The 133095-nt window shown below is 39.5% G+C and overlaps 6 protein-coding genes across 12 annotated transcripts; 2 read left to right on the top strand and 4 right to left on the bottom strand.

Moving 5' to 3' along the window:
• Positions 1-1403: 1403 nt before the first annotated feature.
• On the top strand, positions 1404-22939 carry RB195_000623 (uncharacterized protein; the record flags this gene model as incomplete). Of its 2 annotated transcripts, XM_064197062.1 has the most annotated exons (26): positions 1404-1537; positions 1838-1983; positions 9482-9651; positions 10700-10715; positions 10785-10887; positions 11197-11299; positions 13375-13457; positions 16439-16604; positions 16656-16731; positions 16816-16997; positions 17053-17106; positions 17685-17789; positions 17882-18067; positions 18376-18501; positions 18598-18696; positions 19875-19938; positions 20006-20103; positions 20567-20650; positions 20734-20823; positions 20892-21038; positions 21108-21172; positions 21228-21333; positions 21389-21522; positions 21599-21742; positions 22713-22825; positions 22884-22939. In XM_064197062.1, 26 exons carry the CDS (start codon positions 1404-1406, stop codon positions 22937-22939), a joined length of 2850 nt encoding a protein of 949 aa, XP_064052943.1. The 2 variants fall into 2 exon arrangements, with proteins under 2 accessions (XP_064052943.1, XP_064052942.1); XM_064197061.1 differs by having other exon boundaries at positions 10700-10887.
• A 200-nt stretch (positions 22940-23139) lies between these two features.
• On the bottom strand, positions 23140-34575 carry RB195_000624 (uncharacterized protein; the record flags this gene model as incomplete). Of its 2 annotated transcripts, XM_064197063.1 has the most annotated exons (12): positions 23140-23269; positions 23546-23624; positions 26088-26154; positions 26218-26340; positions 27693-27834; positions 29080-29188; positions 30693-30891; positions 31126-31224; positions 31278-31396; positions 31453-31567; positions 34183-34274; positions 34434-34575. In XM_064197063.1, 12 exons carry the CDS (start codon positions 34573-34575, stop codon positions 23140-23142), a joined length of 1416 nt encoding a protein of 471 aa, XP_064052944.1. The 2 variants fall into 2 exon arrangements, with proteins under 2 accessions (XP_064052944.1, XP_064052945.1); XM_064197064.1 differs by lacking the exons at positions 23140-23269; positions 31126-31224 and having other exon boundaries at positions 23473-23624.
• A 1663-nt stretch (positions 34576-36238) lies between these two features.
• On the top strand, positions 36239-51704 carry RB195_000625 (uncharacterized protein; the record flags this gene model as incomplete). 2 transcript variants are annotated; one of them, XM_064197065.1, is made up of 21 exons in its annotated part: positions 36239-36284; positions 37311-37403; positions 38857-39051; positions 40392-40497; positions 40572-40672; positions 40936-40996; positions 41079-41173; positions 41607-41740; positions 41796-41909; positions 43206-43276; positions 43331-43472; positions 43702-43878; positions 43933-44101; positions 44817-44947; positions 45001-45165; positions 46776-47026; positions 47113-47227; positions 48960-49124; positions 49186-49302; positions 49368-49484; positions 51214-51327. In XM_064197065.1, 21 exons carry the CDS (start codon positions 36239-36241, stop codon positions 51325-51327), a joined length of 2679 nt encoding a protein of 892 aa, XP_064052946.1. The 2 variants fall into 2 exon arrangements, with proteins under 2 accessions (XP_064052946.1, XP_064052947.1); XM_064197066.1 differs by lacking the exons at positions 36239-36284; positions 46776-47026; positions 47113-47227 and adding exons at positions 51387-51561; positions 51629-51704 and having other exon boundaries at positions 37322-37403; positions 51214-51249; positions 51311-51338.
• A 246-nt stretch (positions 51705-51950) lies between these two features.
• On the bottom strand, positions 51951-66972 carry RB195_000626 (uncharacterized protein; the record flags this gene model as incomplete). Of its 3 annotated transcripts, none has more annotated exons than XM_064197068.1 (32): positions 51951-52079; positions 52146-52215; positions 52274-52374; positions 52819-52902; positions 52980-53096; positions 53165-53251; positions 53325-53417; positions 53686-53780; positions 53939-54131; positions 54186-54314; positions 54374-54448; positions 54613-54725; positions 55169-55272; positions 55329-55443; positions 55516-55681; positions 55743-55888; positions 55958-56048; positions 56105-56290; positions 56461-56571; positions 56657-56794; positions 56854-56933; positions 57213-57366; positions 57419-57592; positions 57648-57726; positions 57797-57914; positions 58343-58449; positions 58518-58648; positions 62596-62645; positions 62701-62708; positions 62776-62888; positions 63774-63881; positions 66829-66972. In XM_064197068.1, 32 exons carry the CDS (start codon positions 66970-66972, stop codon positions 51951-51953), a joined length of 3609 nt encoding a protein of 1202 aa, XP_064052948.1. The 3 variants fall into 3 exon arrangements, with proteins under 3 accessions (XP_064052948.1, XP_064052949.1, XP_064052950.1); XM_064197069.1 differs by lacking the exon at positions 66829-66972 and adding an exon at positions 62965-63064 and having other exon boundaries at positions 62776-62868; positions 63774-63804; XM_064197067.1 differs by lacking the exons at positions 51951-52079; positions 62701-62708; positions 62776-62888; positions 63774-63881; positions 66829-66972 and having other exon boundaries at positions 52080-52215; positions 62596-62694.
• A 2151-nt stretch (positions 66973-69123) lies between these two features.
• RB195_000627 (uncharacterized protein) lies at positions 69124-110766 on the bottom strand (the record flags this gene model as incomplete). 2 transcript variants are annotated; one of them, XM_064197071.1, is made up of 30 exons in its annotated part: positions 69124-69291; positions 69352-69525; positions 70658-70726; positions 70799-70987; positions 71039-71159; positions 71225-71304; positions 72649-72780; positions 72835-72912; positions 74435-74583; positions 74652-74748; positions 76505-76617; positions 76674-76771; positions 77223-77387; positions 77464-77604; positions 82791-82956; positions 98856-98942; positions 100828-100921; positions 101011-101145; positions 103227-103325; positions 103464-103547; positions 104849-104953; positions 105634-105703; positions 105775-105910; positions 105975-106161; positions 107309-107417; positions 107475-107601; positions 107677-107842; positions 109501-109584; positions 110544-110614; positions 110700-110766. In XM_064197071.1, 30 exons carry the CDS (start codon positions 110764-110766, stop codon positions 69124-69126), a joined length of 3561 nt encoding a protein of 1186 aa, XP_064052951.1. The 2 variants fall into 2 exon arrangements, with proteins under 2 accessions (XP_064052951.1, XP_064052952.1); XM_064197070.1 differs by having other exon boundaries at positions 107671-107842.
• RB195_000628 (uncharacterized protein) lies at positions 88341-88769 on the bottom strand (the record flags this gene model as incomplete). Its single annotated transcript, XM_064197072.1, has 1 exon — positions 88341-88769. The coding sequence occupies one exon, from the start codon at positions 88767-88769 to the stop codon at positions 88341-88343; it is 429 nt and encodes a 142-aa protein (XP_064052953.1).
• Positions 110767-133095: the final 22329 nt, after the last annotated feature.

Genomic DNA, 133095 nt, shown 5'->3' on the forward strand with positions numbered 1-133095 from the left:
ATAAAGAGAATGGTGATTCCGTCTATTTCTTCCTAATTGCCGCAAAAACCGCACGAAGATACGACTTCGAGCGTTCCGGCATGCCATATTCAACAACGAGTTCGATTGGAGCGCGCCAGCCTTGTGCACGCGCCGCATCTTCCGGGTCATTTTTAGTGAAGAAATGGACGGAATTGCCCTCCTCTCCATTATCTACAACCCCGTATAGGAACTCTCCACCTGAAATCCGCACCACCCCAGATCCGGCATAGGTTTACTGGCAAATCAACGCGGAAGTGCAGAATCTTCATACACATTAACACACGTATGTATAAACGTATTTATGTTTACGAGTGGAACGTGATTCACACCTCATACATCAAAAGCAAGGACTCCGCCTACTAAATCAACCTGCCTTACGGCGTGTTCAAATCTAGAAATATAGTTGGGTCAAAACGACATGCAGCACCAACAACTATGTAAGCGGGTGCGCTCGAAGCGGTGCGGTGGAGACTGCGAATGGAGTCGAGGTGGTACAATGGCGAACTGCAGACATGGAGCGGTAGCGCGGATCCTTACACGATCCTAGCCGCTACGCTCCACCGCACCGCTTCGAGCGCACCCGCTCACGCAACTGTCCGTGCTTCATGTCGTTTTGAGCCGACTATACATAGGTAAATAGAATGTGAGCTTAGCAGGGTTCAAATTTTGGCTGTTAGTAAATTTAGTATGTACAGTGGTAATGGATAGGTGCTTAATTATGTATATTTTCTGTTCAAATCGATTAGATCGATTGAATTGGTATCAGTTATAGTAACACTACACACACTACACAGTACAGTACGAATACTCTCGAATGCTTGACTGCGTTTAGTAAAAGCAGGGCCACCGGCACGTGATGGCCCTGCTTTTACTTAATCAAACACTCGAGTGTACTCATTGGGAGCGTACAAGCTATATAATGCACATTTGCACAGTTATATGAAGCAAGATTCCCATACATTGCAAAAAGGTGTTGTCGTCCAGTACATCACCTAAGCCTGAGAGGTCAGTTTCCCAACAAGAGCAATGAATCTTCGGGAACAACCATTCGTTGCGTCACGCTGAATTCCAGAACTTAGTCGAGTGAACTCCAGCAAGCCGCTCTGTTCAGATTTCTGGTATGAAAAAAGACCAGTACGGATTTTCAAAACAACCCTGCATCGAAGCTGGCAGAGCCTATGCACTACGTCTACGCCCTGATAAATGCAAGCAGATGTGGGTCTGTTCGAGATCTCGAACGGGAACTGACAACCGATCCAACTCATCGATGAGTTCTGTTACCTGCGCTGTATGTTGAAGAACAATGGCAGCTACGAGAAGGATATTCATCAAAGATCCAATAAAGCCACTTCTACATTTAACTCCTTAACGAAATTCCAGTGATGTCAAGTTGCGAGTTTACCTATCCGCAATTGGCATCATCATGGTCTACGGATCGGATACTTGGACGACATCGTGATGGAAAGACTCGATTGCACGGAAAGGAAGCTGTTTATTTGGCTACTTTTGGTCCAGGGTATGTCACAATGAAGAGATTTGCGTGGAAATCGATGTGATGCACCGGCGGATGACACGTAGAAGATATTATCATCTTGCACCGCCATAGAAAATGACTACAGAAAATGCATTCGGCTCTTTGGTCACAGATTAAAGGACCACCAGATCGCATTCTTCAACGTGTTCTGAAGATTATTCCCGACTAAAGCTGGAAGAGGTCACCTGACCGAAGATGGGAGTTTTGAGCTGAGACGATGATAGAGCACTTGAGGATACACGGCTTGAATAGGCAGTTCAAGCGAGACGTAAGATTTTCCAGGACATGGAATAGCGGTGAACGGTTCGATTCTGTGCAAAAGAAGATTGCAGAAGATCGAGGAGATTGGGCAGCGCTATGTTCAGGAACGTCGGAGAAGGTGCAGGGAATCGGGTCAGGCAATGACATCAACCCGTCGATTTGCTCAAGTAAATCAAGTGCTGAAATATCTACAATATTTGATGTTACAGGAACAAGGAGACATAAGATGTTCAAATGAAAACGGTCATTCTTCACTTTTTACAGTAAAAACAAGCATGTTTGTACAAATATTTATTACTTTGTTTTATATAAGTAACGTATGTATTATTGGATTACTTTATGATTGCAGGTTATTTACTGACTGTCGATGAATCTTCACTTCTCTACGAGGAAATATTTAAATAAAAAATGAAAATGAAAATAAATATCCCTTATTTTTTCAAATAATTCTTCATAAAATTAATTAATTTTTTTATTAATAATATATTTGTAAATATAAAGTATTTCATTTTAGCTGCACTTAACTATGCCAGAGCATTATCCTTTGAATCTGTTTGAGTTTTTTTTAAACAAGAGTCATAGAATAAGGCCCACATGAGATCAGACTATAAACTATTGCAAGTAGTAGTGGGTGTATTCACAGTTATAGTTACAGTTATTATATTTTTACGCATTATATTTGTCGGAAACTAGGTAGTTGGTTTTATTTTCAGAATTTTACATTTTAGGAATATTTTGGACACAGAAGCCGTCACCTATCATTTCTAGAGGTATGTCACCACCTGATAAGCAATTATTACCCTCTTTTGGTCCTATCTAATAACGTGGAAATCGGTAATGCAAGAACTAATCGATACAACTGAGTTGCAAAAGATGTAGAAATATTAAGTAAGAGAAATGTAGCATAAGAAAAGGAAGCCATTTGTCTCTATTTGTTTTTTTTGTTTTACTTTAAGTATTCCTCAATTATAATAATGTTTCTCTTTTTCGGTTAATTCCCACTCTGTTTGGTTCTCTTTGCTGCTTTAGTTTTTTGATCGTTTCCGCATGTTCGCTCGATTGGTTTAGTCCCATTACCCTTTCCGCCATCATCAGAAAAACAACCAACACCCGTGCAAATTACATTACATTTTCGTTTATTTTCAAACTTGTTGTTTGTTCTCTTCGACTAATTTTAGAGGTTGGATGAAAAAAAAATCAAGCGAAAAGAGATCCCGGATTCTCTCTGCTTAGATTATTTGATTTCAAACAACTCTAGAAGATTTAAAACATATCAGATTCATAGATGTGCACTTGATCGAATAGCGTAGTTCTGCATACTAAATTTACCACATTGTGTACGTCTGGGAGTGTATTCTACAACAAAATTCAACTAAACAGATATTTTGTGCAGTGTCGAGATGACGAATTCTGGATCAACACCAGATTCGCCGACAATTTTGCACCAACATTTCATTCCAGTTTCCCCGAGTTGAAAAATCATTTCCACTCACTGGTGACAGATTCTGCTATCCATTTTCGTTTACGTGTAAGGTACGAGAAATTTTTAAGTTTCATCGATTTCTTCGACATTTTTTTTTCTTGCTGTGCGAAAGCCCACCTTTTTCTTCTAAAGCACTATTTTCTCGATCAATCATATCGCACCACTGCATTTTTCGACACTCTCCAAATTGCCATCTCTGCATTACTCCGTCGAAAAGGACTTTCCTCAGTAACTCAGGTATGACCGCCGCGCAACGCATTGGGTGGGACTGACGCGTTACGTGCCTACACACCGGCCACTCACATTCGCCGATCGATGCCGCGATCAATCGATGGGACGACTGCGCCGATGCTAACCAAAAAGGATCCCACTACACTACCATTACCACAAAGAAGTCCTAACTATGGACATCTACAAGGAAAAGAACGGGAACTAACAAAAAAGACATAGCTCCGAAAATTTATCACTGCTATCACTCATATTCAACCTCATTGTGGAAGGCAGCCCGCTATATTCGCTGTAATAGCACCCTCTCAGTCGCCTGAGAATCGTCGACAGATTGAACGCAACCACTTACGCCATATTGCACCATAAATCAGGTCGTTTCGAGTCGATGGTTTAAGATGTGTGGTGCATTTGCACAAATGGAGTCAATATGTGCGCTTGCAAACGTTTGTAATGCCTTGATAGAGAAATTTTTAACTTGGCTTCATGGGTCCAAGATGTAGAAGATTATTAAAACAAGACAGAAAGCTAGAGAAATAGCTCTGCGTTTTGTTTTCAAGTGATGTTGACTCGGTCTTGTCTGTTACTGTTCTTTTCTATTTTTTATTATTCCGCTCCTCTTTTTTTTTTCGGCGTACAAACAATTATTGCAAGAATACTAGATTGCAAGTGCAAGTACAGTGCAAGTTAGTTTAAAGAAGTTCGCAGACATTCTTCCCTGCTTCTGCTCAAAATAATATGGTCGCGTTGTGAGCCCAATCCTGTCCTGGAGCTAAATACGTTAGGTCCCCAGCGAATGTGGTAAGACGTGGGAAACGCGTCAAACCCCTCCGAAAATGGGAATGAGCAGGATATGTGACTCGTAAGTGCAACTGATGTGAGGGCCGACCGAGCTGGGCACGATGCCAGCGAATCAATATGCACTCGAAAGTACTCGGATGGATGATTCGAGAATATCGGGGAAGCGCAGGAAGTTCCTTCCACACTTCAGGGCAGAAAACTTCTAGACGTGAACTGTGGTTGCAAATAATTCGCTAATTTCTTCAGCATAAAAACGAACAAAGCAATCCTAGGATGGATCCTGTGATTTGAGTGATTCGATTCTTCCCCACTGAAATCCTTTCAAACCCTCTACCTCGAATCTGGAAGAAGGGGATTTTGACGATATATCGATGTATACATCCCCTGATTTTCTTTGTTCGGTCATCCAGATGCGTTCCCATTACCCGCCTTATTGATTGGCCGCTCTCTGCCCTCTCTTGTATCGGATATTCGCCCTCGAATGAATGCATCGTTGCAGGGCCATCATTCTTCCAGGGATTTGACTGGTTTTGAAACATTTCTTTCCTACTAATTATCTGATGTCTCATAGGAGTATTCTGTATTTTCTATGTTCTTTTTTTTCTGCCCAAGTTTTGCACGATGCTGCACTTCTATTTGCTTTGCATCTAATTATACGTTCTTTGCTTTCACTTCTAATTTCATCTTAGTACTATTCGTAGTTTAATTTTTTTTTGAATCATCTATTACTGTTCTACACTATGTACTATAGTCGTAGCTTTTTAGTATGTACTGGTTGGTCGTTTCTGTTGATTTAACTAGAAAACTCGTGAGAATTTAATGTTTTCTTTTCTCTCGTTCCGCAAAATTCTTCAAAGAACATGACGGGGAGGAATAGATTGGTTTATGCTTCAGGCTTGATTTCTACTGATCTCGTAATATCAACAAACGGTTCAAAATGACTATTTGTTTTTTTTTTAATCAAAAACAACAGTGAGGCTGCTACATTATTGCATTACTAGTGTCTATGTCTCACTGCCGCTGAATTTTGGCATGTTGGATACTTAGTTTTTTTTTTTTTTGTTAGGTTGTTTGAGATATAGGGCAGGATTATGATTGCTATCTATCTTTATTAGAATCTAACGTTTCGACGTTATCTCCTTAATCACAACCTGAAAAATTAACGTCGCTGCTGATTTATCATCTCAAAACACTTCATCACCATATAGCCCGTATACTTCGAAGAACAACAAATAGCCCATTGCGTATCTCAAGGTACTTAGGTGTCCGTTGTGCAGTCGGTAAGAGGTTCGTCTATGGCTGCACGATCGATCAATGGTTCAAATCGCCGTAGTGCCAACAAAGCCTTTCATCTCTTTGGGACCGACAAAATGGAACTAAACTTGTCTGGGAGAATAAGAACCTTAATTTGACACAGACACATACAGCTCGCCCTCGCAAGTAATTGTAACGGTGCACACGCATTCATAAACCTCAAACGATTCTGAATTGAGGGTGATTGCGTGGGCGCATATCCGTAGAGGTTGGTCAATGCTGTGCACTTTATCCTATTTAGTGGACAGATTTTTATTGAAAACGTAAGGGTGTCCTTCGTTGAATACCTCTAAAGAGAGCATTGAGATCTATCTCTATAGTTGATTATTTCGTGTGAAGCAGTATTATAGCTATTTAGTTTCTCGGATCTTATCCGCAATAGCGTTCTACTGTCCTGACACTCAATAATGAGTCAACTCTACGGTAGAAACATTTGTTAGCTTAAATATACTGTTATAAGTCATCTCTAAAATGTCAATTTATTTCTGGTATTTAACTGAAGCACAGAGACTCCATATAGGAAAGAGAACTAGAAAAGAAAACAAGCTCAAAATACAACCAGCTTTAATCGAATTCGTTTTTGTTTACCTTTTCAGTTACATATGACTCCTTTTAGGATTAGGAATGCATAGACATATAGAATTGCGCATAGTGTGCAGCATTGGTCACTTCACAGTAGAGTTTATTGAGTATCGTCAGATCCAGAAAAAAAACATGGCGGAATGAACTCGCTGCTAAGCCTTCTTTCCATAAAGGGAGAAATGAGCGACTACGAAATAAAGCAGATTTCTTACTCTTCCTTGACTTTATCACATCCAAGTGTCATCAGTCCTCTTGCTGGCGCGCTCTAGTGATAACCAAGTATTTTTCTAGTTACGTAGTGCATGTCTTTCGGACTTCTTTCTTTTTTCTTCTCCTTTGTTATTTTTGTCTACTGCTGTACATATTTTGGTATTTCAGCGACAGCTATTTTAAGCGACGAATGAAAGGAAATTAAATTTTGCCCAAATGAACATACCAGGAGATTTGGAATAAGCAAGAAGAAGAATGTTGGAATTCCGTAGTTCCAAGAAGATTCATTCTTAGATTTATTCAAAATGGACAAAAACGACCACTTTTCTTCAAATGTAATTTTGAAATGTAACTTAAAACTGAAAATGAAAGTAAATTTAGTAAAAAAAAAAGTATGATGCAGATGTAAAACCTATAAAGTGCTGGTAAACCGATTAAATATTCACTTTTTATAGAGACATATATCTTGAAGATTAAAGTAGCTCAAGTAAGACTAAGTTCAGTGTGTTGGTTCCGGGGTAAAGTGTACTTTGGAGGAGGAAGGGGTGGAGGACACTCAGTCGCGCTCTCATTTCTGGAAGTAAATACTAGATCAACCAAGCCCTAAAGCCTAAGCATTAATCTTGGAGGATCAATCACATGTAAACTAAAATTACAAAGAGAAAAAAGCTTCCAGAAATAAGAGCGCAGTTGAGTGCTCCACATTTGCCCCGGTTCCGTTTTGTGTCCAAATGACTCCAAAAGACCTCATTCACGAATATTCGCTACATTTCCTGTCAAATCGTTCCTGTATCCATTCACTTCTGTCGGGGCTTCATCGAAGAGAGGCTGACTCTCGCCTTCAGATGAATTCAGTTTCTAATTATTGGTTTTTGGCTACATTTTTTAAAAAATTTTTAACGAGTGTGCCTGTTTTAGTCTTTCAACGTTGGAATTTTTTCGTTAACTGCGTTCTCAATTTTACCATTGCAGTTATCAGCATTGACCTTTTTATCTAAGAAAGCTAGATTAACTAATTTCCACTTAGATTTTGCTCAGAGATATGGTGTATTTGTTTGCTGTACTGAGCACGGAAATGTGTTTATTCTGAATCATAGCGTATTTCTTAAATTGTTGAGGAACTTCTCAAAAGCTTGGAAGGTAAATAGGATACTGGAATTTTTAAAGGGACTTTAAACGACGCTAAACACGGAGACTTCGGTCGAAGAGCCTAGGAATTTGACTTCAAAGATTCAAGATCTAAAAAATTACCGTTTACCATTAGCATAAGCTGCTCGTCTAACGTCAGCGGAAGTTCTCTTGCAACGGTCGATAGCACTTCAATGCTGAGAACTTGCAGGTGTCTCGATGAGAAGGTATGCTCGTGCTAAGAATTCATAAACCTCTCGTTACACGAGTCCTTCTGGACGTGTTCCCTGGATTTACGTTTTTGCCACTTTAAAACTTTATTTGATGGATGAACTTTGCACCTGAGGCTGTGTCCAAACATACATTTAAAGAATCTGAACGCATAGCGTTCAGATTTGCCCTCTTCGTCCGGTTTTGTCTTCGTAATGCCTTTCTGCAGATGCCAACGTGTTGCACTTCTCGGTTGGCGTGCGCACCGGTAGCTATGATAGATCATACGCATATGACTTATTTGTTTGCATGTAGTTGCCGCCGCCGAATAATTTCATACGGATGACTGAGATGCACCTTCGATTTCGATTGAAGCAAGACAAGAGGGGTGTGGAAGCATCTCAAGCGGAGTGTGGCAGCCGAAGAAAAAAAAAGCAAATTTCAGTATGATGCTATTCACATTTAGTGTTTGAAATCGACGAAACAAACTACTGAAAATTTTCAATCTCTAAGACTACTTCTACCTTTACGAATAGCATTACGAATATCTTCTTTCCACTGACAAGGTTTCTTTTGCACAGAAGCGACCAAATGTGAGCAGTTCTCGCCGCAAAAACAAGGTAAAACTGCCGAGCTGTGCACTGTTCTATAGTCGAACGCTGCACAATAAAGGCTCAACATTTTTCAATATACAAGCTCTAGTGCGAAGTAATGGTGTTATTATCCGATAACTTTGCACTTTTTTGAGATTTGGTTAAATGGAATAGATGATGGGAAGCGTATGGTCAACTTCGAGTGCTTTCAACCGGATGAGCGCAACGCATCTGCCGACGCCGACGCTTTTTCGCTGTTTGATTCACATGAGCTCTACCTTGCCCTTGGGTGACCCACAATGTGCCTTCGCTTGTAGGAAGGAGGAGCCAAGAGATAACATGTGTCAAGCAGAGAAAGAGTGTCTGCTGCGGCAGAAGAGGTGCATTCGCCCGGTTGAACACATTCAACACCGACTATGTACCTTCCCAGTAGCTCAGTAACGTATCTTTTTGTTCAGAAATCTGAAATTTGATGCAGTAGGGGTGGAAAGCTTTAAATTGCAATCTTTCTACTACATATTGCAAAATTTCCCCGGACATCACTTCTCGACATGGCGTTCGGTGATAGATTGAAATTTATGAGAAGATAGGGCGGTACGGCTGTTGCATACCGTTGTGCGCATCGCGAACAAAGAAGACATCGTTTTGAAAATGGGAATGGACGAAATCGAAACGGGTTCTGACCATTGCCAGCACTCTGTGTTAGCAAATCTTCCAAGAAGACACATCTAATTATTTTCGGTAAAATATCTGCTGTGTATTATTGTTCGCCGTTCGCATATTACAGGAATGTACAGAACTCAACAAAACAAGCAAACAACCTTCTATACCTAATTGTCATTTGCTTAGAAAGAGGGCCTTTGAAGAGCAGACCCCCTTGTGGTCGAAACTGCGTACACTACTACACCTGAGTTATCACTTTTTTTACATTGCAAATGTGCAAATGGATACTTCTTTTCCTTCGTTTGTTTTTATGTATACCTTTTTTTTCTTTTCTTGGTATCCCCCGTTATCTCTATTTGCTGGTCAGCGTATTTCGAAATTTTTCGTCTGGAATTTTTAAATCTCGGGTTTTGGATTTTATTATAGTTTCTCCTTTGAAAATTAGCTCATTTCCAGACGTACTGGATCGTGCCGTGTGGCCTGCTCTTGGCAGGCCTTTAGGATGGGATGATGAAGCAACTGGTGTTATGCTTGGAAGATCCTTCGACGGTTATTCTTACAACATGCCACCGCCCCTAGATCTTCCGTCTGTTCTTCACAATCCACCAGATTACAGTGCTACTCAGGTTACTTTAATTTTTCGATTTAAAGGATCCAAAATCATTCCTGGGATTATAACAAGAGGGGTACCATCACGAGGCGACGAATTCAACCATAAAAATTTAGAAAATGTCTTTCGTAGACATCACAGAGTGCAAATTTGTGGCTACCGTTGTAATTACTTTAGTGAATTTGTTTGATTTTATGGGATTACTAGAATGTACTAATATTAGAACTATAACCATGCACGGATAAGTTTCACAGTTAAAGCATTGATGGTGAACCTAGTGTCATTTATACATCTCTAGTACAGCGTGGCAGAGTAGCATAAGTACTCTATGTCAGGGTTTTTTTTTTGTGATGGAGTTTTCCCGTTTTGTTTTTTAAATTTCCAACAAGTTCATTTTCTCGTTAGCGTCCGATTATAGTGGATTTTCAAAACGTAAAGTATGGGGTGAGGTAAAGATTCAAAAGTGGAACCTCAGTGAACAGGAGCCTGTGTTAAGTGTGAAGTAAACGAGCTGATGTCTTGCGGAATTGCACACAAACGATTATCTTTGTTCGTTTTTCATGAAGCAGTCTGGATAAAAATTGAAGGTTACGTATCACAAATTTACTATGTTAGGATCACTCCATGAATACATAAAATTAAACTTCACGAATATGATCATAGTCATGCCTTATTCCTCTCCCCTCCATCTACAAACCCAGAAAAACATTTCTATAATAATCATGTGTGATTTCATTTTTCCCATGCTGCTTATTAATGGTGATAGAATCCAGCCAGCCCGCATCGCGATCGCAGCTGTGGATGAAACAACCTCCACCACTATCACCTACTCATGTAGAATCCCCAACAATTGAAATTTCAAAATCTGACCAAAAACCAAAAAGACAAACTGTCTCTGATAGGCTATGGGAACAAGGTTTTCTTTTGTTTAACAATGATGTCTCGGAAAGATTAGAAGTCTGCCAGATGCAAATGTTACACTAATTGATTGATGATGATTGTATTGTATGATTGAAGCAGAAATGTTTATAATCTTGCTGATCTAAAACTTCTTTATTTCATAGAGTCGATATGGTCTGGGTGAGTACGGATCTGCGTTCAACGCAGTTCAACCGCGCACCTCTTCCTCATATGAACAGTACGACTTAGGACAAGCTTCTGCCCCAGCCCCTGCTCCAGCACCACGTGGAGGGAGTGCAGGACCAGGTAGATACGGGTACCCTTCTACATCAGCTCGCAGAACGCTTACAAGGTTTGTTGATGATTTGCTGAATAATTTGTTCAGGATGCTCTGCAAACCAAAATCATCAAGCTATTCAAGAAGAATACTCTGTTTGCTCCCATTTTCCGAGTAAAACTTGCAAATTCACGAGCGACAACGAATGCTCATTAGTAATCCCATTAGGCATGTGTGTCAACTGCGAAAATTGGCTTTGGCTGCGATTGGAGCGGATGTTTGTTTTTCCATAGACTAGTTGTACGTGTCATTCCAAAAATGACTGTTAGCCTATAAGTTCCTCATCATTATTTCCTTTTTCCATCAAGTTATTAATTACTGTAGGCAACACCGCTCAATGGACACAATGGGACCATTGGAAACGAATATGGGTGGAACTAGTCAAGATGGCCCACTAGCAATAGCTACGAATTTCCCTTTGCATCAGGTATCCGTGGCGTTTGTGTGTTTGAGTGTCGTATTTCATTCTTTTCCGGTGACATTAGTGTTTGATGCAAATCAATTAGGAGGCTCTCTTACTATACGTTGAAGCGATATCTAGAGCAGTTACATGTTTCCTTCTTTTAAGGAAGAGAAGTTAGATTTCCTTTCTCCATTTCGTCCAAAGATTTTATTTTTCTTTCTTAACGGGAGTTTTGATTAAAGCAACTTCAGCGATTCTCCATGAGTATCTGAAAAAGAGTAAGGAAATTTAGATGGAGGACTTCGATTACCGAAAAACGCTTATAAGTAGTTCAGTGTTAGTGGCTTACGAATCACGTGGGAGTTTTTCTAACGTGGGCGCAATTCGCTTGGACAGCGTGCGCAGGGACTAACATACACATTTTTCAGCGGGTTAATCGTGTCTCCATGTTTGTTTGATCCGAATATAGTTTCTTCTGGGGCATTTGGAGCGTTGTCGGTCAGATGTTCTGCTGTGACTGCACTGATCAATCGATGGTTCGAGACCGCCTTAGTGTCAGCCAAGATTTCCATCCTCCGGGGTATAAATTGGTACCAGACTTCTCTGGGAGGATAAAAATACTGAACTAACTCATCGGTTAGGCCCGCAAATCATTGTAAGGCTGCACACGTTCATAAACCTCAAACGATTTTGAATTGAAGTCGAACGCGCAGGCGCATCCCAGTAGATATTGATTAACGCCGTGCACTTTATAGTTTCTTATGACTTTCCAGTAATTTAGGATGCACTGTAAGTATTGTTGTTCCGAGATAAAAATGAAGATTGCATGTTTTCAGAAATCAGTATGCTACTGTAAACGAAAAGAGAAAGGGGAGGGGTGGGGGAATACTAGATAAACTGGGAAATCTGAGCCGTCTTTTTTTCTCTTCTGCGGCTTTAAAGGAATTACAACGTCACATCGTTTAGGGAGAAGGTGCAGTCGGCTAGGCTCGCGCCGGTCTGCTTCGAACACATCCGTCATTCTATCCCTATATTTTGCCTAGAGGCGACCATGCTTCCTTTATCCTCTCTGGCCATAGGAAAATAGCTCAAAAAGTAGAATCTGAGTTTGATTGTCCGATTAACGTTTGCAGGGAGAAAGAGTGTAAAGTATAGCCGAGCAGTGGCAGAATTTAATGGACTTTAGCGGTAGGGAACTTCCCCATAATCTTTGACTTGTGAGTTGAGATGATTAGATGAGAGATGTTGAAATGAGGTGAGTTATGATTAAAATACGAGAAAACTATGAGTTATCGCATAGTTTGGCCCATCTTAGTTCTCCTAACTTGTTTCGGGGGTCAACATTCAGAACGGGCATTTTATGCACCACTTCGTGTTCATCCACTCTCTGTGTGCGGTGGCCTTAATTGGTATCAGTGTCTCTTAAGAGTATCTAAAACTAACAAAGCGTTAAAAGGCATCCTACTTTACAAGGTGAAGCAAGGATAGGCATTCATTTCGTTCTAAAGGTTTCAATTGGTGGTTTGAATAGTTATGCTCAAATCCGCGGATGTGCGTAAAGCTCTGCCTCTGCAAATGGCAATTTAAAGGCGGGGTTAAGCGTGTGTTTCTTGCACGGGGCCAATGGTGCATTCGTCGTCATTCGGAATACGGGCAAATCGCGGGCAGTGGATGTAGCATCAAATTTGTCCCGAAACGTGGAAGAGCACATATTAAAAATACTGTAGTCGAAAGTTTTGTATCGTTGAGTAAAGCGAATTTCTCGGTATCTCGTATTCGCCGGTTTTTGAGTGGTTTTAATCTGACCACTAATGGGTCTATGAACCAAGCTTTTTTCTGATTATAGCTGTTGAACTGGAAAATGCTTTTACTCGTAAGACATACGTGACTTTGGATTAAATTGCATTGATTTCGAAGAAATCAAACTTCAAAATAGTTATGTTCTAACTCATCACCATCTACATAATTTCGGTTTGAAATTTGCAATACGGTCAGTCCACCAAATGTACAAGTACATCGGTCGCATTTCCTCAGTCAGATACTTATGCAAATGAGTTTCTCCTTCCACTTTGCCGTGTTTCAGTTCACTTTGTTTATAGAATGCTGGACTCCATGGCACGTATCGTGCACCATTGTCGAATCCGACCTCAACCAGTCAGAATTTCTGGAGTAATTTGGGGAGGTTCGTTTCTCGCCTTATGTTTTCATAGATTTTCATCATTATTGCGTGAGAGATGAAAGCGTTGCACTTTTCTTCTTGTTCATTAAAATGAAGCTTAGTTCATTGGATTTTTATTTATCTTTGATGCAAAAACCCTTTATTTTGTAATAATCAAATAACTGAATTTGAGTAAGGGGGGAGAGAGAGAGGATGAGTTATGAGTACTTTCAGTTCCCGCAGTAGTGGGTTATATGGAAAGGGTTATTCTGAATATAAGAGAGGATGTACCATGCGGATAGTGTTATTAGTATGCGGAATCGATTTTCGCGCCGAGAAGTTTTTAGCGGTATGATTGCCTTGCACTGTGTCTATGCGCTGCGCTGAAGACACTATTTTGGTTATGGAGTTATGGAGTACGCATCAGCTACTCCATTCTCTTTGTTTTATCAACTGATTCTCGAAAATACTTGTTAAAATGCCTAATTCAAAACAATGTCGATGGTTCTTTTGCGGACTTTAATTTTATCTTTCAAGTACTGTTTCAGAATAACTCTTTTTTGCATAGATGCCTTATTTAGTATTTTTGAAGCTTTGATGATGGCTTTCCAAAGTCAATTCTCTCTCTCCTTTTCATGTCGTCTGAAATTCCAGCATTCTCTAACCACAGCGTGTGGCTGAGCGCTAGTTTATGCCTCACCGAATCTTTACTGGAAGGCCATGCTAGCAATCTGATACGAAAGGAAAGAGGAACAATACTAACTCGCAGTTCTTTTAAACTGGTGGTGATACGAATCCTAGTGGGGGTAGTTACTTGTAGACGTATTGGAACTGAACAAATCTGCTGCCCATTTCAACTATACGCTTGTAGAGCAACTACGCTAGTTTCTATTAAGCAGGCTGATTTTATCAAATTTAGTAAAATACCGCCCAAAACTCCTTGTGCTAAGCCTAGAGTACAGTCTCTAAGTGTTTTGTTGTCGTGGGATTTTGGATATACAGGAGCACCACAGGGGTACAGCATACATAACGTCACTCGGAGCGGTAGAGCATAAAACTACCTATTTTGTGACGAATGAAAAGGACACCGTTCCTTTCCAGATATTTGAAACTAATCTTCGTTGTAGAAAAAATGGTGAAAGAAAATTTGTTGATTAATTTATCTTGAGGCTTTAATGAAAACGCAAAATAGCTCTCAGGAAACATGACGTAATTGATACGAAATGTGTTGTAACGTCAATGCTATTCTATAGGGTGGTAAGAACGTTGTATCTGATGCCTGAGATGCTCTAAATTGACCTTAACGTATCATTTATGTATAATAGGCGTTTTATGTTAGATTAGAAGAGATTACGTGCAGTAACAACTGTATGTTTATAACGTTTTTAATAAAGCCAGTGGTTGGTACATCACTCCCTTCTTTCTCTCTCCTGAAATTCGTTGGGAAAAGTGTCTTGTTGAAAGTGATCAGCATGGGAAAACTGCAACCTTCATATTCGTCTACTTACAACAAATATTTAAGGATAGGCTCCCCAAATCAGTCTATTATTCACCGTCGATGGGGCTAGCATTCATTGTTAATGAACTATCTGTCTTTTCGCCAGCTGCTCCTGTCCTCCCAATTTTAAAGAGAGCTTAACGGTATTCATGGAACGGCATGATATTATTATATTGATTTGAGAAATTAGCGCACATTTGTGTGCTTTCATTTGAGTACAGTCCTCTGGTAATTAATGTAGCTGCGCTTGTTTCGGTAATTTAATTATTGACATTATTGGTATTTGCCATACATAACTAATAATGTATAACTCTCCTGCATACACAACAACTGATCCTTTTTCAACTTCGACGCAGTGTGTGTATTTCCGTGCTCCTTTGCAGGTTTTTGGCTAAATTTCAAAGAGACTATTAGTGATTGCTTCGCTTTTAAAAAATATCCGTTACATTTGATTCTGATGAGTGATGAAGGAGGAAGTTGATATATGAGGAATGAGATGAGCGTACTTTATACGAGAATTTCACAACCAAAATGCATTTTCTGGTCGTGATTTTTAAACAACGCAACAACTTTGAACCACTCCTTCTAAATTCAGCACTTTTTTTCATATTACATTACAAAACTTCCGATTTGTTTTGGTTGCTTTACTTCTTCTTTCGCGACTGCCACCTTTTTTCAACATATCGATTTCTTGGACGGGAAATTCATCGAGTTGTAGATGTTTCCCTTGCTTCCATTTAGCGTGCCCAAGCCGGAGCGTCACTGTTTTATCCTACAAGAGAGCATCTTGCTCGGATGACTATCATCTTTTTTTGGTTCTCTCCTATCCTGAATTTTGAGTAGCCAGTGAAAAGTACTTCATGAATTTTAACTACCCTTTTTTGGAGAGATTTTTTCCTTTCACATGGTATGAATTCCCGCTTAATTTAGGACAGAATAGTAGAGAGAATATTGTAGTAGAGAATTACACATTGCTTGAATTTCGAATTCTTGAGGATTTTTTCTTTCAAACTCGTTGATACTTTACTTCTTCACTAATCCAAAAACACAAAAACGCGTTCGTGGTAAAATTGTGGAGAACCCATCTCCATTCTTAATCAGCTTCTTTGTTAGATAGCTTACATCCCATTTTCTACCTCCTAGAATGCATGCAATCTCCACGTAAGCCCTGGCACTCAACTGTTCCTCAGCGATTTTCTTTCCGGAAACTGTTCTGACTGTGAGATTGTAGATATGATTAGAAAACTCCACTCCTATCTATCCACAATTTATAAGTCCAGAAGCAAAATCGTTGAGGAATGGGTTTGTGTTCTGAAAGCGTGAAAGTACGGCTTGTGAGTCAGCGATGCTGTGTTAGGTTACAAATGTGCCTTACGTTGAGATCAAACTACGTGGTTTTCTTCTGCACTGAACCAATGAATCTTCTTGTGTTCTGAGCTTATCTCCTTTTTTCCGTTAAAAGTTCCTTATTCTGTCGTTCATACATCTATTTTGGTTTTTGTTAAAGGATGACTCACTATTCTGAAGCCGGAGGTGGAAGCTCTAGCCGACTGCCGGGAACTCTTTCCCTTTCAGCGGAGTATGAGCAACTCAAAGCCGATTATCAAGCAAGTGTAGACAAACTCAATCAGACCATGAACTCAATAAAAACATTTTGGAGCCCTGAACTTAAGGTATTAACTTTGATGTTCCTGTTTGAACTCTTTAATATCGTTTCAATGTAGCGCGAAAGGCAAATGAGAAGAGAAGTGGAACGGTTGCTTCAAACTGCGGGTACCAGCTCGAGTGCAGCTCAAGACGGTGGGATTCTCATTCTGTGATATAGATTCTACTGATAGGTGTTGCATGTTCATGTGCTCTTTTTGCACTGCGCTTTCATTTAAGCTCACCTTCGTATGGAAATTGCTGCACGCGATGAAAAAATAAGGCAGCTGAATGCAATGCTAGATGAGGGGATGTCAGGAGGATCTGGATTAGCCGAGATGAGAGTCCGCGAACTGGAAGACATGGTCGCTCAACTGCAGGAAATGCTGAAGAACCAGGAACAACAAGTGCTCGGTCAAGTTGTAAGTCCTTATTTTTTTAATCTCGCTCTGAATCAAGACAGTTGTGATTGTTAAGGAGCCGAGTGGTCGTTTTGCTCTTGAGAACGCTCTCCGCATCGCCGACGACAGGGTTTGTTTCTTTATCACTGCATATTTATTCTTTGATGTAGCTAGTTTTGCACTCGAAAAACAAAAAAAAAAGTGCAGATATGATTAACTTCCCTTTTGCATCTTTCAAGAATAGGTTGAAGAATTTGGGAAATAAAGGCGCATGAAGAAGTTTTTCTTAGAACCTGATGAAGAACTCACTTTTTGCATGACTCTTTATAGACGTTACCTTAACTTTTCACTGCTAGAGACCTTGGATTGTTGCAAGTCTTAGGGAATCACCTTCGTAACCTGCAACATTTTTTCCCATTTGGTCAAACCCTGCTATACGCCTTCTTTTACTGCGTGATAATGAGATGACATGTTGTTTCTATACGGATCATAAATGTTTGCGTTTTAAAAAAAGGAATTATTCTCGTATTTTCATAGATGATCTTTTTAGTGGTTATGTGACTTTAAGGATTCGAATATTTGAGTTCCTTCAGAAGCTGTATACTAGACTATTTTATAGCTGAGAAAATTCTGTTAATTGTTGATCATTAAATCTCGTTTCACTTTGTTTTACCTCGTTACTATGTGTTTTATTTTTATTTTTTTAAGCAAGCTCGTATAAACGAATTGCAAGAGGAGCTTTCTCGACTTCGTGTAGCCCGTGCAGGACAACCTCGCGACTTCACTGACAAAAGTGTTACAAGCCACGAGATGGTGTGAATGCTTTGTGCCTTAATAAGTTTTCATCTTAGACATTGGTCTCGTTATTGTCATCTAGAGGTATCTATCATCTTTGTTGACTTTAGGTTACTCTTCGCATGAAAATGGAGAGGTCAGAAGTTGAACTTAGTGAAAGAAAAGCAGAATTAGCCCAATGTCAAGCAAGAATGAGAACTGCAGAAGAACAAGCGGCTGATCTTCGACAACATGTGCAGTTGTTAAAGGAACAGATCACCAATCGGGAGCAGCAGCACACTCTTCTCCAGGGTGATGTAAGACGTTTAGATGTCATTTGCTTAATAATTTATATACGTGTGTATAAAAACAAATATTTCCCTGCCTCATCTGGAAAAGAAGTGGAAATTGTTTGCCCTTCTTTTACCTAAGCCTTTAAAGCGCTTCTCTAGGTGCAGGAAGGGAAATGGAGAAGTGATGGGGAAGTGATGTGTGATGTATCTTGTATTTGGTTGTGTCCTGATTAATATTGTATAGTTCCTTACGTAAAATGATACTAGGCGGAAGTTTAAAAAAATATTTGCTTTCGCATGCTTTCAATTGATCTGTTCTTTGATTATTTCAGGTTGATGCTCTAAGACAAAAGCTAGAGGGCAAGAATCAACAGATGGAACAGCGTGATCAACGTATAGAGCGCCTAGAAAAAGATCTTGCCAGTGCTAAAGGAGAAGTTAGTGAGAAACAGGAACAGGTACTTTTCCTTTTACTAAATGCAGTTTTTTCTTCTAAATATTTGTTTCTGTAATATCTTTTAAAATTAGGTTATCAGTTAATTCGCTATTCACAGATCCAACAGTCGGACCATCGAATCTCTCAGATGATGGGTCGAATAGATGGTCTAGAAACTTCACTAAGAGATAAGGAAGCAGAACTCGACAAAGCAAAAGTAAGTTTGGTGACAATCTATAGTTTAATTTAGATTAGAATCGATCAAATTGATGATTCTTACACATTTCCTCCCCCCCCACTCCCCACCTTTTTTCTTTTTTTCATATTGTAAAATGAGGAATGCAATTTTTGATTGGGAGCATGTAGTTGTTGACGTAGTTGTCTACCATTTGGGTTCACCATATACGTATGCAGAGCTAAGCGTTCAGTTTGTTCATATTTTCGTTCAGCAGCGAATACAGTTGTAGAAAATAGTCCACTGATTGAATTTACACTTGCAGTATCTAAGTCCTTCCCGAAAGACAGCATACCACGAATCTGACGTATGGATTTCCCATGGAAAGCTTATATACAGGCTCGTAGATTTAAAAACCAGGTGGTTCCACTCATCTCTCCGTAGTCGCTCTGAAAAACGGCACGGAGACCGCCGTTTTTTTTTATGACGAAGGGGCGTTCTAGCGCACCTCGAGAGAAGTAAAGCGGTTCCTATGCGGTTTCTTACGACGATCACGGAAAGATGAGCATAACCACGTGGTTTTCCGCAATCTCCGACCACGTACAGAAGCTTCTTATGAGAAATCTATAACACGTCAGATTCATGGTATGCTCGTTTTAAAAGAATTGCATCTGCGTCTTGTAATCCTTTAGAATTATTCTCTTATATAATGCTGGCACTGTTTTGCGGGAAACAAGAGTTGGTTATTTCACACAAATTTGATTTACACCTCTTTCAAAAAGTTGAGATCTTTGTGCGGCGTTTCATAGTGCTTCCGTCGGATGCAATGAACTTCTACGAGGTGGGACGTCATCTAACCTCATTTTTGGGCTCACAACCAGCCACTAGCTGGGTTACGAAGATGCGCTCGAATTCATCTGCAGCTGATAACCGTACAGGGTTGTAGCTAATTGTTCACGTGATGCTGCGCTACAGATCAAAGGATTCTACCGAACTTTTCAAAATTACCTTTATTTTCTATTCACTCTATAAGCATATACCAAAATTTGCAAAACCGCAGTAACGACATATCGTTTTCAATTCATCTAATTTTCTTTAGTGTATCTCTATTCTGATCTTGTCTGTTTACAAACGAATGCATTCCGGTCATGTATTCCTCTGGCGAAATCTCCTCTAGTAAGTTGTAGCATTGCCACACTGCATGAAGTTCCTTTTTGTAGATTCGTCTGCTGAGCCATCCCGATGTCATCAAAGAGAAGGAATTAAGGGATAAAATTGAATCAAGTAAGCTAATAGCAAATATGTGGTCAATCTAATGCCGTGCAATGATCTTTGATCTTTCTAATTTTAGTGTCTCTTGAAAAACAGCGTTTACAAGATCACATCGATCAGCTGAGACGAAACTCCGAGAAAGAAAGATTGGAACAGCAGGAGACATACCAAACTGAGGTATTGTACATAACCTGTTATTATTTTTGATCCAATCCTTATATTCATATTATCCGAGAATTTAATTCCCTTTATTGTTACATTATTTGACGCGTCACGGCTGATTGACGTTTCCATAATTTGTCATCCACGTGACAATTGCTGTTTATTATAACGTTTATTTGCTGCCTAACTCTTGCACTCTACAAAATTAACAGTCAGGCAGGTAAGTGTTTGACGCGATGAAAAAGATTAGTAATTCGATGTGGTGCTGTATTCGGTTTCTATTATCTGCGGATAACAAGCACTTGACAGCGATTAAAGTGTCAAAGGTTCAGAGAACGCAAGAGCAACACTTTAGGTGATATAAAAGCGCGGCATATTCATATTTATACACGGGCTGTCCAAAAATGCTGATGTACATCCCGCTCAGAGAGATCAAGAGGGATTCCAGCTTTCCCAGTTATAGAGCATTGACTTTCAGTTGCGGCGTCTAAAGTGCAATGTCGAAAATCTCCAGAAAGAGTTGGCAGATCGCGATGTTCTTTTGGAATCTCAGAATGAAAAGGTTTCTTTGTTTATAAACATATTTGTTGTTTGCTTTTTCTTTTATAAATATCTAACAATTAACCAAATTTGTTTCGATTCAAGATAGGTGATATGGACAGGGAGCTTGCATCTTCGCGTCAGCGCTTGCAAGCTGTCATGATCGATAAAGGCGAAGATGAACTTCGTAAAGAGGTAAAATATGACTTCAAAAGATGCACTGATTTTGTTGAGAGCTTTGCTAAGAGTTCTCCGTGTTCTAGGTTGAGTCAGCTCGCGGAGAAGTAGAGAAGCTGTTGAAAATGGTTCGTCAGTTGGAGAAAGAAAACACGCAGCTTAGTTCGCAATGCAAGCAATTACAAAGTGCGATTGATCGCGGTGGCACGGAAAGTAGCGGGACCCTAACGAAGGTTTGTCCTCGATTCTGTCGTATGCACGCACCAGGTTTTTTTTATAATGGAGTGAGTAATCGTTTCAAGGGCGAAATTTCCGCTGTTTCTGGAAGTCTCCTATCTGGTGGTATGAGTGCGCAAGCCAAAAAGAGGTAAAATGATATTTACTTCGTAGAACTAGTCATATTTACAATATTGTTACTATAGAATCGAGGAGCTGGAGGAAGCATTGCGTGAATCCGTTAGTATTACCGCTGAACGAGAAGTTCACCTTTCGCAACAAAAACATCTTCTTCATCAAGTAAATCAGCAGGTACGTTCCTAAACAGCCAAAAATTCTTTCTTAAAACTGGATGTTTTTTTTCTAGCTGGCGGATGCTCGTCGCGAAAATAGTGAACTAAGGAAACGAGTGGCTGAGGGAGGAGTTGGTGAGCGTGAACAACTCTTGAGAGCTGTAGAAGCTGAACGACGACAGCATATTGAGCAGTTACTGCAATTGAAGTGCGTATCGTTTCTTTGCGTCTATAAGATTCGTGTTCGTGTTAGCATATCGTTGTTAATATGAATGCCCATCTAGACAAGAAGCTTTACTGGCAGCGATAGCAGAGAAGGAGGCTCATATTGCTCTCCTCGAGAAATCACGTGCACCTCGAGAAGAAATCGAAACCGTCCGTAGACATAAGGAAGCACTCATGCGGAAGCTAAAACAGGAGAACGAACGGTGAGTGTTTTTCTTCCAGACTGGTCATTATCCCTGTCATTCTCTGCTATCGAGCACTAATACAGTTTCCTTTTCTCTCTAACATGTGCTACGGCTACTCAGTTGCTTCCGCTTGCTCGAGGGAAATAAAGGAAGTAACGCTTTTCATTGAAGGGCCTTGTGAAAATCGTGCAATCTCTTCAAGTTCCGTGTTTAAATCTTTGTGTGTGTTTTTTTTTACATTTTGCGAATCCAGACGCTAATCGCTATTGAGGAACTGTTATTGATAGAATACATTAAGTTTCACGTACACATTATCGTTATTCATCTCTGTCTACGCGGCAATGAGTCTGAGATCTTCGCTCTTTTTCCAGAGGTAAAACTGCGAATTATCTTTTCTCAGCTTGAAACGCGATGCTCTCTCAATCACACTTTCTCTCGAGCTATCAGAATTTCTGGAAAGTAAATCAGACAAAAGAAGAACGCAGTGCTAGAGATCCCTGATAAGGAAGATATTTGCCCCTTAGTGTGTTCAAACTCGATTGTTAATGCATATCTCAACCATTTTAGCAAGGAATGTATAACTAACTCACAAGAATTGAAGAACAAAAAATAATTTATTGTTCCTTTTGTTAATGAGCACACTGTTGTGAATAGTCAATACCCGCCAAAAGCGCAGAGCCACCAAACCGCGCCCGCGCCGCTCTGAACTCTGCGGGCAGCCTTAGGTTGGGAGTAAAGGATATGGTTATGAGTGTTAGCTTTGGTGAACTACGCGTAAACAAAAGTGCAGAATCACTCAGATTCATCTTTATTGTTACATATCGGTTCTGCTGTTGGAAAAGATGTGAGTAAGTGGACGTAGACAACAACAGGCACTGTTATAAAACCGTACTCGTTTCGAGTAGCAAAAATGAAAGGGATCGCCTCAGTCATTTTGTCCATTGCTTGACAGTTATTAGCAAGTATAAACGGTCGTTTCATCTTTCAGTCGTGCCATGGTTATTCGACCAGAGAGTGCGGCTAGCATCATTCAACCAGGAGCGGCGACGGTATCCGTTGGTGGCCCCCTTCCATTCCTTTCGCAACCCAGTCCTCGACAAGGTACATTTTGGATAGATTCTAATTAATTACTCATCACGAGGGCTGCATGTGTTTTCAGGCGATATCATGACGATGTCTGGCGAAATTGACGACTCTGAGGGAATTTGGGCTTGAATGCCAATGTACTGATTTTGTTAATTCTTTTTTTTTTTTTTTGCTGTAATTTTAATTTTGTTTCTAACAGAATTGCAGAAATCTAATGTACTAGTCCGTTGTTGTCTCAATTTTTTAGGAATCGCTAAAATTTTTGTTTTAATCACACATGGTGTCGTACTGCCGTGCACGCTTTCTTTTGAGTTGAGCCTTTTTTCCACCTAATCTGCCCATTCACATTTCACCTCTTTTCCATCCACTCTTTCGCATCTATTGCGATATTTTCTACTCTCACAGCATATTACTGTAGGATCAAATTCCATGAAAATTAGTGCATTTATTACAGGACTTCTGGAAATATCGGTTCTTCTCTGCACTTTCCCCTTCACTTTTTTTTGTTCTTGAATACTTTCCTATTTTATTACCGTTCTTTGTGCGTCTTTCCTGGATATGATCACAATTTGAACCTCATTTTTTCGGTCATAATAATTTATTGAAATGAACAATGATGAATTACCTGTAGGACTGTAGTTTTGTAAAACAGTTGTCAACTGTCAGAATTGGGAAACAAGATATGATATATGTAATATCAAAAACATGCCTACGATTGTGTGTGAAGCTGCAAACTTCGTTAGGAAAGGATAGAAGAAGTCGTTTGGTAGACGGAGGTCGATTTGAGGAAGAGCAGCGAAGAGTAGAGATGGAGCTAAACAGCAAATATATTTCAAAATAGTCAAAAGTCGAAACAGAGACAAATATTAGATTGTTTAGACAAAATTAGGAACATTATCAGTTCCTCATCAATTCTAGCATAGGAACATTTGTGGTGGTTATCGAAGATCTCAGAAATACGTAAGCTTGTAGCTGTAATGCGTAGGAGAAACGTTGTTCGAGGAAAATGGTATACCACAGCGAGCATTGAAGCAGCTTGTAGAAAATTCCCAAATATAAGCAATTTCTCTACATGATACATGATAAAAAAGGATAAAGTAGGTGGCGTATCAACCCTCTCGGGATGCGCCAACGCGTTACACTGTAGTTCTTATTCGTTGAGGTTTTAAACGTGTGTTGACCTATAAATGACTTGCGAGGGCCAGCCGATTATCAAGTCAGTGTTTTTATCCTCCCAGACAAGTCTGGTACCAATTTATCGACTCCTGGGGGATTAAAGGCTTGGTTTGCACTAGGGCGGTTTCGCACCATTGACCGTCTAGCTACAACGGACCTTTAACCACACCTGTCATAATTCAAGATTTCATTATCCTGAATTCACTTAATCAGACTATCTTAATATTCTACTTGATTTGATACAATTCGATACTTTACCTACATTAACTCTTTTTATCTTGATGTCCACCGCCTACTTGATTGATATGTAGAAGAAATGTGGACTTTTGATAATGAAATGTATAGTAACTAATAAAAGGTGAACTGATAGCTCCTAACTGGAATAGGTAACGTTGTAAAAATTCAAGAGAACACTAAGTAGGAGACTTCTTTGTATTTCAGACGACATCTTTGCATAGAGAAGAAATTAGATTTTTATCTTTCTTCAAACATCATTGGGATCCAGAAAATTAGCCTGACTCAGAAGGTGGCGCTCACCTGCATCCATAGGGTTCGTAATTTTTCCTGGTAAGTAATATAAGCGCTCCTTATGTGTTCTTGAATATATTCCTAGCTGTGCCTTGACTCGCTTTGAATTTGTGCACAAGTGAAGCTTTCGAAATTTGATGCGTTCAATTTCTTATGGCTGGTTTCATGAACTCTTCATGGTATAAAGGGATTACTGAAGGAAAAAGATAGGATTTTATCCATGACAGCAAAATGAAAAGAGTTAGTGTAGGTACAGATTCTTGTTTTATCAAATCACCTAGAATATTAAGATAGTTTGGTTAAATGAATTTAGGACAATGAAATGCTGAATTAAAACTTGCACAGTTGAACAGAAATCTACACTGTAACGAATAGAAATTGCTAATAATATTAAACACAGAATCTTATTTTAGAGACAACGACAGGAAATTGTCTAAAACTCTTGATACTATCCCTTTTTTCGGAAGTTCATCAAAAACATTTCATAGGATCGAGACCTGTTACTTAATATTGATACTAGTAATAATATGCATAGATCTCTCAAGATCATAATCCTAGACGATGACTTGCTCTGGCTGAGATGAGCAAATGAATGAGGAGGTATGAGCAAGCTTTTTTTTTAAATTGTAAAACGGTTGAAAATCAATATTAATGTACATTGTGAGCGAGATGTTGCTTTCAAAGTATGTAATTATGTTGTATATTCAAAGTATGGACGAATGCGCAGCGCAGTGGTAACAGATTCCGCTGCGGCTGTACGCTTGAAGATTCGAAGCGAAATTAGGACGACGAAATTTCTCATCCTTTCGGGTATGATAAAATGATACCACATTTGTATGAGAAAATAGGAACATTGACTTGATGCACCAGGTTTTTCTCCCAAACCGTTCTATAGCCAGCATAAACCTTAAACGATTCTGAATTGAGGTCGAACGCGTGTCTCAAAAGGATCAAAGGCGGCATATCATGGAATTGTCGATGTCATGATCTTTGTGAGATAGTATAGAGTTGGGGTCCTAGATTTTCTTACAAGTGAAAGCGTGACCACGCTCAATTCACCCTAAACGTACTGAGAAACGGCGCGAGAATCGACTTAGTTCCTAGAAAGTACGTATGAATGCGCTACCCCTGTGCAGCCTCCAGTACCCTCAGCAACCTATTCATTGGTTTTACTTAAATAGGCTGGCGATGAGACTTCGTCAATTTTTGACCGCTCGCTCACGAGCGCAGCGCGTTCTAGCGTTCCCAATGTTGTCTGTTTTGTAGTATGTTGCAGTCAAACGACGCCAAACACTTTATTATCCTCTATCCGTTTATTCATTTAATGGACGATATCACAACATTCTATTTGTTTATATGTCTATTTTCCTCTATTTGTTTGATTATTGTCAATCTGATCAATTATTTGAAATGGTTTCAATTCAGGCGTGACGACTTCTACATCGTACGTACTCGCCTTACTTCCTGATTAGATTTTAGTATTATATGTTGAAGCAGAATGAATAGAAAGATTAGCATGAGGCACAGAATAATATTGGTATTTTTTGCAACAAAATTTAGAGAAAAAACCAACGTGGTGTTGCATCAATGAAGTGTAAAGCGAAGCGGAGCACTACCGTTGTTTCCGATGCAAGTGTGATCTGAAAACAGTTTTAGAGCATCGAATATCTTTCCAAAACACCTTTAAAAAGGCTTTTTCTAACCTTCTCACTGTACATATTATACGTCGTGGACACTATAACCCGATTGCCGTTGGTTCCTTGTTTGGCAAAATGAACATTAATAGTGAACTCAGTAGTGATGAGGCAACCTATGTCTGGTTTAGTCTGAAAGTTGACCAAAATCAGAAATACATGAATCCTCAATCCTAATACCTTTTAATTCCTTTTTTAAGCAGACAAAAGGTAGCTGGTGGGAGGGGGCAAATCAACTCTGCTCTAATCGAACTGCACTCTAACTGCACTTAGAGTGCAAAATCACTCTTGGAGCACAAAAAACCGTCCCTAACTGTCAAATGGCTTCCTCGTTTGAGAAAGAAGTAGTTAGCTGAGTCAGTCGGGTTCCTAAAACTTAAACATTAGTCTTCGAGGACCCATGACATGTACGCTAAAACTGCTAGGAGTGAAAGAGGAAGATAAAGCTGAAATTCGTTAATGCTTTAATTCTACCAAACACTACAAGAAGCCTTACTTAGAGTTGTATGTTAGTAATATCTAAGTTGTATCGTGTGGTTCTTTTTTGAACAAAGCCGAAAACAACTTGATACACGGATTCTCCGCAATCCGCATTTGACAGCTAAGACCAGTTTTTGTGCTCTAGGGACGATTTCTGCGCTCTGCTTGCAGTCCGAGTACAGCTACGGTAGGCCAGTGTTGATTGCTCCCCAACTACTTTTTATCCCTTTCAGAACTCTCTGTTACTATGTTTTTGTTATTAGTTTATTAGTTCCACCAAGGACGTTAGAAGCCAGGCGCGCATCCATTTGAATGAAGATTGACACAGAAGCAGTGTCCTGGCAGGAATCGCAAAAGGACGAGATGCCGCCGGCCATAGTGACCGTATCAAAGTACAGGGCAAGAAATCCCAAATACGGCAACCTTTCTACTTGGTTATATAAATGTTGCTACGAAAGGTCACATCACATCGACAACGATTCCGTGTCTATTTAGGTTGGTGGAACTCGGCGGCAGCCTTAATATCCACGTGGGTTTAGTAGAGTGAATGCTTCCAAGTTCGATTATGGTTCGATCCATTATAAATCTCAAACAACAAGAAATTACTGTAGAGAGTAGGTCCTCAATGACACTTTTTTTTCCTCAAAAGTCAACATAGAGTAGAAAGACACGAATGTTGCTCGAGGTGATTGTAATCATTCAGACAATTTTTGCATAGTTCTTTTACTTACCTTGAATAAAAATAGAAAAAGTTAAACTCTCTCGAAATCTCTTGAATACATTTAGAAATCAAAAACACGACAAAAAGTGGAAAGGGCGATGCCGAAAAACTTTTTAGACTATGTTATACTAATGAAACGCAATCTTAAGGTCCTCAATAACTTACTATTTATTGTAGAACACAGCTGGAGTGTATTTCGTAGCACCAACTAAAGTCGTTCTTCCAAAGTTAATTGAATTTCCAGAAAAAAGGGAAAAAAGGAAAACGACCATTCTGCACAAACCTCGTCTGTCCAATTTTTTCGAATTACAAGTGCATTAGTGTCATTAGCCGAGTCTGTGAGAGGAGAATTACTGATCCAAACAGGGACGAACTCTTCAAGAATGTCTCGGACCATCTCTTGTATTTCGTTACATCGCGAAGCTCTGTGTAACATAAGATCTCGTTCTCTTGCTGCTTGCTATTCACAACAATGGAAATCACATTTAATGAGTACAATACGATCAAAACTACATCTTTAATGATACAGTGCGGTTGGTGCGTTGCGTGCGAAGTGATGAGGCAGCTAATAAACGGAGCGTAAACCGAGGGCTTAGTTAGCGAGGGTCCCATTGCGTACACGTCTATTGCGGGTTCGTGGAAAGCACAACGAGATCAAGGATTTTTGATCAAATTGCAATTGTTATTAGCAGTGAAGTAAAATTTCCAAATGTTAGGTGTTTTTTCTTTCTTTCAATCGAATTTCTGTGGAAATGGTCGGAACGGCACGATAAAAACTGTGTACGGTGTTCTAACGATCCCGTCAAAATTCTTTAGATCTACTATGTCTAAGTAACGAGATTATTTCACGTTTGAAATTAATAGATTATTTCACGTTTAAAATTAATGCACTGAAGAATTGGAATATCCCATTGGTATGGTCTGGCCAAAACGATATACACGAAGCCTGGTGCAGTTTCGTAAGCGGTTGCGCTCGAAGAGGCCCGATGGAAATAGCGGTTGGAGTTTCTGTGGGAACTGCAGCGATGATTGATGCCAGAAAAGGTTATGGCGGGATCCTAACAGCTAAACTTCAACAAATAAGAAATAACATGACAAATATTGGAGGAAAAATGTACTAGAGTGTATTTTTGCTATTCTAGAAAGAGCGTTACAAGGTAGAATAAATGAAGTTACCTTACTGTACATGCTGTTGTGGTGTTCACGAGAAACTTGACCGGAACACGCTGACGAACCTTGTCTGGGCGGACTCAGATAAATTCGGTAGCGAAAAAGGTGTGGACGATCCATCATCTGCAAAAAAAATGAACTCGTGCGATTCTGATCATATCCTTTGTTTCTGATCCAGCGACAAGCACTTTTCTTGGTTTGGGCTCGAACAAAAATCCCGAAAAGCCAGATAATCTCCTCAATGTTATCGTGGGATCTGAATACTTAGTCCAAAATGGATAGGAGAGAAGAGTGGGATGATCTTTATTGCCGTTCAAGGTCCAATCGAGTTTATCGAGTCTTTTAAATCTTTTAATAATGTCTAACCAGAAACAGGGAAGGGAGGCCGGGGTCCCACTTAGATTCCAACCGCTGTCTCCACCACACCGCTGACGACCTGCTTCATGTCGTTTTGACCCAACCATAGAAAGAGCTTTACGAGGTAGAATAAATGAAGTTACCTTACTGTACATGCTGTTGTGGTGTTAACGAGGAACTTGACCGGAACATGACTTTCCTTTCTGCACGGACCAGATTTCGGTAGCGAAAAAGGTGTGGACGATCCATCATCTGCAAAAAATAAACTCGTGCAATTCTGATCATATTCTTTGTTTCTGATCCAGTGACAAGCACGTTTCGTAGTTTGGGCCCGAACAAAAATTCGGAAAAGCTAGAGAATCTCCTCAATATGTTATCATGGGATCTGAATACTTAGTCCAAAATGGATAGGAGAGAAAAGTGGGACAATCGTCACTGCCGTTGAGAGAGCAACCGAGTTTATTACACCCAATGAGTCTTTTAAATCTTTTAATGATGTCTAACCAGAAGCAGGGGAATGAGGCTCTCAACCGCGTTATCATTCCTAGAGCTCTATCTCCCTTTTTTCTCTATGTAGCTTTAGCCTACATGTAATGGATCCTCCAAGACTAATGCTTAGGTTCTAGAGCGCCGATCAACTTTGTCACTCAGTTCCAGAAACCAGAGCTCTGTTGAGTGCCCAGAACACGTCTTACAAGATCCTGAGAGATGAGTTCCTTAAGAACCTCAACCATGATAAGCGTGAAAAATAAAGCACGTCCAATAAAAATGAAGGAAACAGACGACGAACGACATTTAAAGGATGAAAAATGTACTATTTCAAGAAATAAAGAACATGTTCCCATGTGTTCCTCTTCGGACATGATTAGGGCTACCATATTGTCGGGTCAAAATGACAAGAAACACAGTGCAATTGCGTAAGCGGCGCCGTGGAGAGTCATTTGGTTGGAATCGAGGTAGGACCAACGCGGACTGCAGCGAAGGGTAGTGGTAGCAAGGGTTCCACCACGATCCTGACCGCAATGCTCCACCGCGCCGCTTCGAGAGCACTTGTTTGTCTAAACGGTCATGTCGTTTTGACTCCACTATAATAACCCTTAAGGATCAGTTGTTCCGCAACATAAAAAGGAGAAGAAGAATCATCTACGGTGCTTATGCCATTAAGTACGCAAACAACGTGAACCAGAACCAAGCGTATGTAGATGGTACGGTGCGTTCAACAGGGTGAGCGCGACGCGTGTACTGTAACTCACGTACTTTCTCTGCATTACACACACTCCCTTCTCCCGCTTTACTTTCTTAACCGATGACTCTCGGTTCAATACACTCAGCTCTAGCCATACATAAAAGGTTAAAGGATAAATTGCTAGGCGTTAATCAATTCGCCCGCGATGCGCCAGCGCGTTCACTTCAATGCAGAATCGCTTGAGGTTTACGAACTCGAAAGCCTGTAGCTTTAGAGTGACTTGTGGGGGTCAGTCGATGTGTTTTATCTTTCGAGGACATCTCATCGACCACGGGGGATGGGAGCTTTGTTTGGCGCCAGGACGGTTTCGAACCAACAATCAATCGTAGAAATACAATGGAAACTTAGTCATAGACTGCGCTACACCCGCCTGGAGACTATGCACATGTGCACATAATTGACGAAAACGATGAGGACGAAACGTTAGCTGTTGATAAAGCAAGATCAATAACTATCTTCGCTACAACTCAGGTAAATCAATAAGGAAGCTATGTGCACATAATTGTTCACCTTTTATGGAGTAAATGATCTGTCCTTGAACGAAGCCATCTTTCTTCTCCTGAACGGTCTGTTCCAAGACATTTTTGAAGTTGACGTTAAATGTTTGTTTGAAAGTAGAATAATTTGAGGCAGTGACGGTAACGTATTGGATAGAGGACACATTTGCATCCATAACGAGAGTATTGTTCATGGCAATTGTCAATGACACCTAAACGAACAAGTTTTTATAATTGCTCAATGTAGAAATAGAGAAGAAACACAGAATCATTAGTATAGCCAGGACCGAATGTGTTCAACCAGGTGGAGATGACAAACCGATTAAATCGATTAGAGCAGCGCAGAGAAGGGAGGGGTAAAATATGTCTACGGGGAAAAAAGCATGCGTTGCGGCGGAAGCGTCGCGTAACCCCAGCTGAACATGTTCGGCAGTGACTACGTGCACCTCTTGAATGACGTTCTTGCATTGGTTGTTCTGCCATTGTACTGGCAAAAAACTTGAATTGGATTGAAAATTTGTTTCCATGCTAACATTTCCATTGTACTGAAACTATCGAAATGATAAAGAAACATTTTGAGAAAATATGTAAAGCGTACCGATATAATAGGTGATTCGAAGAGTGTTTGTGCAGATAAGAAGTCGTTCGACAAGCATTCGGTCTCATTGAAAGGATAGAAAGGTGGCGAACATGATACTGACTGCGAGAAGCCAAGCGCTAAAGTTCAGGATTTCTGATGACTCAAAAAACTTGAGTGAAGTCTTGAAACTAACCTACTTGTTGTGTTCCAGAACATTTAGATCCCATGAACGAAGAGGGAAGCAGGAATTCGAGCACAGTGTCATCTTTCTTCACCAACAGCAGTGGCGGAGAAGAAGTGTGCGAAGTCTGACAGATGAAGAAAATTAATTCAGCGTAAAAGAAGCGTTTCTTATGATTTTATAGAGGGAAAAAGTGAGGGTTATGTTTCTTATCGTTGGGTTTCTGAACGTAAAGTTTAACATGTCGCTGGGTGATGTTAAATGAATTCCAAGCTAATTCTTCATCTGTTGAAGTGGACAAGAAATAAAACGCTATGCGCTTGATCAATCCACCTAGAATGGGCTCGCACGATCACTTGAATTCAGAATAATTTGAGGTTTACGAACGCGTAACTGGCCTATACAATGACTTGCAGGGCCCAGCCGATAGGTCAAGTCAATGTTTTTATCCTTCCAGACAAGTTTAGAAGTAATTTATCGATCCCGGAGAGATGAGAAGCTTGGTTGGCACTAGATCCGCCTCGAACTAACGATCGATCGTGTAGTCACAAGCAAAAGTCTCACCAACTGCGCTACCCGTCCCTCTTCTTAAAGGCATCACCCCACGAATCTGAGGTGGTACGGATTTCAGGTGGAGTATTCCAATACGGGATCTTAGATTAAGGAGAGGGGAGAGGGTGATTCTGTCCATTTCTTCCTAACTGCCGCAAAAAACGGCCCGGAAGATACGGCTTCCGGCGCGCTATTTTCTACAACGAGTTCGATTGGAGCGCGCCAGCAGTGTGCACACTCATCTTCATCTTTCGGACCGTTTTTTTACGCCAATTACCAACAAATGGACGGAACCACCCACCTCTCCATAATCTACAATCCCGTATATGAATACTCTAGCTGAAATCCGTACCACCTCAGATTCCTGGGGTGATGGCTTTAAGTAATAGTAGTAACATTTTCTAATCGGCAATTTGATTGTGAAGTTGAGAAACCCCGAGATTTTTCGCTTTTTCTGTGGAAAAATAAAATACTGAAGTGATATAAGGTTGAGAGATAACCAACTTCTGTTTTGTTTTTAATACATTTCTCTTGGTGCCGGCAAACAGTTGATAGTGTCGTAGTGAGCTTCTCTGCTAACCCCCCCCCCCCCCCCCCGTTGTTTGACGTGGATTTTGTTCCTTAATTAATCTCAAAATATCGTCATCGACGTTTCTCTCCTCCTTGGTTCGTTGCTCAAGGTTTCAAGATTTCAAGGTCTCCAGAGCGGAATTTGGCAAACCATTTCCTAAGCGACCTTATCACTTCTTCCTAATACACACCGCATATTTTCCGAGCCGTGACCGCAGCACTGTTACCTCGTTTAAATTCCCAAAGCATCAAATGGGGAAAGTGTGCTTTTTGATCCTCCCTTTTCAAAGTAAACAAAAAAAAATTAAACCTAACGAGTAGAACACTAAATTGCTGTCTGAAGACTAATCTGCCTGTGTAACGATAACAAGGATCCTTTGTTTCGGTAACCCATTGTATGTGTAAACAATAACAATAGGTACCATGTAGCTGGGTGGAAGCTATGGAATACTGAACTTCTAGTGCCATCTTGAAGTCTTTAGATGCTTTGGTGCTCATGTAGGTCTCCGTGCTGTGTTCCTACGCACTGTTGTTTAACTTCGTCGCTTGACTTCCTCCACAAGTGAGGACTTCTCGCCAAATCTCTGGGTACTATGTGCATTAGCAGCCCAGGGCCTGAAGAGGGAGTGTTCCAAAATTACGTTTTCTCTGAAAAATCGGTGCAAAGAATAGCTTAGACACCTCTAACGCGTTGAATCATTTACGTACGTATTTGCTTTCGAAGTAGTACAGACTGTGGGCACAATTACTGTCCGGTTAAAGGCAGCATACTATGAATCTGCCGTCGTATGGATTTCTCATGGAAAGCTTCTGTACGAGGTCGGAAAACTACGTGGTTCCGCTCATCTCTCCACGATCCTCGTAAGAAACCCCATTGGAATCGGTTTAATTCCTACGAGGTGCGTTAGAATGCGCTTCTATGTACATGTTTCGTTCCCCTCAGCAGTCTATCCTCAGTCTAACTTGAATAGACTGGTGAGAATATCCTATTGATCTTCGACTGCTCGCTCGTGGACGCGGTGCGTGCATAAGAGTGGCGCGTTGCAGTGCAAGCCGTCGTGAGAAAAGCGGCGGCTTCAGGGTCATTTTTTACGGTATTTACGGAGATATGACCAGAACAACCTGGTTTTCCACAATCTACGACCATAACTCTTATCATATGCGCTTCTGTGGTGCGCTCGCAATCTTCGAGGAGCGGTTGAGAACCCAGATGATAGGGCGGAGTGACGACGTTAAGCTTGGTCTAGTGGTGTAAGCGGCTGTGCTCAAAGCGGTGCGGCGTGGAGCGTAACGGTTCGGATCCACGGTGGACCCTTTCTAGCACCATTCATCGCTGCAGTTCGACCTTTTCATCGGAATATACATAAGTGATTGATGTTCATGCCATATTACACCACTAATCGATCAAATCACATTTTGAATGGATTACAGTAACTCCGTAAGCACACTCCGGTGGAATGTTACGCACGTTACGTACATACGTGTTACGTTAGGCATAGAAAAGGAGGAGAAAAGCTAGAAAGCTTAACCAAAAACATTCGCTTCACTTTAAAAAAAAAAGAAAAAAGAAGAGAGGAACAATTAAATAACTGTAATTAGAACTCTGGCGAAAAATTTCACCTTTCCTGAATCCAGACCCGGGTTTTCCACGACATAGTCTGACCATTGCTCCTCAGTTTGAATAATAGGCACGTTGCCAATGTGACTATCCTCTTAAGAAGTTTATTCGGTGATTATTTCAAGAAATAACTCGAGTTAATGATTTTTTTCAACGTGATTCCCTAAGTATTTGACGATTCAGTGGATTTTTGTCCTTGAGAAATTATTTTCGAATTACGAGAATATGTAAAATATCGTGAGAAAAAGCATACCGTTGGTACGAATCACACAAAAAAGTCCTGTGGATGGTAGAATGGAATCAACACGATGGAATAACACCGATTTATGACATGTACGATCCGAATCCGTATCGGAATGGACATTTCGAAGCAGAACGAATAGGAGGATCAGCATAACGGACAGGCGATGAGCTTTTTACCGGCACCGTTGACCGCATGCCGTTGCTAGGGGAAGCGCGCGCGTTGTTGTCAACCCATCCGAAGGATAAGGGGGTCTGGACAACTGGGCCAGCGTTAGATCGCCTGGATCAGGTGAAGAAAAGTAATAAACTGTTTCTTATAATCATTAGGATCTGAAGGAATAACAAACAAGTTCTACGTCGACCACTTGACTGCTTCTTTTGTATCCTCACTCATGGTACAGGATGTTCGTCCCATCCAAGTATGGGCTCACGTGAATCTAAAGTGGAACAGTCGTAGCTTCCTGTCTTGGAAGTATTTTAAAAAATCAGCTTCCGCGGGCGAGTCGTCCAGGTTCCGCTAGGGTCTGCAAAAACTTTCCTCTGGAGGTGACCGAAAGTTTAGACTTTGGAAAGTTTTTTTTGGATTTTTTTTTGGTTTTTTAAAATTTAGCCCGTTATTTTCCACCCTTTCATTTAACTAGACTTCCACTTCCATGTACCATTCGTTAATTTTTTTTTTGCATTCTCAATCACTTGTCCAGGCAACCATTTTTCTAGTTATTTATTTTTGTTTATTTATTGTTTATATATGTGCATAAGTTTACATTGTTTAATATTAATTAAAGATTTCCACTGAGCCGATGATGATCGTGTGGGTGTATATTAACAAATAAACAAATAAGTTTATGAAATAAACAAACATGCATACACGTGCTCAAGTATATGCACAAGTACGTGCCTACATTCGCAATAAATTCGATCATTCATTCGATTCGCTACCATCATCACCGAATCATCACTGATTCAGATCAGATTTCGGTGACTCAGATAACCTAATGAAGGGGTGGAAAATAAAAGAATAAATTTAGAAAAAAAACCAAACAAAAAATAACTTCCCAAGGTAATAAGCACTCGGCTACTTTGTGAGGGGAAAGTCCGTGGTGGGCACTCAACTGACTCATTCTTTGTTTTGTCGAATGTTGTTTCATTCGTTTAGAAAACGATCATTTGTTTGATCTCTCGATTATTTGATCTCTCCATGGGTGATTCATGACTACCGACGCTGTCATGATTATCCATGATTCGGTGGATCCACTTTGTAACAGAACTTCTATCATCATTCCTCATCGAAATAGATGTTGAAAGCGAGTTCTTCCTGGAATTTTACGCTGGGCTCGAAAAAAATTCGATAAAAAGAGCAGTGGGTTCAGGATCTGCATTCACTTTGTGATGGAGTTTCCATAATCATTTCTCATTGAATTACATGTTGAAAGGATGTTGTCTTCCTGAAATTTTACGTTGGGCTCGAAAAAAAACCCCGTAAAAAAGGGCACTGGGTTCAGGATCTGCATTATTTATGAGTTCAGGGTGTTCGGTTGGAGAACAGGATCAACGGTTGAATGTTTTATGAACTCAATTAGACACAGTGAATTCCTCATCGATGGATTGGATGAGCGCGCAAGCAACAGTCGCTTTTTTCCACAATCCTTCAGCTTTCGTTCGAGAATGTCTCCCGACGACGCTGCCTGTTCTTGCTGCTGCTGCTGCTGTTGCTTCGAAGGCGGGTCCACATTCTCCCGCAACGGGTTTTCCTCTAAACACATCCACACCACCACTCTATCGCTAGTTTGTTTCCTTTGATTATTAGACTATCCGATGTCCCTCATACTATCGCTGCTTTTATTGATTCTTATACGAATAGGTGAGTTTTCTCGTTTGTCCATATAGATCCAGAAAATTCTACACTACTGACTTTTTCTAGAACATTCATATCTAGTTATTCTTAAACAAGAGAACTATGTACATTTTGGGGCTCAAGAAAATTCCCAAAATCTGGGAACACCTTCGTTTCTAAACGCGTAATTTTACATTGAACATAGACCGGTACGGGATTTCCTCAGATTATCTAGTTCAAAGTTTTCAGTTATTCTAAGAGACTCTGAAGTCTTCCATTCGGAAAAAGTTGACTACCAGAAGGATTTCATATAGGTACTGATGCGTCCACAGCTAGAAATCTCTTACAAAACAGAACTATGCAGACATAACTCATTTTGAACTCAACTTTCAAAAATTTTTAAAAGAAACTTTAAAAAACTCAAGAAATTTAAACGATCACTAAACGATCAACTGTCGAAATTAAGATGCCTCCAGTTGCAAGAGAGGCTGCTGAAACTCTTTGTATAGAAATAAGTCAAGTAGAATTTATTTTTCCAAGAAATTCGCTTTATTTTGTAGAGTTCCATTTTCTTCTAAACTATTCTTTTTGAAGACTGGAAATATGTTATCGTCAACTACGTTTTTTTAGTACAAGATCTAGACGATGAATCTTTTTACAAGGCTGCCGCAGATCCTAAGACTAACGCTTTCTCCACTCTCAGCTCAAAAAAAGACCTCTAGAAGATTAGAATCACTTTGTCGCTCTTAAGTATCGAAAGCGTTGATGTGCGAATTCCACTTTTTCTGGATCATGTCCTACAAATCACGGTATTCTGAAGTGAAATGCTCCAAATTGCTGCAAAGCTCTTGCGTATCTGAAAGGAAGCTCTGAAGCCTCGCCTAAGTTCGGTAGTAATTTTTTCAATTTCAACTGAATTTTTTTTTATCTGGGTTTGATTTCTGTCATCCAATAGTTGTAATAATAATTATCATAATTGTTATCCATTAATCCATAAGGATAAAAAAAATCCAAAATTTCTTCAAATCCCAAAGAAATGGATCAGATTTTCAGGTGAAGCATGTATGCCCGGCTATGAAGCGGAAAGAGACAAGTTGAGAGAACATCTCGGCATCGAATGGGTTCCGGGTGGATTGAAAGAGAACTGTAGGTGTCCGAGAAGTTATGATAGTATTTGGAAACAAGTTTTCTTTATTTTCTTTTTACCGAAGGAACTCTTTTGAGCCTCGTGACGTTAACGTTGTGAGGTGAAATTAATAAAGAAGATAATAATTAAGATAATAATATTGAATATGAATAATAATTGATAAGGAGAGATAGATGGTTAGAAGAGAGAGAGAGAAAAATTAGGAAATCAATAAATATTCAAAGTATGCTCTGCTTGTCAGGAATTTCAGCGAAATCAAGCAGTTCCATCGCTCCCTAACATCCCATCCGATATGGCTGTAACATTAGGGAACGTTGCGATCTCGGCGGGTATGTACAACCATTAGCCGCTTCTCGTCTACGCCTAGAATTGATATCCGCTCCCGAAAGCATGCTAGGCATTGTCTCGCACTCGTCACAACCCTTGTCCGACGATCCATAAGATGGGAAATGAGAAAGATCGGTGCTGGATCAGGCCGAGTGCAATAAACTATCAGTTCGCGAAAAGTCACTATGAGGGGATAACAGGTTCAGAGAGAACACAAACATCTAACTTCTTTAATGCGTTGCTCACCTTAATTGGTGTCCTTGTCGCCTTTTTATGGATATCAGTAAAAGGTTTTTTTCACTTTTTCAACTATGCGAGGTAATTATTTGATTCATCATTGGTTTTAGATGCGTTATTACACGAAATTACAACTCGCAAGGGTTTAGCAGGGTTTTTTTTTTCCCCAGGGTTTTTTTCTATTATCCGTTGCAACAGAATGCAACTCCCTAGATCCACTTTCTAACTTCTAAGTAATTCTGTAATTTTGTGTTCTTAATGGTCCTTTTTTTCATAAAGTAATTTTGTTAGATACATGAACTCTCTAAGGTTCTTTGTAAGTTTTTGAAAACATATGTTGGTTTAATTTGCATTTATTTTAATATTTGTAAAATATTTTTAATTTGTATTGTTACTGAATCCTCTTCGCAATTTCTCCTCTGCTCTCAAGATGTACTGTAGGATGTGAACATATTTTAAATTGCGATTCCTCTTCAGCTTTCTCATAAGTTTTCCAAAGTAAACGGAAAGTTAGTGACTAAGTCCTATAAATGGATTAATAATTCAACATTTTTCTTTGCTCGAAGTGGAATCCTGTTTTTTTAACTTCTTCTTGTCCTCTCTAAGAAACCTAAAATAACCGATATGACTGCAGAAAACATTTCAAAATTAACAAAACTAGCTAATTTTTCTTAGGACTTTCCGGCATTATCTGTTCCCATAGATCTTGTGTTCAAATTAAGCTAAAGAATCTGACATAAACATAAACATAAACCGTAAACATACAGCACATTTATCCTAATAAAAAAGTCAGATATAAACTGGCTGAGCTATCTTCTTCAAACATTAAACTTTGCTAACCTTAATAAGTTTGTTGACACAACCTAATTTTAGTTTGAAATTTTTCAGCATACAGCGATGATAAGACAATCCGGCATGCGTCCGATCTCGACTGTAACTTTGCGGAACCGAAAAAATGCAAATGGAAGAACGTCGAAGACAAATGGGGACTGGACTCGTTGGATTTCTACCTCTTCGAAAAAGTCGACTTCACCGAGTTTCCAGCGTTACGTGTAGGTCCTGGACCCACAAAAGTCCACCAAGGTGCGTCCCCGATCGCTGTAGGATTCTGCGCGGTTTCTTTTTGTTCGATTGCTTTGACTAATACAAGAATTGTAAGAAGAACTCAGCTTTGAAGGGACATTTATATATATTGATATTATTATATTTAAAATCAAGTAAAAAAAAACCATCAGAAAGCTACTACAACACTAAGAGTACGAAAGGGATCAAATATTCGAACAATTTATGGAGTTTATGCTCCATAACTTCTGAGGTTTACTTATTTTACTTCTGAGATATAAGAATACTTTATACTTATACTTCTGAGATTAAATAAATATTTGCTCAAAAAAGTCGACACATAGCAATTTTTGGTCTTGTTTTTGGTACTAAGACGTTTTTCTATGTTCTTACATTAATGTAGGGAACGAAAGGACCGGAAATTAAAGCTGAATTTCGCTTTTGCACAGTCAGATAAGCTTTTGCGGCCGCTATTTTTGAATTGTCTAAATATCGATTGGAAATGACCTGATCTCGGCCACTAGGTCAAGAAGTGATCTCTGCAAATCAAGAGAAAAAAAACGGGACACCATAAATTCCGGGTCAAGCTATAACTGTAATTTCATCTCAGCAGTCGAGTTTTTTGTAGGAGAAGAACAAAGCAAAGAGTGTCAGATGCCGTCAATATCAGGATTTTGGGAATTGAACCAAATGTAACTATATTTTATTGCTGGGAATCGACAAAATGTTAGAAATATTGAAAACTAGGGATTGTAGCAACACGATCACTCGTCTATTGGAACAACAAAGTCGTATTTTCGTTTTCATCATATTATAGTTCAATTATTGAAATTAATAATTAATAGGGAATTTTATCATATACATGCATAAAAGCCTTCTTCGCTTAGAAATCAAGCACTATTTAAAGCATAAATCTCCTTATCCCTCAGGTTTGATTTTAGATGATTTTCGGAAAAAAAGACAAAACAAAAAACAGAGTAGAGACATCTTTACAATCGGATCACGTGATTTTATTGTTAATGTGAGAGGTCCAGAATTAATCAATAAAAATTAAGGCACAAAAAACTAAGAGACTAACAGCAATCCTGAATTTCATTTGACCCATAAGAAATTTTGTTTTCTGTATCAAAACAGGTATTCTTCAAGCTGCTTTTGACGTCAGAGACACCTAAGAGTATAATTAATAATAGTAGCTAGTCACTTTAAAAAAAAATTAAAATGATATGTAATAATTTGACAACTTTCTGACTTACATTGACTCCAAATGAGAGTCTCGTTTTTTGGAAATAATCAAAACATCAACCAGGAGGTTAAAATGGAATTTTCTTTGTGGTTCAAAACGAAATCTGAAATTTTTGCAGGAGAGAAAATGATTTTCACTGGCGACAAGAAAAGAGAGGAACAGCACGCGATTTATTTGTCCTCGTTAATCGGCTGTCAAAATGCAACTGGAAACCTCACATTCACGTAATCGATCAAGTTTCTCCTTCATGATGGAGTTTGGCGAAGCTGTTCGTGTTAGAGTCTTGTTTTACTTGCAGATACTGGGCATATAACAGTGCACAAGTGGAAGTTGTGCTGTTTGAGGATAAGCCTGGAGGAGGATACAAAATGTTGCCAGAAAAACCCTATGTCGATTGTGGTTTGTTTCATTAATGTTACGTAACGTTTCTTGTCGCTTCTCGCGCGCATAGTCGACGCCAAATTTGTTCAATCGAATGGACGCGACGCGTCCGCTACGCTTAGCGCACGATTTCACTTCGCCCGCCTCGCATTCTCTCTACCCTCTGCCTAGCCACAGTCACAGACACGCCCTCGGTTTAACACATTCGGCATCGACTATACATATTGTGGAGTGATTTTTTCAATGTTGAAGAAATTGTTGACAATCAGGTTTTTTTTCAGGAACTGTAAAGATGAACACAGAATGTCATGCTGATATTCCTGCGCGAGAAACACCTTTCAGGTAATACCTATACATGTTTTTTTTTTAATTCATCGAATTCGCTCAAATCTATGCTTTGCTTCATTATCTTCTGATATTTCAGAATTGGTATTCGTGCTTACGACATGTCTAGTCAGGAAGGTTCTTTCGTGATGTTGGATAATATCCTGTACACGGCATCTTTATGCAGAGTAGCCAGTACGTTGTCCGATAGTTTCCATGCAGATCTTTCTGCCTTAAGAGTATATTTTTTGCTTAGAGGTTTCAGTTTGTCCAACGAAGCAACTCTTTACACCCAAAGGAGTGATGAAATGAAACTGCGTGAAGGGGATTAGTTTTGAAATTTTCCGGCAAAACAACTCTTTACACTCGTTCCTGAGTGATGCAATAAACTTTTCGTTTCACTACTTGAACAAAGTGTAAATAGTTGCGTCGTCGGAAAAAATGAGCCTTATGTGCTCATGAAGGCACTGACTCCTGCATCTATGGAGTATGTTTTGGATTTTGATTAAATTTTTGGTGTCCTTAAATCCTTAAATTACGTCTCGAACAGTATCTAAAGGAAAAAGCATTTTGAAAAAATCGCCTCTAACTTTTTCATTGAGCTCCTAAAAGAATCACGTGTTTATAGTCGATATGGGCGATGGATTTACTGCTATTCCACTGCGCTCCTCAGCAACAGGGAAACCAATCCGATCTGCCGCTGATCTCGACTGTAAGGATTTCGACGCTTGTCGTTGGAGAGCTGGTGGCGAAGCGGCTAAGGTGCGCGTGGGCTTTTGGTCCAGCTGGACTGCTCGACCCAAAGTGAACCTTTCAGCCATGGCAAGCATCATCATCATCGCTTCCACAAGAGTTGATATTTAACACCACTGGGAACTATGTGGGTCCTGAAGGTACCTACAGTGTACTGTACATTGAACAGGACACAAAGGTTAGTTATTCTACTGCAGTCAAGATCTATTTGAGCACACAAAGAAACATACAGACACGTACGGTTGTTGCTGACAGGTGAAAAGCTTAAAATCTGCAAACTATTCCATTTGCGTCCAGGAGTTTAGAGGAATTAAGTATGTTTTTGTGCACCCGCTCTAGGCGTCTACCTCCCCAGGCGTTATGGAAATTACGATACAAGAAAGTTTCACAGAATTCTAATATAAATCCACATATTTTAGATGATTTCTTCCCATGTAGGAGTTAGGAATGAATATTTGCTGAGAAGTTATTTCAAAGTTATCACTTTGTAAGAAATTAATGAATATAGTCGGCGCCTTAATGAGTCTAACCGAGTGCACGTCAATTTTCTTCCATTGAAGAGGGCAGAGAGGACGGTAGTGAGAGTTTTTCGATCGGGCAAAGAACACCGGAAAATCTATTAATACATCCGTTCCATCAATCCTGAAAAACAAACGAGGATCCGTCTATACAAGTCGGATCTCAAATGTACTTTTTAAGGGTGAAATTTAGTTAGGGAGAGAGAGAGAGAGAGAGAGAGAGAGAGAGAGAGAGAGAGAGAGAGAGGGGGGGGGAAAAAGAGAAAAAGGGAAAGGGGGGGGGAGAGAGAGAGAAAGAGAAAGAGAGAGAGAGAGAGAGAGAGAGAGAGAGAGAGAGAGAGAGAGAGAGAGAGAGAGAGAGAGAGAGAGAGAGTACTCAACACTGCCCTGACCGAACTGTACATTCAAGCGCAGAAAACTACTTTAGAACTCGAAGACCGTTCCTAACTAAGAAATGACTTTTCCGGTTTGAGAAGAAGATGGTTCATCAATCGCCACTTCATCACCGGAAGTGCATAGCTGAGCGAGTTGGGGCCCTAAAACCTAAGCATTAGTCTTAGAGGATCAGCGACATGTTGGCTAAAGCTACTAAGCGAAAAAAGGAAGGTGGAGCTGGAACTACCAATAACTTGACCTCATTAAACTCTTCAAACAGCCTTATTGGATGTGAATAAGTAGAACAGATCATGTAGTACTTTCAACGAAACCGAGAATGGCGTTAGGGACGGTTTCTTCGCAATCTGGTTTTAATAGCTAAAGAAGGTATTTGCTCTCTGAGGACTTTTTTTTGCGCTCGAATGTGCAGTTCGATTGGATCAGAGTTGAGTGTCGCCCCCTTCCTAACTATATTTTACTTCTTTTTACACCTCAAGCACCCTTCCGTGATTGTTCACCTACTATTAATGTTATTTATATTTATTTGTCTTATTTGTTATTATTACTGTCGTCATTTTCAGGGACCTCTCGACTATCTTCGTTCTGATCCAATCAATTGTCAGAGTCAAACAGAAAACACACTCTCGTTGAGGTGAGCGTAGATCAATAGCGAGATCTAACGCACGTTATAGTTGTACGGTTACAGATTCTGGAAAACAAAAGAAGTTGAGCTTGAGGCTTGCGCTATGACTCTAATGGACGAAGAGATTGAATGTCATGTTCTACCATCAGAAATGAGTCCTGCGCCTGTCTCTGTGTCGTTCGCCAATGCTGCGAAAAACTTTGTGGTACGGTCTCTCTAGCTCCTGCAGTTTTTGTAAAGAAAAAATCCTGACTTGTTCTGCAATTACGCAAACGGTTGCGGTCGCGGTGGGACTCTCACTAACTGTGCTCGGGGCGGAGCAGAGCAAAGGTCCCACCGCGCTACGTCGAGCGCTACCACTTACGTAATTGCACCACAAGTGAGGTCACTTCGACCCCACTGTGCCTATCACAGCCGTAAGAGACAACTTGTAGATCACTCTTCGAGTGAAATCGTTCAATCCGGATTTCGACTCATTGGTTATCATCGATGACATCTCCTACCGAGCCACATTGTGCAGTGACGCGCTCAGTGTATTTGACCTCGGCGAACACTTCCTCAGCACACCAATGCTGAGTCTATTGCTGAACAGGAACGTGAACTCCGCAAAGGTAGCGATCGTTGACCAGTCCTGCCCAATTTCCTTGTTCCAATTTACCATCTAGGAACTATCTTGCGATTTCTCGAGGAGGGCAGCAGATTGCGTATGGGGATCAACCGAATCCACGACAGGAAATGAGGATACGGAAATAGCTGAGAATCAATGGATGGTTGGACATGGTCCATTAAATCAGGAAAAGTTCTACTCACTCACTGGACTCAATAATTTGCCAGGTTAGGTGGATCTCTTACAAATCTTTACGTTCTCACTTTGGTGCACTCGAAAAGGATACTGTAACGTTTTGAATTGTACTGTGTATCAGTTCACTCTAAAAATAACGCAGTTCTATTTGTATTCCCCTAATTGTGGACTAAAAATTTCTGGAATAACCTTGGACTAAGACTTCATCGTCCCGAATGTGCCGCATGATTTCTTCTATTCCTTAGGTTTTCCGATATTTTGCTGACCTTACTAAATTCAAAGAGCAGAATTAGCCGAGTAAGAAAAAAAGACGAAATGGGACCGGCATGAGACTCCAACTTTCAGCCCCACCGCAGGTCCTGAACCGGTTCGCTTTAGGGGTATACCTGTTCGTTCCTTCCCCCAAAAACAATTAGTGCAACGGGTCCTGAGAAGAGGGACACTATTTCTTCCAGCTAGCCGTATATGATCCTGTGCTACACTTTGTATTCGGAGAAATGACCATAAGATCCGAATCCAATTCCTCAAATTTTAAATATTCTTCCATTGGATGTTCGATAGCACGCTGCTATCGAATTTTTTTTAAACATTTGGGAGCTTTTTTTGTATTTGGAGAAAAAAGCTATATTGATAGAGTAGACCAGTACATCATGGTTAGTATTCAATTCCTAATGCTAAATTGAACGAGCATCTAAATTTTGTGCCAGTTTTCCAGAGGCTAATCCACATCATTTGTTTTCTATTCAGATGGAGAGTTCGCGGTTGCTCGAATGGAAACCGGCGGATCCACGATGTTACTATCCGAAGTGATTCGATGTGTTCTCAACGAAGTCAGCATTCAGTTTAATCTCTGGCTCACTGGAACTGCAAAATTGCAGGTATATGACCGTATCCAGAGGAGTTTAATTTCACTGCTATGAACTCTTCTCAGGTATGCCTAGCGGATGAGTCAGCACCTTCATTGCTGGATTGTCAACCGGCATCTGCAGGTCCGGTGGTCGTGGACCTCCCTAGGATCGAGAGACCATTCCGAATTGCTCTTCGAGCAGAGTCTCCTGACCAGGGGATGGTGATAGTCGACGACATCAAAGTCCAGGTAAGTGTTCAGTAGAATCAACATGGCACTAATGGGACCTAAGTAATCATTTATGTGTACGAGTAGAGATGAGGCAGTACAAAGGTAGTTGAGGAGAACTATCCGACTTTTTCAATTTTTTCTTTACTTCCTAGTCTTCTCATAGTATTTTTGAAGTCATTTCATATTGTGAGAATAAATAAATATGGCATCTACATAAAAATTAAGTCGATGAACGGTCTTCAAAAAATTGAAATCACCCACAACTGCTTTTCGTGGTTAATCCAAGCCTTTTCAAAAAAGGGAACCGCAAGAATTCCGATTAAACACTTCGAAACACAGACAAATCGCAGAAATTTGAATCTGAATGAAGTTTTCGTTCAAGAAAAATCCGAACAATTTTTGAAATTGTTTGAAATCGAGCCACGAATCCCACGCAAATTTCGAAACTTTTGAAATTGTTCGGAAATGGTTCCCGGCACATTCCCAGAAATCGACTTTGAATAGTTTCGAAAATAAGTGTATGTATAAAATGCGCAGAACAAATTTCGCATTCGAAAGTTTTCAAATAGTATTACCTTCGCTCGCGAATCTTCCGTGTTGATTGGCCGTCACGACCACAGTTGACTGCGATGATGAAGGATTAGTTCGATAGATGATTTGGTGAACGCGGATTGATGAAAAGATCGCTCGTGCCCGGATTGCGCAAATCCCAGAAAGGGATTCAATCAGATGTGGTCTAGCGGCGGTGATAGAAGGTGGAAACTTGAATGCAACATTCGCGCGTGCCGGAAACCTGGAAACTTGGGACCAACAACGAAATCGGTTTTTTAAGGGCATCACCCCACAAATCTGAAGTGATACGGATTTCCGGTGGAGTATTCGTATACGGGATCGTAGATTAAGGAGAGGGGTGGGGGTGCTTCCGTTCATTTCTTCCTAATTGCCGTAAAAAACGGCCCGGAAAATACGGCTTCGAGCGTTCCGGCGCGCTATTTTCTACAAGTAGTTCGATTGGAGCGCTCCAGGCCTGTGCGGCGCCGCACCTTCCGGGCCGTTTTTTTTACGGCAATTAGGGTGAAATGGACGGAATCACTCCCCTCCCATAATCTACTATCCCGTATACGAATACTCCATCGGAAAACCTCAGATTCGTGGGGTGATGCCTTTAAAAGGCATATTTCCCGTGTCCTTCGATGGTGAGCGAAAGAAATTTTTTGGAGAGTTACTTGTTCGCTGGGACGAGTGTAGCGCGGTCGGTAAGAGGTTCCGCTGTCTGCACGATCGATCGGAGGTTCGAATTCGCCCTAGTGCTCACTAAGCCTTTCATGCTTCCGGGGTCGATGAGTTGTCCGGTAGATAAAAACACTGACTTGACACATCGGTTAGACCCCGCAAGTCATTGTATGGGCCACTTACACGTTCGTAAACCTCAAACGATTCTGAATGGGAGCGAACGTGGTGGCGCATCTCAAGCGGATTGATTAACGCCAGAAACTTCATCCTTTATGCATTACTTGTCAGCTCACGATCTTGGAACGATAAAAGGAACGGCTCGAACTCTGAAGAAGAAGGAACGAATGATCGTAGAATGGAATCATTGATTCCGAGATGTGGTTGTTGAATTCTAGACGGACAATGTTGCGCAACTAAGAGGATCGAATACCAGCACGGAGACTGACGAAACCAATATCGGTAGTCACAAGTGCAACGTTGGCTGTGCAAAGATTAACTCGTCAGTGAAATCCATGCACCTGACATTCGTCGAAGTCGTCGACAAGCGCTGCATAGAAGTGATTACTTGGAGGAATATCTTTCTTGAAGGAGCCATTCGAACCGATATGTGGAATGATTACAAATTTGTGAATCTCATCTGCAGCCAGTCAGTCAACTACAGTGATGATTTCGCCATCGCTGTCACAAGATGTTCACACTCAGCGTACTGATCACTTGTGGTCGCACTTGCAGGAGAAGATTCGCAGACAGCACAGTTTCAATGGAGATCCTTGGGTATGATTACTTCTTCGAGACTTTGTGGGATTGGGAGAAAGCAATAGCGAGAACCTTCAACGAACTGTGGCAGGTGATTTCGATCCGGTCCTCCATCCATTGATTAGACATTCAACCCCAACAGCCTTCTTTATGGCTTTATCCATCCAAAAACGGACTTTTGGTACCTAAACCTCAATTTCAACGATCAAATAAAATACCAATTCTTTATTAATTCTTAAATTTGTTCCAATTAATTCCTGGAGAACTGCATTTACATTTACCGTTCACAATATCTTAGTGTTATACTGTATAGTGTCCTACTTCTCAAATTACTCCTTGAGAGGCCTCGCCGACCTAAATACCGACCGGGTCCCGCCTACTGGCATCCTCCCTCATTGCTCGAGCGTTGATGAAACGACGACAAATAGTTCCTTAGTTGACTCATGCTGTCAGAAGAAAATCGCAGACAGAATTATTGCCATTCACAACCAGTTTTTAATAGATTTCTTAGACGAGAGCCTGACATTCCGAACAACGACCATTGTTTTTCATCCGAAAGTGAAAGACCTTAAGTCGATCTAATCCACGTAAGAAGGATCTCGAATAACCAAAAGTATAGGAACGGGATATGAGCGAAATGAAATAGCCACTTTTTGAAACACTAACCGATTCGTAATTCTTCTATTTCTGTATTGTTCGTGGCTGACACTTCCACGTTATATTGATCCTATTCATCCAACTGGTGGTGTCATAAACCGGCAGCAATTTGTTGAATTTGTATTATACAAGAAATTTGTATTATTATTTATTATAGAAGTAGAAGGACATATATTAGGATACACTCACTTTTTGCAAGCATGTAGAATCCCGTTGAGTTCGTATACCATTATTGATTTACTATCATGACTAACACAAAAAACTCCTCCGTGAGGTTATTTTTAGTCAAGATATGTCGTTCTTTTGATATTTTTTAAACAGAGCTCATCCTCCAGAAGTTCCAATTCAAAGATGCACTGATAACTACGTAGGTCCTCGAAAAATCAGCATTTGAAAAACACAACCTTTATTCACTGCTGACCTCATAAACCACAGAGGTGTTCCATTAAACGTAACATATCACCAAATCGACGATTTTCGGATATCTCTGGAAAATATGGAGTCCGAGTTGTAGATTACGAGTATGAGCGAGTATTACGAGCTCATTTCCTCCTAATCGTCCTAAAAAACAGCGTGGAATACAGCTGTGGTCCCTACGAGCTACGTGAGAACACGCCTTCACTGTGCGCGCGCCGCCTCCTCGTGCGAGCGGTCGGAGATCAATGAGGTCTCTGCGGCAGCTTAATTCAAGTAAAACCACTGAAGAGGGTGCTGGCGGGCGCGGAAAGGTGACATTTTCGCCGTTTTCAGGACGATCAAAGGAAATTGAATGGGTACCACGTTCATAATCGTAATCAATCCACAAACTCCTATCTTATCCATCTGGTTTCCACACTACATCGTTTTGTCTACTACATTTGTAACACGCTGCTTTTGATAAAACTGGATCTATGAATTGGGAGCAGACTTGTCTGGGAGGGTAAAAACACGGCCTCTACTCCATACCGTGTACCACCATATTTTGCTTTGCGGTGCGGAAGCGCGTTAGTGTTCAATCCAGAATCTACATTTGTGGTAAAACGATCTAGCTCATGACACCAATCGCAATCGTCCACGCAACAGCGCCACAAAACAAATTTCGACCCGACTGTAGGCTTTGTTGCGATAAATAGGAGCCAGTGTCCGTCAGTATTTTGTCACTTTAAAAGTATTTCCATTATTTATAGGGAGAACTGTGCCCTTCGGTGCTTCGACAGTATTCGTCAAAATCCTACCATACTCTGGCTGATCAACCGGATCCAAATGCTTGTCGACTTCTTTCTTGTGATTTCAGTCGAGGTCACACTTGTCTCTACGATTCCAGTCGTCTTCAGAATAGCGCCCGTCACGAGGTATGCAGCCGCTTCTCCTTGTCATCTCATCTTTTCTCAGCGCTTATTAGATTGAATTTAGGTTATAAATCGGTCGGTTGTGTCACGATTAGATGCTTTTCACACCATATCTATACTAGAATCGCCGATTTTTCATCTGAACACCATTGCTCGATTACATTTCAATTATATGTTGGAGGTATTTTTACTCCTACAAAATTCTTCATTTAGAATTTAGAGGTTTGACTGGTGAAATCTCATCAGGGCGAAGTAATTCTCTTCGTCTGCAATGACAGTGCGAACAAAGAGTTGGAGAGTTGCTTTAAAGTGGAAGGACGGCAAGGTGAAGACTACATAGAAATGCTACCAAGTGACACTAAGGTAGGTTTGAGGTCCATTTCTATTCAAACCACTCTTGCATTATGTCGCGTCCGATATAATCCTTGGAACCATAGTTGCAACCATATTTTTGTGGTCAGGATGAGTATAGCGCAGTCGGTAAGAGGTCCGCTATGGCTGCACGGTAGATAGTTCGAAACAAGCCTAGTGCCAACTAAGTCCTTCTCCCTCCAGGGTAGATAAATTGGTGCTAGAGTCATCTGGGAGGATAAAACACTGGTTTGACACTTCGGGTGGACCCCGTAAGTCATTATATAGGCTAAATACGGGTTCGCAAACCCCAAAGATCAAGGATCAGGGCTACGGAACGCGCCAGCGCAGTGGTTTGATACGCCAGAGACTTTACCTTTTTTTTTTCTTGTGGTCTATCCATCTTTCACAAGGGATTTGCTCGGAACACAGGCGCACCATCAGAACCTAAAGGGGAGCGAGCGGTGGCTTTCGGCTTTTATGATTTACACAGAATCTTGGAATCTGGAAATCTTGAAATTGTTTGCAAACAACAATAATTCTTCGTGACTAGATGGTTTTTTTTTCGTAATTTAGCTTCAGAAATTGAATAATTTTCCTTACATTTTTTCTCTTCTTTTGAATGATGGCAGGAATGTAGGAATCGTAAATTGGTATCTTTCGATCCTTCACCTTCTCCTTGGGGAACTGTTCCAAGAATATCTTCAAGTTTTAGCAGTATGTACCGTTGGCCTCTCAAGGATACCACATTTCATGACTACAGGAGCATGGATTGCATGGTTCTTAAGACTTAGAAATGGTTCGATGATAGGATGATTACACCAACTTGTAGCCGCTGTTACAAACAAAAAAGGAGTACGGCTTGTCCCGTCCATTCACACAAATCCTCATTTACACATACATAATCCGGTCCGAAATCCTCAAGCAACGTGTCACGTTTGACAGATTAACGGCAAACATCACCTGCTAGGGACTGGAAACTGTGCCGCATTGTACGGTAACCGCTTACGCGATTTTTCGTCATAATTCATTTCGTCTCCGCTGAACAATGTATAGCCAGCAGCAACTCATTCCAACAAGATGAGTGTGCTGCTCTTTGAGGTGTTTTTGAACAAGCCTTAGGGAAGGGAGAAGGTGTGTCAAGCAGATGAAGTGTGTCGCAGTAGGCGCACAGCTCTCAACAGATTAGGCTCGTTCGGCACCGCACACACTACTGTGTAAAGGAGAGAGGATTCAACAGAATTGTCAGAGTATCTTGTGTCTGATGAAAAACATAACGCAACTTGTAACAAAAAAAAACACGCAAATTGGCCGGTCGGAAACAAATTTTTACCTATCTATAAGGTTCGGACACAATCAAGATGTTCATTTAATAAGTTGAGGAGAAATTCCCCATTCAGAATCACAAAGGGAAGTAAAGGCTGTGGAGGAATGGTGAGCGATCATGAGATCAGCGATCAAATTTATTTATGGATCTCGTGATGAAACCCGCAAAATCGAATGGATAAAAGTTTTCATGTTGTGCGCTTTTCAGATATTAGATTAAGATAGAGTAAAACAAGAAATGGAACTCTGGAAATGCCAAACTTAAGCTTTCGCATCTCTCAGCCTTAACAAAAGGCTGCATAAACTCCGAATATGTTTAAATCAGCAAAAATAGCTATCTTTCCTATTGAGATATTGTTTGGTTTTGGACATATCTTGTTGTGAGGACGAAAGTACTGATTTCACTCTAATTTAGGTGTACTTGATAGCGAAGTTGTCAGAAACATCCAATGTAACTTCTACGAGATCTGGTAGATTTACGATCCATAGGCTTCAACTCACGGACACGTCAGACATCAACGCTTGTTGATCTTTCAATAGGTATGAGTTGCTCCTTGGATTTTTCGCTGTTATCTTACAAACGTTTAGCTCTCTCAACAGTTACCGTGGCTCATTCGAAACTCCTCAGCAGAATATCGTCGTTGATTACAACAATTCTACATGATTCTGTGCTCACCTCCATCCCTCATCTCATGCATAGCTCAAATGTGACAGCAACTTGTTTACTCGTACTAAATGCAAAGTGCAAAGAACAACGATACAGGTCTTGTTTCGACTTTATGTCAACATTGCTGGAAATAAATTATTCAGACTTACACTTCTCACATAAGAGTACAACTAACAAGAATTGAAACACCGGCGGCTAGATACAGTCACCAAGTACAAAAGTCTGTGGATATTATTTGATCAGACTTAAAAAAGAAACCCACCTAACAGGAAGAACATCCACTTCCAGTACCTGTGATAAAGTGGACGGCTGGGATTATTCACGCACCACTGCTTGTTAAATTTGGAAAAATAAGTCACATACAGCATCGCTGTTTACAACACCCAACTTTTAATCACCTATTTTGCTCGTTAACTAAGAGTGGTAGGCAAGTAATACCAGATATTTCAATGTCTTGTGCACAGTTAAGCAAAAGGATTGCATTGTTAAAGGTAGTAAAAAAAAACTGCACTAGAATGAGTCACGAGCCTACAGACGAGAAGAGTGGGACCTCCAACGGGAAAGGCAGCGCTACTTGGGTGATGAAGCGCAAGGCAAGTGAAGACATTGGCTCTCTATAACACGTATCGAATGTAAGGAACTTCGACGTCCTCGTCTGTGTTTGGATCGGTGGCCATCACCTCCAGGACCAATGAGCGTTGGTGCCGAGGCACTTCTCGCTTCGAGACGTCTTCAACAACGGCTTTTACACTAAAATAAAAGTAAAGGATTATTATTACTCTAAAACTATAAGCTGAGGTGAACTTACTCCATTGGCATGCGATGGGCTCGCTTCTTAGCATCCATGAAGAACGAGTAGATTAGCGAGACCCCAGATGAAAGCATAGTCACTTCAAGACCAGTTTCGTTCTAAAATAAGATAAGATGACAATGGAATCACTTTTCATTTGATAATTTGGTAGGGTGTTTCTTTTCAAACATTTTCATGTCTTCCTTATTGATGTCGTGGTAGTCTACAAAGCATGAACACAGAATACTGTATTTTTTAAAAGTGAAACAGGATAATTTCGGCGACATTAGATGGGTTGTTCGAATGAAATGAGGTCTATTAGATTTTCGTACTTTATTACCTTATTGCTAACAGACAACAACCTAAAAAAGTTTACGCCCAGCTAACGATATCTCTGTGAATATTGCTTCTTAGATGGACCGAGTTACAAAAATGAAGATTTCGAATTGATCTTGTTCTATCCGGAGTTTTTTTTCTAATTTATTTTACAATTGCTCGCGAAACTCAAAAGATATCAGGCAGCAGTTGTTAGGAAGGCAATATCTCCATACAAAATGTTTCACCTGAATCCAATCCACAGCTTCTTGTAACGTTTTTGGTCCTTGAATTTCTAGCCGATCCCAAAGAGTGAATGTTGTTTCGTTATACTGTAAAAAACACCTACGCTTTAATGAAATTAATGTGTTACGTGAAAAATATTGCTGAACAGAAAAATGAGGGAGACCTTTTTCACTGGAGCTGCAATGGGCTCCGAGAATCCGAAGAACGGCAAGGCAAGGTTGATGAAGCCGTTCTTGAAACGAGTCGTTGGCGTTTTAGGCAATCCGTCAGATCCAACCATCTGTAATGTGGAAGTAGAGGGATTGAAAAAAAAAAACAGAATCTTTGTTAGGGGTTGTGAACAATAACCTTATAAAGTTCGATGCATACAAGACCAGCAACTGTAGCTGTCGTAGTAGCTATCGCAGGTATTATGCGGCCGGCTATTTGTTTGGTCTGAATTAGTGAAAATGATCGATTGGTATTCATTTAATTTGCTTAAGACAATATCGTTTCGTAATACCAGTACCTTCATTCGGTCTGCTGGTTGAATCGAGTAGTTCTCAGCCCTAAGATTGGAAGCAGCAGTGATCATTTCCATGTGGTGATTAGTATCATCATCCTTAGGTGATCAAAATTAACAAAAGAACTATTTGAGCTTAAAAAAAAACATTTCGAATACAGAACTAGACTAGTGGTTAACAAACATTGAACTGCATACTGCATCCACAGAAATTGAAGAATAAGAAAAATGAGAATTAAGAAAACCCCCATACTTCCTCCTTCACGGTAATACTTCTAAAGCTTTGGAGAAAAAGCGCGAAAGAGAACGCCAACCACAGAAACAAGCAAGAGAAGTGGAAGGAAAACTAACGTGATAGAACACAAACCTTCTCAAAATCAATAGGGTTAAGTTTCTGAATGGATTTCGTATTCAGTCGAGCGAGTTTAACTTTCACTTGTTCAAGTGCGCCATCGGCGTTAGCTGAAACAAATGAATTAGTCTTCAATTGATAGGTAGAAGAAAAAAGTCTACTTACACAGTCAGCTTAATACTGTGGTATGTTAAAGAGAAGAAATGAAGGAAGTTGGAAATTTCAGCAGTCTGAGAACTTTTAATGATAGGGAGAAGATCACACTAACCATCTTCAGCTTCGGCGTTCTCCTTTGCTTCGGCTTCTGTGACCGCTATCTTAACTCCTGCTCGTGGTCTGAAAGGCGGAGGCTGAACCGACGAAGCAATTTTCATCACGAGATCAATATCGAGAATCGGTTTAATTCCGTAGACTTGCGCCCGCAAAATCGAAGCTGCATACACAAAATTACGATGCTCCTCCTAAACATTTTGTAAGTGGAGATGTCATCGACTGATCAAAGATGCAATGCATACTTGGGAAGGATCAAAGTCGAGCACATGTGGACAACGTTTTGTACCGGACCAGAATTTCGCTCCTTGATCGGTTACCTGATCTGCTGGGAAGGAATGCAACATTTGAGCGATATTGTCATGATAATGTTCCTGAATATTTAGATTAGTAATTAAAGTACGTCTCTTTTCTAGGCAGGGACAACGTCTACCTGGAACAGAAGACGTGCCCACTTTATGCAGTCCTCAGCATTTGATGGCTTGCTGTCGATGAGAACATCCTTCACCTGTTTTCAAGAAATTAGAAAAGCTCAAAGCCAGATATTTCTTTCAGTCAAATAACATTTTCTCATCACCACAAAGAAAAATTAGACATGATGAACTAAGCAGTGAAGTCGACAAATTGTTTTAGAGCATAAAAACTAAAAACTATGGCAGTATTCGGAAATACCTGGCTCAAAAGCTGTGTTCGTTGACTGACGTTCATCTGCTCCAGTCGCTCCAAGAAGGCTCTCTCATCAGCTAGGAACTGATTGGCGGTCTCAACTGGGCCAGTAAATAATCCTAAACAAAGAGAATACGTAAATGGAAACATGTGTTGGTTGTACTAAAATTGCTAATTAAATGCCCAGAATATGCAACACAACAAATCAGGCAACGGACGAAAAGGGCTGAAACTCCGAGAAAGGAGTGATCGACACAAGGATGGTTTCAAGCTGAAGAAAAAATCGCAACTTAGTGGAAGGGATTTTGGATGAAGGTAAAGAATTTGCCGAAAATGCAGAAATAATTCAGAAATCTGAAGAATAAAAGCAGGATAAAGCAATGTTATAAAGAAGAAACGAGAAGTTCTAGTTTAAAAATGTGCGAAAGCAGAGATAAGATGAAGTTTGTTGCGAATTGAACAGTAAAGTCAGTCTTTGAATTTTAAGGAAAATATCAGACATTATCCAAACTCTCAGCTGCTAGGTATAGTCGTAAGTCTGGCGAACGCAGAATGACCTCACCCTCAAACAAATCTCTTGCCCATTGAATGGTATGCTGGATTTCATTCGGGAAGTTCTTTAATGTGCAGATAGGGATATCTTTTTCAGGAGGATCGACGGATGATCTGTAATCGCAGTCGGTGGTGGCAAATAATAAGTTCTATGACAGTACAAAACATACCCATAGGACTCGGTAAGATATGGGTAGACCACTTGGGTGTTTCCTTTAGTACCCATAGTGCCAGACTCAAGTAGAGGAAGACGATAGAATACACATCGTCTATCCATATAGCGTCCTGAAATGGTATAAAAATGAAATTGGATTGCTGAAAACAACGTTATCCTGTGATTTTGGCAGGATTTCTTACGAGCGTCAATATTATCCAAAGCGTTTGCCACTCCATCAAGCTCGGCAAAAAAGTCATCATTGAAAATGTGTTCAGTATCAGGTCCAACTCTTTCCGAAAGAGCTTCAATGTGAACATCTTTGTTGAAGAATTTCACAGCTCGTCCAGCAACAACAGACTTTTTGGACTGAAGAATGTAAACAATAATTACTTGTACTGTAATAGCAAGAAGGACCAGAAAAACTTACTCCAACATCATTCATTCGGAAAAGAAATTGCCTATTTAAATTACTAATTTCAATTTGATCCATATCAGTTATCTTGATCAAACCTCCTTCACCGCATGCCACACCCATCATCGCAAGGTTTTTCAGTAATTCGCAACCAATGGCTCCTGGATATTTTGTTAAAAAATGTATCCAGGACTGCATGTTTATTCTAGAACGACAGAACCAACACCCACCTGCGCCAACAACAAACCATTTCTGATTGAACAGCGCTTCTTGATATTTCCATCCAAAAACTGCTGCTTGTCCATCATATCGACAACCGCGCTATAAAAAAATAATAAAATTTGTTAATTCGCAATTCCGGAAGCGGATACGCTTACTGGTTTGCAGTCTTCTTCGCTGAGTTTTTCATTATCAAATTCGCTCCAGTTTCCGGGCAAAGCATCGTCACAATCAAGGTAAAGCCATTGTTTTAGTGGAGTCATGTGATGGGTAACGGCTTTCATGGCTTCTTGAGCAGCAATCCCACCAACTATCGAAGCTATAGTGACTAGATTTCCGGAAGCCTAAAATGAATTGTAGTAGAATTAGTTTCCTAGTGACATTTTGTTTCTACATCTTGTACCGACGACCAAAATGATATAAATTTCTCACCAAAACAGCGGAAGTGATATATTTTGGAATACTCGGTATGGACGGTACAGGAAGGACAAATACAAAAAAGGACAAATCTTACTTGGTAGCTGAAAAGCTTCAAAAGTTTTTCGTTAACTTCGGCACCATCTGGTAATTCAACCTTCAACAGCCGAACATCGCTATCGGAGCGTGGATTTGGATGGCGTCCGTGCTTAAACAAATAAACAATTATTTTCAAAGAAATTCCAGCAATAAAACAACCATCTTCTGCTATATAAAATTCCAACAAACGCTACCTTAGCCTCAAACTTATACAGAGCACCCCAAAGCAGATGTAACTGTGAGGGATAATCAAACTTGGCGAAATCCCAGTATACAAACTCAGGATCTGCAAGTGACTCCTCAAGCGTTTTGTGCGAAACAAATGTGGGTACCTAAACAAAGAGGAACTATAACGAGAAAACAGGATAAAAACGAACCAGTTAAAACTTACTTTTACTTGTTTCACGCGACCTCCTTCCTCATACTGAGATAAATTTTTCGCTGCTTCTCCTATGTTAAACACGTGAGGTTCTAAATAAGCGAAGTTTATTTCTGCGGCTTCTAAACGTTATATTCAGATATCACATAGAAGCATCATATAACAAATTACAAGAAACTCTACGCAATGCAATGAAAATTACATGAGCTTAGGAGTTTAGCTAATAATCGACCAGGAAAGGCAAGATGGAGAACCTCCGTAGTACTAGAAAGTTGTCATAAGCCAAATTCAGCTCACATAAATAAGCACTTTTTTCTATACTTGTAATGGAAAATTAGAAAAAAGAGACAAAAATATTACTCCAAACTTACTTTTGACAGTAATTTTCAGTGGTGCACAACCATTCAATTCAGTCATTCCCTTCACTTCAGAAAAAGTCACATAATCGCCATCTTCCAAACCATGCATCTGGTTTTCTAGTGTTGTCACATCACCGGTTTCAGCATCAACATATTCAATGAGAAACTGGAAGAAAAAGTGCTCAACAACCTCGAATACAGAGAAAACTCGAATTAACCTCTTTGATCTGCTCGCCATTTGGATCGTCAATGCGGAATGAATTGCCCAAGTCAGCAAATATGTAGCTGTAGAGACCGCGTGCATCGGCTAGTAACAAATAGCGATTATGTGTTCTTGTCCAACTAGCAACTTGCAACTGCTCGCTCCGGGGGGTATCAGTGAGAATCACAAGCTATAACGACAAATTGCAATGACAAAATACAAAATATTTGGAAAGCGACACTAACATCAAACTGTTTCACGAAATCTTCAGTAAGCCGATCCACGACCAGTTGACAGTTCACACTGTCATTCAGTTCTGCTAACCTGGAAAATTAACGACAAATAGGAGTTTTAAAAATAAATAAAGAGCGTGAAGGATGTAAGATGTACCCACCTTTCGAAACTAGCAGCTGCACGATTTTTACCAAGATCACCTTCTGTCAAGTAGTATTGAGCAGACAGGTCAAACCATCGAGTGTTTTTGGTGTCATGAAGAGTGACGCTGCGAACGCCTAATAACAGAAAGCTATATAGAAAAAAATCAGTGGAATGAGGGGATGAAATAAAAGTATGTAAGCCTTCGGAAGCTAATGACAGAATGTACTTTCCATTACGAAGTGAAGGTGGTAGACTAAAAACTACAGTAGTAAAGCCTTACTGTAGGCTCATGGCAATGGTTACCTTACATAACTAATACATTCCCGCAGATTTCATGATGCCTAAGGTGGTTCTAGTCGAATTTTTGTAAACTGAAATTTGAGACTCTCCTAACGCATAGTTCGCATAGGAGTGTAAAGCAAACTTTTTGCTCAACACCCAAAGCAGGCGAGTTTGATCACCACCCGGATGAACATCTCAATGGTAGCATAGTCATCGGATAGTAAATTTGCGCAAAGTCAAGGATTCACTTCTTGATTAGAATCTATATAAGTAACGGTACCTCCGAGGATAAGATTCTTCGCGATCTCAACACCAACTCCTCCTAGTCCGGATATCAGGACTGAAGCCTTCCTCAAATGGATCATCGCAGACTCGCCAAGAGCATAACTAAAGGTTGAAATACTTTTTTTAAAGTAGATGAACTGCAGCAAAGGTCACAGAGAATGAATAAATACATTTGTCTTGAATAAAGATTTGTGTCGAGTCCTCCAGTGTCAGTGTCCATCGCCTCTTGTCCGTTCTTCTCAGAAGCCATTCTTTTTGACTGGGAATTCGAATTAGAGTTCTTCAAGACGATGGTAGATTCCTGGAAAAAAAGATCAGAAATGCTAATCCATTAAAGCTCTCATTTCAAAAAAAAAATTGCATGTCCCAAAAAAAGGCTACATATCCCATCTCTTTTCAGTTTTTATCTCTGTACTATCACTATATGCTTGTTTCCCTATCCAACAGGAAAGGGGAAGGGAGATGACAAGAACTTCCCTCTTGTGATAAGTAGCACCAAGAATCTTCCCCACTACCCAAGTATGAACGGCGATGTTCAGAAACAACCACGAGAGAACTTCTCAATCAACAAGTAATGTCTGCAGTTTGTCTAGCAGGAGTGTTGCAACAATAATAAAGACTTTCATAAAAACAACATCTTAGGAAACGGTGAAATCCAAGAAAAACATTCAAATTTGTGCAAAGAGCTAAGCTCTAAAAGCCAGTCTAAAAAAATAAAAGTGAAAATAACTTTAGTGCATAAATACATAACTCTTCCTAGGAAAGATACCTCTACAAACAGCAAACTGATTTAATTACTTTGTCGTCAAAGAAATTGCATATGAAAATCAGGAAGTAATAGGTTAATGCGATTTAAACTCGAGACTTCAGATTCATCAAATTTGAGTCATATGGGAAGGACAGGAACAGCAATTAACACAAATATTGATCAAATCCTACAGTGCAAACCTTCACCCAACTAATGGATCCCATTCATAACATCAGAATGTAGAAAATCAATGAGGAAAGAAGAAGTCTATACGATTGGGAATCTCGAATGTCACCTACCAACCAACAATTTATGACAATTATTAATGGCAGATGGATATGTAACGCAGACATCGATAATTTCACCGCACAATAGTCGAAAACGTGCTTAGGTCATGCCAAGGACGCGACCGGTCATTGAAATACATTTTATGACAATTCAAATAGTTGGGAAGATAACAGTTATAAAATCAAGAGTACGCAGTATTAAATAATACCGCAGTTTATAACTATAGTAGTTGATACAGGCGAACAAAACCAGTATTGAGAGAGCAATCGAAAGAATTATTGGCTACACAGTCAGCGGTATGAGTCATACGGAGAACTGTGCACAAATTTGACTAATACTTTGCAAGCGCCCTTTTATGGTGCGTTACTCACTGATAACCCATACGAATCAAAGGTGGAAAAAGTGAGCGGAAGCTTTCTTGGATAATATTTTGAAATCCTATTAATGAGTCAATTCATACACTGCATATACCCCTTTCGGTATGTAACTATGCAAAAAAAAAAACCACGCACCTGCAACAGTGATACCAAGAAGCTTCGATACATAGCATGCATTGTTTCCAAAAGAATAAGTGAGATGAATGTGTTTTAACCCTTACATGCCGAAATATAATGTGACTGTCTGGATTTCTGCGTTAGCACAGTGGAAATTGATCGCAGCAAACACATAGCAACCTAGTTACTAAGTTATTCGTACCGCTTGTATTGAAAGCATGAAGCGTGACAGCCAATTAATGAACCGACTATAAAACAATGAACGCTTAAAGACAAACTTCAACTGATATAAATTAGTAATTAATGTTTTGTTTGAATTATTGAGTACCCTACAAATTTAAATCGTTTCAATATCGGGAGAACAGAACCGTTCTTTGCTTTTGATTTCAGAAAAAAAGAAATAACTTTTTCGATTTGAAGCGAAGTACCAAGATAACATTCTGAAACAACTTCACTTCCTTAGTGACTCAGCAAAGTAATAATTATTACCTAATTAAGGAGGAAAAAAAGGACGATAAAAATGCTTGAAAAAATACGTCTGCTGACAATACAGATTTTCTACAAATGCTGTAAAGTAAATGCAATGAAACTTGCGATAATACTTAGTAATGATCATATGTTCCCAACGATGGTGCTGATCTACACTGATATCCTCACGAAACTGGGCGGTAAAAGCTCATTACACAATTATCACTACCTAAAAATATCTGAGATAACGGAAAAACGATCAGAGCTGAAAATGTAGAAAGTTTCCTATAAAATATTGGATTTTAACCACCACAGTACGTATTTAAACTAATTATGAACTAAACTATAACTCTCTAAGAGAGAAAGTCAGACCGGTGGACTTCCATAACCTAATAATTAGAAACTCGAGTAGAAAAGTCCTATCCTGTTCAGAACGGACCTCTCCCTCTTGAAAAATATATTATATGGACGAGTAATTTGAAAACATTTTTGAAGCTATTACGGGAGTGTTTTCAGTGGTTTTTCCTGTTGTTTATCCGTTAAATAGAAGCCCTTTTCACAGTTTCCATTGATGGAACAATAGAAAATATGAGAAGAGGTAGAATAGATAATCCATAACAAACACTGGATCTATAACTTGAAATCATTGGGAAACAAATAGTCCAGGGTGCAGTCTTTTGCGATCAAAAGAATACGCAATAATATGGAAACTAGAGAACTCGGGGAGTTCTAATATTGTAATTTGAAATGACCAGCTTGAGAGAACCGGCAGGGAAGAGGCGAGTATGCAAGCAGTGAGCTTCATCGATGTCAAACGAACAAAGAAACAAGGCGCGAAGATGGGAATTCAGTAAAGTTCACTTTGTCGGATATTTAAAGAGCAGCGCTCGTTGTGAGGTGCACAAAAACTGGGTTCATTAAGAAACTATCTGAGGCAAGCATAGAACGAATGCAGCATCGGTTGACACTGCCTGAAGGTCTTAAGAACTCTATATCACAGCTTTGGAACGGAGACATTCTTAACAAACAGCTTCTTTGGTAGATTTACTCACAAAGATGCTCCCTTATCGACTCTAAACAATCTTCTTAGAAACTCACTGTAAAAAAAAATCAACAGAAAACTGTAGCGCATTAAGTGAACACAATCTAGATAACTCATATTGTAATCTTATCACCATGAGCATAGAATAAATGGTAAATATAATGCAAAACATTTCCCGTCATAGAAACACATCTGCGACACAAAAATCGCTTAGACTCACACCTAGGGCTACAACAAATTTGCGAGTCCGATGTGAACGTGAAATAATCTGATAATGATGCAAAACAACCCTCCCTCCCCCTCCATACTCTATCTTTATTCCTATTTATTTACTTTATTTCTTCGAGTAGAGAATAAAGACAGAAAGACTATGCAGTAATGTCATAATCAAGTTAAACTATCATGTTACATCCCTCAACACCAGTGGAATGAAAATATGTCTAAAGGTTTCACAAAACTTATGGCGTTGGGATCTCTCCACCTCTGGAAGAGAAGAGAACGATAGATTTCAACCTCTAATCGTGGAATAGGTATAGCCGGGTCAAAACGATCTGAAGCTCAGTGCAGCTGTGTAAGCAGCTGTGCTCTTGGACTGAAGCAAGGAGTAGTGCAAGCGAAGGTCCTCTTGCATCCCAGATTCCTCCAAGATCATCTCCCCACAAATTCTAACCGCGAACGCACCAGCTTGTGCAATTGCACCAAACTTTAGACCGTTTTGACAAGACTGGAACTCCACCTTTTGCTAGGAAAAATAGGAGAAGATGCTGCGCATTCAGACTGTTGGTGTAGTAGAGTCAAAACGACATGAGGCGCGGTGCAATTGCGTTAGCGGCTGCGTTCGAAGCGGTGCGACGGAGCGTAACGGTTAGAATGTAGGGAGGACCCTTGCTGATACCATTCTCCAACCGTCGTCTTCACCGCGCCGCCTACGCAATTTTACCGTGCTTCATGTCGTTTTTACCATACCATAATCTCTAACATGCGTTGAAATGATAAACACCTATAGCAGTATCTCATAAAGTAGTAATATACAAATAATACTATAATATACTGTTTTTTCCCAGCAAATATTCGATGAACCGCTAAATATGAATTCTATGCATTTATTTTTAATATGCAGGTAAGAATCATGTGACCAACTAAATCTAAAGGATTGAGGTTGACCAAGGTAAATATTATTCATATGAAAGGTAATCTTGTGGACTTACCTTTGGACAGTCACTTAATTCGACCACACGTGCCTTCTTCGTAGGCGGAGCTGAAGCGGACACGTCTGCAGAGGACAGCTCAGCCAGAATGGTACTCATAAATACCCTTACCCCTAAAGAAATAATCCGATGTTTGAAAACTAAAATCTGTAACAAAACGAAAAACAACAGCACACTTACGAAATATAGGTTTTCACCAGCGAGATCACGTAGGCTCGCTGTGACGGAGATGTGATATGTGACTCCGTCCCAACACGTTCGAAGAATACACACCTACGGTGGCGGTGTGGTACCTGTACAGAATCAAACAAGTTTTGGTTAGTAACTTCCACCAAATATACAAATACGAGTTAAAAGCAGCAAAAGAACAAAGTAATCCCTTCCAAAGAAAAATCTAGGATTTGCTTGCGATCAGCACGATGATGTCCCGAAGCAGCTGGCAAAGTGAGAGAATGAGTCGCACGCTGGCCTACAAGTGGAATCAAAAATCTCCCGATGAAATTGGAAAAATGACACAAAAGTAATCCATAAAAAATGTCAAGTCATCAAATGGGAACATTCGAGACGCCTGCATTGGCCGAAAATCCGGAAGCGACGTTGCGCCACAATGTTTCATTGGAGCACACTATCTCACGACGGTTGCAATGCAGCACACGGATCTGGTCCGGACACCAATAGCATCTGCTACGTTCGATGAGTGTTTTATGAACTAATTACTCTGACTAATGCAAGATTCCGGTATCGGGTCCTCAGATGGCGATAAGAGGTTGAGTGTGGGCCAGAAGTGTACTTACGCCTGCGCTGCCTGAGACGCGGCTCGATCCAGGGGACGGGCGTTCTGTTTCTGCTGCGCCGTGTGAGTCATACTTTAAAGACAGCGTATTACGAAATTGACGTGGCACGGAGACCTCGTGGAAAACGTGGGCTTCGGATCGTAGGTTACGGAAATGGTCGTGGCTCCGTCATCCCTCCCTAATTGTCTTTAAAAAAAGGCGTGGAAGACTACCTACGAAACTACCTTATTTCCTACGAAATCAATTGCAACAAGCCATTTTTGTGCACGCGCCCCGTCCACGAACAATCATTCAAAGATTTCCTCACCAGGCTATTCAAGTAAAACCAATGAATAGGCTTCTGAGGGAACCGGAGCGTGTACAATGGGGCGCGTTCTAACGTACCTCGTAGGAACCAAAGTGGTTCCCAAGCCATTTTTTTAAGATGGCTGGTAGCAAATGAGTGGAGTTGCGCTCGTTTCCGTAAATTACAGTCCGAACACTACCTTTTCCCTAAGATAACCGCACCACGTCAATTTCGTGCTACGATGTCCGTAAGAGCTGGTCTAAGCATGTACGTGCACGCGCGGATGTGTTCACATATGTGAAGATCCAAAGTCCTGCAATTAGATGACCGCGAGGCGGAAGAAAGGCGATTTAAAGTCGCCTTCAACAATCTCCAACAGCACTCCAGGACGGATTGGGGTCTACCCATTAGTTGAGGAGAACTGCACAAAAGTTTCCTTCCTTCCTGCGAGACTGAAACTCATTAAGCCATCCACTGTTTTGTACTTGCTTCACATAGAATTAAGAAAGTCTCTTGATTTTTGAAAAGCGCAGGGCACTGCTAGGCAAGGAAGGTACGAAAAGAAAACGAACATAAACGAAAAACACTAAGCAACAACATATCTTGGATTGAATTAAGACAAGCTATGAAACCGCTATTGATCTCGTTTTCCTTGTTTTTAGATCAAAGGTTAGTTTGACCATTTGAGTTTAATTAACAGCACTCTTGTATTTGCAGAAAATCCGCAAGGAAGCACTGCATTGCAGAAGCCATTTAGGCTGTCAAAACGGAATAGGAGTAGGATAAAGATCCGCGTACACGAGCAATAGAAGCGACCTTTGAAGATCTGATTATGCAAGCTAAGAAGATCAATTACGACGTCATTTGACTGCCAAGATGGGATGACATCTTGCAGTTCATGCCGTCTGTGACGCTAGAGATGAAGTGTTTCTTTTCTTGGACTATCTGAAAGAAGGGGCTTCTCCAACTTCTTCGGTAATTTCAGCGCCAAAATTAACTCAAAAAAATGGCTGAGGAAATTCACTTCGGCATCTGTGGTCTATTTTCGGAACGAGCGCAGGGGACGCTTCCCTAGGTTACCTTGACATAAGTCTCCATACATGGAAACTTATAATTCCAAATGTCTTGTCTACATTCGATTTGAGAGTTTCCAAGAACAGTGTACCATATACGGAATAGACCATACCACTACTTCAAAATAATTTCACTTTCCTGCGGAAAAGAGGGAAAACAGCGAAGTTCACAAAGCGAAGTACCAAACCCATCATTGACAGGAACCTTTTCGGTATCACCTCAGAGAAAAGAAGAGATATATCATATCAGAGAACCTCCACTCTGAAGTACAGGGTGGGATATGACGATCTCTTTCATTTCCAAGCGTTTTAAAACTTGAAAGAACCTAAATAGAAGAAAAGAGCTGAATATGTACACCTTAGAAGTATATTCGGTTTCTTTTTTTTGTGAATTCTTTTGTGAAATGCGGAACGACCTCCGAGATCTCCAAGAGATAGCAACCAGCTTGGAAGGCATGGAAAAGTATCAAAAAAGTAGTGAAGGAAACGAAGAGCAGTCTATTCCGTGTTTACTTCTTTAACACTGTAGTTCTTCTTGTTTTAACCAACGTTTCATGAATCTGGGCGTATCGCAAGACGGTGAACGGTGACGGTCACTGAATGCTCTAGCTAAAGGTGGTTTTGGTAGTATTTAGCTTCCTGCAATTGAAAAAGAGGATCTTCTGTTTTTCTGTTAGTGATCGATGACCAAAAATGTCCTCATTTGCCCGAAAAATTACAATAAGGTAGGTGTTACACGAAAGTGTTACACTTTTCCACTACGAAATTCGGGGGTGGATAGGAGCTGTGGGCGTTTGAGTTTCACGAGATAAGGAAAACACATCAGGAATACCGCCCAGTACATAGTCGGATTTTTCCGAAAGAAAACCAAGACACAGTCACACTCCTAATTTGCACCTCGAACACCATGTTTTCCCACAGGTTTGCCAACTAAGTTAAAGGCATCACCCCACGAGTCTGAGGTGGTGCAGATTTCAGGTGGAGTATTCGTATACAGGATGGGAGACTACGGAGAGGGGGGTGATTCCGTCCATTTCTTCCTAATTGCCGTAAAAAAAAAACGGCCCAGAAGATACGGCTTCATTCGTTTTGGCGCACCATTTTGTACAAGAGGTTCGATTGGAGCGCGTCAGTCTCGTGCGGCGCCGCATCTTCCGGGCCGTTTTTTACGGCAATTAACAAGAAATGGACGGAAGCACCTCCCTGTCCGTAGTCTCCCATCCCGTATACGAATACTCCACCTGAAATCTGCACCACCTCAGATTCGTGGGGTGATGCCTTTAACTATACGATACGCTGTCTTCAAGGCGAATTATGGTGTTTGTCCGGGCCACAATGTTATACATCCAGCCGGCAGTGATGTGAATCACTTCTCCCTGAAAATTGGTTGGTACAGACCAGCATTTCAGAATCAAAGAGCATTATTGAAATACTAATATTATGGAATATAATACTCATATTATTAATATTATGAAAAGCAGTCAAAATTACAGATTTTCAGTCGTATTTTCTCCCATGGACCACATAAAAACATTGTGGGATAGCGTTCGAGGCTGTTCATTTTGTTCCCATTTGTTGACATAGCACGGTTTCCTCAATTTCTCATTTGTACCAGCGAAGAACTTCGTTGATTGCTGGCCACCATCAGGTCGCGTTTTATAGGGTTGAGAGCTACATCTAATCATTTGCTCTGAATACCATTTAAAAAATATAGACTCCGGGGTGCTGACTACGAGTATGAGGAAATTACATAATTTCTCCCAATCGCCTTTAAAAACGGCATGGAAATAGTTTTAGTTTATAATATTGAGGATACGTTAGAATGCTACGTTCAATTGTACACTCTCCGGTCCCATCAGCAGCCTGTTCCGGAGTTTATATTTTGTTCATTAGTTTTAAAGGCATTATCCACCGAATGTGGCGTGGTATGAGCTTTCGTTGAAGAATACCTATATCGGGTCGTAGATTATATGTGCAGGGGTGGTTCCGCTCATTTCTTGTATCCCTTCAAAGAGACGGCTCTGGAATGCTGTTTTTTTTACAATGTCTTCTATTGCAACGCACCATCCTTGCGCCCCACCCCCGTCTGCGATCTGTCGAAAATCCATTCGGACGCCTCGACCATTTCATTTGACGAATTGACGAATTGAATTTGACGCCATTTCATTCGACGAATCGCAGACAGAGGCGGGGAGCAAGGGTGGTGCGGTGCAATAGAGGACATTGTAAGAAACAACATTTCGGAGCCGTTTTTTAAAGGGATACAAGGGGAAATGAGCAGAACCACCTCTGTACACATATTCTACGACCCGATGTAGGTGTACTCCAACGAAACTCCATACCATGCAGGATTCATGGGACGATGCCTTTGATTGAATAGTCTGATGAAGAGACCTGTTTGATTTTCAACCGCTCGCACGTGGATGCGGCGCGTGCACAAGGGTGGTGCGTTTCAATCTACCTGGGGACGAATGGAGTTTCCATGGCCTTTTTTTCAGGACGATTAGGGGGATTAAAGCGGGCTCACGCCCATATTTGTAATCTGTAGCCCGGACTCTCTATTTTATGTTTTCCACACTACGTCTATTTCATGATAGGTCTATATTTGATTTTTTGATGCAGTTACTCAGTAATGATGTAAATCATCTCTCCATTGAGGATCAGATTTGTTGATAGTCCTAAGTAAAACATGACCAAATGGTTTCAGTAGGCTTCATTCCTAGCTCTCAACTCATACCAACAATCATATTAGAGCGTAAAGTGACTAAATCACAAATCTTTCACCACAGCCCTCAATCCTCCATCCATGATTGTAACAGTTACATATCTAAGGTCAAAAAAAATTTTTTTTCGTTCCGACTAATCCAAATGTTGTTATCGAAATGATGTGCAGATTAATGAGAGATTGGGACTGATTTAAGTGTTGTGAAGTATTTAATCCGTTTTAAGCTGTCACCGGGGGAATGTTTCTTCATCGCTGAAACGCAAACGTAAATGGCTGAGATGTACGACAGCCCTAAACGGAAAATTCGTTGTTATTGACGTTACTACAGTGGGCGGTCGCTTAGCACATAAAAAAGAAAAAAAAGGGAAAAGTCTTGCTGTAGCGTTTTGGACTTGGAGTAAAGAGTTCGTTTGGGCACTTGTCACTTTTCGCTGAGAACAATCACCTGACAGCTCACCCCAAGAATGTGGAAGAAAAAAAAAACATTTTTACTCTGGAAGTATTGAGCGAAATAGCAGTCGCCCCTGCAGTTCCCTTTTTCTGTGCAGGACACACTTTATGGTGTATTCAAATGAATAAATAAGCGAAGGTAAATAAAGGAGATGGTGTCTATACGTCACCAAAGGATGAGAAATTTTCTTTTGCTTGTAACAATACACGAAGGTACAAGTGATACGTGTTGAATTCGATCTACTTTGTTTTCTTCTTTATGAACTTGACTAGTGAGGATTTTTCCCTGGATTACCGTAAAGCTTTTCGGAAGCTTCGGGACGATGTTATGTAGTGAACAACAATTCTGGAGTCGGGTTCACGACACTCCTCTCATAGTCACATTTCGCGGACTAAACAGTAGCTATGACATTAAATTTGACTATCGACAAGTAGCTATGAAATTGAAAAGTATTGAAAAGTGTACTTTTTTTAAAAACTACCGTAATTTTCTGTGTATTCCAGGCGTGGCGTGGGATTTTGGATTTTTGGCTTTGTATTAAAAATTATAAGCATTCTTTCAGCATTAGATTATTTAGCGTTTATTTATTTATTTATATTTTAATTGATGTAAAAGTGGTGAGCGCGTTCTGGAAGCTTCTAGAGTTCAATTCCTCCTGTTCGTATCTAGGATCCAAAACTAGCAAAACGGTAATCAATACAAGTACCGTAACTTTCTACAAATCTCTAGATTTCTATGCAAAAATTTCGAACGTATACAATAATACAACAATAATGTAATAATAATAATAGTAATAACACTAGAACTTACAATAATAATGTAGTAAATTTATTGCACATTTGAAAATAAGTGCTTGACTTCAATATGAAATTAATAGTAAGGTGGAGGACAAATAAAAACCCGCCTTTTCAGACGTTTAAGGCATAAACTTGCGAATATAGGATTATTTTTACAATTTAACATTATTTTAACGAAAAAAAACTACTATTAAAGCTAAAAATATGTTGGCCTCATGCATCACAATTAATCTTACTACACACAATTAAAGCAATCTACAAATAAAGCATTCATAAAGCTAAACTTATTAGATTATTCTAGCACTAAGTTAAGTCGAAAAAGAAATGAATTCGACGAGGAATTAGGTCATGAAGTATAAATAAAAACTAAAAATAAAAAGAATATATACAAAAAAGCCGTTCTTATTTTGCATCGAATTCTTCAAAGTCTATCTTCAACTGTTTCAAAACGGCTCGAATCATTGCTTCCGTGCGAACTTGACGCTCATACATATTATCCACGTTCGATTGCAGTATCCGAAGTTGTGCGCTTTGCGATTGAAGCTCTTGACGAAACGCCGAGGTAAGTTCCTGGAACAAGGCAACACGTGTGGAATGGGAAGTGGGAAAAAGAATTTCTACGCGACTCACCTCACTTTCCTTCCATTCCTCATCGATCATAGCTTCGTCGGAGAATTCGAAGCCAAATCGACTACGTAGACGTTTTAAGAAGGTTTTCTGATTCGGAAACACCGTATGTAATGATTTACAGGTGAGTTTACGTATATACGGCATCGATGCTTCCACTTGTAGGACGAGATCGACCTTAAGAAATAAATGTATCAATTTCAAAGCTATGATGGGTGAGAATTCAACGGATAAGAAAAAGATTTTTCTGGAGCAAAATTTCCTTGCTTAGTGAGGATAGATTTTTTCAACACTAAGGAATAAAGGATAATGTGTTCGACGTTAGAGGCATCACCTCACGAATCTGAGGTGGTACGGATTTCAGGTGAAGTGTTCGTATACGGGATCGTAGATTGTGGAGAGGTGGGTGATTCCGTCCATTTCTCCCTAATTGCTGTAAAAAATGGCCCGGAAGATACGGCTTCGAGCGTTCCGGCGCGCTATTTTCCACGACGAGTTCGATTGGAGCGCGCCAGCCGTGTTCACACGCCGCATCTTCCGGGCCGTTTTTTACGCCAACTAGCAAGAAATGGACGGAATCACCCACCTCTCCATAATCTACGATCCCGTATACGAATCTACACCTGAATTCCGTACCACGGTGAACACTCTGAGAGCACAGAAAAATGACGGAAAAAGAAAGAGAGCAGGAAAATATCTAACCCACACGAACAGTGTTTATCTCCACTCAGCCGAAATTCATAAATGTTTCTCAAACAGAAAATGAGAAACCGCAGAAACTGAGAATTAAAACGCACGCCAATTTTCCGACGGAAATTGTTTAGGTTTTTTTTCTGGATGTGCAAATAACTTCAATACATCTCTCTTCGCCCGTTTTTTTTTTTTTAAAGAAAAGGAGACTATTAGACGAAAAAGCGGCTGCGCTCGAAGCGGCTGTATAGGCAACGGTTGGAATCGAGGTGGGACCATCGCGAACAGCAGCGAAGGATGCCAAGAGTTCCGCCACGTTCCACCGAGCCGCTTCTAGTGCAGCTGCTTACGCCGCTCGTTGTCAGTGTTGTCTGTGTTTCATGTCGTTTTGACCGTACTATATATATGCGTGCAAATATTGATTTATGGATCAATCCATTACTTCCATGACTAGTTAGTAATCTGATTAACATTAAAAACCGCGGTATTTTTTGGTTCCCACTGTCGGAAATTAAATAAATATGCGCAGAGGAACGTGTAGAACCCGAATTTGTTGCCATTCCCTTATAAATCCGCAGTGGCTCCGGAATCAGTTGCTTGCTGAATGGAGAAAACTCACTTGCATACTCAGTCTTTTCAATTCCGCTTTCTCCTGGACGGATTTAATGTCGTCTACTGCTAAACCAACCTAAAAAAGGGAAGCAGTAAGTTTAGGAAGTGAATATTTTATTATAAACCACAAATGCTGTGCAACGCCCACCAGAAGATTCATAAGTAGAATTGTCATGATGATGCAGAAGAAGAGGAACAATGGATAGGCGACGGCGTGACCGAACAACCTTTCCGGATGCGATCCTACATCACCGTGAAAAATTGCGGTGAATTCGAATTCACCGATCATCATCACTGCTGTTTTGAGCACCGCCGAGGGCACAGATGAAAACTCGGGCTAAAGTTGAGGTTAAGAAATGTTTTCGAATACGATACTGTACTTAATCACCCTGTTCTGCATTATTACGTAGAAAGAAATGCTAAAGGAGACGATAAACAGCACAAAAATCAGGAAGAAACGCGAGAATGTTCGTAAAATGTCGAAGAACATCACCACATAGATGCCGAACCTATAAAAAAAACAAAAATTTGTAACTGTATTGTCTTTCAAGAGGAGTAAACAAACAACTTATACCGTGGTAACTTCCTGATGAGCAACAACAAATTCATCCAGGCTAAAAAAGCGCAAACAGCTGCAAGTAACCATTGCCAGTTCTGAAAGGAACACTATTTTAATTCGTGTTCGGCAGCCCCTGGGGGAATTCAGACATCAAAGGAAAAGTACCACAAAAGATATTGGTATCCTTCCACGAATGGGACGGGATATGGTTGATCCACTAGAGAAATAATGCGAATAGGGAGTTGGGGGGAGGGGACACTTAAGACTGCTCCAATCGAACTGGTGATTAGAGCACTAAAATCGCTATTGGAGCAAAAAACTAGTTCCTGACTGGTAAAAGCGGATTGCGAAAAAGCCGAATCGCTGAAATTATCCTCGGTTCTTTTTTTTTCGTTGAAAGTACTTTATGGTACCGATATGACTTAGCTATGCACTTCCAGTAAGACTATTTGGAGAATTTTGTAAATTTAAAGCGTTAGTAGTTCCAGCTCTACCCACCTCTTCTCTTAGAAATGAAAAAAAGAGCATAAACGTCTGAGTGAGCCGAACGTTGCGAGTATTTGCGTTTAATGGGACCTCATTAGAAAGTATGTATCTGCTTCCTCATGTCAGAGAACTGGTGTATTACCCGGGGACGGGTGCAATTATTGGAAATCTGGTCATCATTTGACCCTTAGGAGCGGTTTTTGTGCCCTAAAAATGATTTCTGCGCTCCAATCGATTAGCAATTAGGGGAATTTTGGAGCCCTCTCCCCCTCCCGACTTTCTTTTCGCCAAGAATTAGATAAGGGGTTCAATAGATACGATACAACTCATTACTACTTGCAGTATGATGGGAATCTGCCCGGCGATTATGAAGGCGGACAACTTCTGGTGCTTATTTGAGTTGTATTTGTGTGATTGCGGGCGTTGGACGACGGCGAAGTTGTCCGCATTCTATTACGTAATAAGTTGTATCGTTAGGGAGACGGGATCACACAGAACTGTTTCACTAGATTTTTTTTCTGGGTTACTAAGGGAATTGAACCAGATTTTTCCTGCATGAGTATTCACGTCTCGAATGTATACGATCAGCCAGAAATTTCCTGAGGTTGGAAGCAGAATTCCCACTATATTTACTCCTGCTGCACGAATTATGGCAAAAATCACTTTGAAACGATTTTTTCGTGATGTGATTGCGTAAGCCGCCGCTGTTTCCGCAGGCCCTTTTAAAATCGGAGAACGAGACTGAACGATCATTCACTACGTCACTTCAACTGTAGCCGTGGGTACGCAATTGCACCAAAAGTCACGTCTTTTTCATTCGACTATAGCGGTGTTATGAGCAGTGTTCTGCCACAGTAATTTACGCTGCTAAACAAATTCCAGAGAATCTAACTGGTCATTTTACCAGTCCAAACACCAAAGCAAAGTTGAATATTGTTTTGCAGAGCACTCACCATCCGTAATCCCGTCTCTTCCGAACATGGAGACGTGTCCGTCACTACAATTATTGCTGATGTATAAACAAAACACTCGATTGCATTATCGTAAGTGATATATCGGAGACGGCGTGTAATTAACTGGAAAAACTAAAGAAAAAACGAAATGTTGAGAAGGACTACAAAGAGTTCACGTAGGATTACCTCCTTTAAAAGTTGGATGATCGCAAAACTGATCACTGCCCATTTAACTGACACCAGCCACGGTTGACGGGTGAGTTTCTGAAAGCATTCTTTATTTTTTCTGACGAAAATTCTTTCTCAAAACCTTGGATAGAAGTAACTGGGCCTTGACCTCCTGAATGTCCGTCCAGGTTTGAACAGTACATAGTTCTGTCGCTCATAACATAACAATGCTATTAGAATTAACATGAGGTCAATGATGCAACTGAAGCTTAGAAAGGTAACACAGATTTGAAGACTAGGACGTAACCTTAGATTTGTACTGCGATGCTTACGGTGAGCGTTAATTACAATTTTGGTATGGTCGGGTCAAAACGATACGAATTTCGGTGCAGTCGCGTAACCGGCGGCGCTCGAAGACGTGCGGCGGAAATAACGTTAAAGGCATCACCCCACGAATCTGAGGTGGTGCAGATTTCAGGTGGAGTTTTCGTATACGGGATGGGAGACTATGGAGAAGGGGGTGATTCCGTCCATTTCTTCCTAATTGCCGTAGAAAACGGCCCGGAAGGTGCGGCGCCGCACAAGGCTGGCGCGCTCCAGTCGAACTCCTTGTAGAAAATGGAGTGCGCCAGAACGCCTGAAGCCGTATCTTCCGGGCCGTTTTTTTACGGCAATTAGGAAGAAATGGACGGAATCACCCCCTCTCCATAATCTACTATCCCTTATACGAATACTCCACCTGAAATCTGCACCACCTCAGATTCATGATTGGGGTGATGCCTTTAACAGTCCAGCTGGGACCTTCTCGGACCACACACATAATTCAAGTTAGCGAAGGTCCCTTTCGATTGCAGCCGCATTCCACTGCACGGTTTCGAATACATATAAATACAGTTGCAATACAGTTGCATCGAACTTCATGTTGACCCTGTCTATATGACATCATTGCAATGAATGGAGTGCAATGTTCCTGAAAGGATTTCAGAAAATTGTTCGATATTGGGTTCTTCCCAGTAAGTAGGTTGGGTTGAGCTATAGTTTGTCGCATCGAGAACTCGAACAGATGGATCAAGAACAGTTGACTGATCAATTTACCCAACGAAGCAACACACACGTTCGAACGACTTCATAAATGAAAGCGCTCAGAGTGGACTAATGCCGAGAGTATCCAATGGAAAAATTATTTACATCTTCAGAAATGGAAAAATCCACTTCACACGTTTCATTTCATTTCATTTCAGCATTTCATCAGAGGAAAAAAGTGAGCAGAATCACTTTTTTTGGAAAAGCTTATTGATGACGGCACTCCTGAAATCTATGACTTCCGGTTTTGGAGAGTCGTCCTGCACTTCAGCTTTCATTCTTGGAAGCTACGTTGAAAGCCCTACCTACTACTGGAGCGAATTAAACAAATTAAATTTAAATTTAATTCACTTGTTTGTTCATTAATTTATTCAATTTTAAATAAATCTAAATTTTCTAAGAGGTGCTGCTAGTTGAGGACAAACCCAGAATTCCCCAAATTCGTAGACGTTTTCTTTTGAATTGGCTTTAATTAGCTTACTGTCGCCTACGTATTTAGGATCTGATTGCTGTAAGAGAAACTTTGGAAACTCACAATTTTCGGACATGCGGCATCCGCCGTTGAGAGGATTGCGCTGAGGTCGACGATTTCTTTGCTGGACTCATCGAACACATTGAATGGAGCGGGGGTGTAGGTGATGTACAGTGTGAAAAGGCAAATAAAGATGATGTAGACAATTAGAGCTGAAAATACCCGGCAGAAGTAATTAATGGTAAATTAATTTAGTTTATCGGAATTAATTACACCTTACCAAAATAGTAGACGTATCTGCCAAGGCTGTTCCATTTATACTTTAATAGACTAAACACCAGCGGATGAGAGAGGAGACTAAGCTTCTCAGCTTCGGCCTGCAACGGATGCAGGCCCTTGTCAGATTTTTAGTAGAATTGGTTTCTGGAGGTTTAATATAGCAAAAATAGATTGCATGTGTTTTAGAGACACTTTTTAGCTCATCTCCTCTTCGGAATTGCTCTACATGTACACTTTATGAAGCTAAACTTCCTAAGGGAGAGTCGTGGATGTAAGTACTGGATTTCAACAAGGTATTGCTGTAGCAAAGGTTGGATAACATAATATTTGCACCCCGGAAGAGGTTTCCTTGGATACATCCTTCAAACGAACTTTCGGAAGGTTTCAGAAAGCTCAAAAATGATTGAAGCACGCAGATCAGGTAGAATTTGAACGTATTACGAGTCAGTGCTGTCGTGATTATTCGTATCCTATCATTTTCCTGGATTAAGAAGGGAATTGAACCAGGTTTTTCCTGCATATTATTCATATCCTCAAACGCAGTAGGAACCCGCTGATATCCTGGTACTCGTAGGATTCTGTTTATTTTGCAAAAATGTGTTTATTACGTTGATTTCGATTGATTTGCTTGAGTTTTTAGCCAAGGTTAGATAACATAACATATGCTACATATTAAATCATTCCAAGATTCAAGGAGAGTCGAGCATGGATACTACTAAGAAATTTGTTTATTGTTTTGAAAAATTTCCAGAAAAATATTGGACTGTGAGCAGTTTGCAACCACAAATGCAGCATTTTATTGCGGTTCCATGGTTGATTGGTTCCATTGGTGATTATTGTTGGTTACGGTTTCTGCCGATGATCAAGTCAGTGTTTTTATCCTCCCAGACAAGTTTGGTATCAATTTATCGGCCCCAGAGGGATGAAATGCTTGGTTTGCACTAGGGCGATTTCGAACCCTTGACCGTGTGGCTACAACGGACCTCTAACCGACTGCGCCACACCCGCCTTAGTCTATATTAGCCACAAAATCACCAATCGAAACGTAAGAACGTACCGAATTCTCGGCTGCAAACTTTGCTGACAAAGACAGGAACTCCTTGAGAATCCAAAAATAATCAGATATGGTGGAAAATTTGAAGTTATATTTACTTAACAAGACTTAAAAAACTTTTTTCTCGTCCACAAATCACTGACGTGGAACGGCGAAAGATTCCCGAGGATTATCTACTTAGGACGCATCAAAAGAACTCGTCGAGATAATTGACGCTTAATAAAAAGCCTCAAGGGATCCGTAAAGATTACGGTGTGATACGAATTTGCACACCATGATCCCCGTAAACATCACTTAGTGTCCCCTCTATATTTAGCAAAATCAATTCGCAAGGAAAAACAGAAAGATTATTCCCTAAACGATGTTACGATGCAAGAAACCTTGATCTTGATCAATCAGTATCAAAGCGTAGGAATTGATAAGCTTGATACGATCTATAAGGAATAATCAATACCTTAGAATCAATATACCATTCTCGATATCCTTAAATAGTCCCGGAGTGTGATAGCCAAAAACAAGCTGCCATAGTGACAAGCTTTACTTGCCAACGATCTTATCTGCTGACAACTTTGACCCCAATCCACGGACCTTCCAATTATGGATTTGGAAGGAACAGTTGGTGTAGATTCCAGAAGCGAACCCGCCACAAATACGACTCACATTCCTGAGTCCCCATACAGCTTTTTTTTTAGTAATTTTTCCTGGAGATTACAAAATCTCCACGTGGTAAACGAGGCTTCGCTGGGATTTCGTAAAAGTGTCAACAGATTACGATCACACTGGATTAGCCGAATCCTCACCATTATCTTTAATGGATGATTTCTGTAGACAACATCGTAGTCATCCGAATATGCTTGTGCTCCTTTTTTCAGGATCCCAGTGTCAGTGTACGGACTGATTGTTGAAACGAGTTCTTAAAGAAAAAAAATGTTCTATGTAATTTGAAACGTATTCTCAAGGAGTTCATACCCGTTCCATCTTTCGATGGCATCATATACGTATCGTCAAGTAGTTCAAAATCGTAACGTACGCAATAGAGGTAGTCCTTCGGATTGTCCGTACTGCTTCTGAACGTAACGCATTGAGAAAAATATTCAATTCGTTCAGCTACCAGCGTTTTCAGTTACAAAAATCAACAACCAAACCAACTGAAAAAAAAGAAGGAAAATTTTTAGAAAAAAAATGAATGAATAGAAAACTGAATGAAAACTATAGACTATAACTATAACTATAACTATAACTATAAAAATACAAATAATAAAAAATAATAAGAATAAAAAATAAACAAAAATTAAAAATAAACAAACAATAAAAAATAAGAAAAATAAAATAATGATAATAAAAGTAATAAAATAAAGTAAACAATAAAATACAAACAGCATTAAAATAATATAAATATAATATAAAATACAAATAATAAAAGGATTAAAAATATTAATTATTAAGACCAGTTTTTTCCTCCACAAAAGTGAAATTTCCAGGAAGGAGCGACAGAACGAATTGAAGAAACTCACTCACTCCACACATTTATCAAACACCATCTCGGCGATATCGGGGAATTTACAGATCAATTTCCTCATCGGTGTCATTCTGGTCAGATTATGGCGACCTACCGGCAGGCTATCCGTAGGTGCCATTACAGCTCGCCAATCATCTGATTCGACGAGAACCTGGGCTACTGTTCTAAATAAAAATTTTCTTCACGATGAAAAAAAATTAGGATGAGTAAAAAGTAGTAAAATCCCCCGATCTCCACTACCGATGTCCATTAAGAATCGCTAAATCCAGGGCAGTATTTCCGTTCTCGTCCCGTCTATCGATTGTTGCTCGATAGTTGAGAAGTAGCCGAACGATTGCATCGTAGCCTTTAGCAGCAGCTAAGTGCAACGGAGTGGAATATCTGGAACGATAGAGTGCTGCCCCATTGTCTGCGGTTATTCAAGCGATACTACCTCAAGCTCAACACATAAAATGTGTGTGTCTGGCGCTAGATAATCCGCTTAGGATCCGCAAACGAATTCGACTTCAATTCAGAATCGTTTCAGATTTATGGACGCGTGTTTAGCCTATACGATGGATCGCGAAGACACCAGAGACGCCGCTACATAAATTCCAACTACGCTACGGGGATGAGATAACATTCTAAGTGCTTTTTTCCAAGGATAAAACGGTAAAGTCATCGGCGTATCAATCCCGTTGGGATGCGCCAACGCGTTTTACTGGAATTCGTTATCGTTGAGGTTTTAGAACGCCTGTTGACCTATACAATGACTTGCGGGGTCCACGGATAATCAAGTCAGTGTTTTTATCCTCCGAGACAAGCGTGCTGACCAATTTATGGACCCTGGAAGGATAAACGGCTTGGTCGGCTCTAAGGCGGTCTTGAACCATCGATCGATCGTGCATTCACAATGGAATCTCTTACCAAATGCGCCACATCTGTGCGCCATGCTATAACTACATTAGGAAAGATCATTAGCCGTTTCGTGATATTCCAGGAGTTTTCCAACTCTCAATCTCATAAAATACGAAATAATGGAAAATATTTAAGTTTACATGGGTCATTTTAGCGAGAACACAGTACCAGTTCAGTTCTGAAATCCTTATAGGTATACACTCTCCTTTTCTTGACTCTGGCCTTTTTATAGAAATAGGATCCCAGAAGAGTAATTTTATTCCCTTCTCAATAAAAAAAAATCATGCATTGGTTCGCAAATATTTTGATTTATCTCAGAAGATCCCTTCTACCATTTTTTGACGTTCTTATTTTCTAAAATTCAACTTATATTTATTTATTTATCTTTATTTCTATGGCTTAATTGCTGACTACTTGGCTCAAATTGCATGCGACTGTGAATTTAAAAATAAAAGTTGACGGCTGTGGTAAGGAATTCATAGGACAACTCAATATTTCACGCGGCAAGGTATTTTTCAAAGAAAATGATGAATTTCGGATATTATAAAAAAGAAAGGATTCCGCAGTTTTTTTCACTAGTTTTTTCTGTCCCATAGTTAGCGGTTATGTTCTAAAGTTTCGATAGTTTTTTAACTGCTCAAGTTCGAAACTTATTTTTCTCGTTCAAAATATATTTAAGTCTAATATTAATGAAATTAAAAGAGGTGATAAGAGGAGATAAGAACTTCCAATAATTATGCAAATTCCTTAAGAATTTCTATTAAAGTATGAAAAAAAGAAATGAAAGCCGGAAAAAATACTAAACGCTAAAATTTCACAGTCATAAAGTCTGGCAAAAATATTTTTTGTGAAATAGTGAAAATTTGCTTTTTTTTCAATTTGAAGAACTTCAATTTAATTCAGTGGACTATTTGAACAGAAAATACTCCATCCAGGTTATTATTCACAGCGACTCCCGTTTCTAGGTTGATATCGAATTTTTATGGTTTTTTTCTGTTAAAATTTGTATGGATTCGGGTCATTTCCTCAGAAGTATGTAGTCGTACAATCCCAACGGGTGGACTGTGATGGATTTGCGTGACGTCTGCAAAACTTGTGTTTTTTTTCCACCTTTTTGTTATAATTTTCTTCAACCGTGTCCAGTTTTTTTTTCTTAGAAAAAAATGCAGATATTCAGATGACAGTAACTCACGATCAACACGGTAAATTGGTTCCTAAAGGCAAAATTTGATTTTTTTTTGTCCAAATTTTTGTTCAAACCTTTGAATTTTTCTGCTAATTGCGTAGAGGAACGGGAAAATCTCCTAAGAACCCGCATTTATTACTAGTGCACTTCCTGAATTATGTGAGTGAAAAAGATTAATCAGCCGAACTGAAAAAGACCCATGTGTGTGGGATTTTAATCAGTGACGCAGTTGGGCCTCGAATCTAACTTTTCCAATGCAAAACATCGTAAACATTGATTGGGCTCGTGGGATCCATTCACATAATCCAAAAGAGAACGAGTCCATAGCCGAGACATATTTCGCTACATATTTTCCCAGCAGACACAGTGAGGCGCGTGTCTAATTTATTTCCAGGTTGTTCCTGATTGTTGAAATTAAAAAAGTGCGTGGATTTCTAGGATAAGAAGAGTTCAACAGGTTTACGACATGAGTCATGCTAAAAATACACGAATATAACAAATAAGTAAATAAATAAATAAATTAGTAAACAAATATAAATACAATGAAATACTTTCCTCCACCGTGTATTGCTCTTCTACGTAATAAAAACATCGTAAATGATATTCTCAGATCTTTGTCGGATTTTTTCCGAGATTTTTTAAATCTACATGTTTACCGAGAGGAGAAGAAACGAATATTTAGCGTGGTTCTTTAGCATTCAGACTGTTCACTTCTGCTCCAGAGGCTTTCTACGTTCGTACAAGTGATGTATGGAATCAGAAGACGGTGAAGCGGATTTGGATTTGTGCCTCTAATCTATGTTATAAGCTCTCACGTCACAAATGTTGATTGTGTAAAGAGTTGTCACGTTGAGTAAACTGATCACAGTAGTAGCATTTACGTCATATCTATAATTTACTTTAACAAAAATTTGACCACAACCGTATTAGTTCGCTTATTTATAGTAATATTTTTAGAGAAGTCCGATTTTGTTATTACTTTTTCTTTAATCGAGCGTATTTGCTTGGAAATAGCTTGGGCGAAATCCCCCATTTGAGAGGAGTTAAGAGGAACCTATTTTAAAAAACAATGTTTTTGCTCTGTCTTTACACATAGTTGGTCCCTCTTGATCCAATCGGTGACCCGTGAGAAGGTCAAAATCCGCGTTTTTCGTTTGCTCAAAAAGAAGTGAAAAAATTCCACTTTAAATAAAACCCTTTAATTCTACTTTACTTTTGAAAAAAAAGCCGAAACCTCTAAATTGAGCGTTTATAAGGACTCGGATTCCAAGTATTCCCAGAGGTTGTTCCGCATTTTAGTTTCTATCCTTGAAAAATACATGAGTCCTGAACCCTTTCTAACTCGAACAGAGAATACAAAGATTGAAATTTTTTGCGTTATCCTGGCTTAACGCTATTGCGAAAAAAAAATCTGGTTTCCTTCTCTTCAAACATGGAAGGTTGATGATAATGACAGAACTATATTTGTGGGGCTTGGAATATAAAGAATTTTACCTAAATTTTTATCCCACCTTTAAAAACCTCATTGCGAGTGGTTACATAAAAAATTTAGGATGTCGTGTGAATTTATGATCGGATTGGATAACTTTTGGGTTCGGACAACGCTGAAATTTTCGCTAATACATAATTGCCAAAACTCACTTGAAAACGTTAGGATTTCATTCAATTACTCGAAATCCGGTTACTATATCCCTAGCCGATCTTGTTCTATTGATAAAAATCCCTATTTGGTTCTAGGGCATTAAAAATCACCGTCAATTAACCATATATATGTGCGCTATGCTATTTATAGGTGGAAATAGTATTTTTCGTACTAATAATAATAGAAGAAATGAGAAAATACTAAAATACCAAACTAAAATAACAAATTAAACAAATAGCAACTAATACTAATCCTAAAACACTAACTATACTACTGCTATAAGTAATAATAATAATAATAATAATAATAATAATAGTAATAATAATAAAGTAATAAAGTACTACTACAAAACTACTGTAAGCAAAACACTAAAGTAATATCAATGGTATTATTATACTACTTCTATTACCATTAATCTAATCAATCATTTTTTATTGCTGTACTATTTTTTCTTACTTAATACTATACTATTTACCATATCAATAGTATTTTACTACTACTACGTACCTACACTAATAGTAATTGGTTTTGGTACAGTACTGCTCCCATCCGTTGTTTCGATCAAAATCTACGAACCTCATCTCCGAAATCTAATGAAAATCTACTAAAAATTTTATTTTCTTTCGCTATATTGCTATATACATATGTAGTGTTCCAGAGATATTTGTTCCGGTGCAGCAAAAACAATCGATTCCTAAGCGCACCAATTATTTGATAATTAGCGGTGACAACTCGGAGAGAAATCTCAGACGATGTCGAAGCAAAGCGTCAACACAACGTCCCCACACGGAAAAAGATGCATTAAGGGCGAAGAATGGTAGGTTTTGCTATGTTTGCGAAAATTTCCAAACGTGAAGATGATGTTAGTCAGGATCCATACGACTTCATCTCAACTCCAGGATATCAAACTTCGGAAATCGAAAGAAAATTGGCGAGAAATAATAAAGTAGGACAAAATCTGCGCCACATAAGAAAAATGAAATTTCTTTGTCGTTGCTTATTTCCAAAATTGTGTACTATGTAATAATAGCATCTTTAGGTTATCCTATAAATAATGCGATATACAATATTTAAATAATATAGTAGGATAAAATTTGCGCTATGTAGGAAAAATAAAATTCTTTGTCGTGGCTTATTTTCAAAATTGCGTACCATGTAATAATATATCTTTAGGTTATCCTATAAACAATGCAATATACAATATTTCTTTCGTTTCTCTGCAAAGAAATTTTTTAAAACTTTCTTTAACTTTCTTTCTAATAGTCTTTCAATGCCTCCAAAAATTAATTGACTGTAATTTAAGAAAAATGCTTCTTTGGCAATTAAAAAAACGCATAATTTATGTTATTACCTAATAGAACAAACTAAATTTAATTTATGGGAAAGTATTACGATTAGATTTGCCTATTTATTGGATATATTGGACGAGAAATTGCTGGGTGTAGCGCAACCGGTAAGAGGTCCGACTGCGAGAGTACGATCGACGGTTCGAAACCGTCCCTGAGCCAACCAAAGCTTTCATCACGCTGACGTCAATAAAGTGGTATCAGACTTGTTAGAGAGGATAAAAACAGTGAATTGACACATTGGATAGCTCCCGCAAGCCATTTGTAAGGCTGCACCCGCGTTCATCAACCTTGAAGGATTCTGAATTGAAGTTGAATCCGTAATCTGGATAGGGATTGATCAGCGCCGTGCATTTAAAATTTTACGGAAACACACGGAGCGGCGGTAAAAAAATCTGCCAATTAAAACAAACATAAATATAGGCATAACAATGCCTACAGCTCAATTTTTTGTTTGTTTAGTAAACAACAGAAGTACTGAGAACATGAAACGAACCTTTCATCGCCTTTGTTCTCGATAACGGCTCCGTTGTGAAGCAGTACGGTAACGGTATCCAGCTGTCCCGCCGCTACAGCGCAATCCAATGCGGTCTCTTCGCGTGAATTTTTCGCCTGCACATCCGATCCGGCATCGATAAGCACCTTTGTCGTAACCTCATGACCTAAAGGTGTATGTAGTTAGATGTGTACCAATTTTTTTCGTGCTCTTATTTTTTTTTCTGAAAAACGTCTTAATTTTTGAATGGTTTGAAGGTTTTTTCCCTAAAAAAAAGGTCGAAAAGCCGAAAAGCTGCTGATCAGAAATTTACGACCTCCAGCTACCACGAATTCATCACATTCTCGAAGCACCTACAGCAGAGTCATACATAGTGGGACCCTCACAATCGGCAGCTAGCAGCTAAAACCTACAAGTACAACACCGCTACTAACTTTTGTCCCAAAATCCGTCGCAAACCGTCGGAACTCTTGGGAATGGGCAAAACTGAATTTTAAAACTACCATTCGAAAGCAAATCAGCTGCTGATTCTAAATATGTTTTTAGAAATGGAGTTTACTCAAAACCTGCCGTTGTACATCCTGTACGGTGGCTATGAAAAAGGATTCCAAGTATGTTCGGGCATGGGACCTTATCAAAGTCGCTTAAAGTAATTTAATTGCGGTGTTAGTTGCCTACGGAGCTGAAGAGTGCAACACAGTGTATGTATTTGGGACCCTTGTAAAAAAATGCTTTCTATTTGCAAAACTGACGTTACCTTCATAATCTGAGCTTACAAAAACTTCACATTGCTCAGGTCTCTTGTTCTGCTCCTTCAGTAATTTTTAGCTGTTATTATTTTTTCTTTTCTATTTGATTATCCATTATTTATTATCTATCATGTTTTATTTCTATTTTATTTTATATTATTATTGCTATTATATATTTTTACTATTATTATTTTATTTCTATTCGTATCCACAGTATATTCACCGCCTACATCAGATTCCGCACGTCACATTGGCTTCACTCTTTTTCTTTTCCTGTTTTTTCTTAAAATCTCGAAACTTTTTTGTACAACTAATTTTTTCGCAATGAGGTTTCCTTTTCGGTATTCTGACCTTCTAGGGAATACAGTTTTAGATTTGCATTTTTGCTATGTTTTTTTTTCTGAAATTTTCATAATTTTCGCAATTCCTTCCCGGTATATTTCTCTTTTATTGAGCATTTCTTTAAAGTAAGAAACTATTTAGCATTTTATAGAACTTCTTCCATATAAAATAACTTTTGTTAGAGTTATCTTAGGATCTCAGCTACTCGGTTATGTCAGTTCTGTCTCAAGTTTTTTTTTATGGTGAAATAAATAAGAAGAACAGAGCGAAAGAGCCGTTTAATCGCACTTTAATGACGTTTTTCGGATTCAAATGTTTGTACTCGCTTTATGCTTGCATATACCTAGGAATTAACAATATAATCAATCTTCCGAGAAGAAAATACACGTGGATTGAGAAATTGGAAATTTGAATTGTTGGACGTTTTCCTATGAAACCAAATATCGCATTTAGTGGTATAAGAATCCGGTTAGTTGTACATTTAGTCCATTTTCCCCTCTTTGGCTTTCCAAAAGGTCAAAGGTTTCCAGGGCACTGGTACCCCGAACTGCTGTAACTGATCTCTCGACTCTAAAAGAAAAAAACTTGTCGAAAAATCCAAAAATAGTTGTTGCAGTGACAAGTAGCAATAGAACAGTTTTTAAAAATTTTCTTCATTATATCAGGATGTCAGATACCCTTATTGCTTTCTGGAACTCGGTCTCCTAACAACTCCTATTTATCCAAACTTCTGTAGTAAAAGAAAAAATGTGTTTACTATGCATTGGATTAGGATTGGGATGTAGGTTATTTCTGCAAGTGACATGATTCCATTTTGTTTATTAAATATTATTATTTCATTATTATTTTATTTAACTATCAATTATTGCATACATTGATGTTGTCCTTTCATATTCTGCTGAGACAACGAAAATTTCCATGAAAATTCTGGACAAAGATTGCTTTGTTGTATTCCACTTAAAGGCAGCATACCACGAATCTGAGGTGGAACGGATTTCAGGTGGAGTATTCGTATACGGGGTCCTAGATTATGGAGAGGGGGGTGATTCCGCTCATTTCTTCCTAATTGCCGTAGAAAACGGCCCGGAAGATACGGCTTCGAGCATTCCGGCGCACTACTTTCTACAACGAGTTCGATTGGAGCGCGCCAGCCTTGTGCACGCGCCGCATCTTCTGGGCCGTTTTTCACGGCAATTAGGAAGAAGTGGACGGAATCATCCCCTCTCCATAATCTACGACCCCGTATACGAATACTCCACCGGAAACCCGTACCACTCCAGATTCGTGGAGTGATGCCTTTAACAGAAAACCCCAGGGAAACAACTGAGCCTTTAGTAATAGAACAGTTATATGTATTATACAGACATCTTATGTTATTTTATATTGTATTATTATATTGCATTGTATTATTATATGTATTATATTGTATATATTATTTTATATTACATTTATATTAGACATATAACGGTTATATATAGGTTTATTTTGTCTCAAATTGCATCGCAAGGAATTCTGAGTACAAAGGTGTGGTGTACAATACTACATTGGACTTTCTTCTGGAAAAAAATTTATCCACTGAATACATTGCCGGGTCAAGAGGACCTGAAACGTCGTGCAGTTTCTGGAGCGGCTGCGATCGAGGTAGGACCCGTACTCGTCTCTGATTGCAGCAACCGATGGTCCCGTCACGATCGCAACCGCTTACGCAATTGCACCAGACTTCAGGCGTTTCAACCCAGGATATCGAGCTTCGTTGGCAATGGAAGGTCGAATTTAGGCCGAACTGCTGGAGGAACGGATTTTTTTCTGCTTCTGTTTTTTGTTTCTTTGAAAACCATTGCGGACAAATTCCCATGTCAATGTCCAGAAAACTTCGGGACGTTTGTTACCTTGTCGACTGCTTATTTCTTGACGTTTTTTCAACATAATAAAACTACAGCTGTGACTACAAATTATAGAATGTTAATGAAAACGGTTACTACAACTTTTAGCCAGTTTATTGGAAAAAAATGTTGACGTTTTAAAATATTTTCGTACAATATAGTAAGCGTCAAAGTATTTTCCCTTTCCATTTTAAAAATGACATTTGATCTAGCGTTGTTCTCAGCGGAATAGGCAATGTGTATAAACACATGTCCGCCGTTCCAAGTAAACATGACTGCTTTCGGAATGACTTCGAATTTTCTAAACCAGATTTTCTAAACCTTTCGAATGAATATGGAAGCATTGATGGATTGGAGTTTCTTAGATTCTGATGACGTTTATTATGAACAGAATCCTTGTTAGATGTTAATGATCTACTTAACTGCACAACAATTACGACAATTTCAACAATTTAATCCTGAAAATTAACAACTATGTAGTAGGTAATGTCCCCAGAAGGAGAACAATCGTTCCAGGACCTCTATCCAAAGAAATATCCCTTGTATACCTCATTTACCTCATTCACATAAAGATATGGTGTCAGTTCTTCCGAAATTTGCAAAATTTGCAAGAAATAACCTTATCGAATACGGTTAACTGCTTCAAATTCTACAAATTTTGTGTTGCACTCAATTTTTTGAAACTGAAAAATTTACCAGAAAGTCAAGTGCGTTAGGAAGTAGTGTTAACGATCCTTGACAACGGCTCAACCACCGCTGCAAAGGCTTATGTCCCCCTTTCGAACGCCATTCCTCATTTCGTGCGGTTGGTGTCGCCGAGAAAAACGATCCGTTTCCATTTCGCAACAATTTAATGGTTTTTTAGTCTCGTTCGAGAGAAATGAAAGATATATTTCATAATTTTTTCTACAAAATCCGCCCCGTACGGATTTTTTTCTTGGTCCTTCGTAAAAATGTCGAGTTCCCAGCTGAATCTCAACGAGTATTTTTACACTTATTCTTGAGAAAAATGCGAAAAAAAATACACTAAACCATTGCTTTGTCAGTCAAGTTTTCTCGTCGTGGATTGGCGAGGAATTTTCCGGATACCTACAGTAATCAACGAGGATACTATTTGATAGATGCACACCTTTCCACTTGTTCCGCACGAGAATTCATCGCACAGAGATCAGCGGATTCCCGGATTGTGAGTTCGCCTTCGGAAGTGGTGCACAGACGAGAACGGGAAGCAGGAGAGGAAGCGCCCTCCTCTGCGCCTCGACGGACAATCGATACGACGTCGTCGGTGCCACGAATATCTCTCATTCAACACACAATTAAATAATTCAGCAAAGATTGCCACAGGCGATATTTTTCCCGAGATGGAGGGATACGAGCGGCTCTCTCATCGCCTACCACACTCCATCCACCTATTACGTAGGTTAAAATAGTTCTGGGAAAGCTTCGCACGCTGCTACAATTCCATCAAATTTCAGGAAATTCAGGAAAGTTCACTTCAAGTTCAGGAATTGGGAGGAGAAAATTTTTGCCCTCAAATGGAATGTGATTGTGGCAACCCCAACTGGATTTCTATGCGATTTTTCAGGATAACCATAGAAGATCATGGAGGGGCCAAAAAAATTGTTCAGAAGTGGAATATCCACACATATTTTTACGTAACTCCTGCAGTAGTTTTTTTTTTTCATGTAAGTTGAACAAATACGGATAAGTAGCACTTGTTTGCAAAGAAAACAGAAAATTTCATTTCTGGAAACAAAATATGAGAATCCATCATTTTCTTCTAGGAAGAAGTAGGAGAAAAGATAACGACAGACATTTCGTTCCTTTTCGAGTAGGTGTGAAATCGAAGAAAAACGTGGAAGATGAAGAGAGGCCTTGTTCGCTTGGCATTCACCGCGTGCCTTAGTTGCAGTTCACACTAAAGTCACCGATGAAAGCGAAGCGATATGGCACAACAGATCAGGTCAGAAGAACACAGGAAACGAGTAGTCAGCAGTACAGTAGCCGAATGATTGAGCCGTGAGAGTGGGCGGAGATCCGGGTGGGTCGACGACGCATCGCATGGGTCAAGCCTCGAGGGCCAGGTGGCCAGGATTAGGCGGGCACTCCTGACGAGAGAGTACAGGTGGTCGGGAAACGCAGCCGTTCTTGACCGGCCAGATTGACTGAATTTACATGGTACATCTCGCATCATTCTATTGAAAATGTGAATCGATTATGGTACAGAGTGACCGATGGTCTAATCGAATGTCACCGGAATGAATGGTACCAGTACGGAATGGAAGCGAGATGATGCTGACGTGAAACACAGCACACCACGAAAACTGGATGCCATGGAAACCGTTGAGAGTGTGAGATTTGAGCTGGCACACGTCCAGAATACTCCAGACCGGAGAGAACGACGTATAATTTATAGATTTGTGTGAATGATGTTCGGAACGATTGCAGAGCGAAATTAGAATGGAAATCAGAGTTGGGCCCAGCGAAGTACTTGAAGTAGTGGCATGCGATTCGGGCCGGCAGAAGGACGCAGACTGCGCCCGACCATGGAAGGCAATCAGCGGAGGAAGTGAGGGTTACGGGCAGAGATGTGAGACGAAGTAGACATCGTGAGTTGGCGAGAGAGCGACAAAGAAAGGATGGATGAGGCAGCGAGCACGGCTAGGAGGCAATGCTTCTGCCAGAGAAACGTTCAATGGCCGCAGGCGGTAATCAGAAGCAGAGCAGTGAGCACACTGGGGTAGGAGAAGCCGGGCGACAGAGCGCTGCGCTGCCTGAGCAACGACGAGGGTTACGGTAGCGGCTAGGAGAGCGAGGCCGCCGCTGGCGCCGACGACGACGACGACGGTGCATTCGATCGGCTCTAGGAGCCGCGTGGCCTCCACTCTCTTCGAGGGCGGGCGCCTGCTACAGCTATCAGACAGCTTCTCAGCACAAATCTTCTCAGCAAAAAATCTCTCTACGATCAGGCTTTTTGCTTCCGGGACGCTGCTGACGTCCGCCATTTCGAAGCGCCATCGAATGTCCTATATAGGAAGTTGAAGAAACGTATATTCCCTTACGAAAAAAAACGTAGATATTTCAAGTAGTGTGCAAATAAATGAAGGGGAGCGGAATGGGGAACACACTTGAGAAATTGATGCCAATTTGAAATGGCCGTCCGCGAACCGCTCGCTGTTGGCCATTTCGGGAAGAAGCGGAAGTTAAGACTGGACCCACGATTACGACGAGAAAAGCGCATCCAATAAGTTATATTGCAATTTGTTGGATCAACCAATCAATTAAATCAAAATCAGAGTTAAATTTATTGGATCAATCAATCAATTAGATCAAAATCCTGATTGAATCCACTACAACAATTCATTTCTTGTTATTTAATCGTTTTCCGAGTGTTTTCTTTCTGCGTTTCGCAGCCATTTCTGAAAATTGCTTGGTGAATCGTATCTATAGGGGGAAAGAGTCCGAAATTGAAAATTTTCGCAAGTACTGCCATTAAAATGAGAAGAAATGAGAAGAAAAACGTTTTTCCGAGTTCAAACCAGGGATTGAAATTTATGAAAGATTTCTTTTTTTCCTCCGATAGAATGTCCTGAACCGTGAATCCGAATATTTCCGAATAACTCCGTATCCTCATCCGAATATTTGACTTAGTGTCACTTCGTTAAGTATCCCATGTCATGTCAATTCATTAACGATGATGACATATATAACAGGTGGTCATGCAGTGTGCACAACTTTCTTTTTTTTCTGAGGTGTATAAGGTTGCGTGCGCGACCTGAGACCAATTAACGCAACCGCAGGTGTTTCCCTCACGTAATCACACGTAGTCGGGATAAACCTCAACGCGACGCGGAGGTCGCGGAGCCACATGTTAGGTGTCCATCGGACCGCGAACCGATCCATTGGCTATTATAATTATTATGTTAGATGAATTCTTACGTACAGGAAAAAATCCAGGAAAAAAAAGAATCTATTGTTTTGACCCCCGCGCCGCCAATTCTCATCTTCTTGTCAATGTTTCTGCCACACGAACTCCTCCTGGGAGTAGGAAAAACGCAAAGCATATTCGGGAATTTTGTCTCGTCCGAAAATGAGCTCGTTGTCTGGTTGTTAGGATATTTTTGTCCCTCGGAACAACCCCCCCCGACACAACTTACACAACTTCGTTTTTTTCTTAACATTACACTTTATACATAAATTTTACTATTTATTTCTTCATAGAAATCTACCTAAGAACTCAAATCTTTTAAACTTTTTATTGAATACATAAATAAATATTTTTAACTTAATTCTGTTACTTATAAATTTTTGGTAACTGCGGTACCAGGTGACGATGAAATCAGCTGCATTATAAACAATTGTTTATGCTTTCAGTGCTACAGAATAATAAATAAATTGTAGATAAAAATAGATTTCTACTGCCAAGAAGTATGAGAAGCCAGCCAATTGACAGAAATATGAGAGTGATAAAAAAAAACAAAAAAAAACGAAAAGGTACAAAGAAAAATAAGGATAAATGTTTAAAAAAAAAATCCCCTTGAAGGACTTCCCTCCCTCTCCCTCCCCTTTTTTTTCCAGCGGAACTTTAAAACCAAGATTTTCTTGTTGTTTAACGCTTAAAATTAATTCTAGCGGTGCTATAAAGGAAGATTTCGATGTTTCCTCACAAAGAACTCGGGCAGTTCATCCGTGTTGACATCCTTAACGCAGATGTCACCACGCCAGCTGCTGTTCCATAGCGGTCATTACCCTATACGGGGTTGAGGTCTCCGAGGAATCGTAAGAAATACAGTGGTGGATCGGCAAGGACGTTTAGCGGTGGGATCAGCTATGCATTTAGAGAGAAATCTATTAAACTCTTTTAAAATCTCATAAAAGCTATACGTAAATGTTTATTATGTTTTTTTTAACTGCAGAACAACAAATACATTCTAAATAAAGAAATATATAGATTTAGAGGGATTTTTTTTGCTGGAAGAAAAAGTTGAGATTGTTCTTGTCCCTAAATCAATTCGTTAGAACCCTTTTTCCTTGGCGTCGTTGGCTTCTGATGAAATCAGGGATAGCTTTCAGGATTTTTCTTCAGTTCCAACGAATCATATACACCATATAAAGTTTAGAAACAACTGCGCTTTCATGTAGAGTTTAAAAATTAAAATTTTTTCATCAACCTGAAATTTTTGGATAGTGTTTTAGACATTCGGCAGGATTTGAGAACCGTTAACACTTGCCACCGTAAGACTGACAAGGAATCAGGAAAAAAAGCGATTGTTGTTAGATTATAATAGCAAGAGAGAATCTGAAACCTTCCATGTTCGCTCAAAATCCCTAAACATTTCATTTTTGCCCGATATTACGTTCAGTTCCCCTGGGAAATTGTTCTTTTTTCTTTGTGACTCATCCTAGGCTTAGTAGAAACCTGGGAAACTCAGTTCCCAAGCACTTTTCCTACTAGATATTTCTTTATTATATTTGTATTATATTATATATCACACATTACATGTTACATATTTATATATAGTACCTTTTTCAGATTGATAATTCTTTATTTATTTCTTTATTTTCTTTCCCAAAATCGAAATTCCATGACCTTGAATAGCCTATCCAGAATTTTATTGGGTGTTGCAGTGTGCTCCTTGAAAGGCAAAAATCTGGCGAGCCATCAAGTGCTTTGACGATTGGAAGCGAATCCCTCATCTCCCGGAGGTTGAAAATTTGTTGGTGTTTGTTGCCAGCTCATTTTTGAAATAACACTGACAAATTGATGTCATTTCATCAGGGAAATGTGTCAGCGCCAGGATTTAAATTTTTCCGGCGATTAATTAGCATTAATCGCATGATTTTAGCCGTTTTTCAGAGTGGTTTTGTGAAGGCCTTGGGATCGTAGGATGGTTTGCTTCAAAGATTCCACTTCTCTTGTGAAGAGCTTCTCAAGCTAATGAGGTCATCCGTAACCTCGTAGTTGAGCGTCAGCTCGATGGCAGATGTATGAGGTACGGCTCAAGGACGAGGACTTGGTGTCCATGATCAATAGGCTTCACCGAGGCCGAGAACGAGGGAAAGTTCAACAACACACACACATACACGCTTTTCCCTCTTCGCTAGATCAATACATGGTGCATTGAGGGTCAATTAGGCATGCTAGTAGTGTCGACGCTGTCTGTCCTCCTCGATGTCCCACGTCCGTCGTCTAATTGACGCCGACATTCCGCGCTTGCACACGCGCGCGATTTCCACAACAAGCACAATCCGTTCTTGTGTCAACGAAGTTGATGGGGAGGAAAAAAAGCCCGGAAAGTTATGCATTTCAGGTGGTACGGATCTGGATAGAGTGATTGCGATCGACGGTGAGGAATACGTTGAGCCGAACTGTACCCTCTTGAGTGGATTATCGCTCGAGCTTGAGCGTACAGCTGCTGCACATCACGTTGCAGATGTTTCCTAAGAGAATGATGATAGGGGGATAGGGAGCACGCACGATGAGGTAATGAGGTTCTCCAGAGGACGCAGGTCTATTCGAATGGATCTAGCGATCCTATGCTGATCACAAAAAGTAGAAAGATCCTTCTCGAGGTGAAAGTGGCTGTCAATTAATTACGAATACAATACTTTTGGGCATGGAGCAGGTGGTGGTGGTGGTGGTGTAGGCTGCCCGTATAACAGATGGTTGACCCAAATGCGGTCAAAATCTACACCACGATCACAGCCGGCCGGAGCTCGGGCGATTTGCATGCCAAAGCAGACGACTACATTACTCTCTCGATGGATATAAGGTTCGAAAGAGATTTCACAAATGTAAAAGGGATTTTGATCACATAAATCTACAAATTCTCTAAAAAAAATCTCGGCATTTTGACCTCAAACCATTTCCATGCCCTTGATAAAGACGAAGTTATCGAAACTTCAAGCTAGTAATAAAGTTTCACCAAAACTTCGTTGGCATAACAAAAGAAAACATCAATAGAGTCCTCATTAAAATAAAAATAATAAGTAAGTAAATAAATAAGTAAATAAATATTAGAATCTATACTATATACTAGCCACAATCTATACTACGTTCAATAAATGAGCAGATTCACTAGTTTATTTCGGAATTTTTTGAATTTTCTAGGAATGACGGTCAGCGTTTTCCATTCGATGCAAATGAGAATTTCTTTCTCAATTGATCACTCAGCTTTTTTTTCCACACAAAATCACACTGGTGTTGTTTTATCTCAATCTATTTTAATGCAATTTTTTAAAATTATTTCTATAGCTCACCATTGCACATTCTAAACTCTTATTATTATATATTTTTCGCCAAAATACTTTCGTTTTGCCGTTATTGCCAGGTAAATCTTCTCGAATATTAGTGTACGGTACGCTCCAGATCATCTACTCTAACAAATATATTATAGTATAATACATTAAAGGCATCACCCCACGAATCTGAGGTGGTACGGATTTCAGGTGGATTGTTCGTATACGGGATAGTAGATTATGGAGAGGGGGGTGATTCCGTTCATTTCTTCCTAATTGCCGTAAAAAAGCGACCCGGAAGATACGGTTTCGAGCGTTCCGGCGCACTATTTTCTACAAGGTGCTCGACAGGAGCACGCCAGCCTTGTGCGGCGCCGCATCTTCCGGACCGTTTTTTACGGCAATTAGGAAGAAATGGACGGAATCACACCCCTCTCCATAATCTACGATCCCGTATACGAATACCCCATCTGAAATCCGTACCACCTCAGATTCGTGGGGTGATGCCTTTAACCCATTGAAGACAATGCGATTTTTTTTACGCATCCTGCGCTAATCGACTTCTACAAACTATGCTCGAAAAAGGGAGTAATAAATAATAATAAGCTAATTTCCTACAAAAACCTCTGAAAAACTAGCAAATCATAAAAAATAATCGTTGAAAAATGAGTGTATTCACCATTGAGGCGCATAGTCGTAAAGGAAATGAATACATGAATATTTATTCACATTTCTATGAGCTCTCATGGATTCAGATATGTTACAAAAAAGGATTTCTGAACATTGTAACCTATCAAACCGGTTGTTTGGAGAAAATTTCATGGAATACTACAATTATTTATTTGATTTCCCGGGAGAACATCTGTGAATAATCCAGAAAATCACACACACACGCACGAGAATGAAGGTACGGATTACTGTAAAGGTGTTGCCAAAATTGATACGACACCTTTTTTATGTGAAACTCTGAATGAAACCCTGTCTCAAGAGAAGAAAGAAGAGGGCCTAGAGCTCTTGTGAGCACTGCTGAGGGTCAGCGTGTGAGGATTTTTCACAAAATAATCAACATATTGTAGAAAAAAATACACTCTTACGAAATTGTAATTATATTTAAGAAAAAAGTTTTGTTTTCTTTTTTTTTTGTGCGTCATATCCAGTACTTCATAATTGTATTTTATTTATTTATTCATTTATTTGTAACACATTCGAGAGAAAAATTTTTGTTTTCTTTTTTTTGTGCGTCATATCCAGTATTTCATAATTGTATTTTATTTATTTATTTATTTGTAAGATATTTGAGAAAAAAGTTTTGTTTTCTTTTTTTTTGTGCATCATATCCAGTATTTCATAATATCCAGCACCATATTTTATGTTATTCATTTTTTTTTAAGTGTTCATATCACTATTATGAAAAAGGATAAAGTCACTGGCGTATCAATCCAATTGGGATGCGCCAACGCGTTTTACTGGAATTCGTTACAGTTGAGGTTTTGGAACGCGTGTTGTTCTATACAATGACTTGCGGGGACCTGCCGATGATCAAGTCAGTGTTTTTGTCCTCCCAGACAAGTCTGGTACCAATTTATCGTCCCCAGAGGGATGAAAGGCTTGGTTTGCGCTAGGGCGGTTTCGGACCCTCGACCGTGTGGCTACAACGGACCTCTAACCGACTGCGCCACACCCGCCCCATTACTATTATTACTATGTAGTATAATTTCCACCTATTTATATTCACTTCTAAATAAATTCAGCGTCGACTATACAGATATGAATGGACACCATGTAAACAAACCGTTCTACAATCGTACCTGTTTTTTTTTCTTTCCGAAATAAAAATATTATAAAGAAGTACAATTATAGTAACAATTATAACTATGTAAAAAGTTTTATTTCATTTAGTTCTATTTTTTGTTTTATTGCCCCTTCTTAGTGCTTTATATTCACTTCATTTCATTTTAACCATTAGCATAATTTCTGTTGTTCAGTGCTTCTTTCAAATATTTATATCATTATTATTACACTCTTATTCTTATTATTTCCCTTATTATCATATTGTTTTTCAATATTGTATCATTACTATATATTATTTTTTTCATCTGTTCATACTCAATTCTAAAAAAATTCGGCGTCAACTATAAATATATATCCATAAACACCACGTAAACCAACCTTTCTACGATCATGCCTGAGCTTTTTTTTTCCAACGTTGCTTCACTACAGTTTGAAAAGATTCCCTATCTTGGCGTTACCTTCATGTTACGTTCACTTTTTCAAGTCATTTTTTATTATCGTTTATTTATTATTATTTATTTGCTATTTATTTTTTTACGTTCATTTTTGCTAAGAAAACGGCTGAACTTGCATCACTGACTCCTTCTCTAAATTATATAATTCATACTTTATACTTAATAATTTACTTTGTACTTATTTATTTATTTACCTACGTCATGTACTTAAGAATTTCAATTTTTGGAGAATTTATTAAGCTAGCGCTGACAACTTGCCACAGGTTTGTATTTCCTACTTTGGCGTTACACAGAACAGACATTAAGAGATCGTTCAAGCTATTTTTAGCTAAAAAATAGAAAAATCATTTCATTCGTTATTTTTGTTGTCATTTGTTTCTTAAAAAAAATGATTTCTTTCAAAATCTGAAGTGTCTTAGCAGTGTTTGCATTTCATTAGTCAGAGATTTTAATAAAATAACTTTAACACGGAAAATGGGCCGTAATGTCACTAATTAACACTAATCAAGTGCAAAATCTTAGGTTGTTAGCACAAATTAGAGGTGAAGGCGTAGCTTCATTAAGATTAAAGGCACTCAAAGTGATTGAGGGGCGAAAAAAGGATTTGTTCAGCGGAAAGCGCTCAATTTTTTTTTGCTTAACAAGTTGCGAAGATTTCTGGACGAGTTTTTTATGTTGTGCTTCCTCTTCGAACTTTTCTTCTACTTCTCAAAATTTCGAATGATATTTTTCTCATTTTCGCCGCACTTCCATACTTCTGAAACACTGAAAAAAAACACAGTTTCAGATTTAGTTTTATAGCGCTTCAATAGACGATCAAAAGATCAATAAATCGATGATTTAGAGGAGGATGGAGGACACACATATACATTAATTGATGTTATTCTAGACTTTATAAATCTTCTCGCGTCAGTGCAAGTTGAAAATCAATCCGAGAACAAGATAGGATCTTTCGGAAGAATATTACAATTTGTATAATAATATTATATTAAATTAAAGATAATATCAAAGGCAAGCATCCGGAACTGTGTTTAATCATGCTGCTAGAAATAACATGCGTAGAAAAATCGTAAAGTTGACTTGACTTGAAAGTGCTAATCCCTTAGAATAATGAGCGATCTTGCATTCTATAAATAGTCTATTCTATAAATGTGATATTGCGTGGTGTCCTCTGGATTACGCCTATGGATGACGCGCTTACGATGATAAAAATTCAACGGGACGCTGTTTGCTGTTCTCTTAAAGGCGCCATACCACGAATCTGACGTGGTGAGGGAATCCTCTGGAAATGCTAGGGATGGGGTTGTGGATTTCAGAATCAGGGATGGTTCCACTGACCTCTCGCCAATCGTCGTAAAAAAAACGGCGTGGGAACCGCTCTATTTCCTACGAGGTACGTTAGAACGCTCCTCTGTGCATAAGTTCCAGTTCTTTCATTTTCGAATGCTCGCACTTGGATGCGCAGGATTGGCGCGTTGCTTCTGAAATCGTCGCGAAAAAAACGTGTTCCACGTCGTTTCTGACGACGATCAAGGAGACTCGAACTTGTGCTCAGAGAGGCGTTCTAACGTACCTCGTAGGAAATAAAGCAGTTCCCACGCCGTTTCTAACGACGATTATGGAACGAAGAGCGCAGCACATCTCGGATCCAGCGATCGACAACCGCAACTCTAGCTAGTATCCGCAGACTCGCTCATCTCGTCAGATTTATGGTAAGTTGCCTTCAGCGCATTTATATGGGATGATCCTGACAGATCCACTGCACTGTTATATAACCTAGGATTGGTAACTCTTTGAGAGAAGACGATGTGAGATGGGCTCTACGTAGGCACTATGTACGCCCGTTTCATTATTTCTTGAAGTGGATCAATAAAGTAGGAGGAAACTCCAATTTAACAAGATGCCCATCTTCCAAAATACCGTATGCTCACAGCAATAATACAATATCTGTTGCAATAATGTCTAAAACTTTCTTAATTCATTCTTTAACTTTTGAGGAGTAGAAAAGTAGGATAAAAAAGAGAAAGTAAAAAGTAATAGAAGGGATGAGCATAGGGATTCCATGTGTTTACAACTAATGATCTAGTTACCTATGACGGTAATTCCCAAAGACGGTACCTGGAAGTTTAAAGGTAGCAGCATACCACGAAATTGATGATACTGGGATTTATCCAAGAACAGATAAGGTTAGGTACCCAGATTACGAGGGTGAGCTTGATAACGCTCAATTCTCCCCAATCGTGCTGCAAAACGGGATTGGGAATAGACCCTTGAGCTCGAACCTCCCTACGAGGCACCTTATGACGCGCAACACTTGCAGTACGCCGCCTTGGGAGAAGACGAAAATCAGCGAGGTGCTGTCTCAACAGCCTCACTAAGCAAAACGAATGAATATGTTGTTGGGGGAAGAAAATGTAAGGAAATCCGAGTTCCAATGCTATTTCCCACTAACCATATAATTGACTTTTATAATTTCGCAGACACGGCGCGTTGTAAAGTGCCTTGTAGTGAAATTCGGACTCATGTCGTTTCTCGCGCCGTTTTTCAAGATGGTCAAGGGGAATTAAGCGTGGCCACGGTCAAACTCGTAATCTGCATCCTTAACTTTATGATTTCGTGGGGAGATCCCTGCATCAGTTTCGTGCCATGGTGCCTTTAACGAGGATCACCCGCGCAATAATGGAGTCAACGGCAATAGGTACTGTATCCATTCACTTCTATCTGGAAAAGAAGAAAAAATTACAAACTACCGGCTAACTTTCCAAAAACCTTTTTGCGAATATCATAGCTGGAAGATGCATTCCGGTTTCGCTCACGAGGGTCTTCTAAAATTTTCACGTTTACCTTACCTGGACTTTGTGCAACCCGTTTGGCGACGTGGGAATGACCAGATACATCTCATGTATTAACGTTTTAGGATTATCCGTTAAAGGCATCACCCCACGAATCTGAGGTGCTACGGATTCCAGGTGGAGTATCCTTATACGGGATAGTAGATTATGTAGAAGGAGTGATTCCGTCCATTTCTTCCTAATTGCCATAAAAAACGGCCCGGAAGATACGACTTCGAGCGTTCTGGTGCGTTATTTTCCACAACGAGTTCGATTGGAGCGCGCCTCCCGTGCGGCGCCGAATCTCCCGGACCGTTTTTTACGGCAATTAGGAAGAAATGGACGGAATCACCCTTCTCTCTCTATAATCTACGGTCCCGTATACGAATACTCCACCTGAAATCCGCATCACCCCAGGTTCGTGGGGTGATGCCTTTAATTGGAATAGAACAAGACAACTATTATATTATTATTACTATTATTACTATTATATTATATTACTATTATTATAACTACTACCAACTATTAAATACATTGATTACTCAAGATTTATAAGACGTCATCCCTTCAATAAATAATAATATGTGAGTGATCAAATAAAATAATAATTGTCGATGTTATTCTTTTTGTAAATTATGTGCTTTGAAAATACTAAGTAATTAATTAATTAAATTGCTCCGCTCACTTACTGTTTACTTGATTCGACATATCTATTTTCCTTTTACGAGCATTTATGGAGAATTCCACGAGGAAAATTTAAATCCAGGATGTTTACCTTCCCTAGCTGCAATATGTAGTGGAGTGTTCGCATTCTCGTCTCTATGCATCACCAGTCGTTTATCCCATTCCAGCAGTTGTCGCACTGAAGAGGACATGAAAATTACGAACTCTACAAACTTATGACTTATAAAAGTAGAAAAAATCCAGAAAAATCGGGCAATTATCCACTAAATATAGGGAAAATCTACGAAAAACAAGTTGCGCAAAATGTGTAATGAAATGGGGAACGCCTTGCTGCTAATTTTTTTCTTCTCTCCTGCCCAATTTCCAGGACTACATAAGATTTTTCATTTTTAGAGATTAGACTGGAGCAGTTAAGTAATTTTCCTTGACTGCATGAGGAAAGGAATTATTATAACACTGTAAATATATTCTGTTAGGCCTGGTATGGTTCTTTCATCGGGATTCTTTAATTTTTCGCTTCATTCACTTCATTCTTTAATATATTGAGGCCCCCGTTCGCCCACCCGTTCGCCCAGAGTCCCTGACGGATTCCTCCGTTCGAGGTTAAGTTTGTCACCCAACCCTGGTATCCGTTTATCTACCGTAGCGTTCTGGGTCTGGGAAAAGGATCTCGCGTGAGGATTTCTCCTTCACCTTCAGGATAGCAGGAGAATGACCTGCCAATCCAATACTCCTCATGCTTTGAAGGGTCAGTCTTGTTGTGTAAAATTCAGGCGAAATTCTAGTGAAACCTGTTCCATCTTGTTTTTTTTTTTGTTTTATGGCGCACCTGTAGGTGTTTTCGATAGATAAATAAACAGATAAATAAATATTATGTTGTTATTATGTAGCATCTCCTCGTTCTTGTCATCGTTCAAAGTTCGTACTGTGGAGTTTCTTTAGGAAGCTGTTTACGATAGAGATTATTGTTTGGATTAGAAAAGACTTTGAGAATAAAGATTTGCCCTTGCATGAAACTTTCACCGGCATAACCTAAAAGTAACGCTTCAATACATTCAAAATGCTAGTATTCACTTGAACTGGACTTTTGACACATGAACTTTTGACGAACACAAAGATAACCTTGATCAGCTTGACCCCTGCATGCAAAAAAGAATCATGCAAAAAAAATATTAAAGAGGTCCGACTGTGAATGAGCGACTGATCGATGGTTCTAGTGCCATCTAAGCCTTTCATTCCTCTGAGGTCGACAAATTGGTACCAGACCTCTCTGAGAAGACGAAAACACTGATTTGAATATCACCCAGCCCTCGCAAGTCACTGTATAAGGTAACTCGCGTACATAAAACCTCATCAGCTCCAAAGTACAGTGAAATGCGCCAGCCCATCGCGAGCGGATTGATGCCCCGGAGAGTCTAGACTTTACTTTGAAGGCAACACTCCACGAATCTGAGGTGGTACGGATTTCAGCTGGAGTATTCGTATAGGGGATCGTAAATTATGGAGAGGGGGGTGATTCCGTCCATTTTTCCCTAATTGCCGTAAAAAACGGCCCGGAAGATACGGCTTCGGGCGTTCCGGCGCGCTATTTTCCACAACGAGTTCGATTGGAGCGCGTCAGAATTCTGCGGCCCCGCATCTTCCGGGCCGTTTTTTACGGGAATAAGGAAGAAATGGAAGGAATCACTCCCCTCCCCCCCTCCCGCCCTCCCCTCCATAATCTACTATCCCTTATAAGAATACTCCACCTGAAATCCGCACCACATCAGATTCGTGGGGTGATGCCTTTAATGTTGCGAAAAACCATGAGCACATGAATAAACAAATGGTAATTAATTTAATTTTTTTATTACAAATTCAAACGATTCGAGCAACAACACGATGACGCTAATTAAATTTTTTTTTGCTCAAACTTTTTCTAAGCCTTATTCACATGAAGATAGTTGATTTTTTTCTGCTTCTAACACAAATTCTTTGCTCATTGTATTCTATGGTTGGCTTCTTTGAGAGAAATCGATAGTATAAACAAGTAAATAAGGGAATAAACAACATCTATCGCTTACCACATGCTGTCTGTCCTGTAGCCGCAGCAAGATGCAGTGGAATTTCCTCATCCTCATTCATAATATCAATACGAGCTCCGTATTCGCGTAGAAGCTAAATAAGAGTGTTCGGTAGTGTTGTACAGTGAAGGAAACATTTCTTCCGTGTTTTCTAGGAGGGAACTACATAAAAATAGTTCTTACCGTCACCATTTCCATATATCCGTTATAGCAGACCAAATGCATAGGAGTGATTTGATTGTGATCGTGTTGATTCACAACATCCGTGCAAAGGATTTCTGTTTCCAACTCGTGTTGTCGATAAAGCTCCAGAAGATACTGAAATGCATGTGAAATTGGTTATTTATTGCAAAATTATTCACTTTCTTATTATTTCTACTATTATTATACCATTTTTTATTCATTTATTCGTTTATTTAGCAAATTTCCAAAAGGAACAAACGATTGATGTGCTTCAGATAACGTGACTAATCAAAAATGAATAATTTTTTTAAAAAAGAAGCTGTTTTTTTGTTGCATTACATGTTGAGAAATTTCTAGACCACAGAGGTCGAAAAGTCGTATATCTACAATTTCATTTTAATTTGTCTCGTTTTCTGAAAAAAAAATGCAGCGTCGGAACTTTTGGCTCCCTTTTAGAAGGTTTTACATTTTTTTTTTACAATTTTACATTAACAACACATTTTTCTAAAAGAACCTGTTCTTATTATTGGGAAAAAGTTCAGAAATTTCTGGACCGCAGACCTTCGAGAGGTCATACATTTACAATTTCATCCTAATTTTTCTCGTTTTTTGAATGAAAATATGTTGCGTCGGAACTTTTCCTTTTAGAAGGTTCACCAAAAGAATAATGGGAAAAAACAGAAAATATTTGAATATCAATTCAGATTTGAATGAACTCTCGTCTAAAAACTCTCATTTATGATGTGAAAAATCGAAAAAATGAGGACTATTTCAAAAAAAAAATGGAAGTGATTAGTAGAGATTCTATGGCCATTAGAATGAGAATAGCTGAGTTTTTCCATTGTCCACAGAATTTTAGTATTCACTACAGAAAATGTCTAGGAATACACGGAGATTTTCCCTCATGAAAATTTCTGCGAAGCTAAGGTGAGTTCTGCTGGCGCTGGCGAAATTGTGCCCTTTAGCCTCTGGCTTCCCATGAGGAGGTTTATCAAGGGAACAATAAAAAAACCAGAAAAAAAGTGAACATATTTGAAATTTCAATAAACTCTGTTAAGCGCAGTACAGGAAGCGCACCGCTGACCCGATGGTTTCGAATTCAAATCCTTCAAGGAAAATTTCGATGCTCTTCGAGTCCCACGTGGAAGGAGGAATCATCGGGCGACACTGGAACGCGATCGGGACATATGGAAGGAGAACTGGCGCCCGCTCGACCAGTTCGAAGAACAACGGGAGTCAAGGTGATTCCACCTATTGAAAATTTTATGAGTGGTTGAGGAGGGAATTTTAAGAGGACAAGCCCATATATGGTTGCTTTACCGTATAATTGCATTGTAAAAAAATCATGCTAACAAAAAATAAACAAATAAATTCCAACAAAGTGAGCTCCAAAGGTGGTATTTCCTTTGTCCCACCCCCTCCCTCCCCCACCCCCACCCTCCACCCACTTCCAGCTTAAAGAAAGCGTTCAGAGAAATTTTTGATGTTTGTTTGTTTGTTTGTTTGGTTCTCTCCATTTTTACATACGGGACCGCAGGGACGCTGCTATTACAACGAAAACAAGTACAGTAACACGTAACAGTAACACGTAAGCACAGAACCCGTGATAAGTACAGTAACACCTCACCTTATTTGACCCACTTCTCTATTACTGATGAAGTACATCTTAAACAATAAAAAGATTGAAGAAGGTTGTTTCTAACTTAGTAACTTAAAACTTAAAAAAAACTTAACTTAGAACAAAGATAATTAGTAAAATACAATAAATAACGATAATAAGTAGTAATAATAATAAATGGTGAAGACAAATTAGCCAAAATCTAGGGACACTGCTCGAGCAAACCAATAACCAAAGCAATAGAAGAAAGAAATTAACGTTTTTTTAAATTTTTTTTTTCTCAAAATTTCTCGACTGATGTCTCTTGATTCTGGATAAATTGTTTGTTATTTCATTAATTTTTTGATGATTTCTTTTGTGTTATTTTCTTTGATCTTTCCATGTATTAATTTCACTTATTTCAGAGAAATTCGAAATAATTGAGATCTCAATTTCTAGAGCTTTTGGAAAGAACAATTTTTAAAACATAAAAATTTTTTAAAACAAACTTTTGGAATGAATAATTTATGCTCAAATGTAGAAATTAGAGGTAATGGTCAAAATGATATTTCAGATGTCATAAAAACAGAAAATTAGCGTAACAGCTAAAAATACTAACCAACAAAACATTGGTAGCATTATATTTCGCTCCAATGAATACCGGTGTACGTCCGTCTGGATCAATTTCATAGATATCGGCTTCGTATTCGACAAGAACCTGTAGTTATCAGAGATCAAAGAATTATATTTTCCAGCATTAGTAGAGAATAATAGAAAAATAAAATAGAAAAATAAATTAAGCCCGAAGAAAGAGAAAGAAAGAAAAAAGAAAAGAAAAAAAAAACTTGTTGCTCACTTTGACCGCGTCAAGAGCATTCATAGAAACGGCAATGAGAAACGGTGTCATTCCATATTCGTCCTGCACATCGATGGTGTCCGGCTGTAAGAAGGAGAGCTTTTGCTGATAATTTCCTATTTTTCTCCTCAGAAAACTATTAGGTTGAGTCATAAATAAATTCCGTTTTGTTTTCATACATTTATTGTGATGCTATATTATGATTGTGAGATTATTAAGCTTCTCTGTTACCTCCCTCGTTGTTTTGTTCGTGAATTTTATTCTAATCATATCATTATCGATATTGTAATAATAATAATCAATAATAATAATAGTAATAATAAAATAATCTAATAACATTCAAAATATCGTCATCAAAGTCTGAAGGGCAACTCTTTCCTTCCAACCGCTTTGAAGTTTTGTCTTTCAAGGTCCCATCTCCAAAAGAGAGTTTCACAAACCAATTTCTAACCACCCCTTCCCAGTTTTATTTGATCTGCTATTGATTAGCACCACTATTATTTTATTGCCCACCCGAGTTATCACTCCCTCATCACAGCCACATATTTTTTTCGTCACCTCATATTTTTTGAGTTGTGCCCGCAGCTCTATTACCTTGTTTAAGTTCCCGAAGCATCACATGGAATAAGCGTATTTTTTAATTTTCTATTTTCAATGTGAGCAGAAAAAATTAAACGTGGCATGCAGAACACTAGATTGTTGTCTAAAGTTAAGGCTGCGTAGCAACAAGAAAATCCCTTGTTTGGGTAGCCGTAACTGTACGGATAAATAGTAGGAAGAGGCACCACGTACCTGAGCGGAAGTGTATATTTATGGCTCAACCTAATATTCTTTCAAAGATCTCTTTTCCCGATAAATTAATGCATTTATGAATGTGGATTTGGACCGTAGGAATAAGAACCATACGAATAGATATAGTGGAAGAAAGAAAAAAAGAGAGATAGGCAGATAGAGAAAAAAAGAAGAAAAAACAACTCAACGGAGAAAACGGGTAAAAACACCAAGGAAAATCATAAGATTATCGATGAGAATTTGAAGTAATTCTTGGATTGAATATGTGGTATCATTTTTTTTATAACAATGTATTTTTTCTCTTTTTTTTTTGAAATAGCAGTTACGTTATGGATAACCAGAGGGCATGACTTAATAGTGCCATTTCTGTCGACAGAGAATTATCCTTGCTTCGCGACAGAAACAGTCACTATAGTATGATGTTATAATTTATTGTTTTGGAACTTGTTGTTGTTTTTATTCAAGTTAACTTATAATATTATGTATATATTTTGTGTACAGTAATTTTTGACGAGATACAAAATATAGTATATGTTTTGTATCTCGTCAAATATTCGTCTAAATTAAGCTTATAAGGAACGAATGGAACTAACCGCAAGTTCGAGCAAATATCGCACGACATCCGCTCTGTTCGACCTGGCAGCGACATGAAGTGGAAGTTTCATCTCGTTATCTTGTAAACGAACGTCATAGCCGTTCTAGAAAAGTTTGATTTATTTTCAGTACAGATATACAGGATAAATTCGGATTTGCACAATTCATTAGTTCGCAGATGATCGGCAAAAACTTCTATGAATAAAAAAAAGCAACGCCTTCCTTCCAGTTAAGTGAAAAAAAAAACATCTGGGAACTAATGAGTTGTGCAAATCCGAATTTATTATGGGCGCCTGCCCACGCCCATAGTCAACGCAAAATGTCTTCAACCTGGGGACCGCGACGCGTCCGCCGTGGCAAACGCTACGCCATTGCTTCACACACACACACATTTTCTGCTGACAATATGTGAATATTTATGTCAATTTAAATCTATATCTATATCAATCATCTATATCTATATCAATTTCGATTCCATATCAATATGTTAGTACCGAAAGGGATACGTGAAGCCACTGATTCCTCATTGGTGCGGCAGGTTCTTTAAAATAAACTTTATCCCGGAAAAGTATGATCCCATCCCGAACTGGTAATGACTTCTTTCTTTTTTTTCTTGAAAATTGAAAATTTCTACTTTTAGTTCAATACTAAAGACTTCCTCATTCAATGGTGAAAAGAAAATAGGGCCGCTCTATATTAGCCCGAAAACATCTCGATTACCCGGTAGAGAACATTCGGACGTATTGTATTCGTGAAATTCGTGAAATATTTGTGAAATACGTACCTCAATTAGAGTTTTAACAACTTCCAGATATCCTTTACCCGCAGCATTATGAAGTAGCCATTTATCCTTTCTAAAACATACCGTATCAGACTACAGAGCCGTATGAAAAATTTAGAAATCCTGACAAAGGCAGCCACTCACTCATTGACCTCTGCTCCATCTGATTTCATCGATAGTATCGTTGCGACGGTGGTTGGATGATTCTGATCCACCGCCAAATGTAAAGGAGTTTTCCCCTCACCGTTACTCGTCCAAAACAATTTTTTTGCGGATTCCCCTCATGAAATTCATAAAAAAATCTCTTCCAAAAAAGAATAATTCTGGAGTGATCCATGTAACACTACCATATTGAATCAATAGCTGAAGAGTATCGTTTTTGCCATGAAGTGCTGCTATATGATACACAGAGTTCTTCCGTTTGTCCACCATTAAACAGTCAGCTCCAGCCGATAGCAGGAGACGTACGAGCTCATCCGAACCGTGTACGCTTGCCATCAACAGCGGAATGGTGCCATTCTTGTCACCTTTCTGGAACAAGGATCAGGTGGAAAGATTTCTAGGCATTATTTTAGTGTGAGAGTCAAAAAAGAGTGGTAACAAGAAGCTCTTTTTAATTGATCTCCCCATAAATTCATGGTTAGGAACATCAGAAACAAGAACTCTTTCCTGAAAGAAGCTCTCCGAAAATAGTTCTCACGAAATGACCTGAGCGCACAGAACAGGAAAAATCCTCATAAACGTACCCTTTAATCACTTTACCGACAGATTAGTAAAACAACCTCACAGTAGTTGCGTAAGCGGTTGCGCTCGAAGCGGCGCGGTGATGTCACCGGTCAGGTGATCCAGGTGGGACCAACGCGAAATGCAGCGATAGATGGTCCCCTCGATCCTAACCACTATGCCGAACCGCACCGCATCAAGCGGAGCCGCTTACGCAAATGCGCCAAACGTCATATCGTTTCGTTAACCCTACTGTACCTAGTGTTTTGTTACCCAAAGCACTGTTTTCTGCACGTTTTCTACAGTATTCTCATTCTATTAAAGAGATTCCATGTTGCATTCTTTCAAGCAGTCTTCAAAAATAGCGAAATGAACAAAAATAGGAACCACATTCAACAGATCAAGGATCAAGACCAAGATCAAGGAGTGTAAGAAAAGAGATCTTCGGGGAAATTCAGAACTAATCCATTTTCATCCGCGGTTTCATTCCATCACTGAACAGCTAATTCCTGGATGTGTAGGGTGTGTTTCGTTGGTCTTAAGCAACGGAAAAGTAAAAACTGTAAACATCTCAACGTTTTTCTGCCTTGGAACTGCGGCGTACTTCTTCCGTCTATGTTTTCTGTTGGTGTATCAACGAAATTTTCGATGGGACCCTTGTTAGCCAAGCGGCCTTCCAGCTTTTTCGACGTCTTCAGAGCCCAGGGTAGAGGTTGATTCGAACAATCTCACGTTTATTCCGTCAAGTCCACTCTACCGTACTGTCACTGTTTCGATAAAGTTCAGGATAGTGAAAACGGAAACAACAAGGATTCAAACTAATTTTACGTAGTGTTCTACACTCCAAAGTCCTCTGAAGACGGCAAAAAAAAATTACCGAAACGTCAGACCAAGGTCCCATTTAAATACCTCGTAGACACACCGATAAAATGTATGAATACTATCCAGAACGTACATTCACCCTGGCTCCATTTGTAATTAGAGCACGAGCTGCAAATTCGTTGTTCTTCATTGCGGCATGATGCAACGGAGACATACCGTACACGTCTACATGGTCAACAATCCTGGAAATTCTCGTCTACGATGTGAAAATTGATTTTTTCTCTGAAAAATGTACTTACGCTCCTCGTTTCACTAATAAATTCACGATAGCGGTTATGGATTCGTTGGTGGTGGGACTGCGATCGGTGGTCGGCAGTGATTGAGCTCGTCGTGCCGACGCGTCGATGAACTTCGAGACCAAGGACTCTAGAAGACGCAATTGTGGATGAATACCGTAACCTCGTGAGAATATGTATAGATAACTCGGAGCGATACCTTTACTTCGACTCCGCTGCTGCTGAGATCCAGATCGACAATATTTCGCCACCATATGCAGCGGAGTGTACTGATCCCGATTTGAGACCGCATCCACATCTGCACCACGGTTCAACAGCAATTCAATCACTTTCAGATTACCGTACTTCGCCGCATAATGAAGAGCTGTTAACTGGAAGTAAAGTAATGAATTACTTCATGTGAAAGTATGACCAGTAAAGTAATAGTAAAAAAATAAATATAAAATAATAGTAAAAAAAAGTAATAATAGAGTATAGAATAATATAATAGCAAGGACTAAAGAATGACAAATTTTTAGAAGATTGCAAGATCAAAGCGAAGAATTGCATGGGAAGTACTTTTCTATTTCTCTTCTTTTTTAAATCTTTTAACTCTAATTTTTTCTAATTTTCAATTTATTAAATCCTTTTTTCGTTCTGTTTAACATCAAATTCACTACTTTTGTTTGTCTTTGTTCGCACATTTGTTGAGCTCGGGGATTTTCAAAGGCACTTTCCAGGAAGAGTTGTACGATTTTCTTGGATAAGGAATACATCGTAACCAAGCCAATTTTTTCCATCGTTGCGTCTTCGTTCCTAGTGAAGAAACTTCTTAGAAATCGCCAATTGGAACACATTTTCAAATCGTACCAATAAATGTGGATGTGGATGTGGCGGCGTTTGCGAGAAGTATGTTGGGACTGCACGGTGGATTGCTTGAAACCTCCCTAGAGGCAACTAACCCTTTCAACCTTACGAGGTCTATACATTGTCTTCCTGATTTTCTGGGAACGATTTAATACATCGAGTAACACCCGGAAGTAACTGTTAAGGAGATTGCACATGCTTCTTAAGTCCACATGAACCGAACCTCTCAAAAAAGCCCCGAATTTTGAATTGCAGACGAACGTGTTGGGGCGGGAACTAAGTGGATTTGAAATGGTTGTTACTCGGGCATTAGAACAAGAGGAGTGTGCGAGCGTGCTATGATCCATTCCCCCATCTCATAGCATTTCACTTTCAGTTCCACTTTTATGGAGTCGTAGACACTAGAGCAACGCGTATTGGCGTATGTCTTTTCAGAAATTGTCAGTCAATAACGTCAGTTCAGCGTGAATTCCGCCGGAGATCCAATATTAATCGAAATCGACTATGTTTCCGTGCGTGACACAATCCTACTTTGAGGTAATGACCTCGGAAGAGGGGGATCAATAATGAAAAAACCAATCTCATTTCGAGATTTGTCAACGTTTCATGCCCTCTTCGTTCTCCTCCTCCACATGCGATTTGTTTTTATGAGGATATCTCAAGTCGCGTGTCTACGAGAGCAATCCTCGTACATTAGATCAGTTCGGAGGAGTGATCCATCAGGAAATCACTTAAATCAAAGGATACTTACTGGAAAGGGTGGATGCAGATTCTCTTCATCGACTTCAACAATGCATCAACGAAAGCGAACATCGCATAGCGGATGTGATTTTCCTTCCATGAGTTATTGAAAAGCTATCTTTTTAACATTCTTTTTTTCCTTCCCTTATTTTTTTTAAACAAATTTCGTTTAAAGCAAAAACAAACGACTTTACTATTACCTCCGAAACATTTGATTCCCGTGTCGCACACCGTATCCCTCAATGTTTTCGCAGTTATTTCTATCGAAGCATCAAAACTCATTTAGCTACATACATACTAGGTCAATAAATTCGAAGAAGTCATTGAAATGAGCCTGGGTGGAGGTGAATTTCACTCGCATTCACACAAATACATTGATGTAAGCGGACTAAGTTACATTATATTAAACATTACAATACCGTAATGATTGACTTTCACTCACTCCATCAAAATCAGATGTATTGACGAGGTCTGGATGCTTGTTTAGCAACGTTTCCGCTGCGTCCGCGTTACCTTCTCGGGCATGCTGAAATTGAACATAAATATTGACCTTGAAATAAAAAAAAATAAAATCAGCATATTAATGTTTTCTTGTCATGCCAACGAGATTTAGGTGAAACCTTTTTATTGGCATGACGTTTCGACAAACTCGTTTATTTCAAAGGCCAGTTCCACCGACTAGCGGGGTTGGTAAACCACCGCGTTCTTAAAGATTGTCACCGAGGCGAAAGTTAATGGCATAACAAGAAAACATAAATTCACTCTCAAATGCCAAGGTTTCGAGAAGAGAAGACTTGAAGATTGCTAAAATCAGCATAAAAAAGGAGGACATGAGCGAGGACACTAACTTGTAGAGAGGATAATTACGTTTCAAATAACGCGCTACATCATGCTGAACTAATTTTTTTTTCTTTGCGCCCGTTTATGTCCTATTCCCGGGTCTGATTGTGCATGCATAGAGTGGTCTACATGAAGTGTGACGCAAAAAACTACTTACAACTTTGTATAAGTCAATTCGAATAAGAATTTTTTAATTCAATACTTCACAAAATTTTCCATAAGATTTCACACATCAAATTCAAAATGACAGCCTTTAACATTAAGATAAGCATCCAATCTCTCCGGGAAAGTCTTGAGGATGTGCACAGTTAGTTTTGATCTTCCTCTCGGAGGATTTTCAGTCACTTCAGTGACTTTGAGTGTCGCTTTGTAACGCGATATACTTGCCACCGATGAAATTTGAGCGAAACTAAAAACTCGCGTTTACGTACGTAGCGACTACTGCCGAACGATCCTCAAACGATATCATTTTTGTCCAGAAACAGAGAATAAGACTGACCAATACAAACAAACCAAATAAGACCAAAAATATGCGAATAACACCGCAGAAAAGCACAAAAAAAAGCCAAAAGAAGCATGAAAACAGATTTTCCACAGCCCGTCACATTTTATGTGGACCACCTTGTAAATGAACGATTGTATTACCTGATGAATGATGGATCGCAGATTGTCTATGTTGTTGTCTGGCTCATCGACCGGGACCACTATGGAAGAGCCTGAATCGTTTCGCTGCCAGTTGATGAGGATTCGAAATGGATAGAAATGATTGTAAGTGAACGACGGAAGAGTGGCAGAACTCACGTTTCGAGACCTCATCGATCCGGTCAAAAGCGAGCAGCGGTATCGCGCTGAATTTGGCATCGGACATGCTTGAACAACTGTTCAAGTCCCCCCTCTACAGCGAAGAGGAGTGCGGAAGTGTTTGCTCAGGACCAGAAAATGCCTGGTAATCAACCTTGATTTTAAATTTAACCTTAGGGAACGTGATAAAAAAAACAAACAAGCAACGTGAAAAAACTTTACTGAATCGCATAGAACTAACAGAAAAAAAAAACAAGAGAAGGTGAGAAGATTTGGAAAACAGAAAATCCTGAACAGAACAAACGTCGCCTTGGAAGTTTTTAAGGAAGAAGTGGCTACCTATCCTTCTCAAAGGCAAAGTAGCACGAAATGTAGTTGGAAAACCTGTGGGAAGTTAGAGAGTTGGGAGTGTAGATAACGAGTACAAACGCTATCTAGCACAATTCTCCACAACGGCTCTGAAAAATGACGTGGGAAATAGCGATTTTTCCTACGAGATACGTTAGAACGCTTTGACCTTATGCGGGCATCGCATAAAAAGACCACCATAAGCTAGCGGTTAAAGATTAGCGGGATCTTCTCAGTAGTCTATTCATGTACAACCAATGAACAAACTGCTACGGGGACAAGAGGGCGTACAAGCGGTAACTTCGTATGGAAAAAACGCCGTTCACACGCCATTTTTCAGGATGATTAGGAGAAATTGAGTCGGGCCACGCTCATATTCCTAATCTACACCCCGAACTCTGTGTTTTCCTTCAGGTTTCCATGTCACGTCAATTTCGTGATACGTTGCCTTTAAGACAGTGCTAGCTAATAAGGTCCCGACAAAAGTGAGATAAAGGCATCGAACCGAATTAAACCCTGAATATAAGCAACAATGCAACAACGTTGCATAAAGTGGATAAAGTATAAAGGATAAAGAGTCTGGCGTTAATCAATCCGCTTGGTATGCGCTAGCGCTACGGACTTGCGGGGCTAGCCGATGCGTCAAGTCGGTGTTTTTATACCCCCAGACAAGTCTGGTACCAATTTATCGACCCCGGAGGGATGAAAGGTTCGGTGAGCGCTAGGACGGATTCGAACTTCTGATGGATTGTAGCCACAGTGGAATCTCTTACCGACTACGTACATACGTATAGCGTACAAAGTCCTATACCATACAGTATCATCGAGTAATATTTTATCTTGAAATTGAAATCAGATAACTAATAACAAGGTCTCTAAGAAAGTTTTTCCGCTCATGAGCCGAACGATGCGATTTTTAGAGCAGTCGAAAACAACGCATGCACAGTAACATTGCATCCGATCGTAGATCTGAGCGAAAATTATGGTCACTATCAGATCTGGATCAACGACGATTAAGTTGTACGGGATTTAATGGAGAACGATTTGATCGATCGAGCACTAGCGAAAAATACGTGAGGAAAGGATGTTGCAACATTGTCGTTCGTTTCAAACAAATAGGAATGAAACTCTAATTATTTCCGGGGAATGTATATGTCTACAAACACATATGTATATAATATATAATAAAAATATATAAAATAATAAAATATATACAGATTTATGAGTCCAAATCCGAACGCGCAAAGAGCTCCGCAGGTGCAAAAAGGTGATTGCAGTTCCGGTCTATAGTCTATATGGCCGCAATCACTTTATTATTAATTTATCAATTATTTTATTATTCATCCTACGCGGACTAAATACGACAAGGAGTTTGTGTTTTTACCCATAAAAGAGGGCGGAAATTTTATATGTAGAGATCTCTTGGTTTGGCCTTGACTTCCTCAATACTTCATAATATTCAATATTTGTTAATATTTTCATCTACTATTTTATTTACTTTAATTTACACTTTAATTTACATTTACAATTTTAATTATTACAAGACTATTCAAGTAAAATTGTAACACAATTCATCTATAATTACTTATTTGGAGCAAATTACGACCACCTTGACTTTTCCTTCTAATCCATTAATTACCGTGATTTCTTTATCTGTGGAAAGTTTTCGTCTGGATTTTGAGACACAATTGAAGAATAGAACTTTGTATAGATTACTATGCATTAAAAAAAATCTTACGGCCAACACGAAACGTTATCTTATGGGCATCTTTATCTTAACGACTGAAAAATTCCACCACTTGGGGAGAAAATGCGTGATTTTCGCTAAAATAAAACGAAACGTCCAATAATTCGCTCAAAAATAGACGATAGAAGAGAGATAGAAAAGTGCCAGAGATGCTGCCACATAAATTCCAGTCATGCTATTAAGATTAAATAAAATTCTAGTTGTGTCTTCCTTATGCAAAACAAGTAGAGGAGAATAGCGGAGCTTTAAAAAAACCATAAAAATTAAGGTAACAACAAATAAAAATACAGTACTATATATTTGAATATGGGGCGCGTGTAGTGTAGCGGTTAAAGGTTCCGCTTCCTGCACGATCGATCGGAGGTTCGAATACACACTAGGGCTCACCAAGCCTTTCATCCCTTCGGAGTCGATAAATTGGTACCAGACTTGTCTGTGAGGATAAAAACACTGACTTGACCTATCGACTAGCCACCGCAAGTCATTGCATAGGCCAATTACACGTTCGTAAACCTCAAATGATTCTGAATTGAAGTGAACGTGGGGGCGCATCCCAAGCGAATTTATTAACGCCGGAAACTTTATCCACCTTATCCATTTATATTTGAAACTAAAACGGATTTATAAGAGGATAGTTGTGGTACAACAACTAAAATAGTATGTTTCCCTGATGTGATTCGCACTGTTACATTAAATCAGCAGCTATGTTATTAAAAAAAAAGAATTACGAGAAAAATAATAAGGTAAGAAACAAGAATAAGGATACAAAATCCAGAAAAATTCGCAAAAGGGCATCTTCATTCATTCTAACACACATACATGCACTAGTTGAAAAAACTCGGTCACCTCGAAAGAGGTAGATGAGCCTAAAAGATTATGTGAAGAAACAAGGAAGAAACAGAAAAGAAAGATGTTCTAAAAAAAAAACTGCAATTGATTTTAGGAAAAGATATTTATCTCAACATTTTGCAAAGTTTGGCTGAACGCTGGCAAGTTTTCGTTGTTGCGAAAAGTTATTAGACGTGTTTGATATTGGAATGTGAAGAGAAACATCGATGGAATTTCCCGAGACAGTGATTGATCTCGGAAGAAAAAAATAACTAGAACACAACGTGTTACAGAAGGAAGTTATTCGGCTGAGTATAGGTAAGTGTGAATAGGAATGGAAGCTGGCTGGGTTATAATATTGAGAAAACATGGGAATATGGAGCATCCAAAGGGCACCGTAAGGAGAAGGATGATTTTTTTTCCATGAAGAAAAATGATGGATTTCTTCTATTTTCAGTGAACAGTTGTTCAACAACCATGCGAGACCACAGAGAACTTTCCTATAAATCAATCGAATAGAAATATGTGAAAATAGCAATTTTTGGATTAAAATAATCCCCCCGTTCCGGTGAAAACTGGAATGACAGATGTTGCCTCTCCATTCTGACGTACCAGTCCGAATTGATCAAAGTAGACAAAGAGCGATCTTAATTTTAGGGAAAAGACGAAAATATTTATGGCTGAAAGTGGTTGAAAGATGACCCGGCAAAGAGGTTGGATTTTTCGGGAATATTGAGAAGAAAACAAGGATCGGGTAAGATTTTCAGGCTGATATCCGAAGTTGATGCAATTGTTGCAACGCTTCCTTTTCACTGGGAACTAAGAAAGCACAAGGTTATTTAAAATGGAACGAATTGATAGGGAAAGTTTTCTGAAGTATTACAATGTTGTCTTTTCAAAACAAAATCAGGGTGAAATTACGAGCAAAAAAATTCTAAGTAAAAAATAAATTTAATACGTACAAAATTATGTAAAATAAAAATAAATTTAACACCTATAAAACTACGTATTTTCGTCAACCAAAAGAAAGCGATAAAAGGTCCCCTTCTATTTTAAAATTACTGGAATATTCTAGAACGTTCGATAAATTTTTCGTTTTTTATGCATCCCTGATTTATCTTTCGTTAAATTTTGACTAAATTCTGGTCGAGTCATAATTTTTTCCCGCTGAGAAAGACATAATTTTCAATGTATTATACCGCTAAAAGAGAGATAAAGAAGCAAATAACAAAAATAATGATTAATTTCAAATAGAATGCTCGAATTACAAATAGATTAAATGGAATTACATTCACTGAAATTGTATTCGAGAACCACGGGATTTTGTTCTTATCGAGAAGAAAAATAGGATAAGTAAGGTAATGTCGGAATAAACTGAAGTAAATTAAATTTATTAATTAATTTGATTGAAGTCGAATAATCTCACAGTGTTCCAAATGCTCCTGAATTACTATCAATCATTTTCAGTACTGCTAAAGTCAAAATAAGAAGTTGAAAATTAAAAGAAATAAAGGAAAACTAAAGCTAATTAAAGTTGAAGCTAAAACATAAGTTAAAATATAAACAGGGCTGAAAACAAAAAGACAAATAAAATAAATAAAAAGTAAAAATAAAACGTATTATAATAATGCAGTAGTGATAAAAATAAACAGGACAATTAATGAATAAAAATATCGTGTACTACTTTTTAAGCATTCTATTTCAAATTCTACGTTGCCAAGATTCAAAGAAGGTGGAACTTGGAGCTTACTCAATAAAAATATCGTTTGCTTGATGTATCACTGTGCATTGGTGTGCCAAAAAAAGGAGGAAAATCTGAGGCCGACAGCGTCAAATTCAACTCAAACCCCTGAATCAAAAGATAAGACTCTGTTAAATTCATAAAAAATTTACGAAGGACGTCTCAACATCTAGCTGTACAGTTGTGCAGGAAAGATTCGCTTTAGAATCCCGAACAGAATCTTATGACAAGGGGAATTATTCCCTCGTTGAGTTTTGCATTCCTATGCATTCAATTATGCGAAACATTCCATAGCCTTTTGGGAATTTCGGAACTAACCGGTCATTCCTCCAAGGTATTTTTTCTACAACTCAGTAGATACAATTTGAGAACTACTCATGAAATAGCGGAACGGGTAATTGCGCAGGAATTTTACCATCACCATAGCAACCATTATCATCCACATGCAAATTTTATCTTGCTTCCATTGGATAGGATTTCTAACCTCAATCTAACGCGTTCATTCTTCCTCCTTTAGAAAAAAAATCCATAAAAGGAAACTCAGAAAATAAAATAAATGTGATTCTCATATATGACTAAGAAATAAAACAGTCAGAAATCAAATGCAGTTTCTTCCATGGCTTTATTTCTGTGAAAAGAGTCTTAAATAAGTTTTGAGAATTTTCCAAAACAAATCCAAAGAACACGGCTACAGAGTCGTTCCTCTTCTTTCTTTTTTTTTAATAAACGCAGAACGTCTCCAAAAAGGAGTGGATATTCAAAATCATGTAAGAGCTGCTATGCTCTTCTGGAGTGAAGAATGTGCAAAGCCGGCGGAGCTACGGAAAAAGAGCACAAGAAAAAAACAAACACAAAAACTTTACTAAGAAGGCCCCACCTTGATTAGTAATCCTTAAAAACCAGAGTAAATATTCTGGAAAAAGTATTCTGGAAGTTGTAGGGAAAGAAAAGGGAGAATGAGTTGTGTAAAATTCCAATTATTATAAGGAATTTCTTAGAAAGATTGGAGGATGCTTCTGTACACTGCTTCCATTGGTCTGACGCAGTGTAAAAGAGGGAACAAAAAAAAATGACAAACACCTTTTCACTTCTCTCCAAAAAAAATCTATTGCCTGAAGGAAGCGCATCACGAAATTGGTGTAGTTGGGAAACGTTTTAGAGAAAATATAGAGTTCGGAATGTAGAGTACGAGTATATGCGTGGTCGCACTCAATTCACCGTAATCATCCTGAAAAACACCGTGGGAACGGCAGTTTGTTGCTACAAGGTACCCGAGAACACCCTTGTGCACTCGCCGCACATTTGGGCGAGCCATCGAAAATCAATGAGGTTTCTTCAGCGGTTTATTCAAAATGAATAGGCCAATGAATAAGGTGCTAAGGTGAGCGGAACGTGCAGGAAGGTGGCCCGTTTTAAGGTGTCTCGTAGGATTTAAAGCAGTTCCCAGGCCGTTTTTCTAGGAAGATTACGAGAAGTTTAGCAGGGTAACGGTCATATTCGTAACCTACATCCTGAACCGTATATTTTCCATCAGGTTTCGACACCACATCAATGTCGGTGCCTGTAACTACCATTAGGCTTGAGGTTAGTAAAGGTTAGGTGGAATCTTTGTGAAATCACCGGAACTCATGGAGGATACGGGCACAGAACTACTTTTTTCTTTCTTAGCGACTTTAAATTACGAGAAAATCCAGAGAGTTAGGATTATCTCGAATCAGAGAGTTGGATGTTATGTCGGACAATTTGCAGTAGGTTTTTTTTTCTGCCGTACTGAGACGGTCAACGACAAAAACTGTGGTTTCACTCAATAGCATTTTTTGAAATCATATTTAGCATACAGCCTTGCCACGACAGAAAACTTCTACGCGAACCTCACTCCTTTTTTCTGTATGGATTCTGACACAGAATTCCATATAGAAACTATGAAAAAAAGTGGATTCTACCTAACCAAAAGTTTATCAAAATTCTAGAACTTATGCGTCATCTTATCTTTATTTTAAAATTTAAAAAAATCAAAATAATGTTTTAAAAAGTCATGTAAAAATTAAAAAATGTGAAACGTTCTTTACGCATATATGTCCCGTAATTTGAAATATTTACAAGCAGAACAAAAGTTTCTACAAAAACCTACAAACCTTTCTACAAAAAATAGAACATGATTTATGTATCGATCAGAATGACTGGAAATGAGAATGGGCGTAGCGCAGTGGAAAGAGGTTACAACTACGTTTGATAGGTGTAGGGTTCGAATTTGTCTTAGAGCAATTCAACAGCAAGCAACTAAAATGGTCCGCTAATATCACGGCAACGCGGCTACCCAGGCTCTGACGAATGCGACGACGCCGAAAAGTCAGTCGCAATAAAGTTTGTTAAAGGCATCACCCCACGAATCTGAGGTGGTGCAGATTTCAGGTGGAGTATTCGTATACGGGATGGGAGACTATGGAGAGGGGTTGATTCCGTCCATTTCTTCCTAATTGCCGTAAAAAACGACCCGGAAGATGCGGCGCCGCACAAGGTTATCGCGCTCCAGTCGAACTCCTTGTACAAAATAGTGCGCCAAAACGCCTAAAGCCGTATCTTCCGAGCTGTTTTTTACGGCAATTAGGAAGAAATGGACGGAATCACCCCCCCCCCCCCCCCTCTCCGTAGTCTCCCATACTGTATACGAATACTCCACCTGAAATTCGTACCAACTCTGATTCGTGGGGTGATGCCTTTAACAATCTTGGCTGCTGCTTAACTTTGACTATCGACGAGTTGCAATCTCTATTCCAAGATTCAAGGAAGGTGGGTTTTTCGCACTTCAAAAATGGTTCCGCTGCGATTTCACCGCCAATGATTCGTGACCGTCCCAGTGCCAACCAGGCCTTTCATCCCTCTGTGGTCGATAAATTAGTATCAGACCTATCTGGCAGGATAAAAGTACTGACATGATACATCGGTTGGCCAACGAAATTCATTGCGACCATCAAAAACTTCAAATTTTTCTGAATTGAGTTATTCTGAAACGCGTCTTGTGGTGTTCGCTTCGCTTGCCCTCATCGATCATTAAGAATCAAGAAGTAGTGACATTTTCTGTGCAATCAAATCTGTTCTTTTTTCTAAGAACACCTTCTTCGCTCTTCTTTTCTTAGAAATTTCAGCACTGATAAAGTGATGATGGAATGAAATGATGATTTCTTAGTTTTCTTCCTCAATTTGTCAACACTACATTAGGAGAGTACGCAAATTTGCGTTCTTTCTACTTTATTCTTAACGAAAAGCACAAAAGCATATAAAATTCCACAAAATTAGCAACTTCAGAAGACGTACCCCTACACCCTTATTCCTAAACAGACTGCTTAGGAGTGACGTACACATTTAGAGCAAATCATTCACATTTTGCCTCGTATAACTGCGATGCACTTGTTTCTTTCTTGTTTTTTTCGAAAGTGGGAAAATAATGGGAAAATCTCAGGACAGCTGTTTATACAATATGTTTCAGCATCCAAAATTCCCTAAATTAATGATAGTTTCAAAAGCGTTTCACTTTCGTTTCAGGCTCGAATCAAGATGATCCGAACTCTTCCTTTGCAGGAAAAAGTGGAAAAAAATTTCAAAAAAGTGTCCTTGTACGTAATCCTGAGGATGGCTTCAGGGACACGAGGACATTTATTAGACAAAAATCCGTTAACAGTGTTTTTATCTGTATCCTCGAAGATCTTAATTTCTGTCCGAGTTTTTTTTTATTTATTTTGAAAACAATTTGTGTGATAACTCTTCATGAGTGCTATAATTCGCGTTGAGATTATTTCTAGAAAATCAAAGCTGAAATGTTCAATCACTATTTGGTGGTTGGTGACACCAACAAGTCTTCAGGAAGAACAGTTCCATTCCACAATTCCAATTCCACAAGACAATTCGACAAGACTAGATATTCTAGGCGTTTAGTACAGGAAAACCCAAGTTCTTCTATACTTAATTCGCCTAAAAATAGCTAACAATTGAATCAGCATTGAAAAACAAAAAATGTCACCTTATAGAGAAAGAAATGCTCCTTCAAAAAGCATGTTACATGACGCTTAACACTTTTTTTCGGTGCGGGAGTATAAATTTGAAAAAAAAACCGCGATAACTTGTGCATCAATCTAATATCATCGTTTCGTTGATGCATACGTACTATAAAGTACTACTGTCACTATAAAGTAAAGAAGAGCGAACACGATTGAGGAAAAGAGGGCCTCAGATTAAAGGCATCACCCCACGAATCTGGGGTGGTGCAGGTTTCAGGTGGGTTTTACTTATACGGGGTCGTGGATTATGGGGAGGAGGGTGATTCCGTCCATTTCTTCCTAATTGCCGCAAAAAAAACGGCCCGGAAGATGCGGCGCGAGCACAAGGCTGGCGCGCTCCAATCGAATTCGTTGTCAAGAATAGCGCCCCGGAACACTCGAAGCCGCATCCTCCGGGCCGTTTTTTACGGCAATTAGGAAGAAATGGACGGATTCACCCTCCTCCCCATAATCTACGACCCCGTATAGTGATAACCCACCTGAAACCCGCACCACCCCAGATTCGTGGGGTGATGCCTTTAAGGGGCACTTCTCGTATCGGAGCGAATCTGAGTGAGAATGAAAAGAGTGCCCGGATGAACCACAATGAACAGTGTAGCAACCGTTGAGATACGCAGATGAATGAATGAGGACAAATCAATACCGTTCGATTCTGGCGCAGATTATACGGTTCGTCGCAGGAAATAACAGCGAATGTACCGTAAGGGTAAAAGTCCGACCTTCCCTGAATCTTGGGATAAAAATTGCAATCTGTCCATTGTCAAATGGAAGCAAATAGCGGAAGTATTACCTATCAAAAGAGATGCTGATCAATATCACCTGCAAAGTTCCAAAGAACGATTAAAATTTACGGAACGTCAGAAAATGAATCAAAATTCTAAATAATAAAAAATTCTTTTAAAAAAATTGGTATAGAAATAATCTCTTAATTGAGCAAAAAAACTCGTAATTTACTCAAGATCGGATCCCTTTTGCGATTGAAAGAATAGAAAACAAGAAAATGTTCCATATACTACTAGTTTCACGATTCTTTGATACAGTAAACAAAAATATGTTGAGATTCCAGGAATTTCACACATCTCACAGCACGATTGTGGTTTTTCCACAGGCCATTGCAAATGACCGTATCCGACAACTCTTGCAGTTCTTAATCTTATAATACATATCGTAGCGCATCCAAGATTCCTACAGTTTTAATACAGGAATACAATCCTAGCCACTGGAATAGTATAGCACAGAGTATTTCCATAAATTGTAATTTTTTTTTTTTCAGACGAAAAAAATTGAAGACTCGGCGAGAATTATGAGAGAAATCCCCTTGAACGTCCCAGAGAAAGATGAAAACTATTGTAGAAAGCGAAGAAGAACACATTTTGCATATAAAAAGGTTTTGCATATTTAAATTTCCGGAATTTTTCAAAAATAAGGAAATTATAAAGAATGGGATTATTCATGAGACGACCGCTCACAAGAGAGTCAACAATAGCGGAACTAAGCGACGAAATCCAGAAACTAAGCGATAGGAACCAGGAACCAATTTAACATAGTAATGTTCTGGAAAGTTCTGTTTTTGTTTTTTCGCTGCTGTGAGACTGATGGAAGATTGATGGGAAAATAGTTTAAAGTGATTGGATGAAAGTGCACAAGAAGTATTCGAAAGTCTACTGTACTTTCATTTTATCATTTAAAACATTCAAAACGAAAGCGATCGATTGTATTTTGAACGCAATAATCGCAATTAAAAGGCATCTATGTACAGAAAAAAATGACTATTCTACGTAATAGAATAAGATCACCTTTCGAATTTATTTACTTATTGTATATTTTATTTATTATTTTTTTAAATTTTATTTATTACTTATTTTACTTACTTAGATGTTATTTTATTTATTATTTTTATTTTTATTTTATTTATATTTATTTTTTTAAGGGTGGGTGTGGTATAGCGGTTCCGCTTCCTGCACGATCGATCGGAGGTTCGAATCCGCCCTAGTGCTCACCAAGCTTTTCATCCCTCCGGGATCGATAAATTGGTACCATACACGTCTGGGAGGATAAAAGCACTGACTTGACACATCGGCTAGCCACCGCAAGTCATTGTATAGGCCAGATACACGATTCAGAAAACCTCAAACGATTCTGAATTGAAGTGAACGTGGAGGCGCATCCCAAGCGGATTGATCAACGCCAGAAACTTTATCCTTTAACTTTAACTTTATATTTATTTTTGCTTTTTTTGAATTTTATTTTATTATATTTATTTTATATTTAATTTTAATTTATTTAATCAGATATATAATGAACTAAACTTATACAGGTATTTTGGGTGATTCCCCCCCTCCCAAAAAAAAAAGGAAAGCAGGCTTTTCCCTTGGCGCCAACAGTTTAGCTAGTTTATTAGTCGTCGCACACTCTCACAAAGTAGAAGTCCTCGAAGAAAAAAATTGAAAGATTACATATTTATCGAAATATCCATGGAGAACTATCCAGCCGAGCGCAATCATTTGAGAAGCCGTAGAATCAGTGTCTCAATAGCATAATTTCACAGACGACAATCCTTAGTACAGTCCTTAACGTAACAACGCAATAATCGATAATCAATAAAAGGCATCTATGTATGTACACAAGAAATGACTATTCTACCTAACAGAACTAAGAAAACTCAACTAGATTTCACCTTAATCAGATTTACAGAAAAATGATGATTTTCAACGAGCGCAGATGGAATACTGTGTGGAAATCGAGGTTTCAAGTCAACTTTAGTCGAAGTTTTATACAGTCGACTAAACACGATGACCCTGTACTGTACAAGAATCCTATAGTAGGGTCAAAACGACTGAAGCACGATGCAGTTGCGTAAGCGACTGCGCTCGAAGCGGTGCAGTAAAGCGTAGCGGTTGTGATCGACGGGGGACCATCGTGAATTGCGGCGACTAGTGGTGCTAGCGAGGGTCCCACCTCCTAACCACGATGTTCCACCGTACCGCTTCGAGGGCAACTGCACCAAGGTTCGTGTCCTTTTGACCTTACTATACGTACAGGAATTACAGTAACAAATTTTCCGGAACATAATAGAAAGAAACCAGTCAATGGGGCTTAAACACACAGGAACAGTCCTCGCTATGCGGTTTTGTGGTCTATTGTATCTACTGTATTATTATATTGTCTATTGTATATATTATATTATCTATTATATTATTATATATCAAATTATTATTGTATTGCGAGTATTTATTACTATGGTTTCAAGAGTAAAGTAATTAAAGTAATTATTTTATTAATTAAAGTAGTAATTTAAGAGTAACATAAATTTGAGGCTGTATGAAGTTGAAGACACAAGAATACACAAGAATACGCTTCCAACTAAATTACTTACATACTGCTGTGCAAATCATTAAAAAAAAACTTTCTCTGCACTGCTGCAGCCCTACACATCAGTTAATCCGATTTCCCTCTTGACATGTTGACGTCCACAGTTCTTAGCTCACTGAAGAAATCGCCACGTCAACCGCCTCCTAAGACTGCACAACTTTTCCCTCGATAGCTAATTTGTAGGGCATTGATAGTCTGTTAAAGACGTCACCCCACGAATCTGAGGTGGTATGGATTTCAGGTGGAGTATTCGTATACGGGATCGTAGATTATGGAGAGAAGGATGATTCCGTCCATTTCTTCCTAATTCCCATTAAAAAAAAACGGCCCGGAAGATACGGCGCCGCACAGGGCTGGCGCGCTCCAGTCCAACTCCTTGTGGAAAATAGTGCACCGGAACGCTCGAGATCGCATCTTCCGGGCCATTTATTACGGGAATTAGGTAGAAATGGACGGAATCATCTTCCTCTCCATAATCTACTATCCTGTATAAGAATACTCCACCTGAAATCTGCACCACCTCAGATTCGTGGGGTGATGCCTTTAATGACGCGTTGAGGACGCGTATACGAGTCTGATTGGTACCTACACGCAATTCACGTCCTTTTACGTACTAGATGTAATTACGATGACGTAATTAGGCTGTACTAGATGTAATTAGGCTAATTTGAATATACGCTCTTTTTCTACTAGATTTTTAAATTTTAACGATTATTCTAGTCGTTTCAAGAAACTAAGTACACGTGTAGTTCATGAAGCAAAATGTAAATGATTTCATCTCAATTTGTGTCCGTCATCATTCCCGCTATACAATATATGCAGTTAATTGAGGAATTCTGTAAAGTGGTTTAGGAAGGAAAATTTAGGAATGGTGTAAGGACGGGACTTCTAAGGTTCCTAACCTGTACATTTCATGAGATTGCGTTTTTTCTTTGTTTATAAAAAATAAAGTATAAAGGGAGCCGCGTATACGAGTCTCATTGCTACCTACACGCAATGTCCTTGCATGTTCTGGGTGTAATTAGGCGCCTGAATATATGCTCTGGGCGACGTACGAGCTATATAACTTGCACAATTGTGCGACGGAATTTTCTCGGATGTGGAAAAAAGGTGGCGTTGTTCAGCACACTGCCGGACCGCAACCAAAATAGGCTAAATATGTACCTAGAGGAACAAAATGACGTGAAAGATTTTATCCTACTGATAAAGACAACGTTCTACATCAGATCATGTAAACTGTTCGTTACTATTTGAGCAGCCGTTTGCATGTATGTTTCCACTTTCTGAGAACGGCACGCTACCAACTTCAGGCGAATGGAGGAGGAAATAGACACGCGGAGGAGTCATAAAGGTGAAAAACAACGCGCCCAGTGGCCACGGCTATGAGACGGGTCGAGGGGTTCGAAAGTTCGACGATGGGCTGGTCCAGAAATTTGTTTTACTTTCTTCGAATGGTATGTTAGGGAAGGATTCGACATGTTTGAATAGTCGACATTCAAAAGCTGTTTTCATGGAAATTTTCGGGTATGATTCAGCTGAGAACAGTGAGCTTACATGTATTTAAAATTCATGGCTGACTCAGGGTTTGATGCTTTGATTCGCCGTCCACGACGATACCTACTGGTATATGAGTCAATACATGAATCTTCCGAAAGCGAAAAGAAAGAAAAGAGAATTGAATAAAAGCGCATTTCGCTTTATTCTCGGCATAAGGAACATAAAAGAGGATTATAGGATGACATACGATATGCAAGAAGGAAGAAATGAAAAAAAAATGACTGTAGATAGATTAGATCGATGATTGATACACGTAAGATCCTCTCTCAGATGGGTAGTTGTGATTTTCAATGCTATAATTTATTTACTTTTTATTTTTTTATTCAACCACCTATAGATATATATCCATTTCGCTACATGGACACCTTGGTATTCATTTCGTTAAAGTTTTTGGAAAAGTCACTAATAACAAATATTTGGGAATTCAGGAAGAATTCAAGAGTTGCAAAAAAGTATGATTTCGGTTCATTTAACCATAGGCTTCTAAAATACTATATATTACGGTTAAGATATAAGTCTACATATGTTTAATTTACTAACTATTAAATTTATCTGGCCTTCATTAAAAAAATAAATCTAAAGTTTAAAGTTCCCGTTTATTTCTACCCGATATTTTATCTGCATGGAAACCCTCAGGGATACCCTCGAGGCTATCTATGCAGATAAAATATGATAAATTAAGATTGCTCTCCTTATTTTCGAAGTTGTCTTTGCTTAACACATCACCGTGCATAAGTCTGGCGCGCTCCAATCGAACTCGTTGTAGAAAATAACGCCCTGGAGCGCCCTAAGCCGCATCTTTCTAGTCGTTTTTTGCGGCAATTAGGAAGAAATGGGTGGAATCACCCTCCTCTCCATAATCTACGATCCCGTATACGAAAACTCCACCTAAAATCCGTACCACCCCAAATTCGTGGGGTAATGCCTTTAACTCGTAACATACATCCATACATTACAAATAGTCGAATGTATAAAAATCATACTGGTGCATGTAACAATGATATGGTAGAAGGTTCGACTGCGAATGTGTGGTGAATGGTTCGAATTTCTCAGTCAGGGGTTTCATCTTCCAGGTCAAACTCCAATTGCGTGGAAAGTTAGAAGTGTGAGGAGAAAAACACCGACTTCATACATATACAGGTGAAGATCGTATACGTATTCATAAACTCCAAACGATTCTGAAATCGAACACGTTGCGTCCTAAGCGGATTAATCGACGCTAGGCACTTTACCCTTTATACACTATTGTTTACTGGAACCTTATTGGATATTTCAGCGAAAACGTTTCTTCTAGATATTTCAAAATAATCAGTTTTTCAGATAACGATAAAATTTCTGTGAATTTTCCGGCTTTCGCTGTTTTTGCATTTAAAGGCATTACCCCACGAATCTGAAGTGGAGTATTCGTATACAGGATGGGAGACTACGGAGAGGGGGGTGATTCCGTCCATTTCTTCCTAATTGCCGTAAAAAACGGCCCGGAAGATACGGCTTCATTCGTTTTGGCGCACCATTTTGTACAAGAGGTTCGATTGGAGCGCGCCAGTCTTGTGCGGCGCCGCACCTTCCGGGCCGTTTTTTTACGGCAATTAGGAAGAAATGGATGGAATCACCTCCCTCTCCGTAGTCTCCCATCCCGTATACGAATACTCCACCTGAAATCTTCACAACCTCAGATTCGTGGGGTGATGCCTTTAAGGAACCTATATCGAACATGGAAAACGACGTGTACATAAATCGATTCACATATTGAATCACATCGTCATAAATTTTCGAATCTCAGCCACAAATTTCGAATAATGGCCATCTCAGTATCAATAATACAATGTAAACAAATGCTGAGTAAACAGAATTTCACTGAAGACTAGAAAGGGGTTTTATTTACGATGCAGAGCTTCATTTTATTAAAATAATGACAAATATTAGTTTGCCCTTTGACGATAGCGCGGCTCAACGATGAGCCCCAAATCGGAGAAGCACAATGGAAACCGCTATTTTTCGTAATTTCCTGATTTTCGAATGTTTCTTGTACTTGATAGGTTTATCAGTGTTTTCTACCATTATTTCTTGTTATTTTCTTGTCCAAAATACAGCTCGTAAAAGTCCAATGGCGCCAGATACGCAAAAAAAGCGCGCTGTCGTCATTCCGTCGTTATCGTAAATACATGTCGTTAGATATATTTGTTAGAATAGATCTGTTGATGCACGATGGTTCTGAGCAGTAGTATCAAATAAAAATTAACTTTAAAAAGCACAAAATGAAAGTATTGTAGCGAAAAATCCACAGCAAAAGTCTGGAATGTGTACTGGAGAGTTAGTGAAATAATTAGTGGGATTTGGGAAAAAAATGAAAAAAAAATGGGTGAAATTATACTAAAATGAGTTGAAATAACACGAGATTTGTGATGTGGGCTGTGTGATTTTGTGCTAGAAAAAATCACTAGAGGAAGACATTCTTATTTGCATGATAAATGCAAGACATTGAGAGAAAAAAGAATATTAGAATCCATAGAAAAATATTCGAAACAAACCGATAAACTGTGTTCACACTCTGAATGTAACAGTGACGACTAGGCAAACATTTGAATGCATCGACCAAGAAAATATGCACGAATGGTGCAATGACGATGGATGCTATTAACAGAATTACTCTCGTATTATACATTGAATTATATTATTGTTATATATATTACAGCGTAACATCATATTATTATATCAGTAGAAATATTTAAATGTAACAGAAAAATTTCAATTAGAAAATGCGCAATCAAAAAGTTCAGACAGTGACAACACTTTAACCATATACGCATTCATAAATTTGGAACGATTCTGGATTGAAATCGAACCCGTTGCTCCAGAACAAAGCTATCCACAAACTCTAATCACTTTACCATTATTTATTGGTGTTAACTGAGTCAAAACGTAAGGGTATAAAATTATCGTCGGTCAAAAACTACCTACATCTGGTCATGGTCAAAAATTACAAGTCCTGTAGTTTAATTACAAAACATGTGAAAAATTTACTGTATGGATAGGAATGAAAGAACAAATTCAGAAATAATTTCAAGTAAAACCAACAAAAAAATTAATTGTTACGTACAGATGAAATATAGATATTTTCTTTTTTTGCGTTTAGAAAGTAAAATCTTCAAATTAAATTATAGTTATTGCAAAGGATATTCGTTAGAAATGGAAGTACAATGTTAATTGATTAGTTAAGGGTCGTGGTAGAAGAATAATAAAAAAATAAACAATAATAAGTAGTAATTATTCAAATTTTCGAAAGAAGAATGATGAGGATATGAAGAACATGATCAGAGTTTGATTTTTGAGGATATCGCTTCCCGTGGATATTATGTAAGAATAGGTTAAAACTGTGATGTGATGTGTATTACGGCGTACACGAATGGAATATCGAGCATGGATGCGATAGTCGGAGCCGGTTCTTTGACCCACTTCATCTCTTGACGGTTAGCGAGGGGACCCTCCTGACTTTTGGACTGTTGACGGAAGGATCCCCCAGCATTTTCGGACGGTTGGCAAATGGACCTCTTTCACATTTGGACTGTTGGCTAAGGGATCCTCATTACTTGAGTTGCATCCCATGAGCATGACCCCCTTCATCTAAGGAAGGTCCGGCTCCCCACTGTCGCAGCTATGATATCGAGGCAAGAATAATTAAAAGTCAAGAGATAAAGTCACTGGCGTATCAATCCACTTGGGGTGCGCCAACGCGTTTTACTGTAATTCGTAATCGCTGAAGTTTTGAAGTGCGTATTGGCCTATACAATGACTTGCGGAGGCCAGCCGATGATCAAGTCAGTGTTCTTATCCTCCCAGGCAAGTCTGGTACCAATTTATCGACCCTGGAGGGATGAAAGGCTTGGTTTTCACTAGAGCGGTTTCGAACCCTCGACCGTGTGGCTACAACGGACCTCTAACCGCAAGAATAATTACAGGTAAAGAATTTCATTAAAGAAAAAAAGCTGGTTCAGAAAAGATTCACATGAAAAACGTTACAATGCGACCGAGCAGGTGCGAAAAAGTAGAATAATATAGATGTAGTGTAATGTAAATAGAAAAAAATGAAGTAAACTAAGAACTTGGTGGTTATTATAAAGAACAAGGCTTAGGTAAAAAAAAACTCCAAAAATAGGATCATTTCTAGGTAGATCAACAGAATGAAGCCAATGACTTTGAGCTAATAAAGTTGAAATCTATAAAAGTGAATCGATAGAGGACATAAGAGCAGAGAAAACTTGGAAAAAATTAATGGCTGCTATGTGAGGTTAAGCGGTTTTTTGTTGTTGGTGCCTTGTTGTGCACTTAGCGCTGCACGAAGCTCGATTTACGTCACCGATAAGAAGAAATTCTTCGCAAGCGAAAGCGAACGACGAGAAAAAAACGAGGAACACCGAAAAAAAAACGAGGTGATTGATGGGCAGCTGACTGTCAGCACCGAACGATTTGCGGTGCTTCACTCGATGTACGGAGGCCTTTGTGTGTGTGTGTGCCGTCCGTACCTTTTCAGTGACTGAGCAAATATTGAGTGAGTCAGCCATGGAAACGGATTCGAAATTGCCGCTAACATGAGAATGTGCCGTCGACGAACTCGGACGCTTGTGCTATGACACGAGATAAGCGTCAGCGTCAGCACCACAGTTCAGGAGCTGATGCGTGTGGAAAAATGTTGAATTCAATGCGCAATGATTTCTCGAAGTGAGGGAATAGAGCATAGATCGTCTATGGGAACGCATATGCGCTGAGTAAACAAAACGACAAGTGTACAAATATGGAATTGTACTCAAACGTGCCCGCTCCTAGACGCTGAGGAGAAATCGAAAATCAAATATCTTAGGTAAAATCGCTAAGGTCTCGCTGAAACTATCGCTTAACTTATTCAGCAGTCTTACTGTGATGAGATAATTATACAATTTTTGAGATTTGGAACTCAGAATGACCTCATTCACCTTTTTTTTTACTGCCCAGCTTTCGGATAGAACATGCAGCGATTTTGCCATTGTTCTACTGGGTCCATTTCGTTCAAATTTTCCTTTAACCCCTCGGTGTGTATGAAATATTTGAATAAACCTGATAAGGAGAAAGCGATTGGCGTTGATCAATCAATGGGTAGCTTTGGGATGCTTGAATGCGATTCTCAACTTCAATTTGGAGTTCAGGAATCTAATATCCTTCTAGCTGGATAAATGCGCTCTAGCAAAAATGTGTCTTGATCGGATATATTGCTATCCAAAGTCTCTGCATGAACGCAAACGCACCACCCGGAAGGAATATATTTCAGGAAAAATGTAGTTTGGGGGATGGGAGGGGGCACTCAGTGGCACCCTTATTCCTGAACACTCTAACTTACTTTTCTCTTAGTAACTTTACCTTACATGTCATAGATCCCCTAAGACTTATGCTTAGGTCTTAGGGTCTCGACTGATTTAGTTACTCACTTCCAGAGATGGGACCGCGATCGAGCCCCCATCTTTATTGTATCTATTGCGCACTGTTGTGAATAGTCCAGACTATTCGCAACAGTGCCCTCAAAAGCCACCAGAACCACAAAGCCGCGTAACCACGCGCCCGAACTCTGCGGGCAACCCTGCTGTGACCACACGGTGGATGGCTAGAAGCTCCAACCAAGCTCTTCATCCCTCCGGGGTCGATAAATTAGATTAATGGTACCAGAGTTGTCTGGGAGGATAAAAACACTGACTTGATCATTGGCTAGGCCCCGCAAGTTATTGTGTAGGCCAACACGCGTTCCAAAATTTCAACGATTACGAATTCCAGTAAAACACGCATTAGCGCATCATAAATGGACTGATAGTGACTTTATCATTACTATTGAACATCCTTAGCTCTAATATTTTGAGTTTGAGAGCAGATCAATATGACTGCAACAAAAAGAAGAAATTTGAAATAGATGGGCCGTGTTCGAATGTTTCATGTATGTAGCATTAAAACCAGTATTTGTTGAAATAAAACCTAAACGTAGGTAAACATAACATACATGGTTTAACATACATAAACACAATGTTTTGATTGTGCTGTTGAAGGGATTTTTCAGGAAATGAAATTTCATAAAGGTATTAATTAATTAATTTGACTTAATTTAATTGATTGATTATTTTTTGCTTAAAGGAATCACCCCACGAATCTGTGGTACGGATTTCAGGTGGAATATTCGTATACGCATAGTAGATTATGGAGGGGGGGGGGGGGTGATTCCGTTCATTTCTTCCTAATATTTCTTCCTAAAAACGGCCCGGAAGATACAGCTTCGAGAGTTCCGGCGCGCTATTTTCTACAACAAGTTCGATTGGAGCGCGCCAGCCTTGTGCGGCGCCGCATCTTCCGGACCGTTTTTCACGGTAATTAGGAAGAAATGGACGGAGACACACCAATCTCCATAATCTACGATCCCGTATACGAATATTCCACCTGAAATCCGTACTATCTCAGATTCGTGGGGCGATGCCTTTAAGCAAACTTTCCAGCAATTCATTGAAAGTATAGTAACAGATGACAGGATGACATTCTTTCGTTCCTTCGTTCGCAGGTTGTCATTTTCCCTTCATCTTTCCTTGAAATTTTCAAGAAAAACGAAAGGATCAAAGAATGCGGCAAGCCGTTTGCATCATAGTAGTACATATCTTTTTTCTCCAAGGGTTTTTTCTTTTCTCGCTGGAATTCCAACTGTTATTACAGGTGAAATACTGGACTTACTAGATAAAAGATACGAAAGCGTGCGGCGAATTGTTTATTGGGTGGGAAAATATGGAAGAGGTAATAGGAGTGAGCAAGATGAAACCTTGAGCTATATCTGTTTATTTTCCATTCAAATTTAGCGCGAAACGCTAGTTTGTCAAGATAAAATTTTCAAGTGAACTTTTCACTTGTTTGAGCAATATCTATCTTCCCGAGGTTTTCCTGTGATGCTCAACTGCAAACATCGACGAGGAAGTCGCAGCAGGCGTACTCTAAGCTTTGTACTTTTTACAATGAGGTGTTCCTTTTATTCAGAACTTTATACAACAACGGGCTTTGTCTGTCACTGTTTGTTTGTTTGTTTGTTTGTTTGTTTGTTTATTTGTGTGTGTGAAATGAAATTCCAAAAGGGGGGTGTGACGGGTCCTACAGCATTGAAATGGTCTGCCGGCGACACGGAGCGGTAAAAGGGGGCGCGACGGGATCCACCAGCATCGAATTGGTGCGTCGGCATCGTACAGCGGTAAGTGGGGGTGCGACGGGTCTACCGGGGTCCAATTGGTGCGCCGACGCCAGAAAGCTGTAAAATGGGGGGCAACGGGTCTGTCGGCATCGAAATGGGTTGCGACGGGTCCTACTGCGTTGAAATGGTGTGCCGGCGTCGTAGAGCGGTAAAAGGGATGCGACGGATCCAACGTCGTCGAATTGGTGCGTCGGAATCGTAGAGCGGTAAAAGGGGAAGAGACGGGTGCACTGGCGTCCAATTGGCGCGCCGACGCCAGAAAGCTATAAAATTGGGTGCGACGGGTGCAACGGCGTAGAATTGTCGTGCCATAATGCAGCATTATCGCGCAGTAACTTCGTGTGCATGTCGCAAAAGGTAAGTGGGAAGTTGCGACCGTTCCATACCCGTGTCCACTGCGCGCGTTGGTTTTCACCTCTATGACTCCTCCGTGCGTCTGTTTCTTTCCACGTTTGTCTCAAGTTGGTATTATGCCTTCCTCAGAAAGTATAAACACGAATGAAATCGGCTGCTTAAATAGTAGACAACAGTCTACTTGATCTGACGAGGAACGTTATCTTTATCAGTACGATAATGCCGTTCACGTCATTTTATGTTAAACATCATTCTTTGATAATTGTTGATGAAAACAGGAAGAAAACCCATACTTCGAATAATGCTTTAAAATTGTATCTATATTATACTGGAATCGAAGGTTTGTTTGAAGCTAAAGTTTGAATATTCTCAAAATGCAGAACTGACGCGTTTAAGAAGAAAACTATGAGATCTTTTGCTTTTATTTATTGTAAAAAAAAGAAAGAAGAAAACACTGTCAGAAAAACGTAATTCTGATTTTACAGAAAATGTCACTACCATTAATTTTCTGATTGATGCAGACAGAGAAAGGTGCCAATGAACGTGAGCGATGGAATGAGTGGGCAGAGCGTTGACTGCAGCACTCTTGGGCGATACAAGTAATATTTATGTCAGTAAATAACTAACAGTTAGGCTTACTCTATACTACGCCCCTTCACGATCATTGAGGTCGACGGTAAAGTGTTCGAGATTCGTCACATTTATTTCTGTTAGAGATGCTAAACGGTCTCGAGGGATACCGCCAACGGGATGGGGTGATCTGCTCGCTGCACGGATGGACCAGCTGAGAGCTCACCTGGATATGGTTGAGGCATTTCATCAACGTCGCTCACGAAACTTGAGAACATCTTTTATGACAATGTCGAGGGATCAAAACGAGTGGAAAAGATGCTGGGACCGCACGTCCAGTGAAGACGGGCCATCTTAGTATCTAAGTAAGTATTTCTGTTAGAAATACGCCGGACCCAATCCGGCACTGACTTCCAGTAACGTAGTACCTGTCTTCGAGTTACATTGTCAAAGAAGTCAAGCTACGAGTCTACCCAAGTCCCAATCTTCCTTGATAGTGTGTCTGGATAAGTAATTGTATTCCAGCGTCTACTGTGGTGCAGAAGATTGACTACCTGAAAAGGAAGCTGCTTGGGTCGAGTGCT

Source organism: Necator americanus, chromosome IV (assembly GCF_031761385.1).
Source record: "Necator americanus strain Aroian chromosome IV, whole genome shotgun sequence".
NCBI classification, from domain to species: Eukaryota; Metazoa; Nematoda; class Chromadorea; order Rhabditida; family Ancylostomatidae; genus Necator; species Necator americanus.